General features: G+C 42.3%; 1 protein-coding gene and 1 long non-coding RNA gene across 3 annotated transcripts; one reads left to right on the top strand and one right to left on the bottom strand.

The window, feature by feature from the left end:
* Positions 1–21,584: 21,584 nt before the first annotated feature.
* On the bottom strand, positions 21,585–101,222 carry LOC6536579 (hemicentin-1). Of its 2 annotated transcripts, none has more exons than XM_002097119.3 (17): positions 100,228–101,222; positions 79,428–80,180; positions 60,430–60,553; positions 60,207–60,330; positions 60,052–60,136; positions 59,065–59,175; positions 52,395–52,595; positions 48,617–48,768; positions 48,418–48,562; positions 44,943–45,073; positions 39,595–39,754; positions 37,485–37,693; positions 32,178–32,340; positions 27,802–28,023; positions 26,452–26,751; positions 25,439–25,596; positions 21,585–24,558 (listed from the first exon to the last, which is right to left on the bottom strand). In XM_002097119.3, exons 2-17 carry the CDS (start codon positions 79,516–79,518, stop codon positions 23,668–23,670), a joined length of 3,267 nt encoding a protein of 1,088 aa, XP_002097155.2. In that variant the 5' UTR covers positions 79,519–80,180; positions 100,228–101,222; the 3' UTR covers positions 21,585–23,667. The 2 variants fall into 2 exon arrangements, with proteins under 2 accessions (XP_002097155.2, XP_039231214.1); XM_039375280.1 differs by having other exon boundaries at positions 79,428–79,873; positions 100,976–101,222.
* LOC120321719 lies at positions 45,067–47,363 on the top strand. The gene is made up of 2 exons (XR_005561431.1): positions 45,067–46,640; positions 46,710–47,363. It is a non-coding gene; the product is annotated as an uncharacterized LOC120321719 (long non-coding RNA).
* Positions 101,223–109,680: the final 8,458 nt, after the last annotated feature.

Here is a 109,680-nt window from a genome sequence, read left to right as displayed (position 1 = left end):
CAAATACTAATCCAGTGCAGAGCCCGGAGTCTGTGAGGTTGGACAAACATTGGGGACTGGGGGGACATCAAAATTGTTGCAAGCAGTTTGACAGTGCCCAGGAGCAGTTGCAACAATAATTGCAATAATAATAATAACTGACCAAACACTGAGCAGCAGGCATCCTTCGCCTCGTGCCTTCATGCTTGCCTAAGTAAGTTAATATGCCATTTGAATGTTGTGATTTTGAGCTGCCCCAGACAGACTGCAATGAATTTTAATTAATTAAAGATTGTTTGTGTCCAACTCTCACGTAATGTGCATTAACCACAATGTCGGACTTTCTGCCCTCCTGCCCTTTCAACCCCTTTTCGGCCCATCCTTGATTGCCCTTGTGGTCTGCAGATGGTCAAGGATCAAGGATCCCAGGGCAGGCCAGCACAAATATTTGTCCAACAGCGGTGGGACATATTTTGGAATTGCAGCATTTTGGATTATTGGTTTCTGCCACGTCTCATGAAATATCTTCATCGTGCGGCAAGAAATTCCGTAGCAAGTTTGTGCCTGGCTGGAAAATATGTCGGTCACAGATTCCACTAAACATGTTTGCAGTATTCCTTGCCGTATCTCATGCTACGCAATTAAAATTGTGGTTTTTGTTGTAATTAAAATGGGATTCTCATCACAACTCTATTAATGTTTGCCACACATAAATTGAATCGCATAGTAGTTAATATGGCATTTCCAAAATTAATATAACTTAGAGTTGTATATAAGGATCAATCAAACTTCATTCTATTGTTTTGGCCAGAGCGGTAAAAATTCACTTGCCATATATACTAAGTTTTTCCATTTGGAGCTCAACTCATTGAGATGGTGTTTGAACAGCTATGAAAAGTTCATTACCAATAACCTTTTGTAATTTTTTAAGAGGGTGTGGAGGCTAAAGTTGACAAAGGTCAATAAAAGTCTGGACTGGACTAACATATGTTGCCCGAGAAGGGGGCAGAAATGCTTAAAGTTTTGTGCTCGACAACATTGTAGCTGCCATAATCTAAAATTTAGGAAGGACGACGAGTGGATCCTGCCCAGGGTATCATCATAAACGTTTATTACGCCCATAAATAGGTGAGAAATTACGGTGTTTGTTTTCCAGCTTCCGTGAAGGTAGCAACTTTCCTTTGAGCTTCATCTTTGGCTGCAATTTTGTTGCCTCGCTCCATTTTCTTTAATATTTCCTGCTTCTCTCTTTGAGATACTTAAAACTGGCCGCAAATGATTAAATAGTTTGCCACACCCTTAACTGAAAAATCGTGGTCTTACTTTGTGGCTTTTTCCTTCTTTTGGTCAACAAAAAAGTTTTAAAAAGGTATCAAGTGTTTTGAACTTATAACATAGAATTTAGAGCACAATACAAGTTTGTAAGATTATTTTCTTCTGGTATAAAGATAAAGTCTTTAAACAAAACAAATTACCTAAATGTGTTTAAATTAAATGTAATTAATAAAGGCTTTCATTAATTTGTTGTCTGTCAACGCCTTTCGTTTTTTTTAATTTATCAAAATCTCGAAATGTGGAAATGAGTGGAAATAAGATGTGGAATGATTTTTCCTTTTCAGATTTACTGGTCACATTTCGCGGAACATTGGGTGCCAAGCATAGATTTTTCACACTACCATTTCGGGGGTATTGAAGGAGTGTGGGACCCCAAAGAAAAGCCCGCTTGGTGGGTGGGGCGTGGCAAGTTGACAAATGAGTGGTAATTTGTTGCGACGTAAATTTGAATGGAAGTGCCTTGATTGCCACTTGAGACATTTGTGTGGCAACATCTGCCAGCGAAAGGGATTCCTCTCGGTCTTGGTCTCGGCCTCAGTCCTATTCCCATTCTCACACCCAGTTCCACTTTCGTTCAGAGTTTGGTTCCAGTCTGTTCTCATCCTCCGGCAGGATACTCAATTTTCCAACAGCGCCGGATATGCAAATTATAATGATATATTGGCTGTGAAAAATTTGCGCGACAGCAGCTACCCGCTCAAAAAATAAGAATGAAAAAATGAGAATGGTTTTTAGGGGAAACTTTTCAGCCAGAACTTATCGTTTAGCTGGAAACGTAAAAGATGGATATCTCAGGCATATTGGTTAAAGCTGGGGGCCAGTTACAGATTGTTGATTCTACATGATAAATTTGCTTCATTTGAAAGCGATCTGTGTCATTTGTGAATTGGTTGGTAAATAAACAGGAAAATGGGTTTCTCAAAAGTAATTAAAGTTAGCTAAGATAAGTAAAAAATACATTGCACACACACCACTTCAATGTATATAAAAGAATACCAGCTAAATGCCTGATTTCAAGATGATAAAAAGCGCCTTTTCCCTTTAGGTGTAAATATCCTTGGGGGACTTATTTAAAGGGTATCACGGATACCTTCGTTTTTCCCCATAGGAACCTTTTGTTGCCTTCTGCCTTTTGTCTTCTGATGCCGCCGACGTGGCTTAGGATTACCGCTAACGGTAATAAATAGACCTGCCACGCGTGTGTAATTTAGACGGGCCAGGAGACAACCCGACGAAACTGCAGGAGGAGGAGCAGCCGAAAAGGAGTGGAGCCCCGCAATGGCAGCCCTGCCGCGGTCGTTGACAGTAATGAAATTATGACATTGCTAATAACAGAGCCTCCCGACGTGGCCAAGTATTACTCAGTTTTGTTGCTGCCTCTGAGCTGTGTCTTGGCCAAAAGCCTTGAAATATGATTAGCCGCCATTCGCCACCTGCCATGGCGAAAACCCTTTCTTGGGGCGTCCGAAACATTTTTTCATCCTCTCCGTCCGTCAGTTAATGTAATTTATATTAATTAAAATTTACGCTGATGAAATGCTGTTGATTAGACTTGAAAGCAGCTTTCAGTCAGAAAAAAGGACACCATAAACAAAAACACTCCATTTTTGTTTCAAGTCCAAAAACAACAGCCATAGTCCAAAGCATAAATTTGTTTTTCTTATTTTAACTATTCACAATTATATTTTTTTATAAGCCAGGATGCGAATACTTCTCTGAAGTTAACCAATTTGGGACTTAAAATCACAACTGCGGCAAATCTGAAATAAGTTCTCTGCTTCTGTGGAAGCCATAAAATACCATCTGAAATGGCCATAAAGTTTTAGTTTTCGTGTTTTACTCTTATTACCCAAATCTGCTGAGTGCGCAAATGGAACGAAACTTTTCCATATGTCATACGCATAGCAGACTGAGTCTTAGAAATGTCCCTCGGCTGCAAAATATGCCGTAATTTGTGGCAATGTTAAAAAAATCTGTGAGAAAGCAAAAACTCAGAGAATTTCTAGAGGCAAGGAAACATTTGCCGTTCGGACAATGGCAAATTGTTGAAAATGTTCTTAAAATAGCTTTTACCTATGGAGTCTTACTAAGTTAACACACATCTTCATTATTATGGGTGTCTAAATCGCAAACTCCTACTATATACAGAAGCCTATTTAGATATTAAAGTTCAACTTAAATTCTTTATAAATCGAATGCCTTCCAGAACAATTGAATACGGCCAGAAAAACGTCCTGATGTAGGCAATTGGCTTTACTTAGCGCGGAATGCAGATTCCCATCCCAACGAACATGCATGCCAGCAATTACCCCTGATGAGGTGGGCACTTGCTCCTCCGAGCTCCCAGCTGGTGATGATCGGGTTACAAGCTCGCGCATTTGTTCGGGGTGTCAGATGCCCCGGCTGCCTTCGCCAGTTGGCTGAGTGCTACTATAAATCACTGCGGGGCATTTCTTTAGCTGCTGCTGCTGCTGCAGCTCCTGCTGCACTGCCTCATGTCTTTCGCTATTATTTCGCTTGACATTGCGCTTGTCTTGCATGTCCCACTACCCACTACCCAGTACCCTGTACCCAGTCCCAGTTTTAGCCAGAGTCCCAGTGCATTTGTGTCAGCGAGCACATAAGGCAGCTGGCTGCTCGCTCGTGCTTTTGCTTTTGCTTTTTTGTCTGCTTCTAAACCGACATTGAGTTACATGCAACAAACGTATTTTGACAAGTGAACATGCACAGGGCCAAGAGACAGAGTTTGAGCCAGGGCCAGATTCAGCTCCAGCTCCAGTTCCAGCTTTAGATTCAGATCCGCAGCTAGGACAGAGCCAGCCATTCATGCAATATGCGGGTGGGCGAGCTGTTTCCACCAACATGTCCGACATGACACACATGGAGCAGCCAGCGGGAAGGACCAGGAGAGTTATGGAGCCATTTGCTTGTCTGTGGGTTGGGACAACTTGAGACATTTGCTGCTGCTGCTTAAATTACTCAAAATTTATGCATGTGGCCGGCCCGAAACACGCCCCCCAAATGAATACACTTCTGAAAGTCAATTTCATGTCATGTGGCCGGAAAGCGGAGTTGGAGTTGGAGGGGCAGAGGCAGTGACAGAGACTCATTTTCTTCCTGCTCATACAAATCAATATTGCTTTGCATAATCAAAAGCAACAGTTAACCGGAAGTCGTATCAAAAGGATTTCAGTCTCTGTTAGATCCGCAGGCAAAAGTATCACAAATTGAGTTTCAGTTCCAGGAAAGTTGCCTCTTATTTTCCCACTCATTTGGGCTTATAATAGTTGTATTGGGTACTCTAGAAGCGGTAAGTACTAGAAATCAATTTAAAAAGTATTAATTTAGTCGAAGGAACTTATTAGGATTCCTTTTCTAACTTCATTTGCCGTGCCAAACTCCGTTATTAATAGACTTCAAACTGTTGGAGAAGACAAACTACAAATTGACTCGGCTACTGTGCTATCTTTGCATATTGTGTAGATATAAATGCCCTAAGCTACTGCCACAGCCATCGGGATCATTAATCTTTCTTAGCTGGAAACTGGGGAGTTCGGAGTGTAAGGACGTGCCCGCTGTTGTTTAGGCATCGCGACCTGCCCGAAAAATTCCTTTCGCCATTCCACGAGAACTTCTTGTCACCTGAGGGGAGATGGCTCATAAAAAACAAAGCGTTCTGGCTGCTTGTTAGCCATGATTGGCGGGGCGGCTAAACTGGTGGCCAGAGTGAGGCTTAGCTTTCATCGCCTCTTTGTCACACGGTCCATTTTGCCATTTTGTTTGCCATTTGCGATGATAAATCGCTGGCGGCTGCTACCTGAGGTCGTAGGTCAGTTATTGGATATATTGCAAATATGCACGCTGCTCACTTTGATTGATGGTCTGTTGACTCTGCCGGAATTTGTTTGATTTGCAAACTGTGCGGCTGGCGAATTTAAATTTGCCACGTGTTTAAACGGCCCCACACATGCCACATGTGTGGGCCATAAGACAACCAACCACATGCAGGTTTTCAGCCACCGGCAGTTGAGCTCCTTCGCTGCCTGTTTGGTGGGCCCTTTTGCAGTCGCATAGGCAAATATGAAAAGATCATAAATTTTCATTCAATTTAATGCCTCAGCAAACAATTTTTATAGTCGGGGTACAAACTGTCAGAGGACTTGGCTGCAGTCAGAGCACTAAGAGCCAATGGCAGCTGTTTTAACAGCTTGTTTTGTGGCCTCTGCCGTAATACAAATACTGGTCCATACATGTGGATATATGCCGTAACATATATACACTTTATGTGGGCGCCCATTTCATACATGATAGCATAAATGGCTCAATGCAAAGTTGTCTGCCAAAGGAGTCTAAAGCGGGCACCAGGACCAGAATCCGGACCCTTTCAAGCTGCCGCATTTCTGTCGGTTCGGTTCTTGTGTGTGTGTGTACTGCAAGTTATTGACTTCAAAATGGTTGGAGGCACAAAACAAAACATCGAGATGTTCATGGAAAGTAAATAAACTGAGCAGTGCTCCTGACATTACGAAACCCATGAGGTTGATTTCATTCAAAGAGCAAAGTAAAAAATCCTCAAGAGTCAATTTTAACAGTACACTAGCTTGCAAGTTCTTTGATTAAGTACAAGAACATATAGTCATATATTTAATTAGTTAAGAAACAATTTAATGGAAGAGCAGGTCCCCCGCAAAAGGATAATAATTAATTAATAAGTGCCCTTCATGCCAGAGACAGCTAAAAAGTATGCTAGGGATTTTACTTTGGACAGCTTCTAAGCTTTCCCTTGATCTGCTTTATTGTCCAGTCTCTGGCGCATATCATAAATCACAAAATTAATCCTTCTTGAGTTTATTAGCGCACATTGACGTGGCTCGTTATCTGCTGTGTTGCCAAAACAGGCCAGCCAGACAAACGCAACAATAAATTATGCGCACATCGAGATTTTCTCGTCGCTCTCCTTCAACTTGAGCTGTTCTGGTAAAGTTGGCAGTCAATTTATAAGTGACCTAGTACAGCATCACGTTTGTAACTTCATTTCATTTGCCTAGCTAGGCGCGATTGCAGATGGGAATTGGCCACCCCATCGAGATGATAAACGATTTGTCTTTCGATTTTCAGCTTGGTTCAATGCCCATATCTGACTTTCAAAATGCAAATGTCTCGGTATAATGAATTTACAAAAAATACTACCAGCCAAAGACACAACATGTCTAAGGCCCGTCTAGACACACAGCCAATGTGAATCTCGATGATGAAGTTCAAAATCGGGCTGATTAAGCTGCTGCGTGTACTTCATTGCCTTCAAAGGGCAAGTCGCAGCAGGTGGCGATAATGAAAAATCGCACGGGTTCAAGGTATTAATGCGACCTCAACTGGAGTTTAATGTATGCACCCTAAATGCAAATAAATGTATATATAATATACATCGAGGAGAATGTACTTTTGAATAATATAAATCTCTCCCACTGTATAAATATAAATATGTATTTGTAAGTTTTAAGCGCAATGATGCGGAATTGCTGGGCATTATTTCATTACTTTAAGTCCTCTGAATGCCCTGCAGAAAAGTTAATACAACGGAAGCTCCCAATTGGTGACATCGGGTAATTCTCTGCCCAAGCATCCTTGAGCGAAGTTTAAAATCCTTTCATCGCACTGCTGAATGGCTCAACTGGCCCACTTTTCTTTCTCTTTGTGCCACTTCACTTTTAGTCGCTACTATTTCCTCGAGTGGCCACTCAAGACGATTGCGTATTCGACATGTGTGCCGAGGCACTCGAAATCGAAATTCGAAATCCAAAGCCGGTTTTGTTCTCGGCCAGGGCTTGCATTAATGGGCAAATTGAGCCCTAATGACATAATTTACTTTTTATTCCGGCAAATAAAAACGTTGTTGCCAATTAAGCCATCGAAGCATTAATGCGACACCGGGAAAGAGCGATTCGGAGGATGAGTAAATTGTGGAAGAGATTGGCAAGTGGAAATAACAAATTGAATTTCAACAGCAAATTATTTTGAAACTGATTTCGATTCGATCGTTGGGGTGGGTCAACAGCGTGCGACAACCAGTTTAAAGTACGACGCGTATCTTCCACCAGCACAGGAGCAAACATTCTTTCGCATTCCAAAGAACTTTTCCCCCGGTTTCCCCGGGTTTCCCTTCGCTTTTCTCTGCTTTTCTCGCTTGGCTTGCAAGTCACGTGTTGCCACAACAACCGCCAAAATTGTCAACAGCGAAAAATTGTGCGGGCGTGAGTTCGCCGGGTGGTGAAAGGGAGAGAGAGAGGTGGTGGTGGTGGCTCAGAAAGTGGGCGTAGTGTCCTGTGCAGGGGGGCGTGGTTGGCTGCAAATGAGCGCCAGCAGCACAAAGGAATTTCCGGTAGTTAAAGCGCTGCCAACGATTTCTCAGCTTTCTCAGCATATTTTCTTGAATTTTCCTTTATACATATATTTTTTTTATTCGCGTTTTTCTGCTTTGAAAAGTATATTGTATATTTCGCTTTCGCATTCAAAAGAATTACTAATGAAATAAGCAGCGCAATTGGACTGCGAGCCAAAATATAGACACCCACTGATGGAAAATGTATTTGCCTTCTTCATTTTTTGAGTGCTGGTTGGTGGGCGGCTGCGTTGTGGAAGTCATAAAAGAACTTACACAAATACATGTGTCTGTGTATAAATAATAAATTATATGCAAATGTAATAAACAAAGAGACGATGATGGAGAGCGAGCCAAACTGTTGAATGAATTCTTAAGCACACTTGACCACATTAAGATGGTCTGGGCCGGAGTGTTTGGATATTGCTTGGGTTTCGTTTGGGGATTTAACAGGGAAAAGAAAATATTGAAAAGTTGACATGCGGCATAGCATAGGCTTTCTATTTATTTTCCTCTTACCTACCCATTAAAATGTATGCATATTTTTACGGTGGAGACTCGCTTTTCGTTTCGTTTCGTTTCGTTAGGCCGGCTGTCAAAATCACGGAAAACCAACGAACCAAAAAGTTGATATATATATCCCAGCATATACATACGACATACATATATAGATATATAGATATGTATGTATGAACATTCGAAATTCTGCAAATGCGGATCACTGTGTGCTTTTCGGGCCAAGTTATGCAAAATGGAACCCAAAAAACTATGACCGGTATGGCGACGGTTTGGGGGAAACGGCAACGCATTCCATGCAAATGTTGGCAAAACAGATTTTTAACCACCAATTTTTTTTTTTTTTTTTTTTTTGGGCCGCTCCTCTCCCGGAAGGATTTCTTGGCCAGCTGGCTGACAGAGTGACTCCCTGGCTCGGATAGTTAGTCCCTTACCAAATTGGCTGCCAGCCAGCTTATGTAGATTTCAGCAAGCCAAACACGTGCCCGCATCCAACTTGAGTTTCGTTTTCAGTTTTCGGTTTCTATTTTCGTCTGAGCAAGTTGATGATGGCTTAGTTTCCACTGGACGGGAGCAACCACTGTTATTTTTTTGGGAGGTGAAATGGGGCCTACTACTTGGTCTGGGCATATTTTCGTAATTTGCATAATTATATGTGTGATTTATGGATTTAAAACTGTATACTTAATGCGAACCCGTCCCCTGAGTCTCTCGCTTAACTCCATACCCTTTGTTTGACTTGCTAGTTCGTAGAATACTGTCGGTTCGTTTAGCTGGCCTATTGGATGGGTTTAAGGATGTGTTCTGTTCATAAATCAGATTTAAAACCTCAGTAAAGTAATGGCAAAGTATTTCCAATTTTATTTTGATCATAAGTAGAAGTTATTTCTTTATTTTGAAAAGTAGCTTTCAAAATCAGATGTGCATCCCTTTTTGAAGAACATTCGGAAATCAGGCAGCGAAAGAGCAAATTAAATGTGTATAAAAAGAAATATTAATCACAATGTTTCAGAGGATGCTGCGGCTGCTGCTGCTGTTGCTGCTGCTACTGCGGCAATAATTTCAATTTTCGCTGCAATGTGACAGGCGGCAACAACAGGGAAAACAAATAGCGCGGCAGATGAAAGGCAAAAGCACAGCCAGCACACAAACACTTGTCCCTGAAAACACACAGATACCCACACACACACACGCACTGACACACACAGTCACACCACGAAGGATGGGGGAGAGACCGAAAGTGGTGTCCGCATTGCATATGCAACATGTTCGAATTCCTTGCAACGGACACGCCTTCGAGGCATCCGAGGCTCCACTGTACCACAGTGCCACCCCCCAGCTCCTTGCCACTTGTCGCTGCTATTGAGATAAGGAAATTTATTGGCTGCGCATGTTCTTTGTGACAGATTTCGATTTATGTGCCTTTATGTGCAGCGATTTTTTTCACTCTGGCTTTATTTAAATTTCTCTGCCTGTTCTGTGACCACAGGCATTCCGCATTCCCACCTCCCCCATCCATACTCCCACCCACTGGCTTAACATTAAATGCTTGCTTACCTTTAAGATATATGGGTAGGGGTTGCAGTGGAGAAGGCTGTCGACAGACATGGCAATAAGCAATGAGCTGCAATTGAAGAGTAGCAAATTAAAAGGCGTCATCGAGAATAGGATCAATTTGGCGACACATAAATACTCTTTGGAATTGCACAATTAACCACTAAGTTCGACAACACAAAATGTATTATCCAAAAAATGTAAGAAACTGTTTTTTATAGCGACTTATGCGGTAACATATATTTGCATTATTGTAAAATAATAGGAATATATTTCCCTAACAGGGTATAACCAATATACTCTATATAAGAGTTGTGCAAGAAAAAAAAATGAACAGAAAACTGGTGTGCGATAAAGGAAAGCAAAAGAAAAAGAAACCGAAGACGATAAGTTTGCAGCCAATACAGAGAAAAATTCAATGAATTGTGCATGTGGTTAATGTCCATTTGGCAGCCTTTTGCCCGTCTGGCCATCTGCACCTCGATTTGCACTTCTTTGGCCGAGCAAGTCTGTCCGTTAGCCGGGAAATCTGGCCTTCTGCTGGCCTACGGTCATATAAATATATATACATATATACATAGGCATATACGAGTATAAACGTATGTATGGCCGGCGACTGTTGCGCCGGCTGCCCCAATCCCACTTAATGCTGCAATCAGCTTTGCCTTTTGAGCCTGCTGCTGCTTTGCCCTGTCTGTTCTTGGCTTTATGTTAATCATACGCCCTGTGGCCAGCGCCACTGCAGGCCATGCGCAGTTTCATGTCTCGTGCTTCATGTTCAGTGTGCCGCCTGCAGGGCGGTTCGGCATTTTTATGACCACATCAAAGGCGGGACGTCATAAAAATAACTTTTGGTCCGCATGGAGCGGGCTCATTTGGTCTATCGTACATCATCGATGTGTATTGTTCGTGTGTGCCAGACTCGAGCAATTAACGATCTTTTTGTTGCAATAATGCGAAATTGCTTCAAAGTTTTTCGGGGCCAATTAAAACCTGGGGGTACGAAAGAGAAAGCGAGCAACCAGAATTGCTTCAATTAAATTGAAAGCTTTTTAATCGTTTTACTTTTGCTTTTACTTCTACTTCAAGAGCGGTTTTCCGTCTTTGAATCCGCTCCCTACAAATTTTCATCTTGCTTGCTCGTCGAAAACTTTGGCTGGGTTCGTATTTATGCTCTGTTTAATTGCTGTGAGAAAATATATTTTAATTATATGCACAAGCACAGGCGCAAAGGAAATATTTTTCAAAAATAGCTAAACGAAAAGAAATTTATGCAAATGACTGCTGGCTGTCGCTTTTATTTTAGGCGACTTGCACACGATTGCAGGTTATTAATTAGCATTGCAAGTTTAATTGGCTCCGGCCAAGCGACACTTTCCATTTGAGAAAATACATCCTCCTCCTCCCCTCCTCCTCTCGCCCACTGTTTACTTATGCCGTTTGACTTTCCCTTTTTCCGGGGCAGGAGAAAATTTCACTTCATCTTGGCACTTTTCTTGAAGGCTGCACACGTCAGCCTCGGCTGGCAAAAGTTTTGTTTGTCATAAGCAAAAGCAACGTTGGCCAAAGTTAAAACAAAAAAAAGGATGGCAAGAAAAACAAGACGAGGAGCGGCTTCAGCCAACTGACGAACGCAAAAGTAATGAAAAGCCAGCCAAAGTAAACGAAAGTCAAAAAAAAAAAAATATAAACCAAAAAAGGTTGCTACAGCAAAGCTTAAAATACCCTAGTAAAGTTTTATGTTGTTGATATTTTTTAATGAATAAATAGACAAATAAATAGATGTAAATAAAATCCAACATATTTTACTATGTAACAGAAAATACTTTAGATATTGACATATATCTGTTCCACGATCGCAGGCAAGGGACCTTCTTTTGTAGGGCATTGAAAGAGGGTCAAAACTTGAAAATCAGCTTGGCTTGGCCACTGAAAAGAAACGCAATTACAAACACAAGTCAAGTTTTCCCCTGGGCCGAGAGAGAGAATCAGGAGGCTAACTGACAGGAAGACTGAGCGACGAAGCTGCAATAGAGAGCCATGTAAAAAGGGATCAAAGTTGCTTTTGACTGCTCGTAATTTAATTAAAGACCATTCCCTTTGTCATGCCCTCGCCTAGTCCAGTGAGTGTGTCTGAGGTCCTGGGTCACTCAAAATGCTCCTTGCCGCTCCTGACCAAGTGACTAAGCTGGCCATTTGCCAGATTCCTTCCACTTGTCGCTGCAGACTCGTCTTACGGGTTTCAATTTCAATTTTCAGTCATCAAGAGGACTGTTTACGAATATCCCTCTGTGAATGTCCTGCGGACCCTTCGACTCTTTTTTGTGATATTATCCAATTGACAATAAGTGCCCTGCCTTCGTGATGGGTTCGTTGACAGTTTAATTTACATTGAATTAGGGCCCACGCAGCGTGAGAACCCTCCTGTTCTATCGAAATATGCTTCATTTTTTGGATATTTAATTCAACCTTGTGGCTAACACTTGTCGGCTACTTTAACAGTTGGAATCTTCGCTTTTTTAGTCATAAAAGTGCACTTTAATCCTTTTTTTGTTAGTAATATAAAATAAATACATTAAATAATTATTTTTAAAAGTCTAAAATTTTGATAAGGTAACTCTACCAAAACATAACTCGGCTATTGCTGCCAAACAAAATCATTTCTTTGTGGTTTCCATCGAGTGCCACATTATTTGACTGCTTTTTTGAATCGGCTCTTAGCTTTTCGACCTTTGACATGCCCAATTATCCCCTGAGTGTGGGCCAAAGTTGGACTCCAGTTTCGGTAAAAGATAAGCCCCAACCATTTGACCTTGGCCATCTAATGACGAAAGCGTTTTCTAATTAGCCAAATGGCCATTTATTGTTACAGCTGCCTTGCAGAAGCTTCAGTGACAGCTTTTGGCATTGGCCAACGTTTGTTACGTTTGTTCGCAACAAATCCGCCCATTTGCCAACCACCGCCCACCGCCTACCGAAAGCCAAGTGCATTTTTGTTTATTTGTTGGACTAAGCTGCTGTCACATCTTAACTCAAACACAAGCCTCCCATCCCCACCAACACCACTCCCCTGCCTTTGGCCAACAGCAGTTTGTCTTTCGTTTTTCATTTGGCCAACGTCTTTCTTTCGTTCGCTTTGTTTCGTTTCGGATGGTTCATTCTGTTTTGCTTGCCGCCCTCGCTTTTGGCCCTGCATTCGTTTCAATTAAACAAATCCCCTTAAGTGCCAACGAGTGTACGTGCAGTGGGCGGTGGGTGGTTGGCGATGGGCGTGGCTATTTTAGGGTTGGGGCTGCAGCATGGGGGCCACTTTGTCAACACAGACTGAAGTCTGGGATCTTTGCGTTAAACAATTACAAGAATGCACTTGAAAAAGGCCATTACGTATACGCCGCGTACACAAAGCACTCAAATCGCCGGAGAGTGCACTGCAAATAATCTCTTCAAGGCCTACAGCAAATAGAAAATGTTAAAGTTATTGTACGTATCACATTTCTTCAGTGTATTGAAATCAAAGGTGTAGAGCCAGCAGTAGCGGACTGCCAATGCGAATGCAATGTCTGATGATAAGTGTTTGATGTGTCGTGCTTCCAGTTGCAAATGCCATGAGCCCGCATTTATTTGCATACGTGGAATCTGCAGGTGGCTGCCAGGGACTCAGAGTTGCGACCGGATATGTTGGGGATCCGCAGGATTTTGGATTCAGGATGCAGGATGCAGGATGCAGAATGTAGAATGCTGGAGTGCAGTCGCCGCTGCCTTCGTCACCGCTCACAAAGTATAACTAAGCGCTGCGGATTTGATGATGTGACGTTGAGTAAAGATGATGGATTCATCAGCGTATGCAAAATGCTGTCACACGCTTTGTCGTCCGCTCCCTGGCATCATCATCCGACCAATCCCGTTCCTGTTCCTGCTCCTACTCCTGCTCCTGCTCCTGCTCCTGCTCCTGCTCCTGTTCTTTATCATGTCCTTGGCTGTCTGTGCGCTCATCAACATCAGCATCAACATCATAGTCGGGACGATGTCGCCGGCGATGATAAACGAACGTGATTTTGTAGCTGGCTTTCTGTCATTCCGTCAGTGCCGCCATCGTCTCCTGTCCCCCGTCTGCCGTCCCCCGCTTTTCTGGCCAAATCCGTCTGCTGGCTGGCATTGCATAAGTTTCAGCGTTTCAGCGTTCCAGCGTGCGGCGCATAATGAAAATTTCATGTAAATGAGCATGAAATATCTTTTCCATTTCAGTCAGCCAGTCAGGCAGTCATCCAGTCAGGCAGTCATCGTTGGCCAGCGAAACAAATGTCAGCTTATGAATTAAAATGCCTTATGATGCGGATTTTATTTCTCTTCCCCCTTCCCCTTCTCGCCACCGGCAGTCTCTTTGTATTGCGCGAAATCTGTTCTATTTGTCTGTGGCGACATTTTGTGTATAAAAGCCGGCGGATAATTGTGACCGATCTTCAGTGGGCAAACGTTCGACAGCCCATCCAAATTTCGATCCGCATTCTAATTAGCACAAAGAAGGGGGCAAATTAATCCACTAAGGCAAAGGAGGATGGCCTCGTGTCGAAGCACTTTGAGTTTTACCCCCTGCGAATGTAAACCACTTGATAATGAGCATGACACCTTGACGCCAAGGGCTACATTGCCGTTACGTTACCCAACCGCCAAGATGTCTTGGCTTCACTGACCTCTGGGCGACAATTTAACCACTAATTACATGCAGTGTCGGGCGGGACAGGCCAACTTACCCGGGGTCATAATTAGTGTAGGCAAATGTAGAAAAGAAATCTTAGTGGAGGCCAAAAAGAAATGCAAATACACGGCGACTACACCGCAAAGTAACGAGAAAACCACGGAGAAGAATATTTTTAACAAGCGGCAGCAAAGGAAAGTGGCATAAGGTGAAAGCGGCTTAAACAAACATTGAGACTCTGGGATACCTGATGCCAAAGCTCAACTTTTCTACAAGATTATTAACCTGAAGCAATTACGTCTAAATTAATTATTTAAAAAATGTATTGTAGCTCCTGTAGTTATCTTCACTGAGATATGATTTTCATCATTTAACATAGTTTCAAGTTTGTAGTAGATAAACCAGCATACCCTGCTCTCTGCTGGGTATGCAAAGTATAAGAAAAATTGAAGAAGAACTGCTCGAACAGCGCACAAAGTTGCGGCCAGGTGAGGTTGATGTCTCCCGGCTCTGCTGCCTCACAGAGCATTTGCTGGGCAAACGGTGTGAAAACACAAACAGTTTGTTGCTGTTTTCTGCATCTTAGCCGCTTATCCCTCGCCTTTCTATCACTTTTCTTCCTTTCGCTGCCCTGCTGCCAAACTGTAATTAAAATTAATTGGAGGCTTTGGCTGTGGTCAGGCAGAGCCGGGCTCCACACAGCACCTTAATTAACACGCCTTTTGCCGGAAATTCACTAATGAATTTTCACGCTTTAAAATTCCTAGAGGCAGGCGAAGTTAAAGGCCTTCCCATTGGCCCTTATAGCATTCTGTTTACTTAGCCAGCTTGCACAGCAGCAGCAAAACTTGAGCGAAAGTATCCCAAAAGCGCACTAAACAAAACAGTCAATAAATTGTTTACATGGCAAATTGATCCCCAGCGTGCATTAGATGAGAAAAAATGAGTTGACTTTGAGTGAGACCGAGGAACTCAGACCGAAGAGGATGAACACAGAGCAGCCGCACAGAGTCGAGCTGGGAACTCAGCCCTGGACATTTGGGCCATTCATAAATATCTGGATCTGGGAAATAGAACCGAAGCATCAGCTTGGCCAAGATAGTTATCTTTCGGGTCTCGTCCGAAGTGTTTTATGTTGAGATAGGTCGCTGAATGCCTAAGTGGCGTATACGTAACCTGTGTCACACAAGGCATACTAAAATACCGATAAGAAAAGTGTTACACTTCACCCACAACTAAATTAATATAAAATGCAGAATGCATTTAGGACTATGGAAATATTATCGGGTCTACTGCTATTGTTGGTTCGAGGACAATAAGAATGCTTAATTACAATGTATGCACTTACCTTAGTTGAGCCAAAACATAAGCCTCTGACCAGATAACCATAGAATTAACCCCTTTGTTTGTCCCCGTAATGTGCGTTGAATGGCAGGCCATGTTTGCCTTGGGGCCAATGTGGCCATAGCCATTGCTTGACCCAAATATTTATGCGCTAACCCACCAATTTGGCTATTTGCTGATGGCCCAACTGCAGCCCGTTCCCACCGACGCACTAATCATATGTGTTGGCCGGCCAAACTGAAGTTGGCTCACACACACACGCACATGAAAGCACGTTAAGCATAATAAGAAATCGATAATAATCAAAGCTATGACAGCTTTACTGGCGGTGTGCATGATAATGATGATGAGGATGCTGCGCCGCAGCCCCATCTCATCTCAATCCAACCCAGTCCAATCCAATCCAATCCAATGCAATGCAATGCAATGCAATCCAATCGAATCCAAACCAATCCAATCGTCTGACTGCGTTATTACGGATGTGCAACGCGGCGTATGAAATTAATGCCGTTGCGGTTTGTAACACATTAATTGATAATTAATTAAACATTGCGCAAAGCGGCGCGGGTCCTGCGGCTAAAAGTGCATTTTATGCCCAATCCCATGCCATCCCATGCCAAGCAATGTCACGCATACGCACTGTGGCCAGGGAACCCCCGAACCCCCTGCCTCATCCTGTGTTGCCTTGGGTCACATGATAAATAGGAGCTCTTTGCAACGGAGGCGTGACAGCTCATAAATGTTAAACATGAATTGCCAGCAAGATATCCAAAGTGGGGTAATAATCTACCGACTGGTCAACGAGCAAGTCGTGTTTGAGTTCAATGCAAAATACTTTTTCGGGATTGAGTGCAAAACTGTGTTATCGATTTACTGTCAGAAATTAAAATGGAAAGGTTTTGAGATAAAGGAAAAGTATTAACAATTAAGATAGACTTCCCAATCTGTGCCAAGTCCTAAATACTTAATCCTTATTTGTGGCCTAAAAAATATGAGCAAATGGGTAGTTGGTGAATAAACAAATAGGGTTCGAAAGTAAGCTATTAAATGTATACACCTATACATCTTTAACCCGCTTCAGACAATGGATAAAAATATATGTGTCCTCGCCAATTTTTCATTCTTTCGGACTGCCAAAATAAATTTAAAAAAATATTTTAAGAGTTCTAACTAATCTTTATAAATCCTCGGACTTTAGAGAGTGGCAATGCAAAAAATAAAATACAAAAAGTGTGTTGAGTTAAATAAATAATAGCAATCCGTTGGACCTTGAACAGGTTTTCTGACATCGGCACGGAATGCACTCAGACTAAGCCAAGCTGCGCTGGGGAAAATAATGACAGGGAGCAAATAATTTTCCATTTGGCCGGAATGGCCTTGAAATGCAATCGCACCTTCTCTACCCCTCCCCCTCAACCATGCGCTACACAACGGGCGCACATAGTTTTCACCTGAGCTCGGACTTGGATTTTGGATTTCATTCCAGCCCCGTTCGCCAGCCAAGGTAAACTTTTCCACCTCGTTGGGTCATGCAGCGCGTATTTGTGTCATGGCATATTTTCGCAGCAGCAAGTTTGAGTTTTCCCCAATTTTTTTCCTTTTTTTTGTACTTTACGCTCGGCATTCTTTCCACTCGTTTGTAGCATGCCCCAGATGCTTAAGGCTTGTTCCAGGCAGCGACTTGGCCGCATATTTGCAGCAGCACCACCACCATCACCACCCACAATCCACAACCCACAACGCCATAATGCCGCACATATTTCGGTGTGTGCAAAAGTTGAAATATATTTCATATTTTACTTGGGCTCGGGGAGTTACGGTCTCTCTTAGCTATATATGGTGCCGTACTGCATGGCGTATACGTAATGTGTAGTGCAGCTTCTTAAGAGTGCAATAAAATGTTTTGTGCTTGCAAAAACTTTTGTTTCAGCTTCGACTGGCAGGCAAAACTCTTTCCGTGAAATACTTTTGCCTTGCCGCTGAGTTTTCAGTTTTTAGTTGCATTTGCAGTTTTGTTTAAGTCCTTTTCTCCCTCGCCGCTTTTCATTGTCCGACTGCCCATATGAAAAGTGTCGCCAAAACGCGCATTAGACACTTTTACCCGGCATCGCCAATGCCACTGCGATAAATGGCATCCAGATGGCAGTTAAAGTTTTCGGGTTTGCAAAGTTTGACTGAGGTGGCAAACTCTTTCAGCAGCCAAAGCAATTGCTGTTTGAAAGATTTTGATGATGAGAGAAACACAATTGATTCACTTGAAACTTGGCCACTTGGCCACACCGCAGTCCATAAAGCCTTCTTTGAATTCCCCTCCTAGAATTAAATGTGTAAATTGTATTTTAAGTCACTGCATTTGCATATTATGATATGTATTCCAGTATTTTTGTGTGGGATTTGCATTTTCCTTTAAGAAATAATAAGCTAAGCAAAGCTATTTCTGGACCATGAGCCACCCTCCAAAAATTGGCTGCCATCCGCTCGGAGATTCCTTCCCCATTTGCGGCGTTAACAAATGGGTTCAATCATATTTGCATCAGTTTGGACAAATTGAATACCCTTGCTCATTTGTAAGTTAGTCAACATCCGGTGGAAACCCGAAAACCGGGCAAAGCAAGATAAATGTTTTCTGTGTCAGAAAACTACTTTTGCAGCGACTGACACACTGAGTGTAATAAAAGTCAAACGTGGTCGCTTTTGTGAACTAATAAGACGAGCACCGGATATGAGAAACTCAGATACAGTCACAGCTATAGCTACAGATACAGATACACATACACAGACCATGTGGGGAGTACACTAGTCCCGAGCTAATAGATCATTAGTTAGCAGTTGTGCTGCTGTGACCATTTTTGGGGTTGTCTGCCCTTCCTTTTTTCGGCTTTGGACGTAGCTATTTGAATATTTATTGCAGGCGTAACAGTAATTTATTGGCCAACATTTGTCATGTGAGTTGCAAGCTCTCCGTGCTGCAGTCCGTTTTCAGTCCCTGCTGCATGTGAAGCATTTGGTAATTATGCCATTGCGAGAAACAAGGGGAAAAACGAGCTGGCTTCAAAGACATTTTAATATCAAGCGGGGTGAACGCCGAAACTTTACCACTGATGATTATGTTGATGACAACGCTGTCGACGATGGCGGGGGGCACAAAAAATAACACTCGCGATAAGGCAGTCTGCGAGTATCGAACGAGCAAACAAAACCCCGCCAAGTCAAAGTGCAATGCAGCATAAAAAATGCAGGAAAAGAAAAAGCGGGCCGGGAAATGTTGATGGCAAATGGGGTTGCGAGAAATGGGGTTGGGAAATGGGGTTGGGAAATATGGGGCTGGGAAAATGGGGTGCAGACGCGTCGAGTGCATTGACAACTGACAGCAAAGAGGCTGAGCCGGCCCCAAGTTATGCATGCGAGTACGTCTGGGGCAGGAAAGGGTGCTGCGTTGCTTTCTTTTGCAAAATTGCTTGTTTACTTCAAAGCAAGCAATTCCTGGAGCATCAGCTGCGTCATGGCGCAAAACAATGCTGTCAACTTGGGCGTCGCTGCCATCGCACAGCGCCATCAGCACTGCAAGAGGAGCATTGAAAGTGGCAGAACTTGGGTAGAGCTCGACTGTCAGATACCCATCGAACACGAGTTCGTGTTAAACATATGTTATATAGGATACAAAATAGTTTTTATCGATAATAAACTCGCTCATTACTTGAAAGGGTGCATTTAAGTGAATTTTCTACGAGTATGAATTCTTTTATCTATATTCCTAGAAATTCGATTAGTAATGAGTTTCTTTACTTGATTTTCTGTTCATGAAGCAACCCGCCCTCACAAAAACTAATGGGCTTCAGAAGAGGCAGCAACAATGGGCAAGAAGCGAGTGCTTGAGACTTCCTCGAGTTCCCCAGGCTCTGCCGAGTGCCCCGGCGGATATTGCCAGGGAAATTGATTGAAAGTTTGAGCATCTTAAAAGTAATGGTAATGAGATTGTTTTGCTTGCACTCGCATTGCTCAGATGCATTGCAGCTCACATGTGCAGCAGTCAGTCCGTAATCCCCGAGTTCAATAATTATAAATAGTGCTTGAGAGTGCGGGCCTGTGAGTGCGATTACGTATTGCCTGGCTGCGCTACGTTTTGCTTTGTGGATGCTCTGTCAAATGTTATAAATACGCCTGCATTATGCGCACCGATTCTGATGAATGGATGTCCAACAAATCTCCTTGCCTCTCCAGGCTCCTCTCCAGCACCCTTTGGACAGGATAAACTGACCTGGTTGCCATCGAACGGTACGGTGTTTGGTGCCTGGTCTGCGCATAACAAATGGCCAGCAGATAACAATGGATGATGGGTACAAAAGCGAAGAGGAACCAACTGAAGGGTTGTTCAAGTGCCAGCCAACCAAACGCCATCGGGGGATCCTGATTGAGGTCCCTTTCATATTCCGTTGAGAGTGGATCGATGGCGCTTATAAATATGCATGTGTAAATGGCGAAAAAAACTGCTGTACTTTTTAATATAAATAGGGTTTCTCAATTAAAGTATTTTGTTTCTTGAACGCGTTTAAACTCCAGCTATCAGAAGAAATGTTTAGTTGACCGTAGTCCTTGCAGTTTTTAAATTTTCCGAATCTGTCACCGAAACGAAGGGCCAATGACGTTTTTCGCCCAATAATTACTCCGGGATAAATCTTCCAGGGTTAATGGACTGCAAAATAAAATATTGGGCGGCCCAGGAGGCGAATTTAGTGTTTCCGTACACTTTAAAATTTTTAGTCCACATAAGTAATGAGTAGATTTTTAGAAACTCTATTAAATCAGAAATGACTACGTCTCTACGGTTTTTAATAAATAAATGTTTAAATATTTCATGTAACTCCAGACGATGTCGTAATTTTTGGCCCGCAACTTTAATTTTGTCCCCCGCACCAATCTCAATTTCTGTCTCCTGTTCTTATCATTTTTGCGAATCATTGTGTGTGTGCTTTTTAATTTTAAGCCAAGCAAAGCAGAATGAAGCAAATACTTTAAAATACCGAGCAAAATGGGCAGAGAGCAAAGTCATGAGCATCCCGGGTAGCTTGTCAAACATGACCATTGCCATTGCCAGGCCACAAATCCATGTGATGTCTCCTGCTGTCTCATTTCTCTTAGATCTTCGCTTCGCTGCACATGCAAACGTTTGCCAAAATAGAAAAAAAAATGTGTAAACCAAACACACGACCAAGAAAAATGAGGAAAGCCAAATGGAAGAGCTGCTAGTGTAGCGCTCACATATACACAAGCCAAAATAACTCATACGCCACGTTGTCGCGTGTCCTCGCCTGTGTCCATTTGAGTGCACAATTTGAAAAGGCTACTTGCCTTGCTTTTGGCCTTGGGGCCTCCGTTACAAGAAGACGCCAGCAACACAGCATTGTCAATTTACCTCCGACTGTGTTTCTGCACTAACAAAATATTTTATATTATTTGAAGTAAATGTATTTAAGATGAGCGTTAGCTGATTAAAATCAACTATACAACTATTTGATATAAATTAGAATGATTGAAATATTTATCAATAAAAATACAAACTTTTTGTATGAAATGTTTAAATTTGTATGTTTTTTTCTCACTGCATTCGACTGTGCATTAAAATTGTTGCAGTGCTGCAGCAGTGAAAGCCTTGTCGCTAATGGGCCGAGACTTCTTTTGAGCCTCATCGCTGACTGAGACGGGATAATGCCACCAAGGCAGACATCTGAAATCTGTGAAAAATCTTTGAATCCCGCTCGCAAAGAAAAAATGCTGGAACGCTTTTCATTGAAATTTTGTATGGATTTATTTGGTTGAGTTCATTCAGTTGTTTGCTGTTCAGTTTGTTTCTTGTGATTCAAGTTATTATTGTATTCCTTGTATTCATTTGGGATAGGGGAGGGGTATTTTCCATATCGTTTCGAGTGCTTAATCATAACATACATTCATAATTCATTTGTAGAGTATATGCCTGGCTTTAAACTAAATCATTAATATATTTTACAATTATCTTTTATGGCTTCGTTTAGACGTTAAATTAGCTACACTTAGTTTATATTCAGATTGGTTGGAACACTTACATGCAGAAATATACGCACACATGATGATGACCGAACCATATATGCACGTTTGTTTGTATTTCGTTCTAATTGATGTAAGAGAAATCACTTGTTTCTTTTTTTTAGTTTGTTTTTTCGTTTTTTTATTTTCATCTTAACTAGCTGGAAATGGAAATTGCATTTGCCATGCTGGGCCAATAATCTGTCTATTACACTTACGGCTCAACTTTTTGTTTTATACACACTTTTAAAGAAGTATTGATTTCTGCTTCGTTTGTGTGTGTGTGTGTTCTCTCCTCCATTCCCTAAAATAATATATTAAATATTAAAATGTAACAATAATTTACAATGTGCATTTATTTTGTTTCTTTTATGCCTTTTCACAGTTCAAACATTGAAGAGAAAAAATACAATTTGATATATAAATGCCATTTACAAACAACAACATTCCCACATGTTTTTCTTGGTTTTGCTATTCTTTTTTTTTATTTTCAAATTTTACATACCAACAATAGGTCCTTGTTGTGTTTTCTTTTTGTTATTTATAGTCTTGGGAGTTTTTTTTTGTTTTGGATAGAATGTGCAACTAATTTACATTCATTAATTTGCAGCGTTTCTGTTTGATTTGCTTTTTGGGTTCGGTAATACATTTGATTTACGATTTTGCTATTTACACATTAATACTTAGTATTCATTTATGCTAAGCTAATTGCAGCTAATTTGCTTTTGTATGTGTGTATGTGTGTCTGTTGAGTCTTTGGGTGTGGGTGTTTGTTTTATTTATATTGTTTACCATATATTTGAATAATGTAATTAATTTTCAATATAATTGCCAAGAAGGTGCGCTTTCGCATTGCTCACCCGTCTTTGGTTGAGTGAGCGTGAGCTTTAAGTCTATTATATCAAGGATATACTTACTAAATTTATTCTAGTTGTATGCGTTCATTGAGCCAATTCCTAACAAATTGCAGCTCCTTACTGTTCAGCTGACATTTACAAACATTTACAAAGTATCCTTCGAAATTAATATATACTTCTCGTTAGTGTGTGGTAATCTGATGAAAAAATATGGCTTAGGCTGTGTGTCCATCTGAGTACTTACTGTAAGGAAGGAACAATCATCTTCTGCTGCATTACTCATTTCTTTGAATTGATTGAAAAATAAAATCTAATTTGTCTAACTGCATTCAAAAATGTTGCAATCTGTGCAAAATTTGCTATGCAATATGAGTTCTGAATATGTATCATCTCGTTTCTGTTAATTTTTCGCATTGAATTTTGATTTATTTATATTACAGCTTGGGTTTTAAGTTATGGTTCCACTTTTTCTGACGCATTAATTAAACATTTTTGTTTGTATGTACACCCAAATTATAATCTCGGTATTTGATATGTTACTGCCGCAGCAGCCGCATATCGAAAATAAAATATGTATATTTCGTGATTGAATTATTCATTTGTGGCCTAAAGTTAAAAGTAATGTGGGCTGACTGGTTGCACATTATTGCGAATTATTGTTTTTATATTAGGATTGTAATGCTCAGTGCAGAGGATTTCGTGGCAGCCTTTGTATGAGCTTTGCATTAAAAAATATTCAGTTCCTCGACGAGCACACAAACGATTCAAATCGCTTCAAATCCACAGAACGCTGCAATTTACTTCAATTCGTTTTGGCAACACTTAGCCTAGACACCAACCACGAAGAGCTCAAGACTTACATGACTACATAAATCGGGAGTTTGGAATCGGGAATGTGGAATCGGGGACTTGGTGAATCCGTAAGATGCCAGGGGGAGACGGAGACCTTAGACGCAGCTCTCCTGCTGCGAATACATGAGCGGGGTGCGAACGGTGACTATTTCGCGCGAATAGGACTTGCCCACGCCCGAAAGACCCGATAATGAGCTACTGGGACTGGCCACGGCCGCCGTGGTGGAGGCCAATCCGCTGCTGTTGCTCGAAACCAGCATCTGGCCATGGGCCATTTGCTGCTGCTGCTGTTGCTGCTGGTGTTGCTGGTAGGAGGGCGGCATGTTGGACGCAGGATGGTGGTGCATTTGCTGCTGCTGCTGCATCATTTGCATCATCGAAGCGGAGTTCTGCGGACCGCCCGCCAGCTGCTGCTGTGCGTGATGATTGTGCGGCAGTGTGTGGTAGCCACCGGGATGCTGGGGCAGGGTGTACATTTGCACGGTGCCCGGTGACACCGTGGATGGGGTGCCATGCGACCCCGGCGATGAGATGCTTGCCCCCGCACCAGTTACACCCGATCCTGATCCACCGACACCGACACCGACACCTGCCACACCTGTGCCAGTGTCCACCTGCATCGTCTTGTACGCATCGATTTGCGCATATATCGTCGGCTCCTCAAAGTAATCGTAGTCGTACGTGGGCGGCGGAGCGTGCTGGTGCGGATGCTGCATTCCGCCCGCATTTGGCTTGTGGCGCTGCAGCGTCGCCGTCGCCGGAATGGTGGGCAGCAGCTTCCGCATACTGGAGCCGTGTGGCAAGGTGCCACCCAACATCGCATGGGGATGCTGAACCTGCCCCTGCTGCTGCTGTTGTTGCTGCTGCTGCTGCACCACGTGCTGCACCACACCCACACCGCCCATGGGCTGACCCTTCTTGGAGGCGCCACTGCTGCCGGATGGCATGTTGGTCAGCGACAGCTCCGCGTAGTGCAGCTCATCGTCCTGCAGGAAAGAGAATGCGCCAGGCATTTAATAAACCGCCATCAGAGAATTTCTTGAAACAGTCGAGATTCCACTAGAGAACAATTTGCTTGATGAACCCAAATACTTGTGAAGCTTTTTGTTTTATCTTCATTTCAACATTCTGAAGAATAATTGAAAAACATCACGCTTTCTGATGAGTTTAGCAAATGAGCAGAAACAGGGAATTGAAAAATTCTCCGAAATATTAAATGTTGTACAGATTTAATACTTAATTTACGTTAAACGAAAAACTAAGACAAAAATGATTTATTTGTACACTTTTATAATTATACTAAGCTTGTAATCCACATAAATAAAATTGTAAGATTAATTAGTTAACCAAAAATTAGTTTTTATCGCGACTGTTTTAATTAGAAGCTATTATTATTTTGAATTTGTTTCCTAATGAAATTCATTTCTGAGAAAGGATTATTAGAAGAGTTTTTGAAAAGGACAAAACCGAGGCATTTGTCAAGGTAACTACGAGTAACTTAATTTTCAATTTGTTAAAAAAAACAATTTGGGCTTTCTTGGAAATACAGGAATACCAGCAAGATAACGCCTTAAGTGAGCAACCTGCGCCAGAGGTAAGGCAAAAAGCCTCATTGCCAATTGCCAACAGTTTTCCGGGCAGGGCTAAAATCACAAGTTTATTTTCTAATCTGGCCCAAATTGTTTTCAAGAGCATTAGGATTTTCGCAAGAAATTTGCGACATCAAATCAAAGCATTTGTCATGGCAATGCTGCCGGCATTTTGGATGGCAGACGGGGGAGGCAAAGTGGAGTTCGTCATAGAGTAGTTCGACTGTAATTAAAACTTTTCGGTGGCCAAAAGTTTGGCCAACTGCCGTCGACTCACCTTGCTGCTCTGATAGGTGCCACTGTCCGCCGAGTTGGCCTGGACGATTCCGGTGCCGGATGTTGAGCCCGGCTTGCAGCTGATTTCCACCTCGCTGGTCGTTGAAAGATGTCCCGATGGCGTTTGTGTTGCTGATTTTTGTTTATATTCGCCATCAACTGGATGGAAATTCCGGTTGGGGTTCGGGTTGGCGTTGGCGTTGGTGTTGGGGTTGGGTTGATTGAGAGAACATCATGGAACGGATCAGAATGGAGAACGCTTAGTTAGTTTGGAAAGTTTTAGCTGGCCGACGACGTCGTTTTCGTTTTCGTTTCTCTGCTTTGTTGTTAAGTAGCAGGAGCATGGCAAAAGTTTCTGGCCCGGCCGACGCCCTCAAATCTTTTGGTGATTTTCGGCACCAAGTTTTCTTCCTGCCCCATTTTGCCCCCATCGCCAGCTTTCTTGGCTTTCCCCATAGTTTACTTTTCTCTCTCTTTTTTTTGGCCATGAAATTGCTTTACGTTTGGAAAATTGATTAAATTGTTGTGCTGTGCTGGTGGAGCTGCTTCTGCTTTAGCTGCCGCTTGATTTCTTGATTGCCATTAATCAAGCGAGCACGTGCAGTGAGTGAAATTGCTGCTGCTCCTTCTGCTGCTGCTGTTGCTGCTGCTACTACCCATTTTCCCCATTTAACAGGGTCTTTAAGGCCCTCGACTGCAGACACACGAGCAAACAAGCTAACCGGCGAGGAGCTGACAGCAATTAGCTGTCATTTAAATATTTCAGCACTGGCACAAAAATGCAGCCAGCTCTCCAACCAGATCTCCACCAACTCCTCAGGACTTTAGGTCCTGTTTGTTTTGCCTGCATGAGCCCTGGACGGCCTGTCAAATGCATTTGCATAAGGGGAAGCCCCCAAGCCAGCGGCCATAAATTGTGAACAGAACTGCCTGGCCAGACGCCATTTATCTTGAGGGCACACCACCCAGAGGCTGGGGATCTAAGCAAAGGGTTTTTGGGAACCGGTAACTTACCCTCATTGTAGGGCACCACATCGGGATTCTTCTCGTCGTACATCTCCTCGGAGTGACTCAATGGCAATGAGATTTTATCCTTAATTTGCAAATTGCCCGGACGTGAGAATTTCGCATTCGGATGTACGAATTTCTGTTGCTGCTGATGCTTGTGCGAGCGCAGCTTCAGTGCGGCAATTGTGCCGATACCGATGCACACGATGGCCACCAGGATACCCACGAAGATGCCAATCGACAGGATCGGTGTCAGCTCAAAGTTATCCGGACTCTGCGCACTGCCCTTGTAGGAGGTCAAGGCAACTGCAAAGGTAAATGCGATTAAAATATGGTCAAAAGTTGAATCATCTTACAATAGTATTTCATTCTCTTACATAACAAAACGACCGAACAAAATATTTCGATTTCTTTCCGTGTCTGTAGGAGGGGTACAAATATCTCCGTTGACTGAATGAATCCTCTATAAATGCTGATCATAATCAAGCTTAACCTTTACCCAGAGCATCTACGCTTTGACCCAGCCAAGACAATTTTCTTTTCTGATTTCCATCTCAGCTTTTCTCTGCTTTTCCTGCCGTTTGCTGTGTTTGCTTTGCACTTTTCTTTCCCCAGTTGCCGCTGCTCGGACTGACTTTATGAAAAATTGAAATGTCGGCTCAAGTTGTTTACACAAAATGTGACTGTCCCTTCTAGATGCCCTGCTCGCTTTTCGACTTCCTTTCGTTTTGTTTCCCCAAACGGGAAACGTACCAAAATGAAAATAAAATTCTTGTCAGCTCTTCCTTTGGCTAATTAGCATTACAATTTCCTTTTTCGTTTAGACCCCTTACCCTTACCCTCAATAAAAGAAAGTCGCTATCCGCATTCTTCCAACCCCAATTCATTAATGCTAATCATTTCAGATTTTTTTGCGCTACTTTCTGCGTGGGAAGGCTGCATAAAATTCATAAAATTTTGCGTTTACTGGCCGAAAACTGCAGGCGAAAGTTTTGTGTCGCTGAATTTACAATTCATTGAGCAGTTTAGCGTAATTAAATTGCGAGGTGGCATAATAATCATAAAACGCAGGACAATCTTTGCTGTGAAACTGATATAGCGGCTTTTCGCCGCATTAAATTATGCAGTTCGCTTCGTTTTGCAAAGAAATGAGAGTAAGTCTCGATATTAGCATATTAAAATCATAAAAAACAAAGGAACACTTAGGGAAAGAGCTAACTTCTTATAATTTTGGAAAAAAAGGTAAGCGAACTTTATAACTGAGTAGGCAATATTTCCTGCAGTACTGGATTGCCCACTCTTAATGAATTATGAATTAAACATTTAAAATTTTAGTAATAGTATTGTTTCACTAACCGGTTTGCTTCTCGGCGGCCTTCAAAGTGTATCCATCGAGGGCAATGGCATCGCTGCGTCCTCGTCCATTGACGGCATACACATAGATCCTGAAGAGACGACCAGCATCCAGACCCGTAACACTCAGGGCCGCAAACTTGGCACTGATGTTGGCCTGGAGCTGGCCACTGTGCTGATCGAAGATTTCCATGAGGAACCACTGCCGCATTCCGCCATCGAATCCTGCGAAAATAAGAGCACACAGCGAATGCATAACTTGTCACGAACTGCGGCTTACTTTGCATATTGGTCGGTATTGGTATTTGCTAAGGGGACGGAACTTGGAGCTTATTAATATTAAGTAGTTGTCGATGGACTGGCGAGTCTTATTTATACTTTGCTTAGGGGCTTGGCGGGATTTATTTATGACTGCAAATGCCAGGACTTTGGTTTTGGGATTTTATTTGATGCCAGGTAAAACAGATAAATGGCTTTATCACTGACTAAAAGCTTTCAAACTTTGCAAAACAAATTTAGTAAGAAAACCTTTACATCATAGAAAAGCATTTACAATAAAAGGCATTTAACAAATTATTTGTTGACCATGAACTCAACAGCGATGAAGACTCTTTTATGTTCTTTTGTATTTATTTTAACCGTAAATACATTAAGCCGTACTTAGAAACACCCAACTTAAGGTCATCCCTTTGAGTTGAACTCTCTGGTAATTGAAGTGCCCCTCAACTTTCAACTGCTGCCGAAAATATATATTTAGAGTAATCTAAAGTTACATTTTAAATGCCATTTAATCACACCACAAAAGAACTGGCCCAAAACCCACTCCAGTTCGCCCCTTTGACTGAAGAGGAGAGGCGAAGCGGTTTTTGGCCAAAAGTAAGAGGCTAATGTTGGGCCACTTCTTTAGCGGCTGTTTTTGGCTAGCTTTGGCAGCTCAAATGCCACTTCATTGTAGACACAAAAGCCGACTTAAAACACTTGCGAAAAATGTTAAAATATTTTGTAATAAAAGCGGCGGCCAGTGAAAAGGTTTAGAGCGGGTTTTTCCACCAGCAACAACTACTTCAGCCGGGCACACGCCCCCGGGTCCCAAGGAGAAATTGTTGTGGAAAATGTTTTATATGTTGCTATGAATTTCAGTTGTTGTTGGCCGCCTTTTTAGCCACCCGAATTCGCCGGCACAAAGAAAAGGGCACGGAAATAGAGTAAAGAGAATGTGCTTGGCCTTTGCCTCAAAGCGTCATTGTTCGGTGGGTGGCTGGGTGGTTCGGTGGGTTTATTCCATTCTTATTTTGTGCTCCCTTTCAAGGAATCCACCCCCTCCTACGCTTTCTCGTTGGCGGCCATTTTGTGCGCACTTTAAAACGTTTAGCTAATGAAATTTGCCGCAGCTCCGTTGTCAGAGCAAAAAAAAACTTCATTGTAATGGGTTAATTTTATTTACTTGGCTACAGCAACAATGGAAGCAGCGCAAGTGGAGTAAAAATAATAAAGCAAGAGCGACCAGCAGCAGAAATGGCAGTACACTCAAAAAAAGGCATTTAGACACTCAGTACACTGATTCATCATCTTCAATTCATAACATATAACAATATCAACTGTATTTAAAACCATTTAAACCTGAATTTTCATCCAGTAAGTGTTGAGGATAACATTTTCTAATGGTTGCTTTTAAACTGTGCAACTATATTCTGTACAACTATATTCTGAAAATGCAGTTTCTACTGCATTACTTTATTCGCCATTAAATTCGATTATTTCTCAGTGCAGTAGCATCGTCAGCAGCGAAGCAAAATGTTATAAGCTGAAATTTTATTATATTAAACCGACGCTTGATGAGTTTGGTTAGCTGCCGTTTCCATTCCCGTTGCCCTGTAAGTTTGTTATATTTTTTGTTTTCCGCGCAATGGAAAAATAAAAACAGCAGTAGCCAACCGAACTTGGCCCCCAAAGATGTGGAGTTGTCTTCAGCACCGCGCATTGGATTCGATTCAAGGCGGGCTGAGAGTCGTTGGTTTAAGTTCCGTTCGCTTCGGTTTGAGCCGAGTTGAGCTGCGGCGTTGGCCACGTCGAGTTGAGTTGGCCAACTTGCGTGCTGGCTTATTAAAGTCGACCGCAGCTAAAGTTGAGTTATTATAAAAACAAACGACCAAGGGCTGTGGGCTGTTGGGCGGTGTTTGGTATATGGCAGCAAGAGGCGTGGCATTTCAGCAGTCGTTCGCCTTAATGTGAAGTGCAATATAAAAAGTATCGCATTGTGTGCGCTACCCTGATCCTGATGCTGCTGCTCTTGTGTTGCGCTTAAACAACTTGCGTTAAAGTTTTAATGATGCTGATGACTATGATAATAATGTGCAGCCACTAAATTAGCAGCCGGAGGTTCGGAAAAGGGGGTGGAAAAGGGGACGGAAAAGGGGGCGGAAGTGGGCGGACTGTGGGAGTGATGCGGTAATAAGGCGAACAATGGCTTTTCAAGACGGCGAGGGAGAGATGAAACAGTAGCAGCTTTAAGCCGTCGCTGCACTGCATACGTAATGGAAACTAAAGTTCGGTCATCAAGTATACGCAACGTGGCCGCTTAACGAGGGCTAGATAAGTAGATAGTTTGATGAGGAATTCAAAGCGGTTGTTCTACTCAGATTAAATTGTTGGTAAGTTTACTCCGAATGAATTAAAATCTTGTTACTTAAAACTAAGTAAATTTAGTAACAAAATAAAATGTGCTTTCAATTTTGAATTTAATCTATAGTTTATGACAGTTTTTATTAGAATAAACAAAATTACTTTATGTGCATCCTTTCAATTTGGAAACCTCTAAAGCCAAAGATTAAGTCAACAAAGTAATTGCTGCCACATGCGCCAGCCCAGATGGCATATCAAACGTAAAAAAAAGGGAAAACTCGAGCATTTCCGAGCAGTTCCATGAATCGCAACAATGAATCGTAACTGCCAAGGAATTTCCCTGCTTTTCGCCATTCTGCAGCGCGTAGTAATGCAATTACACATTACGCATACGCGAAGTGGGCAAGCACTTGAGACAACATTAAGTAAGCACAACAATTGCGATTGCCGGCAATTGGTGGAAAACATCGAGCGCTTAAAGCGGATGGTGGGGGAGGGGGAGGAAAAGTGGAAAGCGCCATGCGGGGGCGTAACAAACAGTAGCGGGAAAGAGCGCCATTAAGTATGCAGTTATTATGCGCTTTTTGTTGCACTTCTTGCAGCAGCCGCCTCGTTATGCAACGCTTTGATTTGCGTTGCCTTTTCGCAGGATCCGCATGCTTTTCCCTCCGGTTTTTCCTCCGCCCTTCAGCCCCCCGCTTTTGCCGACCCCCTCGATGTCTCTGTCTCCGGTTCGGCACTCAAGGACTGCATAAATGCATCATAAGCTCGGAGCTGTTGCAATTTGCGAGGACATTTCTCTGTCTGCGCTAATGTGCAACTCTATCGCTGCGAACTTTGAACTCTGGGACTGCAATTTGTGCTGCTTATTTTGCGCTTTGCTGGCATTTTTCTGTCTTTGCGTTTTCCACTCTTGCGCTGCGCATAAAATATGCGAATTGAATTTGTATTTAAAGTTTCCGCTCTCGGTCTTCTCAGTCTTCGGAAACTGGTAACTGGCAACTGGAAACTGGCAACTGGAAGGCAGCAAGTTGCCTAACAAGCCAAAACATTTTGTATGTACAAATTTGCGCTTAACTTTCGGCCGTGCACTCATCGTCCTTGCAGCTTCCAGCTCCGCTCATCACCGGTCTTCAGTCTTCTTCTATTTTATTTATTACTGCAAATTTTAAACTGGAATTGAAATTTTAGGAACATTATTTCCACCCGCTCTGCGAAGCGTTTCCTTTCTAGTTTTATGCTTTCATTGCGTTTTTATTATTTGTGTCTGCATCACGAAAGGAAGTTGGCTGTGCTTTACGATTGTGTGGATATCTGTTAGTGTGTGTAACTTTGTGTGTGTTTGAGTGTATGGCGGAATACGAATTGGTATCTGTATGAGTGGATAGACATACTCGTAGATGGCTGCCAAAGTGCACTTAAGTCGCTCATGTATTTTAAATGAGTCTGAAAAGCGTTGCAGGAAACTCAACATATACATGTTACAGCGTTCGCACACTCGTGTTCATGCTGCAAAGGAAGTCTCAGGACATGACCACTCCCACTTGCGCCTTCCTCCTTTGGCCCCTCTGCCATTGACCAATACCTTTTTCGGCCATTGATTGGCTCATCAGCAATTATAGAAACAAAATGGGAGGGGAAAAAAAGCGACCAAACCGAAGCGAATGAAAAAGGGCAACAAATTGGCTGGCAATTTGACGTATATATATGTTACATATATATATATGTATGAGCTCTGTGTGGGCCATATAACTCACCTTCAATGCAATAAACCTCCAGCGAGTCGGACGTTTGATTGACCACCGTACAATTGGTGGGCGCTTCCGGTTTGCCAGCGGCTATCAAATGGAACACACAGGGCTCCTTCTGCTGACCCACATTGTTGTCGGCCCAGCACATGATGGTGCCAAAGTCCATTTCCTGCAAAAAGCGGAGGAGACAGTGTTTCGTCAATACTCAAGGGTGAACATGGGTAAAAATAGATTGAACACGAGGACAATCGTTGGGCTCATTCAGGGCCCCAAACGCATACATATTTTTATTTTTAGAAATTACCACGATAATGTTGTGTCAGAAGTTATTCTATTACATTCTACATTCTAGTGATGCGAAATCAAAAATTCAGAAGCTCTTAAAATTATTTTTTATGCTACTACTTATGTAAGTTCAACACTTGGACACTCAGTTGAATGGAATTGAAGAAGCCGCGCTCGACATCAATGTGAACTTAATTCATTAAATCAATATGGATACGGGGCCAGTGCGTTGTCAGAGTTGCCCCTGATTGATTGCAGCTGTCAATAAGTTTTTCATTAATATAATTTCATGTCATGTCAATGCTGGAAGGCCGAAGTGAAAGCCGGAAGGAAAAATGCCCGGCAGTAAAAACAAATGAAGCATTTTGTGGTCCTGCCCCACGGATATCCCCATATACGGGATAGCATATACATATACTCGTACATTTACATCCAAGTCCGTGCGAATTGTGGGCGAGGAAGGAAGTCATGTTAACATGGCTCTAATGCCTGTCTATCCCATTGTATCCCAGTGCTAAGTGGCCGCCTGCGGTCTTAGCCATTGTTTGTGCCGCTTGTTTTGTTTGTTTGTTAGCATTTTGTCAAATGTTGTGCTAATGAAATCCTTCGTCTCCGGTCAAGTGCACACCCACACCGACGCACTCCCACACACACCCACCGAACTAGTGGACCATTCGCACAACACGTCCCCAGCAATCGATTCGCTTTCGTGGCCCGTAAATACGTATGTAACTACGTATCTACGTATCATTGTGTCTTTGTGGGGCGTATTTACCTTTGTCCTTTTCCGTTGACTGCGAGCACCAGAATCAACGCACTTAATCAACTTCAGGCTGGCAGGACTCATTAAAAATTGAAATCACTTTCGGGTGCACGGCGAAAAGTCAACGCAAATTGCAGCCTATTTGTCAGTCCGCACGCGTTTTAACCTCGCTTCTGCTATCTTTTTGACTCGCAACGGGGGCGTGGCTGTCATTTTAATTAGGGCAAGAAAAGAAAAACATGGGTCACAAAAAAACAAAAAAACAAAAAAAAAAAGCAAAACCAACACACACCAAAAGAAAAGTTTGCCAACTGCCTGGGAGAAAGTCGAGATTTATGGAAATTGAGAGAATGGTTAAGGATCTATGGCCTTCGCTGATGGAAACTCCAATCGTTTAGAAAAAGAGTTTGAGAGTTGGCAGCTCTGATTGATTACTGGGCCTATTTCATTCTTTCTAATAAAAATCGATGGGTTGCCATTAGGATTTTATTGAGTTCACGAACCACGAACATCCAATTAACTGAAATTGAGATACTGAGATATATTATCAAAAATAAAGCTTTTTAACTTTGATTGGCACACTTTAAAATAGTTCCTAAACGAATATTGCTTTTAAAATAAATGATGTAAATACTAATTTCTTTTAACCTATTAAAAGCATTAAAACTTCTTCCTTTTCCAGAAACTATCTCTAAATTAAAACGTACTTCAAGTGAAGTAACTTTCTTTGTGTGCAAGCAGCTTATTCTGCCGTCAGACGAAAATAAATTGCGAATATTCTGCAGCCTTTGACTCGGAATTTAAGCAACAGTGCTTATGCAAATTTATGACAAATTTATGAAAATTAAAATAGGTGTTCATCTATGCGTGTGTTAGCCTAGTGTGTAATTGCGTTTGCAGTTTTTGTTGGGCTGTGCTGTGTTGTGTTGTGTTGGTGTTTGTACTATACTGTATGTGGCTAAAGTGTTGGCACAAAGGCGCCATGTTGGCAGCTGCCAACACTGCGCATCAACACCACCGGGCCAAAAGGGAAAGTGGCTAAAAGCAGGAGCTACGGCTGCGGCAATATAATAATGGAGCTGCCAGGGCCAAAAGCACAAAACCAGAAACCAGTAACCAGAAACCAACTCACTATCACACACATAAACACACTCACACACACACACAGAGACAATTGCCAGGCATTTTAAGTAATAATCAATGTGGGAGATGCACAGCACGCTCTGCTTTTTCTATTTGCAACTGTCAACGCCCGGGCCGACAATCCTTGATAATTTCCAGTCCCTGGGGCCCCTGAATTTATGCCCCTCTATTTATTATGATTATTTCATTTTGTTTATATTGTTCTAATGTTGCGCCAGCAACAGTGTAAATATTGTTGCAGTAGCAGCAGCAGGAGCAGCAGTTGCAGCCGTACAAACGAAAACAAAATCCATAGAATGCAAGTATATGCCAACGTATACTTGATATTTTTCCCTGTGTGTGTGTGTGTGTGTTGGTGCGAGTGCCTGTGTTTATCTGTGTGTGTGTTTAAGGGCTCTAAAGAGGACAAAATGCCACTTCAAGGCATTGCATTCTGTGCATTTCGTTTCAAGTCAAGTCTACTGTTATTATTTATGCATTTTAATTAAAAATTTAAACATTTAAGTGACATTTTAATGAGTTTCTTGCACTGGGGTTCACACAGAGCGCGGTGGAGCTATGCCCCAAAAAGCCGGAGAGACCGACATTTATTTTTGTGAAATATTTGAGAAATTTATATGTCAGCAGCGGAAATTGCTTGACATGAAAGCCTGGCAAAAATTGCTCTGCTCACACATAGAAAATAGCAATGGAATCGAGGGAAAAAAATGTGGGAAAATGGAGAAGGAGAAATGCCCATGCACAAAACAAAATTAATGAGCTGTTGGCTGCCTTTGAGCAAATCGCACGGGCTGACGAAAAAAAAAATAAAAAAAAATAAAAAAATTGGGAAGGAAAAGCGAAAAGAAAAATCCCAACCAAAATGTGATGACGGCAACGACGACGTTTGAGCTGCGGTTGGCGGAAACCGGAAACAGCATATATGACAACGGAACGGAAGGGATTTTTCATATTCAATTGGGCTAAATGATTTATGTCTGTGTGTATGTGATTGTGTGTGTCCAATCAGTGCGATGGACTAGTGTTTGTGAGCGGAACTCATTTGAATGCCGTTTGACTGCCTCGAAATTCGTTCGTTTGATCGCTGAAATGTAAGCCGAGGCTGTCGCCGCCAGTTTGATTAGTTCAATACCGAAAAAAGGATCGAATAGAAAGAAAAAAACAGAAAAATTCGTTAAAGAGACGGAAGAGCAAGGAAGAGGGCAGAAGGAACCGCAACATTTTAAACTGGGTCAACTAGAAAAACCAGACGTAGCGAAGGACCCAAAACCCTAAACCAAACCAAACCAAACCGAACCAACTGGGTGCCATGCAACTTGAACAACTGTGTTGAGTGCCTCTTCTCAGCACATCCCAGCATCCACCCCCCCCTGGAATATCCGCCTTCCTGTCCTGGGCCATGCCATTTGCAGCATCCAGTTGCAGCTCCTCCACTGTCATCGCATAATGGCAGCCATGTTGGCTTACAAGCGACCACAAGCCCAGTCCGAAAAACTTAACACGTTTGTGGTCAGACAGCCAAGCGGAAATGTAGGTGGCGACCGGCTGATGGGCAAAATCTGCCCATAAAAAATCTCTGGCAGGAGTTGGCTAGGTCTTCAAGATGGCAATCAAAAAAACTTCAATGTTGTTGGGGATTTTGTTATACAACTTTCCCTAACTATACACAATAAAAGGTGTTGCCCTTGATCCCTTAAATCTTGCTTTAAACAGATGATACCTTCTCTCTCGAACTGCAAATTAAATAAATAAGTAACATAAGTATTTAATTGCGCATTTTAGTTGATAATATATAACGTTAAAATCGCTGCTATGAATATCACTTCTTGCACCACTTAATTTGAAGGCTCCCCACATTTGAACTTCAACAACCGGCAATGATTGCTAGTGTCATCTGCTGAGCTGCAAAATTCTATGGGCCACTCCACATGCAACTTGGTTTAGCTGACCGTAAAAATGTACACATCTGCTGTCGAGAGCCTGACATGGGGAATATCAAATGCAAAAACCCAAAATCCCAACGATTCGGACATTGATGGGAGTGTAGCTCATTGATGGCCAATTTGCTCGGCCAATTGCTGGGGAGGAGCTCCAAAAACTGCAATCGCAATTGCTGTTGGCCATTGGGGCCATTAATGCGGAAATGCTGCCAAAAAGCGACAGAGACCAGAGACCAGAGCCAAAAGAGTTCGGACAGAGTCGGATGGAGCGGTGGAAGGTGCTGAGCTTTATCCTCTTCATTTTGGCCAATGATGATAACTATTAAAGTCAATGGCATTTACTTCCAATAATTTTTCCTGCTCTTTTGTGCTAGCGTTTTATTTTAGCTCTCTCTCTTGTTTTTTTGTTTTATTTTTTTTATGTGCTTCCCAATAACCTTTGACATTCAATGGTGTTGTTGTGGATGATAATGATGATGGTGGTGGTGGTGGTGGCAGTGCTGCTATTGGATTTTTAATTAGAAAGCAGTGCTAATAGAATTTTTAATTAAAATCGCTCGACTGCCACCAATGGCTGGCTGTTGTCTCTATCAGGAAGGGCTCTGCTCCACTTTACTTTCCCTGTTGCTGGCTGGCAACATGACACGCACACAGAGGCCCAAATAAATGGCAACAACCATGTGACCCGCCTATTAATTAAAATTTTTGCTATTCAATAACAGACAGCCCCCGTGGAGTTCAATGATAGGCACCCTGCACTGAAAAAATAACCTCTTGCATGCGCGCTTAGATCGTTGATAAATCCATTTGCCTAATGAAGTAAAAACATATAAGGAAGATGTACAACGTTTGTTTCTTTGTTAGACTTCTTTTTAAATGCCTTTATTTTTTATTGTTTTGTAAATTTCCGTCTGGCATTTTTTCGCCCAGTATGGCCGGCAACCAAAATGTCAAATGTGTCAATAACAATTTCACATTAAAAGCGAGCGCAGCGAAATATGAAATGAAAAATTTATCAAAGAGCCGCATGCTTTTACCAGAAATGAATCGAATGTCTGACGTGTTTAGCATTTAACATGACGAATGCGTCACGCATCATCTGCAAACCTCAATCCCGCCGACATTTGTCGGTTCCCAGGCGATTTTCCTGAACCTCGACTTTTCGGACACTTTGGAACTTACCTTGACGGGGGTGTAGGTGAGGGTCGAACCCTGGGCGGAATGGGGCCGGAAACCGCTCTGCGGCATGTCGAAGGTCTCCGCCGTGTTGTTGAAGGACCACTTGAAGTTCTCCGGCGGCGGAAAGGCATCCACTTCGCACACTATTTCGGCGGCCTCGTTTCGCGCCACTCCATAGATTTTCTTTTGATCGGGCCGGCAAATTGGTTTATCTGCAAGTCGAAAAGTCGGGGAAAAGCATTCGGTGAGTGCGGAGATCGAATCAAAGTTGGCTATAGTGCAGTCTGCTGTTTGCATCTGCAGCTGGAATCAATAATCGCATCAAACTCTGAGCGGTGGCTTCTTTGTTTTAGCCCGCCTCTTCTCGCAGGCTCTGAAATGCCAAGTAGAAAAGTTTACCCTTTTGTGTTCCTTCCTACCAGCTCCATTTTTGGCCATTCAAGCCAAGCAGCCCAATAAGCTGAACAAGGGCGGTTGAACACTGAACAGTGAACAGATGCCGAAAAATAACCGAACCGAAACGGGTGAATCAACAAAGAAACTGAAGAGTTGGCTCATTTTAAAGCACTTAAATACCTTTACCTTTTCTTTTTTAAAATGTATTTTTTTTAATCAATCCTAAATAAAAACATTTAAAATGGGATAAGTTGCCGTACTGCAGTGGGTAAGGCCCTCGTGAATTCTTCTGTTCTAAATTCATATAATTTCATAAGCCAGAGAATATTCAATTTTCTAATCCTTGGCCGGCGAAAATCTTTCAACTGTCTTGCCACAGTCACGAAACTTTTGAAAGTTGCAAGTGGCGAATTTATTGTGCCATTTGACAACTGTCGATATTGCATGCCAAACTGGACCAGTAAACAAATTTTCAGCGCAGCTCGGGGAGCAAGAGAAACGAGAGTACACTGGCAGAAAAGGGGAGAATGATGGGAGAGGAAACGCTACCAGTTGGACACTAAGTTTTGTGGCCAGCGGAAGCTCGCTGCTTAAAACAAAAGCACGAAAAGCTGGAAAAAGGCAGTAGTGGAAGTGATAAAGGGGAAATGGCACCGGAAAACCAAAAGCATAAGGCCACAACAGCAGGGGGACAGCTTAAAGGGCCGTCTGACGAAAATGAATAGAAGCATCTTTGGCCTGCTAAATTGCTCGAAAAAGGCAAACTAATTAACCAAAGTTTGACTCAAGACCGGGCCAAGTTCAGGAATCCGGCACAAATTGAGCAGAAGATTTGCGGTCCTGTCCTTCGAGGGCAGAAGCCTCGCAACAAACTTAAGCTGCAGACCCAAACCGTTTTAGGAATATACCTAAGGAAACGTGGCCTTCGGCTCGGCTATTTTGGAAGTTTCCTTCACTATAATTATGGCTATCAATCAAGTAAAATCTATGTAAAAAATGAAATATTTTCGAAAATAAATATCAGTTTAGAGCAAACAACTTATAGGAAATAAGGTGCTGAAATAATAGTATTGTTTAAATAGTTTACTAAAAATGTTTTCATGGTTAATCCATGGTTCGTAAGATAAATACCAGGCAATCAAAGCTGTGTTTCTTATGGTGCCGCGCCACAAAAGTTCGAAGCCTGTGAGTCCACTTCCCCCTTTTTGCAGATCCACTTTTGCGCCACGTCCATGGCTCAGCTACACACAAAGGAGCATTCAAGCAGCGCACAATAATGGGGCGTATACGCAATAAAACTGCAAGAGGCCCGCACGAGCGCACAATGCGGGGAGTTGAGCTCGCCGTTCATCGGTATCCCAATGCCCCGCTGTTTGCCATCCATCCTCGTCTCTGGCCATACTCGAACACTCAATAATGCTCGTTTTTGTGTGTCAAAGGTCCACTCGAAAAACCGAACGGCAGCAGCTGGAGGTGGAGATGGACCAGCAGGAGCAGGAGGAGGAGCAGTGGCGGCGAAGAAGGATTTAAGTAGGTGGTTTTTGGGCCACAATTCGATTTTGTATTAAAGCCACCGCCGAAGCGTTCGTTAACGGCCCGAACGCAGCAGTAGGAGAGAGCGTTTTTATGGGTCAGCTAAAACACAATGCGGTGCGCACAATGGCCACAAATCAACATATCCCGCAAATATCCTTGCCCCACTCATCGCGATACTCACACATCACTTTCAGCTCGACCACATTGGAATCCCCATCGCCCTCCACATTCGAAGCGGTGCAGGTGTAGTTTCCAGCCTGGTGACGAGTGACTCCCTGGAGCGCCAGATCTCCGCTGCTGACAATCACGCCCGCTCGCTGGTTGTGCTGGATGATTTGGTGCTGCAAATGACGGGATAAAGACATAATTACAGGGATTGTCAGCTAAATGTACGTACTAAATTGGAGAGAGAGCTTGATGAGGAGAGACAGGTATCATTAGACTGCTATAATTGGATTTTATTCAACTGAATATTTCCTATGGAATCTGACTTCACTTATGATAAATCAGTAGCTCTGTAGATTTAACCATTCCTTTCCTTTAAGATTAAGTCGCGCTTGCCAACCTTTAAGCACTTAAATCCCAGGGAGACAAGGTCACCCATCTTTTGCCCTTTTTAGCCCCGGAAAAACACTCATAAATTTGCGCACCAGTGAGCTGGCAGCTTCATTAGGAAGCTGCGCCTTTGCTGACTACGTGCCTGGCATCGATGCTGAAAAATCAGCCGATATTTACTTTAAGTTTTCCCTTAAACACACAAGTTCCACCTTCCACCTACCAATGCCTCCACCCACATATTCGTAAGTAGGCCTTCACACTCAAATGCTTACAGAGGCTTGACCTTCTGGCCGCACTTTCTCGCACTTTCGCTCTCATTTTGAAATAATGCTCGAAGCCCGATGTTCGCCTTTTGGTTTTGTAGCCTTTTCCCCAACAGGCCGGCACTCGACAACATTTTGACGCATTTCCCCAGAGCCTTGTGCCATTTAGCAGCAAAACAAATTCGCACTTTGCCCGAGCTCAGCAAACAAACAAGCGGCGGGCGGAGGGAATATGGGCGGGAACAATAAAAGCATTGAAATAAATAGAAATAGAAATAAAAATGTGTATAAATATGGTCGACAAAAGTCAAAAAGCCAGAGTACGGCGAACAAAGCCTCAACGACCTTAGCACACATCCATACTGAGGTGCCTATATCGGGATGTGTGAGCAAATAAATAGAAACAATGCAGCCAGGCAGCCCAGCACTTGGATAATAGTGTGGCCCAGTACACTTCAAATAACAGTTTCCAAGACAAACCTTTTATTGCAAAAACATACTGATGCTTTGAAAATGAGCCGAACTTCAACTGCATTGAAAACCTGCTTAAATTTCCTTTGAATACAATCAAAGTTTGATAGCTTCCCAGCATTTTAGTCAAGCAAGTTGTAAAATAGCTCTACGTATATGGTTTAATTTTCAAATAACAGCTTCGGCTACTTTGAAGTGTACATAATAGGGCAGAAATTCGAGCTGAGATGGAGGGCCAGAGTTGATAGTCGAATGCATTGCGAAGGGGTCGTCTATCCTGGGAATTCCATGCCGCGTCTTTTGTTCGGCGACCTTTGTGGTGGGGCGTCTTCCCCTTCCATTGTGCAGATGTAAACAATTATTTAGATGGGTAGACATACAGTGAATGCCGTGTCAGGACAATATTTGCCCACTAGTCACATTTCGGCCATTGAATTCCATTTGCTTTGTGTGCGAATGATTGATACTATTGGCAAAGTGTCGGCGCTATCCGATACCAGATTGCAGATACGGATACAGATACAGATGTATCCATTACATATGCAATGCTCAGTCGCTATTAGCATATCCCTCGACTTGTTTAAAGATCCTTAAAGTGCAGAAGAGCCCCCAAGGCATTGTGTGCCCTGCCCCTCTCTCTCTCTCTCTCTCTCTCTCTCTCTCTCTCTCAAAAAAAGGACCTTTCCCACTTTCCGCACAGCCTCAATTCCCGTAGGGTCTACTTAAATAGCCCAGATGGGTGGGGGAACGAACTGTGGCTCGGCTCAGCGACCTTGTTGTCATAAAACAAATAAAAATGTCGCCATGCATATACGAAAAGTAAATAAAGTTCAAGGTTGTCGCAGCCAAAAAAGCAAAATGAAAAAAACACAAAAAAAGGAACAGAATGAGGCAAACCAAAAAGTGTAAACAAAGGCAAATAGAATGATAAAAAGAAGGTGGGCCCGGGCGTTGGGGATTATTTCAAATAGTTCGAGGCACATCCGCTGCAGAATTTCCGACCGCTAACCATCGCCCGTTCGAGGTCACCACCCCCCAGGACCACCCATCCCACCCACTTCCCTCCCCCCAAAACCAGCCACGCTGACTTGATGATGTCTGCACAACCCTTTAGTGCCCCTCAATGCTAATGGCGCATTTTATGCGTTGCCATTTCTGTTTGTCTGTCTCTCGGCCGTGTTTTCGACTTGTTTGCCAGCCACTCCTCAAGCGCCAGGAGCCTTGGGCCACAATCCAATCCAGGCCGCCTCTTGTGCTCGTCTGTCATTGATGTTAGTTCCGACTATAAATACCCAATTAGTTTCCGTAATTTATCTGATGGCTCGGACTGATTGAGTTGATTTGCTTTCGGCTTTTCCCAACTCCGCATTTTACGCGGCTGCTCTTCTTTAAATTTTTACTTGGATTAGCTTTATAATTTAATATACCTAGGGTTAAACTTACATCAATTTGATGCTTTTAGATAATATCTTTTGTTGGAGAAAGTCAAATAGACATATAGATTGCAATTTTAAGTAGCTGTTGACATTGATTTCTGTGAGTTTAGTTAACAACCATAAAGAAGATCTGCGTATAAAGATATCAACGCTCAATTGCAAAATCTATTCAATTTGCAATATGTATGCTTGTTCGTTAACCGGAAACATGCAGTTCAGAATTCAAGATAATGAATAAAAACATTCGTTTAAATCAATATACATTTTCGACCGCCTTTATGGGGCAACCGACCATTGCCACTTGCCTTGTGCCTTGTGGAGCTATGTAAATATTTATGCTCAAGTTGCTGCAAAACTCTAAAGTCGTTTCCACCGACTTTGTTCTCTAATCAAATTTTCCGGCTATGTTTGCTATTTCTGCGGTTCCTGACGCAGCTGAGATAAATGCGAGTGTGTGCGGCCCAAATAAGTTTTACCGCCAACAGGATTCGGATTCATCCGAGGCTATCTGGTTGCTCCGGCAACGATTCCATCAAAGTTTTGCTCCTTCTTCGACTTGTTGTTGTTAATGAACATGTGAAAACTTTTACCCGCACGCACATTCGCTTGAGAACTTTGGCCCCTACTTCTGCGTGTGTGCTAGTGTGTGTGTGTGTGTGTGCAAGTTTAATAAAACTAATTGTTAATTTAATTTGCCAGCTCGTCGTTAATTGTCAGCTTGTCTAATTGAATAATAACAGACGAAGACAAGTTGCCAGGGCTCCACTTTTTGCCCTTCGGCTGTTCGGCGAGGAAGAATAGCTGAGTTCAAACCGAATCGATGTGGTGGCAAAACATAAATTAATTTACTTGTTAACTGTGTGCAGCGGAGTTGATTTAACTTGATTTGACTTCTAATTGCATTTGTAGGTTGCAGCGTCGCCATTGCCTTGGCTGTTGCCAATTAACAATTGACTTTTAATGAACGCCCGACTTGGCTTCTTCGCCTTCACTTTGGCCCAAGTCATTTGCAATTTTCCGCTTGGCCTTGAACTCATTACGCATACGCCATGTGCACAGCTCGACCAACCGTGGCTGTCTGTCTAACCTCCCACCTCCACTTTCCAGCACTCTCGCCATTTTACATTACTATTTTCCCTGTGTATGTGTGTGTGTGTGTTTGGCTTAGTTTCGTATCCATTTCATTTCCATTTTTGTACTGCCACTGCCGCAGTGAACTTTTATTGTTATGACACTTGGCTAAGAGCAAAGTGAGAGAGGAGCGGAGGGGGGGCAGAGAATCTGTAGGGGATTTCACGCTGAGCTGGGTAAACGTAAGTGACGATTGCCAACTAACCAACTAACTAACTGCGCTGCTGTCGCTTTCTGCCTTGTTAGCCAGTCATACAAATCCTGTCTCGTAACGGGGGCATTAGTTAGCCAGGGCGGAATCTCTTGCCTTACATAAAAGGGTATTAAAATAGTCCCAAAGAGCATGACATTTAATCATAACCATCTTCTAAGTTAACAAAATATTACAGTAAGGGTATTGCTGCATCGATTTGAGCCATTTCTCAGATCTCAGTTGATTTGCATAGACTTCTTAGGCATTGATTGGTCGCTTCCCTATCTGCAGCTATCTGTCTTTCACTTTCTATGGCTATTGTCTATCCCCATATAATTAGCATTTTCTTCGATGTTAGATAGAATGTAATGGAATCAGCACTCGAACCCAACCATTCCATTGTCTCTCTCGGGCAAATTATTATTTCATATAAACTTTTTATCTACCTACCCAGTTCCCTGGGCAAATGTCTTGTGAAAGTTCCTTTGTACTAAATATCCTTCGTTTGCCGCCCCCCACACGAAAAACTTTTTGGTCGTCTTCGAGTATTTGTATTTGTATTTGTATTTGCTTATTGTTGTTTTCGGTAAAAGTTATGCCTAAGTTGTTGGCTTTGCTGTTGCCGTTGTTTAGCTTGGCTCTTTGTTTGGTCATGTACTTCATTGTGAATGAATTCAATTAGCATTCATATTATTCATACACTTGATTCGTTTCTTGTTCGGCATTGAATAACATTTATTTGGCCACCATTGTTGTTGCCGTGGTTTGAGTTCCTTCTTTGTGGGACCACTAATAAACAAATGATTTGCCTTGTAAACTTGTACGAACTCCCGAAGTTCCTGCCCCCTGTACACAACTCTGTCTTATGCCAGCCACTTGACTCTATTGCCTTAAAATAATTGGCCAATAATTCAGTAAAAATGACCACTTAATTTCGGCTTCATAATAATTTAGCCAGCTGAAGGAAGGCTCGTGTGTGTGGGAGAAGCACGCCAATGTCTTGGGAATTGCCGGAAGTTCGGCAGTTGTACGCTCAATTGCCTTGAGTGCAACATTTGAGGTATGTTTGAAGGTCAGTCGACAACGAGCCATTTAAATAATAATAACATTTTTAGAGAAATGGCAATTTATTTTGGATTTCTTTTTTGTTGAATTATTTTAGAATTCATTTTAAATCCATTCCTTTACATAATATGTTGTTATCTAAACAAAAAGTATATTTCTGAATATTTTTTCCCGTGCATCTGAAATTGTATGTCTGTCAAAGTTTCGCAAGAGTTAGAACCAAAAATAATATATTTTTTATGGCACTAAAAGGTATTTTGTGCCAAAAGTATACTTTACACTTCAGACCATACAGTTTTTGGCCCTTCCCTCCCGCTTTCTGCATATGTCTCAATAAGAAGTGCCCTCTTAGAAAAGCCCTTCATAAATATTGCAAGTCAAGTCAAGGAAAGTTGTTAGTTTGCTCACTTACATTATGCTTCCATACAACTTTATAAGCAGCCGGATTTGCATGCACTTTACACTCAAAGTAGACATCATCGCCCTCCTCGATATCCTCCGGATTCAGATTGGAGCCCAGGTCCAGCTGCAAGGTGGGAATGACTGCAAAGAAAGTGGGTAAGACAGAAAACAAAACACTGGATGAGCATTGTATTCATTTGACTAAGGCAGAGACTTAGACTTGGATTGGGTTTGGAATTGGGATTTACTCGGAAAGAGCTGGCAAGAGTCCATCAAACGTAATTTGCTGGCTGTTTTGGACAATCCTTCAACTCAAGAAGAAGAGCCCAAGAAAGAGGCATGAAATGGTTGGTGGTGTTGGTGGGAGAGAGTAAGGGGGTTAATCTGGGCTTATCTGTGATTAGTGTCGCTCCTTCCTTGCCTTCCATCTATCTGTCTACGTATGTATCCCAGTTGTCCCTCGGCATTTTGCCACCTTCCACTTGTTTATTATTATTTTGCACATTGTTTTTGGCAACTTTCCCTGCCAAGCGTAGTTCTGGTCTCTCCACTTCGCACTCTGTCTGCTTAGTGTTTCTGCCTTTTTCTTTTCCACTTTCTTTGAGGAGGGGGGTGGCACGTTCTATAAGCAAGTTTCTTTAAGCCGATTTCGTCTTTTGCAAAGACTTGTTAATGAAAATGAAAAGTGCTTTAACACACACCATCGCAGAAACGAGAAGAGAATGGGCGTGAGCCGAATAAAAGTAGGGGGCTTTGGGAAAGAACTGACAAGGACAATGCGAACAGGAAGAACGAGTCAAAGCAGTTTGCATAATTTAAAGACTTTTCCCACTGCCTGCCTCCCCATTGTGTCTATCCTTTTCCCGCTCAACAAGTTCATTAGCGACGACTTTAAGCCGGCACAGAAAACTAAACTATAACGAAGGGACAAGGGAAACAAAGAGTGTGCACTGAGCAAAAACTGTGGCATTCTGAATGCACAAGAAATTAAACTATTGAGAGCGAAAACCAATTCATTACTACCAAGAAAAGTTCTTCAGTTTGAATCTTTTTCAATTTAAGTATGTGCAAAACTCATTGGCTCTTTCGGGGTAATTAAAATCCGAGCTGGTGTTGAAATGGCAACGCCCAATTTCTTTAACTGCATAATGACAGTGAGATATTTTCCGAAGGAAGTTCCAAGTGGCTGGCAGGCCACACTGTTGCGGTTAGGATGGGCTTAAGTGGTAATAACTGTCACTGGCCAAGCTGGCCAACTACGTCGGGCTAATGCATTTTATGGTCCTCCATCTCGGTGACCCCCGGTCCGATCCATCGTGGAGCGAATGTCCCGAAAACGAGAGGAAAAACCAAAGCAAGCCCATCCCAGTCGTAACTGCAGCTTAACGTAACGACTTTTGAGTGCCTGTGCCACATTATGTTGCAGCTGCAGTTGAATTGCAAGGATTGCGTCTGTGTGCGTGAGTGTGCGGGTGTGTGGGTGAGGCCTGTCATTGTCTATTGCACAAAGTTGAACCAGTTCTCGTTAGCAGTTCTCAAATTGATTCTACCATCCTTTCAAGGCAAATAAATTGCATTGGCCTGAGAGCTTATTTGTTTCGTCCTATTTCTAAATCCCCTTCGAGTGTAATTTAGTTATATCTGGAAGTTTGAAAAACTCAGTAGTTGGACTTTTACTTTTCATCCAAAATAAAAGTCATGGTATTTTGTAAGTATTTTTAAATTGTATATGATACCCCTACTCCCATAAATAATTAAAAAAGGTATTCCCAAACAGACCAAGATTATTATGAAATAAAAATGTGCCTCGTCATTAAGTTTATTGCGGATATGACTTCAATTCTTGTCTTTTCTTGGTTTTCCCGTTGATTTAATTTCGGTTGTCTAACCTGCGTTGATTGTGTGGAAAATAAGAGGTCTGGCTGGGTCGAGGGTCTCTGATTAAGATATTAGAGATAACTTTTTTATGGCCCGGCTAAATGTGATGTAATATAATGAGAAAATTATTGGCAGCGTCAACTTCAACCTGTGCCGCCATCCCATCTCTGGTAGCAGCCGACATTGCATCAACTTTTCAATTTACCCCCGTCGCAGGAGGCAAACAAAGAACACGCTTAAAAAAGACACAAAATCTTTTCGCGGCAGCGAGGAAAGTCGGGCGGGAAATATGAAATCTCAGGAAGTGTCAGCAGAAGGAAAACGGAGGGGGCCAAAATATTTTAAGCACGCTATAAACATGTAAATGAGCATGGAAATTGAAATTGTTATCTAATTTTTTATATCAGCGCTCGCGCAGAAGCTGCGCCCGACTCCTTTGCACAAGACACTACACTGAGCGAAATGGCAGGACTTCGAATCGAATCGAGTACTGATTCTACTGCAGGGCTATACACTTTAGAATAAAACTTTATAAGCGACTAAAAACCAATTACATATTACATATGTAAAATATTTTCTTTCAGTGCATGCTGCGCAGCAAGCCGGGAAACATCCCCATCATCTCGGCAGCCAGCGAAAGGAGTAAAAGTTTCAATGACATTGGGGAACAACGAGGCGGTAAGCTTTTTAGATAATAGACGTGGCAACTGTTTGCCCAAGACGCTGTCGTCACAGCCCCGAAGATGAGGACCCTGGACCCCAAGACTATTGAAACATTAAGGTTTATCCCATCTCACACACATATGTAAATATATGTTTGTATGTGTGGGTGTGGCTTAAAGTGAGCTCTTCCAGCTTGTCGTGTATTGTGTGCATAACTTTCTCGGCCGTGCGCGTTTTTAATATTTTGCCATAGAAATTTTATTAACAAACTTTACCCCCAGCACTGCACATTGTTGACGCGGCCCATAAAACAAACGTTTGACATACGAGCCGAACCGAAAAAGAACCAAAAAATTGAACGTATTATGTAAGGGCCTCGCCAATATTTGGAACAGAGTTCCGAAATCCCGACTACCGCCTGTTATGTCACTATGGCATTGGTATGCAAAACAGTATTGATTCCCCAAAGGACATGGGCGATAAGCGGTTGACATAGTTTATGGGATCGCACGAGAACCAGAACGCGGCCCATCGATGGTTTATGGGCCACTCATAAAGTAGCGACATATGTCAAATCGGGGGTGTTATTAAAGCGGCTGGGGTCGCCTGTTCCTGGTACTCAGAAAGGGTTGGGGAAACGATTGATTGATTCTAGGGCCAACTGCTAACAGGGGTGTTATATAGGTTACCCCGAGTTATTGGGTCAACTAAATAAGTTTAGAATACATTAGCGTGGTTAATTTGAATGTTATTTGAGAACAGTTTGCTGTCAAATTCTTCTGCAGTCTACCTGCATTCTTTAATATAACTACAATATTTTCCTTGATTACTGTCGCTGTTTAATTAATTTAATGGCTCTCTGGATAAGTGCAATTTAAACGTTTCATTATCGACTATTTAATTTGTAATAAAAAATTCGATTAAGAGAGTAAAGGTATACTTACAGAACACATTCAGCTTCATGGCCGTTTCGCGAATGCCATTGCGAACAAGTTCATTGGTTGCCCGACAGGACAGGGCCTTGCCATGATCTTCTCTTGTGGGTGTGATCGAAAGCACCGAAGTGCTGACATTGCCGTCCTCCGAAACCTACAATAGCATTTATATATTAATCTACAAATTATAGAGTATTTATACACCCACCTTCTGGCTGTGGCCATGCAGCTCCAGATTGCCCATCCACCAGGTGATTTTGGCCGGAGGCCGCGATCCAATCGCCTGGCACTCGATCTCGTACTTTCGATCCGCTGACATCGGCTGATTGTTGAAGCTGATTTCCACCAGCAGAGGGCGCACTGCAATGCAAACAGTTTGATTATGAACGTGCATTTATTTCCATCGATAATTTATTTGCTTAAATGGAGGTTAAGGTTGGTTTTTACTCTCGCCACTCGTTCGATATTATTCTGGTTTTGTTTTTCGCTTGCGCTATTTTGTTTGGTGCGACAGCAGCTTTTTGTTGATTTATTTAAATTGTGTGTGAAAAATCGAAATCGAAATGGAAATGGAAATGACAGGCAATGCAATTAAAATTAATTGCAACAAATTATGATTGCCACCAGCGGCAGTAACTGCTGCAATAACAACGGGGCAATGCAACAATATCGAGCATAGGGCAGCAAATATTTCTGTTTTTGCCAAAAGGACTCATAATGCCGAATAATAAATGTCAGACGGCAAGGGCAAAGGAACCGACTCGAAACAATTCGCAGCTTCAGCCATTTTTCTCCTATATTTTCAATATAATTAAATATTTAATTTGCGCTGAAAAACTATGGGAAATCGATGAGACGTTAATCATTCAGGGCAGCAATTAAAACTGCGTAAATTCCCATTAATGGTAGCTCTTTCCGGTTCCCTAAATCTATCGATAGCTTGAAAACACGCTCCATGGAAAAATATATAACTTCCGAATCGCAATGGTTGGCTGTTTAATGAATAATTGGCATATGGATTGGTAGATCACAAACAAACAATGCATTAAAGTTCAGCCAATAAATATTCATGCAATTACATTTATGTAATTTGAATATTTGTTAATATTCATGCTGACAGCAATTTGTTTACCCACAAAATTGAAAATTGCACAAACCAATAAACAATAACAAACATATTTTTTTCCCGGCCACCCAAATATGGTCACGTATTTGGAGTCTGGGTTCATTATCAGCATTTCACAATTTCCATCGATATCGAGATGTCACTGCGATTGGTTTTGTTTTTCGCGCCTGCAGTTTTCTTTTTTCAAGCGCTCGTGAAAATTATAAATTACGCTATTTGGGTTTGAATTGCTAAATTTCTATTATTCAGCGATTTATTTTTTCGGAATAAATTAAAATCGACCAATTGAGTGAAGATTCGTTCAACTATTTCATATTGCCTGCAACAATCCGCTTAGAGGGTATCATTTAACAGATACCTTTAAGATACCTTCAATGGAAATATTTCTTGCAATTTAACGAGTTAAGCCAACTGTTCGTTTACTTTTTTCATTTGTTTTTACATTTGCTGCGGTTGGCCGCGCATTTTACGCGTTAATTTAAAGGCGTGACATTTCAGTTAAGCCCAAATGCGATAATAAAAAAGCAAAAAACCAAAAGAGGCGCGGAGCAGAGTGCTGGGCAACTATCTACAATTTTATTTATTTCAATGCCATTTTAACCTGCTTTTTCCCCTTGCATACATTACAATATTATTGTAGTTTTTTGCATTGTTTTTATAGGCATTGAACAGGTTTCAGTGCGGTTGTTGGTGCAGCGCTTTATTGTAATTAAATTAATTATGCACATTTGCATTGGAAAATCATTTAAATGTTTAATTAAACGCACTACACCAGCGAGCATAGAAGACCCGGCCCCGAGGACTGAATGGCCACCAATTATGCAAACAGATTCATTAAATTGTTAAAGGTTCACAGAGCGAAATCCCCGAAGGACATTTAATCGATAAGAAAGAAAAGCTGAATTTTCCTGGTGGCCTATTTTCCATTTATCGATTTGGTGTGCTGGTTCCTGAAACTTTTGATGGGGAAAGACGAACCCCAGACATCTGATCCACAATTGCAAGAGGAATCGTAAATGCTGGGAGAACATTTTTATTCAATTAAATGCTGCATTTTGAATTCGACCAGCCCTTTTGGGGCCTTAAATTGTGTGCTAATGAGGAGCTCTCATAATTGTTTTGTGTGAGTGACTTAGTGTCGTGACGGGCGTAATCTAATTGTTAGTGGCCATAAAATTAACTAATTAAGGTCGTACTTATTATTTAACTGCCCCGTTTCCCCGGTCTCCTCTATTCTGTCATTACACGCAAAGCGAAATAAAAACACCACAATTTCTGTCAAGGAAAAGTGGCAAATTCTGGTTACAACCACAACGGCTCGCTTCATTTCAAGGTCATTTGTTAATCGTAGAACGAAATTGTGGCCACATTAATTGGCCAAGTTAGCGACATTCCAGCGCCTCATCTTCCACTTTTCTTATTGGTGTGTTAACTTTTATGTCTTCGCGACTGCGACACATTCCCATGTTCGGCCCATCCCAGAGCAATAATATCAAATATGCGCATCACCAGCTGCTGTCTGTGAAACATTTTGGCATTATTTTTTGGGGCACTGGGAGCGCCTAAGTAGGAATTGCCGTCCAATTGCTTTGGTGTTTTGAGAGCCATGACAGACGCGCCAAAGTGCCATAAAATTCTATGGCCAATCTTTGGCTGTTTGCGCAATGCCAAGGACCTGATAGCCAAATATTATATGGCATTTCAAGGAATCAGGCAGAGGTAGCTGGACCTTGTAGCTATTACAAGTTGTACATGTTCAAAGAAGATCGCGTACATTTCACTCCATTTGCGTTGTAAACTATAGAAGTGTTTTTGGCGGAACAATCAGAGAACATTTATAATTTGTAACGAAGTAATAACTTTTGGATAGTGTGTGCTCCATTGTATGTCCACTAATCAAGCTGACAGAATTTTCAAATACATTTTTGTCACATCGAATTTATTTGCCAACAGCTTTTCCCAACACAAATCTCTTAACCACTCGCACCACTCAGGCACTCGAAATTGGCAACAATTTAATTCAATTTAACAATTTGCACTGGCGGAGCGTTGAAAAAGGGCATTTAAAAAATTGTCACAAAATAATAAATCCATTCGGGTCATGCACTGTCCACTAACCTGAACGCTACTATTATATAAAACACACAAAAATCAAAAAAAGAACTATATTACATATAGTTCGATGTGATGTTGGCCGTACAATATGTGCCAGGTCAGAGGCCATAGAATGTAGGTGGGATAAGTTACGCACAGGAATTTCTGTTGACCGTTTTTTCCTATTCGCTGTATATTTTTTTGGAACGTGGGCATTGCATGCAATGTTGCTGCTGTTGCCGTTTGCATTTTGTTATATTTGCATAAGCCATTTTATTATCTATTTTTTCCTGCTCAGCCTCTCTGGGTTTTGCCTTACTTATTTTTTGGGTGCTTTCGGGGGTTTTGGGGGTGTTTTCGGGGTGTTTTTGGTTCGTTTTTATCTGCGCAGCTATTTGTTAAAACTTTTATCGCAGTGCTTAAAACCGAGCAACAAAAGCAAGAGCACACAATCTGGATCAGGAAAGAGTGAAATAAATACAATAAATAAATAAATTGTTTGGCAAAACGCTTTTAGCACCATATTTGGGTCGTTTTAAACCGCTTCAATGCTGAAACATGTTTCAGTTTATTACAAACAGGAAAGTCAGAAGGCGACTAATGAAACAGAAAGCTTACAAATGCTTGTTTACAAAATACCCAAAAAAAAGGCACAAAAGCTATTATTGATTAGCTACTTTTAATAGTGCGCCAAGGACATTGTACAATATATACGTATATATTTTTTTAATATTTCATTTTATTAAAGAGGCATTCTTATACTCACGATAGAGGTCGATCGTTATGTTGGTGGCCACATATTTCTTGTGGAAATTGCTGGCCTGGCAGGTGTAGACCGCATGCTGGTGGATTCTTGACAGGTTGCGAACCACCAGCTTGCTGTTGATGGCGCCATCGTATGTGTAATCGACAACGCTGTTCTGCAGCTGCCCATTCATCAGCCAGATGACTGTCGGCGGCGGAGAGCCTGGAAAAATAGCGAATATGTAGTTTAAATCTTCATTAAAGATGCTGTGAAATACGAACTGTGTGGATAAACTTGAGTTCGCCTTTAAATTAAACTAGAAAATGCATAAATTCACTTTTTCATAGTATAAAAACCTAATGGTACTAAATTATTGCAACAGGAATCCGATAAATCCCCTTTCCCTAATAAAGCTTGTCTCAAAATTATCCATCAGCTGGAGTAAAGTGCCTGTTATAATCTATCCTTAGAACCTCTAATTTAGTTAGCTGCTGGGGCTGGTTGACTAGCCACCACAGCGGTGCAATTGCTGCGGAGTTGGTGCCACTTAAATCAGCACACAGACGCACAACCACATTACTCATACGCAGCGTGGCGCACTTGGCCGCCTTTAACGACTTCAACTTAATCAAGCGCTGAAATTAGCTTTTGTGTGCGTATATGAGCGCACATTAATTTAATAGCAACGGGTGGTCGGTCACTCACTCAAAAGGAGAGCAAATAATACACTGCTAAAAAATAATAAATCATATGTGCAGCAAGATAGATTATCCAGACTACCAGCTGTATTTGATTAAGTGTTATTTTAAGAGTCCAAAAATGCAATTAAATTTTATTTAATTGCCTGAGCTTGGCAAACGTTTCTTTCAGTGTCTGGCGTTGACACAAATAAATTCTGTGACAAGCTTGTTGTATATTTTTCTATTATTACATAGTTATTACGCAAAATGCTTGATGAGTAGCCATAAAAAGCAATGCGACTGAACAAGTGCCATTAAATCCACCTGGTAATTCACTAAAACTAAGCCACGGATGGCCCGAAAACTGCACTTGATATGTTTGAAAAATGTGTCGCTCTGGCGCACATGCACATAAACATAGATTTCCCTACAAATACGTAGTATACGTACATACATACATATGTATGCGGATATACGGAGAGGTAAACGCACATTACTTTGATTAATAACTGCCATTTGGTAGAGTTTTATGTTGTTTATGAAAATATTTCACATACTCGCACTAGGCTCTCTCTGTGTATGTGAGTGTGTGTATGGGTGTATGTGTGCCGGAGTAGATTAGCGCATGTGTAGCAAGGCGGCTTAATGGTTGCCAGTGATTTATTGGCCTCTTCTCGACCAGCAATACAATGGGAAAATATAACAAAAAACGCTTGCAGAGCCAGAGAAATTCCAGTGAAAAGTGTGATTTGGGGATGCAATTGTTGCTCCAGCATTGAGCACTTTAAACCAGCATTTTCTTTTTCGGCAATTTTACTGACCCTTGCATTCACTTTAAGGCACCGGCCAAGTTTGCTTTCAGAAATCGGGTGATGTCTGCTGTTTTTTAATGTCAACATAAGGTGCCACAACCCACACAAACAAACACCCACACATATACTGCTGCAGCTGACTTGCATTTACTCTCCACACAAACGTAGCCAAAGTTTGCACTAGTTTTTTACGCTTTCTCTCTGCTTTGCTTTCTTTTAACTTGCAGTTTCATACTCTGGACGAAGGCAACTTAGAATCTCCGAAGAGAAGGCAATGGTCTTTGAAAAACTCAAGCCTAAAGGAAAATGTAAACAATTAAGTTGTGGGTACTTAAGAGCAAACCAAGATATTTCAATAAAAAGTTTTTAAACATAAAAATTATAGAAATAATATGCCGAACATAAATTATTTTGTTTTATTATTAAGTCGCGGTTATATTATTTTAATTTAAATAAATGTTCCTAAAATGTATATCGGTACGACCTATCCCTCGTAAAGAGTACTTATGTCATGCCTTTTAAAAACCCGCTCTTTTCGTTTATTTCCTTTTGCTTTTTAGCCGAGTGCTTTGCCATTTTTAGAGCAGGCATCAAAAAACGGGTTTTTGTGCCACACAGCAGAGGAGCAAAAGCAGCGGCAAGAGCGACATTAGCATTTCTTTGCCATGTCCACCTGGCATGCACTTGTCCACCTCCCACCGCCTATCGCTCACCCACTACCACCTACCAGTCCCAGCCACGCCCCCTTCCTAATGAGCAGCAGCATTCAAATGCGTGCCAGTTTTCAGCGTTTTCTGCGACGAAGACTTAAAGCCGCCACCAGCCAAGTCCGACTCACTTATGCACTTTTGCACACACGTTACCAGAACTCAAAAGAGTCCTTCTTTTTTTTTGGTTGCACATTGTTTTGACTACCCACATCCCAGAAAAGTGCACAGTGAAAAGAAACTACCAGAAAAATGCCTGCTATCTGGGGGATTTTAAGGAATATTTTTGAAACTTGCTTGCAATATTTCCATAAATTCAATAATAACAAAAAAGATTATCAAATAATTCTATTACTTTATGTTTGAATAAAGTTAGGCTATATTGATTTTATTTTAACAGCCAATTAAATTCCTTCTTTTGTATTTTGCTTATTAAAGAATATAAATTAAATTAAACACTTATGATGGTTTATGAGAGTTTAATTAATCTTTTGTTCTTTGTGTAAAGAAACTACACATAAACTTAGGCAAGCAAACGGTCTAGTTATGCAATGCTGAACTATTTGCTTGTTTAGTTTTGCATATCTTTGCATCTTGTGCATCTGTTTTGGCTTTGCATTTGTCTCGGGTGAAATAGATACACATACACTGGTAAAAAAAGAGTGTGAGGGGGTGGGACCACAAAGACAAGCTCTTAAGAAATAGAAGAAAAAACAGTAGAAATTTAGAACTCGTGATAGTAACAAAAAGTAAACTAAAAGGAAGAAACTCTGCCATGGCACATAAATATTTTTTATGTTGTTGTCTTTGGCACAATTTCTGTTTATTCAGTTCGCAATCCCCCTGACTCTTCGCTTCCCCCCTCACGCCCTTTTCAGTGTGCTCTTTGCCATTTGACCTTTTGTCCAGTGAGGAAGCTGTAAAATAAATTTAAGGCTTGCCGACTTCATGGAATTTTTTGAAAGAACAGCAGAAATTTCCACACTCAATTGTTATTTGTACTTTGTTTATAAAGTGAGCCGCTGAATTCTTTCGCTTGCAATATTAAAGGAGAAATAACAAATAATTGATAACTTCAAGGTTTTATACCTCTTAGGACGCCTTTTCCTCTGAAAGAGAACCCATAAATGAAAAATAAATGAAGTTGAAATTATGCAAACTTTTGTGGCAGACAATATAATATTTCAGCTCTTCCCCCCCACGTTCCCCCCTTAAGTATTTCGCCCATTTTGCTCATCCCACTTTCGCCTTAGTAAATAACTTGTGTTGTTGCATGGCCCCGTATTGTTGCACTTCCGTGCTCCGAAATGTGCCACAACAACGGGGCAGCAACGTCGGTCGTAATAGTAATAATAACAACACGAGAAAACTGTAGAGAGAAATTTTTATAAAAATGCACACAATTTTGTACTCGGCAACCTGCCTAGAACAACAACAGCAAACACAATAACAATATGGCCAACGCTCACTTTGGCCAAAACGGAAAACGCCTGCACTTCCGTTTGACACACACCAAAAAAAAAAAAAATGAAAGGAAAGGAAAGGAAGGGAAAGAAGCGTAAAAAGCCATTTTTAGCACACTTTAGCAATGTAGCAAGTTCTGAGGGGTATATGCGAACTGCAGATGAATTTGTTTATTGGCTGGATTGGGATATAGAAGATTTAAAGAAGAAGTCCTGTTTAACACAAAGGATTAACATCCCTTTGCTTTGAGCCCAATATGTCTCTTTGTTCAGGAGGTATATTCTTTTTTAAATAGTTATACACTCCACAAATTAAATAGGGTAACTATAATGCTTAACCACGATGTCACCCATCCGTTTAGTTAATGTTGTTTCCCGCGGGCTGGAGCCTTTATTGCACTATATGCTCCACAGAGTTTCAGGCTCAAGGATGTGGAGCAAGGGGGGATTGGAGTCGGAGGACCCGAAACCGCCGTGTGTAAAATTCATGACGTGCAGAAGAAGGCAACGCTGAATATTATGCATTAGTGGCCACACAAAGCCAGGGCTTTCGCCCACTTTTGGCCCACTTTTCGCCCTCTTGGCCTCCAATGCCGGCGCACAATGGCTGCCCCTCAGTTCCAATGTATATATTCTTTATGATTTTGGCGGGGGGAGGAGAAGTGAGCTGGTGGGGCAGATTGGTAATTTTTACTACCCACACAGACTGTGCTGGTTTATAACTTCATTTCGCTCCCCGTAACTCCGCTTCTCGTTTTTTTTTTTTTGGGGCTGGCGTGTCGCGCTCATTTGCAATTGTGGTCCTCCTCCTAGGCTGCAATAAAATTTACTGCTCCTTTGTCGATTTCGCACACTCTTAAGCCCAAGCCGGCTGGCTCTCCTTGTACCCCATACCATGAGCCCCAAAATCCCCAAAAACACCAAGCATTTCCATTCCGGGCCACTCCATCCTCATCGCCTGCCGCTTTTGACTTACTTCTGCTGATTGCACTTGTTTAAGTGGCAACTTTTTCAGCACTTTATGCGCCCGCTACCTTCTCCCGGCTGGCTTTTTGTTTTGGCCACAGAATTGCAATTTCTGTAATGGACATTGCATGTTGAATGCCAAAGACCTGACCGCACTAGACCCAGAATCGAAAAGAGCCAAGAATGGAAACGGAGATGGTGCCGGACTGAGCATAATGTCAGCATTTGCCTACAATTTATTTCCGCCCGCTGTTTAAGATTTCAGTAGCATTTTCAAATTCACACCATTACTACTGGGTCGTTCCAACATAATTGGGATGTTCAGCGGTTAAGGGAAGAACGTGTCCGTTTTAAGGATAATGGCTATCGAGTCCACAAGGAGAAACTGAATTCATGTGTGCATTTCTTATAATAAAAATGACCAAGATCTTTACTTTCTTGTTTGAGGTTCACCAATCACTGTTTAATACATCGGTTACCTAAACTCAAGGACCCAAGAAATCCCATTTACTAAAATTTTTATTATTTGATGTAATTTATATTTATTGTTTGTTTTTATATGTCGTCCAACTTTATTTCGAGTGCAACCATTTTCGCTACTACCAGGATCAATTTGTTCGTTTCAACTGTCAACGAGCCTGACCACACACACACACACTCACTCACATTCTCCCACTCGTTTTGTACAAGTTTCAAGTACTTCGATTGCTTTACCTCACCCCCATTCCCCCACCCCCCCGGCTCATTTGCCAACATCAACTGACTTCCTTTTTGCTTGTCAACAACTTGGTTGTCCACTCACCACCCCCCTCTCAACTAACCACCCTCCTCGTATGTATTCACATTTGTACATTGGCAACATTTTACTTGCCCCCATTTAATTGCCACATACAACATTTTGAGTGCCCAATTTTGCTGGTTCCCCTCTTCCTTGCCACCCCACTTTGGTTTCAGCCCTTTCGCGAGTTCAAGCCCCTCCCCACTCCCCACTCCCCCCTCTTGACAAACACACACACACAGTGCTGGGCAGAAAACTACTGACCAGTTAACAGTTGGCGGGCAGTTTCAAGTGCAGTTTGCCTGCTTGGTGATTTATTTTATGTCAACGTTGACATGTCAAACCATTCAAAGCGGTTTCGCTTCCGCCCAGACCCAGAAAACAAAGGGGAGTACGCAGCGATAAAGCACGCGATTGCCGCTCGCTGGTGACACACTTATGTCGCGCACTGTGACGGCATTCGGGGCGAAAAGTGCACGGCGTTCTTGAGTTGCGACACTCGGACTTTTCTCGAGTTTCGCGGGGAATTTGTTCGCTCAACCAATCTGTATTTTGCCTCTCATTAACAACAATTGACTTAAGGGTTTTGTGTGCGATGCTCGGATTGTGCACCATGAGAAAAAGTTGAGGAAACATGATGAAAAAATTCCAAATAAATGTGCTCAAAAGCTGAGAACTGTCTTTCATTAGTTTATAATGATCTCAAGGTGTGGATATACTTTTAAAAGAAAATGTTAGCATTGGCTTATAAATATGGATTGTCATTGTAGTGCCCAGATTTGCTGCCTGTATAGCCATTCTCAACGTATCAGCCACTGGGAATCATCGATAACAAAGGCTGTTGACTTCTGCGGACCTCAGTGCCCACTTTTCGCCCACTTCTTGCTCTTGAGCAGTTTTTAATCCTTTTGTTAAGCCGACACATTTGCGAAATTAACTTGGCTCCCAAGGTTCTCAGCCTGGCTCACAATTTCCTTTCAATTGGCTCCAGTTTCACTGACATCTGTGTTCGCCCTCCTTACAATTGAACTTTACTTTATTTATGGTTTGTTGTTTATGCTCGTGCCTTTGTTTGCTTGCCAACAAAGCTTAGTTACTCACCCCCAAGTTAATTTTTGATTGTACTCGTGTCGGATACTTTTATGTTTTTACAGCCACTTGTAAAGTTCAATTATTGATTGCATTTTACAGGGGCCAGCAATTAATTTTTTATTTCACTGGAATTTCCCTGCCCCGCACTCAGTTCCTAAGGAAATATCCCTCATTCATCACTACAAGCACTTACCTCCGTAAACAACGCAGGTGACTTCCAGACTGCCACCTTCTTCATAAGGACCTGCCCTCGAATCGATTCGCAGGCGACGCTCATTGAAGATAATCGGCTGCGTTGGCGGCACTGAAAAATATTGCATATGATTTAATTATGCATTAACTAAGTCGGTTTAACTTTTAAAGAACTCGCCAAATCCCGGATCGCTTTCAATGATTTTGAACAGCCGCAAATCAGAAACAATTTGGCACTGTCAAAAGCAATGCAAAGGAAAAAATTATACAACGCTTTTATTCTCATAGCTCGAATAATAAATTGTAAGTTTTGCGGCTAACCAAAAATCATTTCAGCTAATTTATGTGCAACTCGTTTGGCTCAATGTGTGTGTGTGTTCGGTACGAAACAAATATTAATTGCTTTTATAATCGTTTCTGGCTGGCCATATTTATTTATTTATGTGAATGTTGATTTTATATGCACGTAGACAGTACGCAGAATATATATTTATTAATGGCTCTTTTTATATAAACTCTTTGAAGTGGAAAATTTTTAATTGAGATTTGTTTTGTACAAACCGAGAAATATCTGCCTTTTAGTTTTGGTTCTCTTCATTCTGGGTACATTGTTTGCAAAAGTTACAAAAATATTTCCATCCACAATATCAAAAATTTAGTTGTGTTGGAAGGAAAACTGCTCTTCTTGTGCAGAAGGGCTTTGTAAATTTCAATAAATATTTTTAAAAGTTTATATTTCAGTTTGTTTATAATTAAAAGAAGAGGAGTATTACATTTAGAAGTATTTCAAAATTTCCAGTTGAATTCTAGTGGTTTGTCTTTGCTTAAATACTTATTCAAATTTGTGGGCGACCGTTTATGCTTCCTTTACAATGGTTTTATGTTAATTAAAAGTATTCGGCCATTATCAATTATAAATGGAAGTGTGAGGCTGAGAGACACGAAATAGATTGCTTTCCTGACATTTTTCGGATCTGGGTATACGCACCGACAACCTCCAAATTGACATTGCTGTTGCGGGTCTGCGAAAGCTTGAAGTCCACGCGACACCGAAAGTTGCCCGCATCCTTTTCCTGAAATGAAATGAAATTCCAATTATAGAGCGCTGTTGGCACTCGCGAGAGAGGCAAGCGAATGGGTTACCTTAACCGGATTTATAATCAATTCCGCCGGCTCCTTGTGCGTTCGAAATACGGCCCGATCTTCGAGGACCTCCTCGTCCCGCCAATGGGATGGGGTGCCTGCGTGGGCGCCACGTGTGTCGTAGCTGTCAAAGGAATTGCGATTCGTTAGCCGATATAGATACGGGATAAGGGATAAGGGATAAGGAAAGACGGGCTAGTAGTGCCCGTCCAGATGGACCCACCTGTAAATGGGTAAATTATTCTTGTACCAAACGACCAGAAGCACTTTGTCATCGGCCTGGCTGGAGCCCACATCGCATTTGATTTGTGCCGAGCTGTTCACCAGGACGCGCAGGATTTCGCCATCTGAAAGAAGGATGTGGATTGGCATGAGTACGAAAGTCGCTGCAAGTTGGCAAGTTATATTTCCAAGTTCTTTGCTCTTGGCTGAGAATGGAAGTCAATTTAGCTGGCAAATTGATTTTCAAGTGGCTGCCGCAACAATTTGTCACAAAGTGTTCAACAATTGCATTATTATTACACACATACACACACACATTCCTCCCAAATGCAGCGAATAAGAAGCCTCATGGAGTTCACAAAAATTTTGATTAAGTTGTTTGTGCCAGAAAAAACGAGCGGAATATTTCATATTTTCTGGCAAACGTTCAACGAGTTTTACTCTGATAAATGTGGCTACTTTTTGGGCTAGCCAAAGGCTTCCCTTTGCCCCCGTTATCTAATTAGCCAAAAGCTGACCAGTGTAGCCGGCATTCACACCATTTGGCTAAGCTTTAAAATATCGATCGATCTGCGGCTGTTTTTGCGGCCCGAAAAATGAAAACCAAAAATAGCCGAAAATCGCCAAACGAAATCACAACATTCATAGAGAGTTGGAGATACGGGAAAGAGAAAGGGCAATGGCGATGGCGATGGCGATGGCGATGGCGATTCTGATGGTGATGGCGATGAAAAACCAGATATAGAAGGGAAAATGCAGCGACAAGCGACCACATAATGCTGCAAAACAAAACAGGGGAAAAAACACCGTTCTGCAAACCCTGAAAAAGCCTGTGGACAGTGGCGTACGAAAGGAGGGGCGGGGTAAGTAAGCGGCAGGCTGGGCGATGGTCAGAGGGATGAGGGGATGGATGATGGTCCAGGGGGATAGTGGCAAAGCGGAGCTTAGGGGTGATTACCCGGCCACATGCGGATTACAAAATGGCCGCCATTTTCGTGTTGTGCTGCCCAGTGGTTGCCATTTCCCCGCCCGTCTCTGTGTGTTTATGCGGTAAAAATGCATCGGCAAATGCGTCTGACTTGTAAAAAGAGCCGCAGGGAAAGAGCAAATACAGAGAAAGAAAATAAAAGCAGTCCACGGTCCACAGTCCCCTGATCGAAGATTGAATTTCCTGGCGTGCTGGAATCCACTTTAATTTAATAAAAACCGCATAACTACTCTTGGTATAGCCGCAAAAAACATGCCAGAAATATCATAAATCATGATTCAAATGGTGCACTGCCAGCTATCAAGTTATTATAGACCCAAAAAAGCGAACTGTGATGATTGCAAACAGAAAATGGAACTTTATAATTGCTAGATTTTATTTCTAGAAGGGTGCATTTGGAATTGACAAGTGAGGTTACATTTCCTGGAGACGTAATCATCAATCGTATTAGTTGAATCCACTGGGCCATTTGCTAGCATATTCGAGTCCTGTCTCTGACTTTTGTTGGCAGCACATTCCTGGATATCCTTGGGGGATTTGGGGTTTGGGATTGGAGCGATAAGTGCCTTGGATGGCAAACGACATCGAACTTCACTTGCTGCGACAGAGGGTAAACGGTAGCCGCCTTTGGCACAGCTTTTGTTTCTAATTTTGCACTTGTGTGCGCAATGTGGCCGCAAAGGCCTACGCATTGGGGGCATGCGCCCACTATGCCCACTTTCTCCGTCCACTTTTCCCCATCCCCCCATTCCAGCCGCAAACGAGGAGCCATGTCCGTGGCCTGGGGCCTCTGGCTTCACTTCACTTTGTCCACACAGAGAGCACACCCGTAGCGGACCACATGATAAATAATCGATAAATTATGTGGACACATGTTTAATCTAGCATGAAATGGAATCATTTCCCTTCAATTTGTTGTTAGCCAGGCCAGCGCAAAACAACAAAGCAGGCGGCAGCAATACGATAGAAAACCATCGAAAAACCCAAAAAAAAAGTAAAATAAATACAGAAAACGGAAAACAGCAGCGAACAGATGTGTTTCGGGTGCGTAGAGGGAAGAACCTATTTAAATATAAATAATGATCAAATTATAAACGCCGGCGAGTGGTCGCTGTCTGCTGTCTGCTGACTAAACATTCGTCGTTCGTTTGGCTGCGAGGGAATTGTTTGCTATACACTAAATTATTGCGCATACGCCATGTTAACGCACTTGGCCAACTTGGCACAGTGTCAAGTTGTCTGGACTCCAGACAACACAGTCGCATCTCTTCGACGCTGAATGATTCATTCATCATTTGGCTATTCGGCTTAATTGCATGCCAAACATTACAATTACCGAAACGACAGCTGAAAATGTCCACCGATGAAACAATGAAACAATGTCCTGGCCATTCCTACTATCTGTACAACTATTACCATCTCTATCGCTGTCTGGCGTCTGGAGTTCCTTAATTAATATTTTATTTCATTATCAGATTGGCCAGGAAGTGACATGTGTCGTCACAGAAAGCTGACAGAGTTTAAACCACATTTGATAAGGTGGTCGGTGGGCCAAAAGCAGACAATTAGCTGGACATGCAAACATTTTGAAATAGATAGGGCCAACTAATTGGGCTTGTCAATTTCTGTGGCGGGTGAAACTTAAATTTTCCCTTCTCCAGCTGGCCGTTGAAAGGACTAGGAAAGCTCATTAAGCTTGGTTAATGTCTATTTTTCACACTTAGAGAAACGAATCTATGTGTAAATTAATATGAATGCATAAACACCTCCCACAAAATGACAGAAGTAATATTATTATTCTAATAAAATCTTAAATAGGTAGTTTCTCTTTTTACAATATCTAGATTTTGTATTTCTTTCTTTTATTTCAAAGAAGTCCTTTCTATAGATAAGATGGTTCTTATCGTGTGTATGCCTACACATCCATGGATAATTAGACAGTTTCATGTGGGAGTCTAGCCAATTTATATGTCTTCATTACGTCGCAGAAACTACGACCGAGTTGTGCTAATTCCATTCGCATAGGCGAACATCTGGGCGACATGGCTTTGTCACCGACACAAAAGCACCAACAACGACACTGACAATGACTCTCTGGATATCCTTCATGGCGATGCGATGCCTATAACAATGCCGCCACTTGTTGTGGGGCTGCTACTGCCGTTGTTGGGCCCCTCTTTGGTTTAATGTAATTGAACTTTTTCTAATTGACACTTGTCACTGGCAAAGACATTTAAAAAGCAACAGCGAAAAAGAAATAAACTTAATTTTGACGCATTTACACATACATTTATTTCAATTTCCGAGCGCAACAAAGGGAGCGAAGCGAAGTAGTCGCAGCGGCAAACAAAACAATGCCAGCTCAACTACCACACACAGAAATTCGCATCAGGATAACTACACCCACACAAACAAATAAAAACAGGAGGGTGAGGGTTCTAGGGGCGAGTTGTATCTGTGTGTTTGTGGCACAATGAAATGCTCCTCGACAATGGCACACAAAACGTAACACGGGCTGGCGAATTTATTGCACTGGTGTGAGCTTGAATGTGATGGGAATGGGAAGTCATAGGAGTGGTTGCAGCAACCGCAAAGAAAAAGCTGCAGGAGCTGTGGCTGCGTCAGGTGGAGAGCAGCATGCTTCAGATCCTGGCGGAGAGCACACAGAGGACACAACTAAATACAAAAACCACGTGACAATGTTTTCCCCCTCCGATGACGAGCGCTGGCTCGGTGGCTGAAGAGCACACAATTCAGTGGTGCGGCACAGTTGGATGTATCCTTGTTGCCGTGTATCCAGCAGACAGCAGCCAACAGCAACTTTGTGTCGCATTCGCAGAAAGAAAACCGCATGGGAATGCATCAAGTTGCTAGGAGCTGGCAGCTGAAAGCAGACGGCGAACGACGCAATTCTGGATAACTGGGCGTATGCGTGATGTGTGGTTGTGCGGCGAAGGGAAACTACAGAAATTCAAAGGTGAAAATTTCCGATTATAGTTTGTCTTTAAGCATCATTGGAGATGTGCATATGATATACATTCATATGCTTGCATATAGTTAATCTTTTCCTTTTGATGAAGCGTGGGGAAAATATATTTCACCCACTGCCCTGTAATTCCTTTTCTGCATTATTTCTCGCATCTCATCTCACCCATTTTGTATTCAAATTTCCTATTCTTCTGTCTCTTTCCCTACTCCTTGTTTAATATTTTTCCCATTTTCTTTTCCTATAATTTTTCATATTTTAAAATAGGTAAATATGAAAAAAGAGAGTCTACATGCTTAAAAATATGACTTTATTAAAAAACTTCTCCTTAAAGTTACATCCTGCACAGCCCTTTAAATACGAATTGCATGACTTTACAAAAACATGGCCTGGGAATGGGCGCACATGTCGTATGCGCGTTATGCAGTGCACTTCGTTAAATCCAATAACAAGACAGACAGCGCCCACAACAACAAGAGCAGCTAAAATAACATACAATCACCAGAGACAGTTAGACAGGCAACCCTCAAAAAAGAGTGCTGGCTGCCGTTTTTTTTGTTTTTTTTTTGTAGAGCTGGGTTGGCAAAGCGGAAGGACGAGGAGCTCCGCAAGGAGACAGCTGCCATCCAGCAGTAATTGACAGAAGTCGCTCACAGGAACATATATAGTCGTACATGGCTGGAGAACTCCGGCCTGCAAGTGCAATGATAATGTCATACCAATTTCACTACATCTACGACCCAGACCAGACAAGTGGCCTGCGGTTACGCGGTTTAATACAACCCAAAGGGTTGCTTCCAAATCAGATGGAATGGGTAAATTCAACATAAATGTATAAATCATCCGGAGCAATGTGGGAATCAAGAATGCAAAGCCTGCAGCGACACATGAGTGAAATATAAACCCAAGCCAAAAATAAAACACACACACAGCGCTACACAGTGTTATGGATCGCAGCAGACACGTGCTGTTGTGGCTGTTGTGCCTGGGAAATATTTTTCTTTCATGGCTCACGGACATCGTTAGTCGAAATTGTTGTGGAGCAGCGGAAACGGAGGTAACAAAATGCTGAGCCAATGCTGGGCTCCTCAAATCAAAGGCAGCCCGAAATCAAGTTGAAGTTCAAAAGCACTCGTTAGCCATTTGGCACAATCAGCATCGACTCAAGAAATAAAGCATTCGCTTTATACATCACACTGGCAATTGTTAGTATCTAGGATAGGTGGATTTAGTTCTTAGCAATTAATCGTAGATCCGGTATGTAACCACTAACTCTTAGTGGAGCATAAGTAAAAATAATTACATTTTGTGCCAGTCTTGGCTACGTGTTTCGGTTTGAACTCGGCTTGCGAGCCACTCTATCTTGAGAATGCACCGCCTCTTCTAATCACATCTGCTCTTCGATAAATCACCATCGGTATTTGGCCAACGATCGCGACACGTTCGCGCTGCCACAAAGTTTATTAAACGCTTCGCGACTTTGGCAATAACTTCGACTTCGACTTCGGCATCGACATCGGCGCTCTGGCTGGGGATTGCAATAAATTTGCTTTAATGTGCAATTTATGGGACACCATTTAATTAGTTTCAGTTGTTCGGCGGGCAAATTGATGTTGACAGAGATTATTGGTCCGGGCACGTAATGCAGCTAAAGGCCCCCGGCGCTCCAATCCGTTTGCCTTTTGCTAATGGGCCAAAGTTGACTGCTGGTAGATGTGGATGCCGCAGGAGCAGAAACAGGAGCAGGGGCAGGGGCAGGGGCATCGGCATCTTGGCGAGTTGCCTCCAGTTTATTTGTACGTGTCACCGAAGGACTTGCGCCCCGGCTATGAGACTATAACTTCCGCTTGGCGCCCATTGACCTCGTCAACATTTATCTAACGGTTAAATGCCAGACACACCATACCACACCACATCACACCAAACCAAACCAAACACACACTTGCCCATTTTGGGACACACAATCACACATCTGTGTCGGCGCGGAGTGAAGCTTTTGTCTAAAAGTTTTTCCCTGCCAATTTATTTGTGTTTTGTAGTTGGCAAGAGGGACTTGTGTTAGTTATGATTATGGCCGTGTTTATGGCACTGGTTGAAAAGCCTTTATCAAGATTAATTGCTGGAAAATTGTTATGCCCCAACGACACTTTTAGCCTAATGTCTTTTCATCTCTTGTTGCTTGTGTGCTACTTAAATATTTACCAGCATGTTGAATACTTGAATGGCTAAATAGTCGGGCCAAATCGATCGATATGCTCACACGCTCGCTACGTTACATTATTCTAATGAAAAACCGTGCTGGGTTTTGAAGCTGTCTCCAGAGGGTTGACGGTGGAGTTTTGCCGCTTTTCTTTGGAAATCGTTTCGATTCCTTTGACGGAACTCTTTGAACCCACCCCTGGCACGTGGGCATGTAAAAAAGAACCTATTACAACATGCAAATAATAATTGCGCTATTAAAACTTGCATATTAAATGCGACACGACAAAAACATTAGCTTGCAACGTGCAACCTGCAACGTGCAACACTCGGCCGCAAAACAAGTGGCGGGAATGTGTAACGCTGACGCCCAACAGCATTTTGAGCCCCTCACATGGAACAGAGCACTAGGCTTATTGAAAATTAAATAAGGCGAAAGAATGCCCTTCAAAATCCATATTCATCATTTATTTTGAAACTTTTAAAAAAATTTAATTGGTTTTAAAATTTGAGCACTTGTCTAGACAGTAAGCCATTACGCAATGAAACAGTTTAATGGTATAATATAATATTTAAAAGTACTCTACAATATTTGTGAACACTATGATTTAATGTTGAAATATTTGGTTATAAAATAAACAAAAAAGCTAAAAAACAATTATTAAAATAAACACTGCAGTCTGAACGTAATCAATCTGAGAATCGAAGGACTTTCTCGAAGGGATTCACTGTGTTGGCCAGCGGCAAAACCTTGGCACATAAATTATTCATTGATTAGCAACAAATGCCATTAAACATGCGCCCAAAGTGCTGGCCCTTCAATCCTTTGAATTGTGTGCCTTGGTAATAGTTTTGGCCCATATGTGCGTGTGTGTATGTGTGTGTGCCGAAACACTTTAAACTGTCATTTGTTTGCCGATTGTGTTTGCCTTGCGTTTTGGCCGCCTGCACTTCTGGCTCTGGTTATTGCCCAATTGTCTGGCTCCGATTGCGATTCGGTTCGCTGATGGTTCGCCTAAAAGCAAGTCATAAATTTTTGCTGCTGCCATCAAAAGAGCGCTAAACGGCTTACATGGCCACGCCTACGCCGGCAAGAACGCCCACCACACACCAACCAGCACCACCTACCACCCACCATCCACCGCCCACCGTTCGGTGCCACAACAGTTAATGCCAGCGGAGACCATGAAAATTCCCAGCTTTTTTTTTATTCGCGTAGGCAAATCTCGAATATACCCGCACTCCCAAATATATATGAACCCATGTATATAGTATATATAAAGAAATTTTAATTTAAATGTTTTTGGCAGCCTTTTGGCCGCTCACCGCACCCACACACATACGCGGCTTTTATGCGCTGATTTTGTGGGCGAAGGGGCTGGGAAAAATGGGCGACTGAGTGGGCGAGCGCTGAGCTTGATGAAAATCTGAAAATGCCCGGCAAAGCGAACATTTTTCAATGGGTTTTTCTTGTTTTTTTTTTTCCCCCTACCCCCCTCTCAATTTTGCTTATTTTTTTAATTTTTTTGCACCAACCAAGCCAGTACATTTTTTTGCCGCTTCATTTTTGTTTGCCGTGGTAGAAATTTTTCTGTAGGTGACCCTGAACTGGGCGGCGGTGGGTTGCGGCTGCGGTTTTGTTTTCCCAGCGCTTCTTGTTGTTTTTCCAGCACGTTGCTGGCTGTTGCCTGTTGGCAGTTGGCTGTTGGCCGGGCATAGAAAAAGGCTCACACACACGAGTTATGCAGCTGCTCTCGGTGCGGCTTTTAATTTGCTTAATTTTGCGCTTAGCCACAGCAACTGGCAGAGGCTACTTTTGAAAGCGAAAGGATATAGCCGAGTGACAGGGGCGTGGCAGTCGGCCATGGAGGCTGGAAATCCACGCTGAGCCATTCTCAGCCTGCGGCTAATGTGGCAACAGATGTTGGGGAATTCAGTTTTATTTCTCGTTTTGCCTTAAATGTAAATGCGAGATGTGGGCTATGGGCTTTGATTAATTATTGTCGGAGGTGCTGGTAAATTGCTAATACAGGCCATGGAAAGGGTATAACATGGCAGTCCCGACTTGCATATAGGCATATATATATTTTTAAGAGTATTACATATAATTTAGGTCGCATGTGCTTGAAAGAGAAGTATTCTCTTTAAGTTTTGGAAGTTGCTAGAATATCTTTGTTCAGTGCATAAAGTGTGTATATCAAAAGTCTGCAATGAGGCCGAATATATATGGGGATATATATCTCGCCTTCTGGCCCACTTTGCCATTGCCATTAGAGCTCAGGCAAAGTGCAGGAAAAGTTGCCCCTCTGCAGGAAAAGCCATAACCATAGCCATATTTTGATATAATCGCCAACACACACTCGCACGCATATATGAAACCGATCCGAACGAGATTAGTGAGCTGCCGGGGCACGCCTCGAAATTGATTTCATGAATATTTCAAAAGGTTTCACGCACATGCCAGGGAACATGCCCTCCGCCCCGGCAGTGCCGTTGGGGATTTTTGGGGCTGGGGTAGATGGTTATCCGGTGTCTGTGTATCAATTAACCTGCCCCTCTAACACTTTGTTGTGGTTGCCAAAGAAAAATGGCAAAAAAAAAAACAGAGCAGGGGTCAGCTTCAAAAGCAGTAAGCATATTTTTCAACGCCCAGTTGGTTTTCGCCCTAAAATGAATTTCAATCAGGCCACCGTTTTAATTGACCGCCAATTTCGGCAGTGGTCGAAGGTTTTTACTTGGAATTCCTTTTTTTATGGAAATTTAAGGTGAAATTCGTTTAGTTATTGACTTTATCACGTTTGTGGTTGGCCAGAGGTGTGGCGGCCCACAAACAAAATGTAGCTGACCTTGCAAAGCCTCTTCAGACAGCCAGTGCCACAGTCACAGTCACTCGCATTCCCATTCGCATGTCGAAAGTTGTCGGCGCAGCAAAGTCAAGCAGCAACTCTGTGCAGGAAAAGGTGGAGGCGGGGAAAAAAGGACAAGTTCATCGCACCAAAAGGACGATGAAAAGGAGCAAAAGTCCAGACAGCTCCAAGGCACATCCGTATCCATGATCCCATGTAGTCATGTGTGTGTGTGTCTCCGTGCGTTTTGGGGTCCTGTGTTTGACTTTGGGCTTGCAGCCAAAACTGTTATCAGCCATTTTAATAATGGCCAGCTTAAAGTGTAGGACAAGAAAAATGTTTGCCAACAAAGGAACGACGAAACGGGCTAGGAAACGAACCAACGAATGAAAGGACCTCAAGAAATTGTGAGAAAATCATTAAAAATTCCCAGGGCAGAGACATTGAGTTGGGCCAGAGGCCAATATACCTGGCCCTAGACTCTCATCGCATGCTGAGTATTTAGCCGAGGTCAAATTGATATGTCTGCCAGGATGAAAATGGCACAAAAGGACAGACAGGATAAGTCAAGGGGAAGAGAGATGTATGGCTGGCAATTGTCGGAATACGGAATGCAGACATGGAAAGCATTTGTACATACAAAATAGTGCAATAAACGTACAAATGGTGATGGACTCACTGGGAATGTGGAAAGAGTTTGGAAAAATAATAAATAATAACAAGATAAATACCTTTAAAGCTTTATATTTATTTAAATATTTGATATTTTGATATCATATTTTGAATCCTTTTTGAGATATTCTTCCAAGATAAATAATTTCTTTATCTGCAGTAATAACGCATTGATCACAAGCAGAGCAGGAATATTAGTAGCTATTCTAGTCCTGCCTGTAGTTTGCGTCTTCCATTACCAACTACGAACAAATGACACTCGAGTGTAATTTACAAGCCCTAGAAAAAGTGCCATCCAAACAAGGGGATTGTATGTGGGTTGGGCTGGGATAAAATCGTAGTAATCCATATGAAGTGGGGCACAGGTTCAGCACTTGTAGTGTTACTGCATATATCTGTTTGGTTCTCAAGTAGGCCTTTTTACCAAGGATGAGGAAATTAATTTGGCTGAACAAATGAAGCGTCATAGAGATACAAAGTAAGCAGTTGGCAGGAGGGATAATAGGCTTAGAAATTATAATGAGTTTGAAAGGCGCTTATTTATAGAAACCGTTGCGTAAGTTTTTAAGATATAAATGGATTGCCAACTAAAATCCGATTTCCTCACTGCTCAAATGTCGTCAACCAAAAAGAAAGTCTTCACAACAAGCAAACAACAACAAACCCGTGCGCAAGGAGAAAATAAACTCACAAGAAGAAATGTTATACAGCGAAACAAGTGTGTTGGAAAATTTATTTCATCAATTTAACAGTAAATTGTTTAGTGCATGTCTTCTCCGCAACAACAACAACTGGGCCATAAACAGCTTAGCCCACACAAAAACACGTATACGCACAATGGCACAGTTCTCGGAAGTAAAATAAATCGATAAATCTTAAAAATCTTTTTGTTTGGACCAGGTCGAAACCGAGCGAAAGTAAACACAACAGGCTCTGAGCCAAAGGGCTTTAAAGCATCAAATATTACGCATACGCAGCGTGTGCGGCGGCCAGAGCCAGAGTGAGACAGATACAGAGAGAGAGAGGGAGAGAGATAGAGATAGAGCCAGTTGAGGCCAGCTTACCACACAGAGCTTTTGCCAGATAAACGAACCATGGACTGCAGCAGCCACAAGAGTTGTACGAGTCCCGCCGACTACATGTGTAAATTACGACAGAGTGATGGCGAGGGCGTGGGCGGGGGCTGGGGCGGGTACATAGAAAGGGAGAGATAGTGGCGCAGAGAGTGAGACGGCAACAGCAAGTGGCTAAAAGTGTACGTAAAAATGCATGATATATGGTAAATGTTTTGTGGCATTTTTGGCTTAGTTCTCTGCTGCGCCAAGCGCCATGGAGCCTTGGCTATATCTCCGGCAGTATCTGTTACTCGTAGCAAGCATAATGCATACAAATTGTGGCATTTTCTGTGCCAGCTCAACTGCTCAACTGCTCAACTGGTTCAACTGGTTCAACTGTTCAACTGTTCAACTGTTCAACTGCTCCCAGTGAGAGTCCGTTGTGGCACGCCATTTTCCCTGCCATTTTCCGAGGGCATTGAACATGACATTTAACGATTGCCCATTGATAAGGGCGTGGCGCTGCCCTGGAACAAAGTGCACTTCAGCAACTTCAAGGGTCAGGTGGAGGTGAAATCATTTCAAGGAATCACAGTTGATGCGCGAAATGTAATGCAAAATGCATAATTCTGGCTTTAGCTGACTTAACTTAACTACTAACTAATATGTTAAAAACAGATTTTGATTACTTTTTAATTTTGCTACATTACATTTACAAAGGCGATACCAATTTAATATTTGTAGTTATACTGGCTATGAACAACATGTATAGCTTTTAGTTTGCTTACCATAAACTCTACAAAACCATTTCCCCGAAAAACATAATAAAGTTCAATGTAAATGAAGGCAGCCCAAAGGAAACCACAAGCTCCAAGTTGCTTTTTTTCGGAGGGCGGTGAGTTTAGTAATAGAAACCTAAACACTAAAATTGAATTATCCGCCTTGACCGAAGCACAATTTAAAAATTACTCGCTCGGAAAATTCAATCAGCCAGCGGAATAAGGAGGAAGGACACCTTTCCTCTTGCGAAAGTAAATAAATAAAATAAAAACCCGAAAACAATTTGAGAAGCAAGGCAGCCGCTAAAGAAGGACTAGTAAGGGAAGCCCAAACATCTTTAAAAGGCCAGCTGGAAAATGCCTAAGATGCTTAGTATTTTTGGTTCTTCTTTGATTTTTTTGTTGCCTGGGCCGCTGAGGCATGGAAAAAATTTACACAATTTAATGTGTTTCTTTTCCGGCTGCTTACAAAGGCTTCAAGGAATTCCGGGGATTACTCGTTGTGTGTGTTGACTCTGGCTTTAAGCTGCTCAGCTGAAGCGCGAAACGACAATTTGCGCTGCTTGTTGTTTGTTCCCCCATCTGCCAGCCATTTTTGCTTCTTTTTCTGCGCATTAGTAGCGGTGAGCAGGCCGAGGAAAATCACTTGGTCGCCTAACTAAATAAACGGCTTTCCCAGCCACCCTTTTTGGCTCGTTCGCGGGTGTTGATTTTCCTTAAAGCATAGGCAAGCACCTGCGGAGGCTCGCATGTTTACGGTTTGTTAGTTTATTTTGGCCACACTGCTGTGCCACGCCCACTGAAATTGTGAACCTTTAATAATGAACTGGCTAAGTGCGAGCAATACAATTAAGCGCACCTCGCAGAAATCAGGCTACTGCAGAAGTCGTTTGGGGTCGTTAAATTCTGGTATTCATATACACGAATCCTTGACGAGGACAACGACACTTGAGCTGTCAAACGCTGAACAGTAATTGTATTTCAAATTAAAATGTATTTCCTGAAATGTTCGGTGTAAAATCATAAACAGTTTTATCTAATCATATTCTTCATAAATTAATAGTAGTGATCAAACTCACTTCTTGGTTAAGACTGAAGCCGCCGAAAAGCTTCTTACTTTCACTATATAGCTTAAACATTTTTTTATACATTTTTCCTGAGTGGCCCTTCATGCGAGCGAACATTCCTCTTATGAAAGTCACATAGAGTTCCTTTCGAGCATCCTTAATCCAGCTTATTTCCACCGCAGCTTAGGGAGGAATCGGCCTGAAGCCAAGGGTTCAGCACTCATTATTTATACCCTGACATAGGATCTCAATAAGAAAACATTTCCTGTTTTCCTTGCTTTCAGTCTAAATTTCAATTGGATTATTTATGGCAACAACCGCAGTTCTTGGGCAATACAGGCGGGTGTGGATGTGAGTGTGGGAAAGTGGGTGATTTGGGAAAGTGTGTTAGACATTTTCACGTGTGCGACACAAGCACACAATGTCTGGGAAATGAACACAAATTCATTACAGCAGCAACATCGAATAATGGCTTTGTCTGTAAGTAGCTTGTGATTGAATTGAGCCAGCAGTCGTTGCCCCGAACCGAAGTCCTTTACCTTTCGCTCACCTGGCAATTGTCGTCTGTAAGTGTGTGGGTAGATCAAGGTAACACGGGTTGTATGTGTGTATGTGTGTGACAAGCCGAATGAAAAATGAAATCAAAGCATTTAAAGCGCGACATGCGCTGACAATGTAAACGACACCAACGCTGCGGCTCTGCCACTGACAGCATTCCACTCGGAATTGCACCCATCCGCTCCTCTTTCCCCTTTGGATTAGCACTCGAGATCCTTTGCTTATTTATGTGTGTGTGCACCATAAAAAGCGAGCTAGATCCCCCCAACATGAGCACTCACACATACAGAGAAAAACTCTGAAATGTACACACACCGTGAAACCTTTTCAATTATTTCCCTGTGCAGTTTGCTTGGTTTTCGGGTTTTGGTTTGGGGGTTTTCCTTTAGATTTAGGTGTGCTTTCCCAGCTGGAGCAAACAGCATTCTAAGAATCCCATAAAATAAGCACCTATTCAGATTTTAGTGGTATTAAATTAAAGAGGTTTTCAATAATCTGATGATGAGAAAAATATGATTTTTAAAATCTGAGCTGTTAGCTGAACTTTGCTTTAGTAACCTTTTTAAGGTCTCGTTTTACCGGCCCAATTACTTATGATTAAATTGCTGGCACCCACACACACAGATTGATTTGCCATTAGCGAGGGTAATTCATCATTTGTCACCCAAACCAACCATACCACCCACCAGCTTTCCCTCGGCAATTGTCCCACATACTGTGCACTTATCATTGTTGACATTATGGGGATCGGGATCGGGATCCCCAGTCAATCCCGTTCCGCTCGTTACATGGCAAGTGTGCGTGGCCTGTTAGCGCCTAAAAGCAATTCGTTGTAACTATTTTCTATAGAATGGCCCGGCCCATTAATGTCTCTTTGCGTAAACAATTTTAATTTCCCAACGACTGCGGCAAGTTTTGCATTCGCATTCTCGTTCCCATTTCCATTCCAATTCGCAGTTGCATTCGATAAGAGGCGACAAGCCCGCAAATGGGCTGGTGCAACAACGCCAACAACGCAAACCTGGGGCACACAAACTGGTGGCAAATTATGGTAAAACATACAGGGGGCGTGGCCGGGTGGGCGGAGGCATATGAAACGAGGACTTGGCATGCAAACCAAGTCATGGCAGGTGGAAAAGGCGATGGAGGCAGACAGGCAGGGCTGGCATGCCGTTTGTCTGTCTGCACACTTTGAGATAAAATCGAGGACTCTCGGCCACAATTAGTGCCAAATAAAACGCTTGTACCCAATAATGTGTTAGAAATTGGAAAATTATCACTGCATTGCATGTTATTTTCTTATTAATAGTTCATTTGATTGATTTTTCAATTAGATTTTTATATAAAACAAAGCTCGGTACATATTTTTAAGGCCGATCCATTGTACTCTGATTATACTTACAAGTTTGGACTGAATAACTAGTTTGTGTGACACTTTTTTGCCAGTGTATTGTCTGGCCTGTCTGCACAAGTGTCTTTGGCGCAATGCAAGTGACAGTTTATGGCATGCAGGTATGGCATGCATTTTATTTGCTTTCGATTAGACCCAACTAACGTCTCGTCAGCTGCAGTTTGTTTGCCCATTGTTTATGGCGACTAATTTCGTGTTAAGAAATTTGCAAACAACCCGTTCGAAACTTGCCAACCCGGGGCCCATTTGTCATGCCCAAAAGGGCGTTTTTCAAAAGGAGTCTAGACGAGGGTCCGCTCACCCAAACCATCCACATTCCGCCTGTCAGTGGCAGCTGTTCGTCTGCCTGTCAATGGGGGCCGAGCTGAACTTGAATTTTAAACGCCGAACCGCAAGGAACATGTGTGTGCCTGTGTGTATGTGTGCGGTGTTGTCTGTGGTCATTAAATGTCAGCAGCAGACAGGAAAAAATCAAATGCTCAACAGACCTTTGGAGCGGCGCACATTACGCATTAATAAGCTGGGAGCGCTTTTAAAATGACGCCAATAACTGTCATACTTGACATTACCAATGCAAGCAATCCACTCCCCTAGACAGGTTCATTAATATTAGTTCAGCGATACTGCATAGCATATAATATAGAAAGTGTTTTCATGTTGTATACAAGTTTAATGTACCTTTAATGTTTTTTCAATACAGATTTCTTGCTGGTTGGTTGCATTGTATTATGGGTTTATTTTCACCTCCTAGCCGGAACTGTTAATTAGTTTTTCGCATGTGGCATAAATCATTTTATAAAAGCACCGAAATGAAAAACGCTAAATCAACAGATACCCGTTGGCCCCACTTGATGATATTGTCACGTACGGCGTCATACGCCGCGTATGCGCAACAAATCCAGGCCAAAGCCAAATAAACATAATTTTCTCCTTTTTTTCGCAACTGGCTCTGTTGCTTTTGCTGTGGCCCATCAACAATCAAGCTAAAAGCCCCGTTCAGGTGGAGTTTTCAGTATTTTTCTTCCATCTTTTTTTTATTTTAAAGGGGGAGCATGTGAGTGTGTGTCGCATATGTAACAATGTTTGCTCGGCCAGATTAAAAATTATGCTTTGTTTGCCCAACTGTCAGCAGAAAAGCATGAGCAACAACAATACGTACGACATCGAAAACCCCCCTTAAAAAAAAGACAACAAAACGACGAGCAGAATAAAAAAAGGTGGTGTAAAAAACTTTTCTGGCCTACACACAACACAGTGACAGTGACAACAAACCAAACAAAAGTTGGCAAAGCCGCGTCTCGTTGTTCTTACCTTGTCCCGAAAATGTGTGTCAGGTGATGCATAAGAGCTACTATACACCACCACCCACCACGCATCATAATCATTTTTTTTTCGGCCACTCTGTTGTTGCTAGCAATCAGCATTTTTCTTTATTTCTGCCCGTTTTGCAAGCTGAAGTTTATTTTGTAAACATGCCACTAAAAGTTTTCCACTTTGCTCTAAAATACTCAAACCGAATGCCAACACCAGCGTCAACGTGTCCCACTCACCCACTCACCCACTCACCACCTCACCCACAGCGACCCCAAAAAATAAAAGCTCCTCCTTTGTGTTTGCCGTTTTTTAGTTAATTTAAAAAGTTTTTTTTGCAGCTCCTGGCTTGCGGAGAAATTTTTCTGTCGTCTCTCGTTTTTGATTTGCAGCAGTCAGAAAAATTGGTAAACGATTCGTCGAAATGTTGTTAGGGCACTACCACACACACCAACACCAACAGAAACATAAACACAAACACATACACACCAACACACAGAAGCACAGTGGGATATTTTTGTAGTGGCAGTTGGTCTGTAGTTGCGGCCGCTCGAGTCCTGGGAAAACTGACATTTGTGCGCCTTTTCCTTCAGTATTTTTCTTTACATTTTCCTCCCTCGTTTTCGGCCAAGGAATTGCTTTTACAGTTTTTTCGTTGGTTTGCTTTGCTTTTGACTGCTGCTGCTCAAAATGTTTCTTTTATTTATGTGCTGTCACCGAAATTGAATTAGAAATCGCTTGTGCTGGCAGCCACACCGGAGCTCCAAATGGAGCTTCACTGCTCAACTCTATGAAATGTGTGGCGATTGCGGATGCTTTTAGCTATTTACTCAAAATTTAAGTCAACATGTCTATAGTTTCATTTACCACAAACAAGCAGATACTGAGCTGCACCTAGTTTGATGCAAGACAAACATAAATCACGTACATAACCCTTCCAAACCCAAGCCTACACAATAAAATATAATTAAATGGCTTGATTTCATTATTACCAGGCTAAAATATTGCTGGCTCTTTGCCTTGATATTCAAAATTTCAATGTTCAAGCCTCGACGTGGTTTGCAAACTGCAGTGCAGATTTCATTTGAAAGCAAAGCAAGCCCTTTAATGGCCCTTTTAACCTCTTCTCTGAATTTCAATGGCCACGTTATCTGGCGAAGATGGCTCGCTTTGGTTACCAAAACATTTGCCATTGTCTGGTCTGGTCGTCTGTTTTGCCAAAGTTGATGCCGTTAACTGCAGTCCGGCAACTGCACGTTCGGCGGCCTTTAATTAGATTTCATTCCAGCAAGGACATCGTCGTCCTGCTAGTCTGCTGATATTATTCTTGGCGGACATCAGCGCCCGTTGACAACTGGCTGCCGTCCCCCGAAATGCCACTTTGCATGTATCTCCATCTGGCTACAAAAAAAACAAAATTTTGCTTTTTTGTGTGAAAAATGATGGGAAATAATTTGCCAACGACACTGCGTCCTTCGTCGGCGAAAAGGACCCAGGCTAAAGTGGGTCGTGAACGTGCGTTTGACGTGGCCATTTGGCGCACCTTCCTGCAGATGGAAAAATATTGTAGCAGTTGGCTGTTGGGATGGTGAAGGGAGAAGGATGCTGCTCTTTTTCTCGCTGTGTGTATTTAGGTGAAATTTATTTTACTAATTATTATGTAAGCGCATCGCCGTCCAACGGCATCAAGTGTTGGTTAATGAAATTAAAGCGCCTTCAAACCACCCAACCATTGCCTCTAATTTTCCATTACGTAATTTATGTGCCAGCTGTGTCTAACACGTTTTTAAACCCAGCATAAGGCAAATGATCGATAATTTCCACCCATAAAATAAAGTTAACCTTGCTGGCGAAACTGCTCCTCCTCCTCCAACCGCTCGGCAATATGATAATGTTCAGGTTTTAACTCAATTTCGCATGCCAGCACGCTGCAGCGTCGGGTAAATTCCCCTGGCCCAAGGTGGACAGCAAAATAAATTTGTACACACATATCGCCAGCATTTATATACACACACATATTAACTATCCCATGTATATATATAGTGCTATGTTATATATATTTTTTATAGCTCTCCGGGGATAATCAGCGACCAGGAGCAGCATCGCTGGCAAAGCTAATGTAAAGTCCAACGCAGACACATAAAAATGTGAATTTATGCATTTTTTCGGGGCTGGAACAGTGTACAGTGAACAGTGGGCCAAAGTAGCCACCGCAGGGAGTGGGAGCAGCAGCATCCTGGCCAGGTATATGGATGGCGGATGGGGATGATGGGCATCCTGGAGCATCGGAGGTGACACAGGTGACGCTTTTGTGGATTTGTGGCCAACATTGGCGTTTATTACTGGTTGCCGCGCGGAGAGGAAGGAAGTGCGCACATGTCGCCCAGGAACAAAAAGCTACGGCAACAAAATATCCATAATGAAGTTGTAAAAATTGCAAAAATTGTATTTCCTTCTTTTCCGTATTAATTTAAACATTTCAACCTCACTCGCTGGGAAAAAAAGTTTTGTTCGTTTATGCAAACGACAAAACCGAAGGGAAAAAAAAGTTGGCTGACCACATTTTTAAATGTTTGGTCAGAAAAAATATGTACTGAACTCCAAACAATGGATTTAAATGTTCAATTAAGGGCAACGCGTGAATAAATTGTTGAGGGCGAAACTCAGATAGCTTCAATAACACAGGTATACATCAGCGAACATATTTGCATTTAAATTTCATTCAAAAAAGATTCCATCTTTCGCCTAATTAGCCAAGTAAACCTTATCTCTCGACAGACTTTTTCTTGACTTCAAGTCACAAACGAGTAATTAAAAGTGTGTAACTTTTGCTGCATAATTAAATTTCATTTGTCCTTTGCGTCAGACAAAAGTTGGAAAACAAAAACAATCGCGTTTTAAAGCTGACTGAAGGCTGCAAAAAAATTTGAGTAAACACTGTGAATGTGAAAAATGGTCATTACAAATGAAAGGTATCCCAAAGGCAGGCAAAACCATTGGTTAATAAAATATACCGCTTACATGGGGAAAAATAATAATAGCTCGTTGGCTTGACTGAATAATTTTAATTTGTCCATTCGTTGAGGGGGATACATGTACACACTACTGGCTCGATTTCATCACTCACCTGGCTTGAAGCCATCGGCATGCTCGTGTGAATTTCCATAGGTAATGGCTCCCATGATCAGGCATATAAGGAATGGGCCGGTGAAGGACATGGCTATAGCTGGCTGCTACAGATCCGATTGGCCAATTGGTAATAACTGTTTGGTTGGTATTCTGCGCTTCTGGGCTTCGCAATTTGCCGAGGCTCACTGCACGGGCATTAGGTATGCAAATAAATTGGGTTCTGGCTGCTCGAACTCGAACTCGAACTGGAACATCGCTGGAACATTCAAATATGTAAGCTCGTTGCTCTAATTCACACGCTCGATGATTCCTTCCTGTTTGGCGGCGCGTTTTTATCGTTTGCACTCGGGTTTTCGCTTTTCACTTAATTAAAAACTTTTGCTCTGCACATAAATTCATTTTAATATTTACAAACATTTTTTGCCCGGCTCCTTAGCCGCTCGACTGTTTGTACAAAACGCATAACCGTTAAGATGAATTTTTAATACAATTTGACGAGGCTTAACTTTGGTCACCTAAATAAGTGTGTGTGTGTGTGTTTCGGTGTGTGGATAGGTGTGTGGGTGGGTGTGCGCGTGTGCTCGTGCACTGTGTGTGTGTTTGTTTGTTTATAAATATTTAAAATAAAGCGCGCACGTGCTGCTCATTTCGCGCTCTTTTTCTTGCCCGCCTCGGCATTAAAAATGTAATTTCAAATCCTTTTGCCTCGCATCCTGCAGCTTCGCCGTGTCCTTTCCTCTTAGAGTGATAACTGCAATTAAACAGAAAGAGAGACAGTTGTATAGTGAGCCAGGATAACGGTCGTTTCATGTGGTTAGTGGGGTTTTAATTAAAATGCTCGCATATTTGCCCACTAAGCCAGTTCCTTTTGGGGGATTTCCCGTCGCTGCTGCTCTGCCATAAATAAATGCTCATTAATTTGAAGGCCATTACGTAATGGCAGGACACAAACCGAGAACAACTTAATGCCAATCAATAATGATGGATTAGCCGGGGACACACACAGGAGAATTCCATCTATCAGCTTGGGTTACGCAAACGAATAGCACAAGTTTGGATGGAGTTTAGATGGGAATTAATTGGGGAAGCAGAAAGCAAAAGAACACTGAACAAGAAAATGGACCGAAACGATGAAACTTCTATAAAACAATATGCACCATGGCTATTAAATGAATTAGAGGTTTGCATATTATTCTTTTTGGTAATAAGTGCTGAATCTGCCACATTCTATTTTAACTCACTTACTTGCAGTTGCTCATTGGCAACCTATTTTTTGCAGTACATCAGGACGTGCAGATTCCCATACGCAGAGACAAAGGGAGATCTCTGCCACATGACATTCCCAATCGCCTTGCCAATGGCCTAATGTGTGGCCACGGTCTTAAGCAGGTAAAACCTTGGAATCTCACCTCCCCCCTCCCCCGGCCACCCACACCACCACCTTGCTAACTAACGGTAATTGACAAAAGAGTCATGAAAACTTTGACTTGAAAGTTGTTGCCACGTTTTTGTTTAACACGCAGCCAAACAAGCTGACAAACTTGTATGACAGCCAGTCAAGCGAAGTTCTCCTGCCAGCGCCTGGGAAAAACTCTAGATGGCTGCTTGGCTGGTTGGTTGGTTGGCTGCCAGGAGAAGGACGCAAGAGGAAGTGGGTGCAGGCAGGTAGGTGCAGGTGTGATGGGTCAGAGGAGCAGTCTCACCTGAGCAGCAGTCACACCCAGCACCCCACACCCAACACCCCCCACACCCAGAAACACACACCTCAGGGACAAGTTGTGTTACTTGAGCAAGTTTGCATTGGGTAATTAAGAGCTGTGCAAGTGTTTATTGAGAGATTGTCGGCGGAGAGTGTCTCTACTTATGTATGTGAGTGGGGTTTCGTCGCGGGGTTGGGAAAGTTTAGTTTTTCCCTGCCGAGCAGACCGCAGAAGGGAAATGGGGAAAAAACTTCGAGTGCTGCGAACGATTAAGGCGGGTGAGATACCATCTTCGTTAATATTCTTGGGACATAATTGTGCGGGATATTATAATCACAAACACCCTGTTATAAATAAATTCCTGGCAGCTATCTCGGAACTTTTTCCATAATCTTGCTATGAAAACACTCCACCTAACTATCCTAGAAGCTCATTATGTACGTATAAATCGATCTTGAGATGTGTATTTGTATGCGGCTGTTTAACTTCGCTATCTGAACTATAATCCCCTTCGATATGGATCTAGCAAAGTAATAATTCTGCACCGTTTTTTCCCCGTTTAGAGCCGACAAATTCCACGTCACTTGGCTAGTCAGTGAACCCATTTGCCTATGCCTATAGAAACAGTCAACAAATGGCACATTAGGACCTAAAACCGATGGCAGCGGCTGAAAAAACAGGGAAGCAAACAAAAACCATTGACAAAAACCCAGTCAATTATGCCAACAATATGCACACATTTCAAAAACGATGCCATTCCAGGAATCAGTATAAAAGCAACAGCAAGAAAAACAACAACAACAACTAGAGCGGCAAGGACAACAAGGATATTCCATAAAACTACGGCAATGTTAAGCAGGAACAAAAAACAAGGTGGCCGAGCACGAGGGAAAATGCGAAGTGGGGTCAGAAAAACCTAACCAAACCGAACGGACTGAAATGAAATGAAATGAATAAGCTATGGTGGTAGTGGAGTCCTGGGAAATGGAAAATGGGAAATGGAGTCGGTGTGAAGTTGGTTGAATGTTTTTTGCCCGGCGGCGATAGTTTTATTTTTTCCGACTCTGGCTACGCTTTTAAAAAGTGCTTTGCTTTCCAGATGCAATTGAAATCATTAAAAGTGAAAATTGCTGCTGCAATTGGTTTTAAAAATAAAAATATCTTATTATTCTTCAATTATTGATTATTGAATGACACATGTTGGTAATGATATTAAAATGATATCATATTTTTTACTATACAAAGAATATTTGATTATATTTTTTAAATGTTTTTTAAAGCCTGCTATAATTATTTTTAATAAATACCTATTTTGTGTACATTAAAGTATATTGAAAACATCGACCAGAAAAATGCACATTTTTTAGTCGTTCCTCTTTTGTATTCACATTTTCATTGCAAGTTACCTGACAATGCCTTTGGGCGCTTAGCGAATAAATTGAGCGCAGCAATTTCATTTAAATGTGCACAATAAACTTAGTTCATGACCCTCGAGCATTTTCGTTGGCCCCCCACTGCCTTCGTCTCAGTCGGTGTGTTGTGTCGTTTATGTCTGCACATCGTCTAAATTGTAAATCACATTAAATTTGCGAGCAACATGCATAATGCAGTCCAGGCTGGCGAAAGGCGGCAAAAGGGGCAAAAAGACGCAGCCAGGACGAATGTCAGAGCCACAGCAGGAACCGGAAGTGCAGCACCGACACAGACACATACTCACACATAAGCAAATTCTTTGCTTTTGGTTTTTTTTTTGCTGTGAGGCAATTGAAATGAAATGAATTGCGGTTGAGTCGTAGGCAAACAAAGCAAAGTCAGCAACATGAAGCGGAAGAAACTTAAGGAGCACACCGAGCCATATGTCGCGAAAATTGCGCTGGGAAAAACTGTCGCAAGCCGTCGAAATCGATAAACATGGGGAAAAAGCAGAGGAGTAGCGGAAAAACCCAAGCAGAGGAAAACTTAAGTGAACGGACTGAGTGAGTGGCACCCAGCATAAAGGTAATTTAGTCGCTTGACATGCTTTTCAAACTGCCAAACGTTTTTCATTTCGCTTCACTTCACTTCACTCCGCTTTCCCCATCGAGATTTCCTGCACTTGTTTTTACAGCATTGCATTCGATTTGCATTTGCATTTCCTGCGATTGTTAGATAGTTAGACAGGTAGATAGTTTTGTGTGGGGCCATCTATATCCATCTGCGTTTGTCAGGAGATTTGGAGCTATTCGACAGCGGGATAGCTATGCAAATTGATTGGCCAAATGCAAATTAATTTAATGCCCGCCTTTAATGCCAAATGAAAGTCCGCTGACGGGCCGGGCACTCCAATTAAAGGCAGCCTCCCCGTTTAAGTGCAACTGCTCCCCAATTCGCATTAAAATTTAAGCAATATTTTAAAAGCCTGTCTCACGTCTACTGCATATTTTATGCTTTATATTTACAGCGTACGAAATTTTTCGGGATGAAACGGGTGGCTGAGTGGTCGAGCTCCACTTTTGCACCTGCAACTGCAACAATTTCTTCTGGTTCCCGTTGTTGTTTTCCATTTTTGTAGGTGTATGTATATATTTATATTTTTTGTATATTTTTTGCTGCTTCAATTTCCGGCAAACTGCCGACACGGCTTATCCGAATCGCTGGCCCCCGCTTCTTTCGCCCCCAGGCACCTGGACCATGCCCACTTTCATTTCAACTACACGCTCAAGTGAACTTTGCTAAATAATACAACAAATTGTGCAGTGGGGCCCACTCCAAGCACCCTTGACGCCACAAAATTTAAAACCTTTTCGAGAATTTATATATATATATAAGCGTATATGTATGTATTTTGCAACTTGAATTGCATTTTTAAAATCGAGCAGGCTGCGCGGCCTGCACGACCTAAATATTTGCCCTGTTGTTAAATTAAAAGAGATGGAATAAAACCAGAGTCAGCATTCCTGGTGCGAGAAATAAAAGGCAAAACTAAATCAACAAACGCCTACGGGCCAAAGGCAGACATTATGAAAATGGCGACAAACGACCGGAAGTGGCCACCAGCACACCAACACACATTGACACACACACGCACACAAAGGCACACACAAACGCTGTGTGTGTGTGTGTGTAGAGCGCAGCACATGGGATAGTATGGCCCGTAGCTAACCTGGCGCTGACTTCCTGCGATTTAAATATGGCCAAGCCGCAGAGCCAAAGCCAAAGCCAAAAGCCAAACAGACGACAACGCATGCAAACAGAAGGGCAGGTGGTTGGTGGAGGGGCGGTGTAAAATGGTGGTATAGGGGGGCGCAGGGGGGAGTGGCAAGGAAGTGGGACAGCGTAGGAAGCAGCCAGCTATATAATGAGGCTGAAACCACGCTCGCATTCGCCCGCTGCTCATTTCCAGGTCGACATAATTTGTCCATAATTTGTCTGCGTCTTGCGCAGCGAGGTCGGCGGAAGGGGGAGCTGTGTGGAACTCCGTCTGAGGGTTTATCTATGCCCCACCGGGAAGCTATTTATGTCCTCTTTGGGGTCTCCATTCACCCCAGACGAAATTCGGTTACACAGCCAACGGGGGGAAATGTAAATTATGAAACTGAGTCAATTTTTAATAGAGAAATTGGGGGGGAAACGGAATTTCATATACACCGTGGAAAGTATACGTATTTCACATACCTCATTATACTAGTGCCAGTATGGCACTGTGTGAGTACTGTTGTGATTTATTTTCCAGTGTAGCCCTATAGGTATAGGGGTAAAAGAGAACCACCGCTAATAGTGTGATAAGCGACATGCACACGTGAAAATGACCTACTTAACCACCAATTCCCCCTTTTAAGCCGAAGCTAACCATTAATCTAAACCACTTTGGACACGGCACAAACAATTGCCGTGTTGGCCCCGGTGTTAACAACTTTTTCACGGCTCACACTGACCACGGACTAATTAAACGAGACGGAGTCTAATCATGTTGAATGTGTGACCACTGATTGATTGATTGATTGCACTCTCGTCCTCTGAAATTGGAAACTCCCTGAACACTCAGCCACGATGATGAGGCGTTTGAATCGTCATTGCGTAGCCAAAAGTGATTAGAAATCAATACGCAGTTTGACCTTATATCATTTTTGTTCAAAGTCTTTGATAAACATTGTCATTAGTGTACGAATTGATATAGTATCAATTTCATTTTGATTATTGTGGATTAACTGTTTTGATTGCTTTAGAAGAACTAATTTGATTAAGTGCATTTGTTCACTTAACAAATTTTGAATTATTAAACTGATGGCGGTATACAAGTTTCAAGCTAGTAGCGACTCAAAAGCATTTTCCTTTTTATTTTTTTTTAATATTTCAAATACTTTAACGCTTAACTACTTAAATTCTGTCTGAAGGGAAGTGCGGCACAGCGCCCACACTGAGAATAACTTTGTATTTTAATATATTCATGATGCATCGCTGCTGTTGACAAGAAAAAACAACACTGGCAGCGTCGAAAAAACAACAATAATAATAAAATGTGGCAGTAAGAGCAACAGCTGTAATGACAATAACTCCTGGCGTTGCACATGCACACCCACGAATACGCACACCTATGCAAACAGCCACTGCTGTTGCCCACATAAGTATGCTGCACTTTTTGCAGCTGCCTTGTAACACATCGACGCGCATAGGTGTGTGTGCCTGTTTGTGTCTGCACAGTGTATACTTGTATGTATCTATGCAACAGCAGGAGCAGCAGCTGCAGTTGCCGCCAGCCATTACAGCCCCCCTTCAGCAGAACCCCTTCCCTCCACATTTGTAATTGAAAATGTTTTGTTTTAATTAACTGAAGCGAATTTTTGCAGCTGAAATGTGTGTGACGGCGGATGCGAATGTGTTGGTTGACTTCTAGGCCTTCGGCGGAAAGGAAGAAGCTCCTTAAAGCAGAACCTTCACTTATTGTTATTATGATGCGCTTTATTGTCACGCGAAGCGTGGCGAAATACTTTTGATATTTCTTTATGGCGTCAAATTTATGTTTACAGCACAAGTGGGATGTGCAATGAAAGCTCGCCAAAAACAATGCCAAGCGGAAACGGAAGATCCTGCGATGGATGTGTGCCTGTGCTTGTGTGTATGTGTGTGTGTGTGGCACTCAAAATGTTTGGGTTATATGAAGACATAAAAGTGTTTTATAATAAAGCAAAGCGTGAAATAATTCACAGCTCTATGTGGTCCTTTGCGAAGCGAAAGAATGAAGCGCAGCAGCCGCAGAAGCTGACAATTTTTATAGTCCCTCCAGCGCACAGATATATATAATATGCCTGTGTATACGAGAAAACACACCGACACGCACACACAAACACAGTCACACAGTGGAAATGATGTTAAATAAAATATTGTTTATGTGGCAACATAATAAATGGCCAACTGCCGCCAACCGACTCGTAAAGCACACACCTAGACACTCCCATTCGCATTCACATTCACAGTCACCATCGCATTCACATCGACATTATTATGACCGAGAGCAACTCATAATGGTTTATATATCTCGGCGTCAATAGAAGCCCACCGAATGTTCCTCTATGGCTGCACACTTGACAATTACAATAATGACAGATGTGGCCGACGTGCTGGGGCAAAACTTTGGGCCACTTCAAGTGTAAATAAATGTTTAGACGTTTGTTTGCGTTGGGCAAAGAGGGATTGAAAGGCTATGGCTGGTGCGGTGCTATGGAACTCAGGTGTGACACTTGCAATCACATAACTTATTTCAGAAGGGGCATGCCCCAAATAGCTATGGTTTCTTACAGCGTTTATTTATGTTCCCTACAATAGTCAATTTATACATACGCGTTTTGAATGTATCAAGTGATCTTAAAGGAATTAGCAGAAGAGAATATGTAATACATTTTTATTGTTGAATATAAGGTAGTAACTCCCCTTCCCTCCTGTGATTATTCGTATAATTTCGCATATGCATGCGCTACCTTATTTAGCTACTTTTCCAGTCGCTTAGCCCTGTTTCTTTTTCCGCTCCGCATCCCAGTGACCCAGTTGAGCCTTGGGAACCTTCGCCCACCTCGCCCTGCGCTGTCATGTTAAGTGTCAGGCCCTGGACTCGGACACGAACAAGGTCTTGGGCCAAATCTCTCAGCAACCCAGCTGCCCAGCCTTCTGCCTCCTGCCTCCTCCAAACCCCAGTAACCACGAAAGGGGGTGAAAGTACAGGCGCATTGTGTCCCGTTCGCTGGGTTCTTTTGGGAGAGGGGTGGGGTGCAAAAGGTTTTCGGAGCCACAAAAATTTTCTAATTTATTATTTTGCGCATTTAAATATTTTAAGTGTCCCGCAGGACTTGAACTCGCTTTTTTGGTACCCCGCTTTTACGCCCTCCCGCTCTTGATAAACTTGCAAGGACACTAAAAATTAGTCGCCTGGCCGCACTCGTGTGTGTGTCTGTGTGTGTGTATACCCATCTCTCTCACTCTGCAGCCCGCTATCTCTTTCACTTTTTGCGCTGCAAAAGCGACAGCAGAAGCAGCAGCAGCAGCCACGTTACAAGTTAATATAATTTTAATGAAAATTAACATGAAGCCTGGCACTTTTTGCCACGCTTTAATTTCCCCAAAGACGAGCCCCCCAACACACATACAAATATATGTACATATGTGTGGCATGTGTGACTCTGTCTCGCTCCAACAATGTAGCCATCTCGCTCGCCCCGAGTTGGTTTATTGCACACACCGCTCCGCTATTAAGCGCATAGTTTACCAGCTGCCTTCATTTTTATTCCCCTCTTACATAAGCTTTTTGCCTAATTTGTTGCTGTCGAGTGCGTTCTCGTGTTGGGATTTACGCAACTAATTTCACGTAGGCAAAATGAAAAGGATGCTGCCGCCTATGGCGTCGTCGTCTGTGGGCGTGGCAGCCACCTGGCTTTGATTTATAATACCCGACGAGTTCAGTTCAGTTCTGTTCGGTTCAGTTCAGTTCAGTTTAGTTCAGGGGAAGGCTCAGGCTCGCTCACACACCCACACACTCACACAGACTCACACAAGCGCAGACATCCTCGCAGGATCCTTTGTAACGCGCTCCTGTTGCACTGGATCAAATTTTACTTGCCACAAACACAAGCACAGACACACACTCACACTGGTACACCAGCACACGCACACACACACACTCTCAGGCAGCTCAACTTTGATAAAATTAATGCCGCTGGGGACATTTGCGAGCGGTGCACTGCCGCCATCAAATTTCAATATGTCGGTGCACTCCGACGGTTGTCCTTCGGGACAGCGGATCACAAAACTCCGCAACAGGACGGGGTCTAACTGGCTTTTGAAAGCAGCGGAAATAATGATGAGTATGAAAGAGTATGAAAAAATGTAAAAGTTTTTACTGATATTCATCACCGAGCCGTATATTTTCATCACTCTTTTGTGTCACAATAAGCTGTTTGTGTTGGCAGTTTAATTAAACCCTAGGGCTTGAAAGGCTGCAAATTGACAAAGGCAACTTTATTCATGTTATGTGATTACCTTAACCTAATGGCAAGAAATTACTTGGAATGTAATTGTAAATCTGTGTGAACTAAATCAGCGAAAAATGAAATCTCTGGCTCAAAAATCACTTTTCATAAATTCTCTTCTTAGTATTTTAGTGACCAAGGGAGTATTACAATAGAATCTGGATCCCCAACTCAACCATTTTAGCTAACTGCCAAGGCAATACCAATATTTGTGTCCGTCACTCAGGACCCCACACTCCTGCTGGTCATTAGTCCTGTCCAACCTAGAGATAATCAGCCACAAAAACAAGCCTCGAATCATTTTGGTGTTGGTCGAGTTTGCTGTGCTCTTTGCAGCAGGATGGGAAATATGCTCATTTATCAAGAAAGCAGCGAAATCGGGGGGCGATGCCCTCGAGAATCTGATTTTTCAGGCTCTGTTCGTGGATTGGGGTGACAGGACGCGACCTTGGCGGGAAGCAATTAGTTAATACATTTTGTAAGTAGCCTTGGCTGCCTTATCTGCAATCGGCAATAAATAAATTACATGACTTTTGGATTTACTCTGGCACGTAGAGCAGGGATGGCCGGGGCAGGAAATATGGCGTGAAAGTATGGTGTCGTCCTAGCGCAAACATCTAATGGTGACTGTGACTCTTTCGCCTGTCTTGGCCTGAATATCCTGCAACTTATCGTGTCCTTGCCTCTGTCTCCATTCTGGTTTTTGCACCCCACCACCTATTTTTTTATTGGCCTCGTCTGTCTCAGCCCCGTCTGTCTATCTTTTTGTGTCTGTTTGCTTCTCAGCTCGCATATCGCAGTTTCCGTTTCGCAGCCATGTGTCGTTTATTTTATTTGCTGCCAGCAATTCAGCTGCCGGCGAAATCGATTTTTATTTTGCACTCGTGCTTGGTTTTCCTGGCTTTTGTTTTGTTTTGCCATTGCCTTTGCCTTTGCCACTGCTGTTGTTTCTCGAGAGGATATCGCTTTGATTTGACTGAAATTCAAACGGAGTCCGGCATCGAGCCAAGTCTCAGACAGCGAGTCTCAGGCTTGATTGAAAAGCCCTCGAAAGACGCTGGGTATTTGCTCGGCTAATGCCGAGGCATTCGGTTGGTGTTTCCCGGTGATTCCTGAGCTTTTGGGTAACAAGTTTCCGTTTTCGTATCGATTGCCTTTGTCCTCTAATTAGCGCCGCTCCCAACTTTTGTAATTAGTGCATTGTGTTTGAATTTCGGTTTCATTGATTTAACAATTAGGTAAAAGTTTCTCGCGGCGATTAAATTGAAATTATTTGCCCAGCTCCCCCTTAAATCCCAATTAGGCATTGGAAAGTGGTCACTGGCAGCTGTCCCGGCAACATCTTAAATTGAACGTTCTCCAGGAGCCGTAATTAAGCTGGCTTTGGCCTAATGAGCCACGCCATTCGCAGTGTGGGCCAACTTCCAGGATTTCACTTTCCCCCTCTTGAGCAGACTCCTCTTGTCATATGTCAGAGTTGAGATGCCGAAACGCCCATGGCTAAAAGAGGAGATTAAAGATGCGAAAGGCGACAAGCTACATGCAAATAAAACTCAAAGAAGTTGCTGCACTTAGAATGTTGTATTCATACTATTATTCATACTAGAAGTGATTAACAATCCTATATGATATTATTTATACTATTAGTATTCAAACTATAAGTTCAAGTTATTGTTAAGTGATGACATTAAGTTCGAAATTTTTACTTCGCAAGGCAGCATTGCTTTGCAAACACAAATATTTGTGGCCAGTGTACCCAGCCCCAAAGACGTGTCGCTCTCTTCCGCCCTTTTGTGCTGTGATTGGGCCAAACACGTGGATAGACAAAAGGTGCCGCCGTCAAAGCGGGAGCTATCACATAAGTGCCCCCATCCAATGGCCCTTTTTCCCTGTTGGCTGACAGGCTTTGCAGTGGGCTGTGTTCTCTATTTTCCACCTTGTTTTCCTGTTTTCTGTCTTTTTTTGGTAGCTTTGCACTCGGAGAGTTAGCCCACTTTTGGGCTTTTTCTATTGTTTGGCTCTCGCCTTTTGTGTATGTGAGCCGGTTAGTGTATGTGTGTGTGTGTGTGTGGGCCAAAAATAGAGCGACTGGCAGATTTAGGCGCTGATATGTTTGAGAGAGGTGTGTTTGCAAAGTGCCCGCCGCCTTACCAATTTGGATGCCATACAAACTAATGCGCTTTGATGCCAACTGACAAACCCATCAGCCAGTTGGCACTTCTTTGGAGCAGCTTCTCGTTTTCGCTTTTTTTCGATTTTCCGCATTTCCGCTTTTTTTCCCCTTTTTCCGCATTTTTCCGTTCACGCCCATAACAACCCTTTGGCGAGTGGTGGAAGGACCAGTGAGTGGCCACATTAATCACATTAATCAAATCAAATTAGACGTCCGAAATTGATGCAAATTAACAGAGCAGCCAAACAGCGTCATTCGATATTCGATATGTGGGGCGAATCAATCAAAATCAATCGCCGAGTATTCCCGAAATTGAATAATCGATTCCCAGCCAAGGCAAATACAAACAAGTCTTGATGCGGAGGGCAACCGGGGTGTAGAGGTGTAGTATTTTGGTAAATTGTGTAAGCTTGCCATTTAAATGTGTACGTACGCCGGGCTATCGAATTACCAAACGTGTCGCATAAAACACAAAGGACCTCGGGAAGCAGGAAGTTGGCGAATGCCACGTGTCTTATGTCAGGCCACGGGGCGCATTAAAGGCTACAAATCGTTTTAAGCTCTTCACGTATGCAAGCACACACGAAAATACGCTCGAATTTCTCTTGGCCCGCAAACATTGTGGCATTGATTGCACTCACTTATTCATGATTTTCCTTCTTATTTCTGCGGCATTTCCTTTTTTATATCCCCTCTAAGGGCAACAAAACGTAGCTCTGTTATGCAGAAAGCTGCTCACAAATACTTATGTACATATATGCTTTTCAAGAAGCTGCGATGGCGATTAAGTTCGGTTTTCCTTCGCATGCTGAGGCTGGAGTATTATAGCAACTCAACTCAGACTTCCGAGAAAATGTTGAGTAAATTTAGAAAATGTTTGCAGATAAGATAATAAATAAGCACGGCCAACATGGCGGATGGGTAATACTTCAGTTGTACCCAAAATGTTATGGTTAACTCGGTACAAAATGATCGTTAATATGCTAAAAGCGAATGATTCGCAGACTGACGCTGAGTTCATTTATCTATCATTATTCAGAGCAGTCCATTAACAAATACAGAACCTTGAACTTTGAAGCTTCATTCACCCTTTCGATACTTGCATTAGTTGACAATCTTTTATATCTTCGACAGCATAATGATTGCCGTAAATCGTGACCCCATACAGCTGCACTATCTGTCCCATCGCCTTTTAGATATTATGCAAAGCACTTAAATGAATGCACAAACACATTGAAGCCGGCACTCACACTCACACTCGCACCCACACTCACACATGTAGGAACGCAGAGTGCTCTTAGCCGGATTCCGCTCGCTCTCTCTCTCTGTGTCTCTATTTGGATATCCTGCCCGGTTTCTAGTTGGGGCCATAAAATGCTCGACAGCCAGAGCGCGAAACAAATTGCATTAGGGTCCTGAACCCTTGCACCTGTGCATGTACAGCTTGTGCGGCCAAGGTAAATATGATAAATCACCATTGCTCTGCTGTTTCTCCTTGCCGTGACAAATGACGCGGGTGCGGAGATGTTTGGGAAAAGGGAAAATTTTGATGCTGCTGGTGCTGCTGCTGGTTCAGTTCTGTTCCATATATGGATATACACATACAATAATCGATGCGATTTGATGAATGACAACTGGTCCTGTGTGTGAGAGTGTGTGCTGGTGAGGGGCCATCGCCATATATCGGTTGTATTATGTGCACGAATATCAACATATTTATGTCTGTGGCACTGCGCATAAATATTCATTTTTATGGCCAGAGACGGGGACAAAGTGGAGTCGTGCACCTGGAGCTGCAGGAACTGGAGGAGCTGAGAGAGTCGAAACGGAAACGGAAGCGGGCAAGCAGTTAAAGTAAGCTGAAATCATAAACGAAAATCACGTAATGCGTGCGACCCACTTGAGGCGTCAGGTGTTGCCGCAATGATTTTCAATTTTACGCCTGAAAGTCATGCGCTAATTTTCTCGTCCTTGGATTCGCACCGCACTTGCCCCATTCGCTGCCACTTGCCATTTTTGTCTATTCATTGTCATTTGCCACACTTGCCGCCGCGCACTCTCAATTGACATTAATGACTGGGCCAAATTGTCTTAATTGAGACAGAAGGTGTTGCGCCAGTGAGTTTTATAATTAGCCCCAGCCATACACATTGATTTGCCTGGATCAGAGACCTAGAGTAATGCTGCATTGAGCACTGCTTGATCCTCATCCCGGTCACGTCCCTCCTTCAGAGGACATGTCACCGCATAAGCAAGCGAAGCTGGCGAAGCACTCAACCGGCGGACTTGACCTTTGCCTTTGACAGCGGCGCCCCTTCGAAAAATGGCTTATATAAAGTTGGTCAGGGCAGCATATCAGGATAAAACACTCTATTCCCCAATCCTTTCTCCCTGCCTGTTAGTGTGTGCGTGTGTGTGTGTGGGCCGAAAATGCGTTGAGAATATAAAAGTCACGTAACTGGCTGTCGTTTCCTCTAGTGCCGCACACGCGCTTCACCCACACCAACGCAGCAGCAGCACACCATCACACACATACGTCTACAGCTACATCATTACCCGAAAACTAAGTCCTGGCATTAGCATTTGTTTGTGTTCGGCTGCTTTGATTACGCTTCGATTCGAAAGCTAGGTAAAAAACTTTTACCAAAACTTTTCTCTTCACTTCTTTTTTTTGGCCAACTTTTGCTGGGCTTGCGTGTGCGTGTGTTGAAAAAAGGAAGAGTGGGTATTAGTGGGCCAAAATGACTTTATTTATGTGTATTATGAAAATATGAAGTGAAAGCCAAAAAGGGGAAATCTATAGGGGCTCTATCGGCATTAGAGCTTAGTTACTGGCTCAAGCTCTAGACACAAACATAAAAGGAAACGTGAAGCACATTTCACGTGGGCTGAGACCCATTTAAATGCAAAAATGATCTGCTTTCCAGGAGGCTCCAAATACGAAAAGTTTAAATTTATCAGACATTCAAATGGCAAGGCAAATACTGATGATGTTCGCGGCAGACAGAAAACAAACAGCGCCAGAACGATAGCTCTTTGGGGTCTTCTCATTTTTGCCATTGGCAAGAACCGGCAACAGTCAACTTCAACTTTATTTCGATGGCGCGGTAAATTGCGGAAAAATATGTATACGAGTATGCTTGCAGGAAGGGCGAGCTAAATAAACCGCAAAATACTCTATACTGCAAGGCTTTCTAATATTTTGAATTCGTTTGTTGCGCTTTCTTCCATTGCTTCATATAAATAAATACAATTTTGTTGTAAGGCAATAAATCTGCTAAAGCGAATATAGACAAATTTAAGCTAAGAAAATAATTTTTAAAATACTTGTTTAGCTGAACATACAGCTTCCTATCTATGCAATATGAAAATTCTTCTTTTAGGGTATGAATAATATCAAAAGACGGCAGGAATGGCAAAAATGATGTGCTTGTCCACAGACATTCATGCGTGTGCTGGCATCATTTTCATATGCGTCGCAAAAGTTTTGCAAGCCCGGCAAAGGCCTAAGCAGACGGATGTGGGCGTGGCCCAATGGGTGGGAAAAGAGGCGTGGCCGAGGGAGAGAGGGTCGCTGACATGCAACGCGCTTTCAATTTCAGGGCCTCAGGCTAGCTGCCCGTTTGGCAGAGTGTGTGTGTGTGAGTCTGGGAAATCTTTAAGCGCAGACAGGAAATATTTTGTTGCCCTTTTCTCTCATCTTAGCCATCCCATCATCATCATCATCAGCAGCATGAACAGCAGGAGCAGCAGCAGCGGGAGCAGAAGCAGTGGCAACATTGTAGCCTCTGCTGATTATTGCGAAAAAATCCTTTCGCAATGTCCTTGCTTTTGCACACTTTTTAGGCCCCGTCCGCCTTCGTTGTCAACGTGTGTGTGCGCTTCAGTTTGCTTTTAATAGTTCGCTCGTCCTGTGTTTGCTGTTTGCTGTTTGCTCTGCTGTCAGCGCTTCATGCGTGACAAACACACGGAGACACAGGAGCTGGGAGGACATAGAGGGACACTCGACTCGAGACGCAAAAGTTTGCGTGACTCGCGCGCAGAAATTATGGCAGAAACCAAAAGAGGAACGAAAACCGAAAACGGCAAGAAAATGCTTCGGAAATGAGAAGGACCAGCGGTAATGCTCACATTCGCGTGGAAAATTAGCCGAGCTGAGGTCAAAAAGAATCCCTGATTAAAGAGTTAAGCGTTCGTCATGCCATTTTCCTCCCACCTTCCAGGAACCTGCTCTGCATGCCCTTTTATCTGGGTTAATCAAATGTTTTTCTGGCATTTTCTGTCACTCTCAGTCGACCACGCCCCTGCGTCGCTGCGCCCCCTTTGATGTTCATGCTTGTGTTTGCCCAAAATGTCAAACATGTCAAATTAATTTTCATATTTGTTTTGCTTTTTAGATAATTGAATGTCTCTTTTATTTGCTCATTTCATATGCCAGAAGTCTGCTTCCGCCCATTCCGTTTGCATGTTTGCCTTGCTGTGGTTTATCTTCCTACATTTTGGGTAAGTAAATGTTTTTTTATTACAAGTTGCAAAAGTTTCCGCTCAGTCTGCCATCGACTTGTTTAAAGAACTTAAAATTAAGCAAATAAGCGAACAAGTACAGATGGGAGCGGAAGTTTCAGTGAGCATGTGCTTTAGCAAATGAAATTAGGCTTTCCCAAATTGAATATACCCCTAAACCTGGCTAAAATAAAATGTTTAATAAATCAAAAGTCAAGTTGGTAGTACTAATTACGGTTCAGAGAGGAATACTTCAGTTTTAATGACGGCTAAACGATTTAAATATGAAATGAATATTTAAGTAACTATTTTACAAAACATGTTCTAATAAAGCACAGCTAAACAATTAGTTAATATAATATACAAAAAGCTGGAATGGCAAACAAATGGACTGGCTTGAGTGGAAATGAATAATTCAATTAAAATAGTAATGAAATTCCTGGAAAATGTATGTCAATGATGTTTGTGTGCGTGTGCTTTCCAGGTGTATCCATGTAGGTATGTAGGTGTAGTCATGTCGGTGTGTGAAGTCTAATCAAGTGGCCACCCCAGGCCCCATTTGTGGAACCTTTTGCATATATATAAACACTTACACTAAGTGCCACAATTTACCAAGGGCCATAAATCAATAGAACCAAGCAGTTGTAGTCTCCGTTTCGTTATATTAATTATCATTATTGAAATATATCTGCCGCAGTCGCACCGACATTTCCAACTGACCAAGTTGGGCAAACAGAGAATTACAGACATTAGCCATTGTCAATAGAGACGGGGAATTGGAAAGGTTACCCTGTCAGCCTTAAATTATAGTGTAGCCGATTTTTGTTTGTTCTTAGCCAGTGATAAGCCTGGCCAAACTGCAGCCAAAAATTAAGCTAAGCTCTTAGGCGCGCCTCCCCGCAAACTATCCAATGGAAATTCAGTAATAAAACGAAACGAAATGCGATGGAGGGGGTTAGGTGGGGGAGCGCTCTAAATAATGTGCCAGAACGGTGAGCTGGTGGTAAAAAATGCAGCAAGCAGCAGGCCAAGCGGAAACGGAAATAAGCAACCAGTCCGAAATCAGAAGAGAGAGAGAGAGAGAAAGAGAGAGAGAGATCCGAAAAGAGGACGCAGCAGCTGCAGGAACTTCATTCTGCTCTCTCCATCCCGGTCACTTATTTCGAACACAAAGTACATATTTTACTTAAACATAAGCAATGGCTATTATTTTAAGTTACCCACGCGCTCGCTGATTTAATTTCAGACTATTATGCGCACACAATGCCAACGGTAAACGCAGAGGGAAAACTGGTGGAAAACTAAAAGCCCCAAGGAGTAAAAAAGTGTGGGAGAGAGTTGAAAGTTGCCCGGCAAGACGATGCTTTTAATACACTTTGCATAACTAGCTGTCACGGCTTTTATAGTTTTACGATATGATAGAATTACCTTTTGATGGAAACGTGGGGCAGCATAAGAAAACTGAGGCTTAGATAAATGGTTTTATGAACAAGATATTATGTAGATATTTTTTAAAAAGTGGTAAACGCAAATGCCTTTGAAACTCTATGACTCTATATACAAACCTCCTGTATATAGAGTCAAGCCCTTGATGTAATCCCTATACCCTTTCCTTGTAACTAGTGCAAAGTTTACTATATTCTGGGGCTATAGCAATATGCCAGTTGAGTTCTGGCCATAGTTTTGAGCTCATGTTGCTCTTTCACTTTTTATGCTGCATTTCTTTTCCTTCATTTTCTTGCCCCTATGCAGATTTAGGTCGGCCATTTGAATGGGTTCATTTCTGCAGCTAGTAATGCCGCATCTAAAAAATGCATCCTTCGGATTTAGCTTTTTTATGGTACACTTTACCCGCCTTCGGTGCTCCTTCAATTTTGTGTACTGGTCAACATTGAATGTACATTAGCCTTTTCAGTTATTTTGTAAAACTTCAGGAAATCGTTGTCTGCTTAAGCAGAGATTCAGCATTAGCCGAACTACACGCATGGCTGCACTTTTAAAAACAATTTGTGATTAATTTTAAGCATGTTTTGTTAGCCTTCCGTATATCATAATAATATTAATATTTAATATTAATAATTTAATAATATTTAATATTTTTTTAAACATTTATTTATACGCAAAACAAGACGCAGTATAAGTTCATTTCCTATATTAAGCTGATCAACCATTTATTCAAAGCCAATTGCTGTCTTCCCAAATTTCGATGGGTTTACCAACGAAACTCAATTGGTCATTCCCATCTATTTTAAGTCAATCGCATTGGGCACAAAATAAAATCCGCAATGAAATTTTCGCAAAACCGATGCCCAATTCCCCATAAAATACAATACAAGCGCACGTTGTAAGCAGCTTTGATTACCGACACTCTTGACGGATTTATTTCCCCTTGCCCGATCTACTGCCACTTTTTTCCTGCAGTGTACGAGTGTGTGTGTGCTTAGGCATTTGAAACCTGATTAGTTGTCAAGCACTTCAAGTGCCCGAGCTCGAGTTGTTCGAGACCTATGTTGGTTTGGGCTTGCCTCTGCAGCTGTGTGTGAAATTTATTGTTTCAAGTTAATGCCACTTGATGGATTATTTGGCTTTGTACAGCCAAAGCTTTGATTTCAATTTTTCTTTACTTTGAAATGTGATATTTGCCAGTGCGATTTAAAGCGCTTTCATTTGAAAGAGGGAAAACGATTTAGCAAAGCGAAATACGTGATAAAAAGCATGTACTAAACGTTCTTTGATCAACATAAAAACAAATTAAATTAGCTCTTTTAATTTAACTGTGAGCTAACAACGTACAAAATCTACTTCATCGGCATTTAATTCAAAAATGGTTTTAATTAGTACGCCTCAGGTCATTTGATAACGCGATTTGTGGACAGTGGACATACTTCTTTTGCTTCTTTTATTTCGCCATAATCCAATTCTTTTTTAAAACCCTAAAAAAATTGTATTTTATTCAGTCTTAAATTTGAATAAAAAAGTATCCACGGGCAAACATAGTTTTTCAACATCGAACAACCAATGTAATTGATTCCTTTTACATTCCCTCTTTTTCAGGGCCCTTATTTTTGATTCCATGTTTTTAAATCATTCCAATTTTTCTCCATTATAAATAGCATTTTAATTTGTTTTTCTGATGTATTTTTGATGGGATAACAAATTTCATCGTAAAAATAATTTACTGCCAGTAATGTGTTACTTCTGCTAATGGTTTCAGAGTCTGGATTTTAGAAGTATTTCCAGAGCATTTATTTGCGCTGTTTGCAGCGTCCTGCTGCTTATATCGGATGTCTCAAGAGTCATCTTGGATAGTTTCGCTATTAACTATTAAAATTAATTGTGAAACTTTTCACTCCCAGCTTTATGCGAGTCACACGCTTCGTCTTCCATTTGTGCTCATAAATCTGGGCTGTCTACACACACCAACTCGCATCCTTTCAGCCGTTGTCCTCGAGAGCCTGTCAACAAAGGGCCAGTGAAAGTTTTCGTGTGTCATGACAATATTTACATGCTGCATTAAACTTGCTCCCCATGACAGGCGAAACTTTTGCAGCTGCTGCTCATGTTATTAAAGTTGCGCATACGCCAGGTTGTCCCCTGGCCAGCTTGATTTATGCGAGCAGAAGCCTTAAGTTTTTGGACCAGCCTTTTAATAATTTAAGCTCTGCAGAAAATCAGAGACGAGATAGCCCCCACCCCCGTTGCTTCCCTGGCCGGTTGCCAAGCCACGTTGCGCTGACGAAAAATGCAAAAATTTCCTGCTACCGCTCCTCGTTTCTGGCCATGTTGACAATGGCGGCAACAAAGCGCATTTGGCAAGAGCCTGCAGCCTTGCCAGCACCCGTACCCATAGCCACATATATACCGCTACCCATATCCACACTTACACTCACACTCACATTCACATCCACATGCGAAGACGTGCTCAGCAAAAGTGAAATGGCAACAATATATGTGCGAATGCGAATACGATTGCTACCAGCCCATCCACAATGCAACCGGGTGCGAGACTCACTGAGTTGTATACTACTCTGCTTGCCATATACGATATGTAGTTCATATATAGAAATAAAAAGTAGGTTATGCACAGACAGCATTTTAATATGATTTCCATGGCTTATGTCTCCTCGGGATAGACTAACGCACTTCTCAGACTGACTAACTGACACCCCGGCATCAACAAAATGATCAAAGGCAATGGGAAATATTATCCCTGGCACACAATCGCAGACAAATTGTAAGTTCCACTCATTTGTGTGACCCACTTTGGCGTTGCGCCTTCAAAGAGATCAGCAGGGATTTTTAGCGATGCTGATGACTAAACTTATTAAGCTTTATACCAGCAAAGCCTGACAAATGTTTATGAAAAATTTATTCGCAGCTGAAAAATGTAGGGACCCACAAGTTGTGCTGAATGACTTTGAGCAGATTTAAAATTCCTTTTACTAAGCATAACACAAATCAGGAGACCGACCCTTATTTTGTTATAAGTTTGTTTTGCCATAATTATTTTATAAATCGAGACTTTGTTACTTAGGGAATTGAGGCATTTTATTCAAAATGAAATTCCTAATCGAGCTTTCAATCCCCCAATTTTCCTACACCGCCTTTTATTTGTTTCCAATACACTTTATTTTCATTCCATTCCGAATTATTTTTACAAGAAGACTGCCTGAATTAAAGTGCTGAATTTATTTATTTAGCTTGCAATTGTTTGCGCTTTAATACCATTACATTCCCACATGCCTCCAAGCTGAATAGAATAAATGTTTCTATTTTTAATGCTCCAACCTTCCTGGCACAATGGCCTGCATTATTATTCCTAGCATACTTTTGAGCGCTCACTTTCGTCTGAAGATTAGGTACGTCGGTGTATAAAAGTATATGTAGGTTTATTTTGGCCGCTATTTACTTCCCACATGCACTTACCCCTGTTTTTGGCCGTATTGTATCCTTTTGCTGTGGCGTTTACTCCGCTTTTTGGCGTTTTTTACGTTTACGGCCTTTGTAATAAAATCAGCCCGCAGGGGTTAGGGAATGGAGTTGTTGCTGCTGCTGTGCTTATTGCTTATTGCTGCTGTAGAGGGCGTGTTGGCGTTGAGCGAGTTTTTATGCAGCCAGCGAGACGCACACACATCATATCAAAAGGAGCTGATGGAGCTGGAGGAGCGGCAGGCAATTGAGCAAAAAATATGGCAAAGTATTTGGCGGGTGCGAGGCATAAATTTCGATTTCGTCGGCCTTGCTTTTGCTTCTGCTTGTGCTTCTGCTGCTAACTTTCTCGTCTTCGAATCGCCGGCAGCCGCGAGGCCAATATTTAAAGTAGCAGCCGATGCGAACTTTATTTATGACTCAATAATGTGTATTTTGATTTATGCATTGTGGGCGCGTACACCAGCGCACATATATAGTCGTACACTGGAACTGCGGCACACACATACACGCTCCCAATCGCACTCACTCACACACACTCACTGTATTGTTGCCTCAAGCCAAAAAAGACGCGATTTGCATAACAACACATTCAGAAACTTAACGCAGGCGTTTGAGATGTTTCTACTTCTACTTCTAGCACGTGCACTCTCGTCTCGCTTGACGTTTTTCTATATTTTTACTTATTTTTTGTTGTGTCGTGTTATTTAGCATTCAACAATTGCGTTAACCGATTGAGATATACCTTCGAAGAGCTTGGCTGGCACTTGTTTCTTGATTTCCAGCCCAATTGCTTCGTTTGCCAGTTTGCGGATGCGGACGGTCAACACTGCGGCTACGCGATGTGAGGCGATGCCATGCGATGCGATGCGATGCGATGCCCGTACGACAGCGACAACGACAACGACAACACGACAACGAGAACGACAACGACAAACGGCGGCAACGGAGCACGACAACTACACAAATCCACGACCTTTTCAGTACTAAAGCGCCTGGCCATTCATTCGTGGCTTTGGCCACTTCTGCCATCGCCCTCCACGATTCGGATCCTTCGGCTTTCGCTCGGCTCGCGCATTTTCGACTTGCCGAACAGTCGAATCCTTTGAGTTTCCCTGTGTGTGTGAGCCCTGTAAGTGGGCCAACGCTTGTCGCCGATTCGAGTTCGAAAGCCAGAACGGCTGCCAAGGGCCAGCGTATAAGAGTTTTGGTTGTAAAATCCAAAAGCCGTCTTGCTTGTGAATCTGTGGAAGCCAAGTGGTAGGTAAGCTTACCTCAAACGCTTCATGAACTTGAATTGTCATGTTTGTAAGCGAAATGTAAACTACCAGTAGGAAAAGATAAAAAAATGTTTTTGTTATTACCAAAACAAATAAAGTTGTATTTTTTACCTATTGATAATAATACTTAAAGTTATAAAAAATATTTTTCAATATTCATTTTTGGTTATTATGTATAGAAATATCAATATTAAAAAAAATGTTTTTGGTCTATACAAATATTGACAAATCACTATATTTCTATCTAAATATAATTCAAACTGTGATTGAGTTTTTTTTGAATAAGTATTTAAATATGCTGCTGCGATTAAGAAGGTATATCAATATGAAATCCCGATCATGATTTATTTGCAAGTTCCCACGCCTCTTCCCCTCTGCAGTGGGTGTTTAGTCCTACCTCAACACCCTTTTGCCCTTGCGAACGAACCTTCTACAAACATCTTCCACCACGCATTCCTGTGGAACCTTTTCCTTTCCCGCTCTTTCGCGTTTCCATTTCCATCCAACTCTCGGGATGGCTCTCTTCCAAATCGCATCTACCTAGATGAATGAGAGTTTCAGCAAGCGGTTTCCAAGAGCATCTCGCACTTGCTGCAGTTTTGCTGGCCAAGGCAGCCAGTCAAGGATCACAGATTGCAATGAATACTGCACTAATATATGGCTGAAGTAAAACTATGAACTTAATATTATAAACGAGTATATAGACCACATCAAAAGCTGAATAAGCAAAGCAAATACTAATAGAACCATTTCCGGGTTCTGACATCGTTTTAGGAAACGCAAATGTCCAACTTATTAAGCTTGACATTAAAGCCAAAACCGAGAGCTTAATTAATCAGAATTTCCCGATTGATTTCGTCAAGGTGTAGGCTAAAAAATGGCACCGCTACAACTTAACCTACACCACCATCAAAATCACGCATCACACCGCTTACAAAAAAACTCTACTACAATGGGGTGTAAGCATGTAAGTTGACATGGGACCACGAGACCCGAAGCTCGCATCTCTGCACTTTCTCTCAACTTTCTCTCGGCTTTCTCCTCTCTCTCTCTTTTCGATTTCGAATTCGTGGTTTCACCAGACATGCGCCCGAAACCAGCAACCAAAAAAAAAAACACAAAAACCGACCGAATTGTGGAACGCGAAAACTTTCGCTTGGCATGAATGGGATTTTTTCAAAATTTCCAACGGTTTCACTCTTATACCACTCAAAGAAAGCTCCCGTTTCGCAAGGAGTCCCACTCAAAGGACGAAGAATGGGGCCCATGGGTAGCACTGCAACAATTGCACAGCCTAATCTTATCAAATTTCATTTACACGCTTGGCCAAACTCTAATGGCAAATCCAATGCCGAAATGAAAATGGCACTAAACCACTTTCGTCAGCACACACACACACGCACACACATTCGCGGGTTGCTTTTCCTTAGTTTCCACACATAGATGGAGTGCACATATAGAAAATGTAACTAGTGATGTTGTCAAAGTATTTGGCTCCTCAACGCGACATTCTTTGGGCCAAAATTGCGCTGGCTAAACATTAACTAAAACTGCAAAATTCCATCACTCACACACACACACACATAATCAAAAGCCCAGGACGACACTCACACACATGCAGTTTCGTGTGTGGTGTAGATTGTCGGTCTTCTGTTCCTACAAAATCTCAGTGCTCAACCGCCAAGCATGGCATTTCATCAGGCGGCTGCAACGAGAGCACCATCACCAGAATCAGTCAGAAACTAATCAGGAATGGGCGCTTTGATACCCCTTAGCTGTCTCATTAGTTTCCTTACATTTCATAATCAGTTCTGCTTCTTGGGTCAAAAAGTTAAGAGTTAAAAAAGTTAAAAAGTTAAGCTTAAATATTTCTATTTCAAATTCATATCATATGGTAGTTGCAACTGCACAATTGATTGAAGCGTTTCCCAAACTCGTGATTTACAGCAATTTATACTAATTGGTTTAGTATTCAAATATTAGGTTTTTCATTATTCAAAAAATGTAAATTAAATTCTATTATTTGCATTATCATGGTATTATTTGCAACTACCCCTAACCGAAATGAGTAGCAAGTTTAAAAAACCCTTAACCCCTTTTCCCTGGCTGGCGAAAAACCCCAGCAATGCGAGCAAAGGAAGTGCACTAAGTGCAGTGACCAAATAGCTGCCAGAGAGTCCCGAACCGGCGGCTGATCCTGCTCCGCTCCTGCTCCTGCTCCTGCTCCTGTTTTGCTGCTCTTGCCACCGCCCGGAAGTGGCAATGGTGTTGCACATGACTTTATAGCTTTTACATTAACGTGTGTGTGTGGGTGGGGGGTTTGGGTTTGTGTGTGTGCTTGTGTGTCTGTGTGCGCGACAGTTTGGCTATGAAGCAAAAGTTGCATTAAATTTAAATCATGAGACGGCGGTTTCTGTGGCCACCGCTCTCTGATGAACTCACACTGTCGAAAATATATTCGGCTAATTAAATGTGTGCACTTTTAAGGGTGTGCAAGATAGTTAAGTAGAAGAAAGATGTACTTTCTGGCCAGATCAAGTCAATTATGTAGCAGAAAGATGTATTTTCGGGCCTGGCTTAAAACGAGGGGGCTTAGAGGACTTACTGCTCATTTAATATTCGGGTTATAAGATATTATATTTCCAATTTTTTCGAGTGATCCTGAGACTGATCCAAAGTGAGCTGAGCTGAAATGAGCTGGGTAAAGTTAGGGCCAAGCGCCGTTCAACGTTTTGTCATTAAAAGTTGAGCTGGTTCATTGCAAAGCTTTTGGCGGTGGGCTCAAACTTGACTGCTGCTAACCGCCTAAAAAAAAAGAGAAAACCAGAGACCTGCAATCACAATTAGCCCGACAACACACGCAATTTGCAGGCGAACACGACGCGCTGTGAGCAACAATTACATAATTATAACGCACTTTTGATGCATTGTCATAAATAGGACTATGCGTATGTGGGGGTGTGTGTGTGTGTGTGGCGTCGACATGCCTATGTGTGCGGGCAGGGCAACTAATTAATCAGCTTGCGTAATCAATGCTTAATGATGCAGCACCAACAGCGGCAGCACAACGGCATTTAAATGGTCTATAATTAAATCAAACACTCAATTAAACTGAGGACGAATCGAATTTGGAGCGCCAGGCTCAAATTGGATACGGTTACTGATGGCCTGCTAATGAATAGCAAGCAATACAAAATTACGGCCTGCCAAAGCCAAGTCATTGAGACCTTTTTCAACCTCTGGCGGGCGAACCTCAGATGGGTTTCACTCATTAATTAATCAAAACTTCAAATAGTAACCACAGAAACCGAACGGGCTGTGCTGAAACGTGGCGCACATCAAACTGACCAATGGGTACTCAAAGGATTGCTTTGTCCTTTGGCGAGCTAAAAAGTTATCCGTTAATTATTCATCAGGTAAGATATTCGAATGTATAAGTGCTATGTGTGGGCGGGTAACAATTTCTATCATCTTGGCTTAATTGTAAATGCTTTGTACTTTAGAGCACATAATTAAATATGTTTTAATATAAAACGTACCTATTGAGCAAGCAAATGTATAATAGCGCAAACTTCTTAAAAGACACTATTCAGCGAATACTAAGAGTGTTTTGTATTCGGTGTGCTTCTTCGAACTTTTTTTACTCCTTTGTCTGCCCTTCTATCCTGCTTCCTTTCGGTCAAGCTGTAAATTTATTTTACCACACATTGAGATACATTCCATCGGGAGCACGGCGGGGACAAGTCTTCTGCTTTTTGGCCAAGTGGCAAGTTTACCGAAACTTGCAAAAAAGCTGGGGGAAGCCGAACTAAAAGGAAACAGCAGCACCGGCGCCGGCAACTCCTTGTTGCAGCAATCTAGATTCACAGCCAGCCGCAGAGGTGTAACCAAGTCCTTGCAACAAAAACTTTCAACACATGTTGCTGTGTGTGTGTGTGAGTCAATGTTGCTGCTGTTGCTGCTGCTGCTGCTTTCTTGCTGTTGGCAGGCAGTGAGGCAAGCAAACGCAGCAGCGGCAGACGAACGATCGCCGATGGACGATGGGAGCCTTCTGGCCAGGAAGAGGACCAGGACCAGGCTTCCTTAAATATTAAAAGTCCAGGCAGGAGGGAACAAACACAGTTGCATGTGGCAAGTGTGTGGGGCAGCAATGTTTTCCACTAAGAAAAATATGACAACTGTTGATGATGCCGCATCAAAACTGTCTGATAATATTCGAAATGCAAGACTGGTTACTAAAAGTTATAGATATAATTTTTTTTTCTTTTTCATAATTTTTTTCTAAGTCATGGTAATTATCTGCCTTTTTTTAGTTTTTTTTATAGTTATTTTCTGTATCCCTAGATTTTGGTTAATTATATTCATTTATTAAAGATATATTTCTGTTATCCCTTTTTAATATATGGGTATTTGTAAAAGGGATTTATTAACAAAAAGGAGAATGAAAAAGATTAAAATTATTTAAAATATGCCAAAAGATAACTTAGAAATATAGAACTTTTAGGTAATTTTTTGCAGTGCTGGCCAGCTCTTTTTTGGCCAACTGCCGCCGCTTGTCGCACGTCGTCACTTAGGCAAAACGCAAAGTTTTCTCTTCGCAGTGTGCTGTCAGTCACATGGCCCCTCCTTTGCCCCTTCACTGCACCTTCAACCCCCCACAGCCTGGGTTTTTTTCTAGGTTCCCCCATCTTTTGGCCCCCTTCAATTCTCTTGCCTGCGGTCTGTGTTTAAAGTAACAACTACAACTACATGCTGTGAAGAGCGCACAAGGACACGCGTTAAGCTAAGCTAAAGTTTTGGCACACCCACACCATTGCAAACACTGTTGCCATTTTCCCACAACACACACTCACAAAATCACACACACATACACGCACACATGAATGCCGCGCATTTAACATAAACAAACTACACTAGTTGCAACAATTTTTTCTCTTGCTAGCCACGACTTTCTGTTTGTTTTCTCGGTTTCTTGTTTTATTTTTTAAAGGATTTTCCCACCAAGAAAACGTGTTTGGAAAATTAAAAATAGTTTGACAGCTCAGCTCGCTTTCTTGGAAATACTTTAGCTGTGAAATATATGTTCGGCCAAGTTCTGAACAACAAAGCACTATTTATTTCAAATGTAACAGACTTAAGAAATAGAGTTATAATATTATAAATAAGCTATACTCTGTATGCTGTAAAAAAGATTACTGACCATTCATCGGCGGCATCAGGTTTGAAATGCGCATTTGAGATAACTATTAGGCAGCAGGAGCAATTCAGCTGGATACGCGAATCCTTCGCCAATTGCATCGTGGTGCAGAACTCATCAGACATTGTTGGGGCACGTGAATTGTTCAATGCAACTACTGCCCGTCAGCTTGCAACTACACATCTTACACATCACTCCAGCATTTTACAGGATGCCTTGCAGGCTTACCCACCAACACGAATATTCCGCCGTATGCAAAACGCACGGCTCGAAAAGGTGCATAAAGTATAGACGACGCCTTGGGTTCCGGATATATATTTGGGCACATGCACATGTACGTACATAACATAGATTCAACAATGGGGAATGGCTGCCTGGCTGCCACAGTGTGTATTCATTAAATTTGTATAAACAAATACAGTGGGCATAAATTGCGAGCATCCCGTATTCAGTTTGCCATATCCAGCATCTAGCTGGAGTTGGAGTTGGAGTTCAAGTTGAAGTTGGAAATGGAAATGGGAACGTCTTGGGCGTAGGTGGTATCTACGCCACATTATTCTTTAGCTACCTGCACTATAGTACAAATGTATCTCTGTGTCTGTGTTTGTGTTTGTTTTCACGTGCGCTCGTCTGTGTGAGAATATGTGCGGTCTAAAATAAGCAAAAATGGCAGCCTGAAAAAACAAGTAACAGTTTTACTCGACAAACAATGAAAACAACGAGCAGTCGAGAAAAAGCGAGAAAAAGCGAGTAAGGGATGGAGCGTACTAAAACAACAGCAACAAATCAGCACTTTACCTTATGTTTGTTGATTTTGTTCGTCGTTGTTTTATTTCGCTTCACGTTTCCCCAGCTCCCCAGTTCCACCGATCCCCAGTTTCCCAGGTCCCCAATTTGGCCCAGCTCCCCAACTAACAAGACACAAAATTTACAATTTCAAATTGTGAGCATGTGAATTACGGATGCATAGATACACATGCATCTCCACGGCGGAGCAAGCTCACCTGGCCATCGGACACGCCACGCCGCACACGGTACAGATGTTTTAGCACCACCAGCACTTGGCTGCCCCAAAAGCTTGCCGGGCGAATGGCTGAGCTTAATGGACACTTTCGACCACCGGCACCCGCACCCGCAACCTCCCTCCCCTCTGCCGCGGTGACAGGATATCCAAAAGGACGAAACCGGAAGTGGGCTGGCTGTGGGAAATCGAGAAATCGGCAAGATGGAGACGTGGAAATGTGGCGATGTGGTGTGGTGGTGTGGCGAGGCGGTGGGGGTAAGACCAGCGAACTACAACGAAAACTTATCGATGTTGCACTTGCGTGGGTGCAAGCTTAGAGGACGACGCGCCCGAAAAGTTTGCAACTTGCCAAGATTATAAAAATGGCGTTAAAAGCTGAAAGCCACGCTCTGGGAGATCCACTCTGCCGAAAGGCGACTCGCTCTATTCGCAGGCTATCACACTTTAAAGACTAAAGTTCTATAGATCTGAATTTTGAATCAAATATGAGCCACATCTAGACAGAGTTTGATTTGATGCTTAATTTATGGATTGAGTGTATTTTTGTATACGCGTAATTTCAATACGTTGATAATATGGATTGATAACATTGATTCACTTCAAAAAACGAGTCACCGAATCGTGGTTTTTATTAGAAGTATATAACTTACCCATAACCATTTAGAGTTTGTTAAAAATATAATTAACTGAATCCCCTTTTGCTTTTCCCACACCTACACTCCTTGATGTATGCGTAATCATTTCTCAGCACGTTTAGTGAGGCCCCTTCTGCTGCAGACCCATTACCTTTCTAATTGGGTCCACCCACCTGGTTTCACCTGCAGCTTATCCACCCACTCCGGTAGCCTCTGGCCGAGTAATCGATAACATCTACAATCTCTTATCTCTTATCTCATCTCCTCGGGCCTGTCCACACCCACGGCTGTCACCTTCTGTTAAATTGTCCAATTGTCGCCCAGTTAGGCACCTTGCGACTTCGTGCCTCAGTGGACCTGCCTGTTTATTCATTACATTAAATCACTGGCGCACCTCCGCCTGCTTTTTGGGCGCCTGGGCAATGGCAATTAAATGTAATTAAACGTAAGATTAACTCTAATTATAATAAATTAAGTGCTACGTCGTTTCGGACGAAGTGCCGACTCAAGCGGGCCAAGGCAAATATCAAAAATGCAATTAAACATTAACAATTTGTTTCGCTGCAAAAAGAGAGATCATGAATTAAACAAAGCGACGCAGATAAAACGCAACCGAATGCGGCTAAAAAAAAGCGAGGTGAAATCCGGCGTGATTAAAGCCGGCATTCCCAGGGCCAGTATACGAATCCGGATCCGAATGAGAATCAGAATCTGAATCAGATTCGAAATCAGAATCAGAATGAGAATCAGAGCCCAGAGTCTGAAACCAAAGCCGTTGGCCAGACCAATTCCATTTGCATAATCAATGCATATTTGGATGCGGCCATAAATTAACAAATAGAATTTAATTGCATACTTTTGGGGGCGACGGCGGCGCGTACACAAATTAATAATTCATTAATGCGCATTAATTGTTGCGCTGCAGCAGCATCTGAACGCTGCAACTGCCGCGGAAAATTGAAAATAAATGCATATGCTCATTGGAAATTGGCCATTTGCCATTGCAACCCGATCCCAATACCAATCTCAATACCAATACCAATACCAATTCCAATCCCAATGCCGATCGGCAAGGCTATATAATCGCCTCAATGCTGGCAAATTAATTGCGGCCTTTGTTTAATCAGACTAAAATAGCGCATTTATGTCAGCATCGCTTATATTTATTGCGATTTTATTTCGTAGTGCATCAGTGGTCCCCATCCTTCATCCTTTGGGCCATTTAAATTGCTACCTTTGTTGAGTGCTGCGGTCAACGAGCCGTTAGTGTTTTTTCTCCATTCTTTTTTCTTTTTTTGTTTGTTGCCATTTTTG

The sequence above is a fragment of the Drosophila yakuba genome, chromosome 3R (assembly GCF_016746365.2).
Source record: "Drosophila yakuba strain Tai18E2 chromosome 3R, Prin_Dyak_Tai18E2_2.1, whole genome shotgun sequence".
Classification (NCBI taxonomy): domain Eukaryota; kingdom Metazoa; phylum Arthropoda; class Insecta; order Diptera; family Drosophilidae; genus Drosophila; species Drosophila yakuba.
Note: the sequence above shows the minus strand (reverse complement) of the source record. Positions and strands in the feature narration are given on the sequence as shown.

Bases quoted from the DNA above. Each gene is read 5' to 3' on its own strand.
- LOC6536579 (XM_002097119.3), bottom strand. From the start codon at position 79,518: ATGTCCTTCACCGGCCCATTCCTTATATGCCTGATCATGGGAGCCATT. The intron at 60,554-79,427 runs GTGAGTGATGAA...TCCTTCTTTCAG, and splicing joins TGCCGATGGCTTCAAGCCAG to ATGGCGAAATCCTGCGCGTC. The intron at 32,341-37,484 runs GTAAGTTCCAAA...CGCTTTTTGCAG, and splicing joins TCACCTACACCCCCGTCAAG to GAAATGGACTTTGGCACCAT.